Source organism: Myxocyprinus asiaticus, chromosome 23 (assembly GCF_019703515.2).
Source record: "Myxocyprinus asiaticus isolate MX2 ecotype Aquarium Trade chromosome 23, UBuf_Myxa_2, whole genome shotgun sequence".
Classification (NCBI taxonomy): domain Eukaryota; kingdom Metazoa; phylum Chordata; class Actinopteri; order Cypriniformes; family Catostomidae; genus Myxocyprinus; species Myxocyprinus asiaticus.
Genome location: NC_059366.1, coordinates 812,135 through 931,496, shown reverse-complemented (window position 1 = coordinate 931,496; position 119,362 = coordinate 812,135). Strand labels below are relative to the sequence as shown.

General features: G+C 40.3%; 5 protein-coding genes and 1 long non-coding RNA gene across 7 annotated transcripts; 4 read left to right on the top strand and 2 right to left on the bottom strand.

Moving 5' to 3' along the window:
* Nucleotides 1-24,510: 24,510 nt before the first annotated feature.
* Nucleotides 24,511-25,488, top strand: foxg1d (forkhead box G1d). The gene has a single exon (XM_051652252.1). It carries the CDS (start codon nt 24,511-24,513, stop codon nt 25,486-25,488), a length of 978 nt encoding a protein of 325 aa, XP_051508212.1.
* A 20,169-nt stretch (nt 25,489-45,657) lies between these two features.
* Nucleotides 45,658-47,193, top strand: LOC127414305 (uncharacterized). The gene is made up of 2 exons (XM_051652251.1): nt 45,658-45,730; nt 46,514-47,193. The coding sequence occupies exons 1-2, from the start codon at nt 45,658-45,660 to the stop codon at nt 47,191-47,193; spliced, it is 753 nt and encodes a 250-aa protein (XP_051508211.1).
* A 3,813-nt stretch (nt 47,194-51,006) lies between these two features.
* Nucleotides 51,007-86,689, bottom strand: slc30a6 (solute carrier family 30 member 6). Its single transcript, XM_051651151.1, has 16 exons — nt 86,585-86,689; nt 85,871-86,152; nt 85,605-85,651; nt 84,901-84,987; nt 84,177-84,261; nt 64,151-64,193; nt 61,981-62,046; nt 56,438-56,518; nt 55,795-55,830; nt 54,937-55,031; nt 54,598-54,646; nt 54,386-54,505; nt 54,095-54,197; nt 53,762-53,809; nt 53,086-53,154; nt 51,007-52,878 (listed from the first exon to the last, which is right to left on the bottom strand). The coding sequence occupies exons 2-16, from the start codon at nt 86,040-86,042 to the stop codon at nt 52,342-52,344; spliced, it is 1,638 nt and encodes a 545-aa protein (XP_051507111.1). The 5' UTR covers nt 86,043-86,152; nt 86,585-86,689; the 3' UTR covers nt 51,007-52,341.
* Nucleotides 66,874-74,394, top strand: LOC127413757 (uncharacterized). Its single transcript, XR_007892698.1, has 2 exons — nt 66,874-71,472; nt 71,874-74,394. It is a non-coding gene; the product is annotated as an uncharacterized LOC127413757 (long non-coding RNA).
* Nucleotides 86,690-86,730: 41 nt separating the features above from the next.
* Nucleotides 86,731-89,178, top strand: mpc1 (mitochondrial pyruvate carrier 1). Of its 2 annotated transcripts, XM_051651177.1 has the most exons (4): nt 86,735-86,949; nt 88,317-88,413; nt 88,499-88,631; nt 88,831-89,178. In XM_051651177.1, the coding sequence occupies exons 1-4, from the start codon at nt 86,875-86,877 to the stop codon at nt 88,853-88,855; spliced, it is 330 nt and encodes a 109-aa protein (XP_051507137.1). In that variant the 5' UTR covers nt 86,735-86,874; the 3' UTR covers nt 88,856-89,178. The 2 variants fall into 2 exon arrangements, with proteins under 2 accessions (XP_051507138.1, XP_051507137.1); XM_051651178.1 differs by lacking the exon at nt 88,831-89,178 and having other exon boundaries at nt 86,731-86,949; nt 88,499-88,635.
* A 5,050-nt stretch (nt 89,179-94,228) lies between these two features.
* On the bottom strand, nt 94,229-118,706 carry chs1 (chitin synthase 1). The gene is made up of 19 exons (XM_051651127.1): nt 118,660-118,706; nt 115,552-115,687; nt 114,115-114,300; nt 112,748-113,823; nt 112,512-112,607; nt 112,090-112,254; nt 111,839-111,986; nt 111,667-111,732; nt 110,231-110,465; nt 107,355-107,555; nt 106,899-107,183; nt 101,039-101,218; nt 100,383-100,935; nt 100,171-100,295; nt 99,697-100,040; nt 98,302-98,412; nt 96,568-96,785; nt 94,570-94,636; nt 94,229-94,459 (listed from the first exon to the last, which is right to left on the bottom strand). The coding sequence occupies exons 1-19, from the start codon at nt 118,704-118,706 to the stop codon at nt 94,385-94,387; spliced, it is 4,314 nt and encodes a 1,437-aa protein (XP_051507087.1). The 3' UTR covers nt 94,229-94,384.
* Between the last annotated feature and the right edge of the window lie 656 nt (nt 118,707-119,362).

The window sequence follows — 119,362 nt, the reverse complement described above, 5'->3', positions numbered from 1 at the left end:
TGAGGCCGACAGGACACGATTCCTTGCTGCCCCCATTTCCCAGGCGGGCCTATTCGGCGACACCATCGAGGACTTTGCCCAGCAGTTCTCGATGGTAGAGCAGTAGATGGATGCTAGCCGGCTTGTCCTGCCCCGGCGTGGCTCAAGATCCTGCACCCCATCTACTCATCGCCGAGGGCGTCCCCCTGCGGTGACTGCACCGGCTCCGCCGCAGCCCGCCCCTCCGGCCCGGCCCCGGCGTGGAGCCCACCGCAGGAAGCCGACGCCACCCGTCTCACAGCCGGCACCGAAGAACCCACGGAGGTCTTCGAAGCGCCCCTGAGACGGGCGACCCAGGGACAACGAAACCCGCTGCTCTGGAGCTGGTAAGCAGATCTTCTTTTTGTTACCTTTTGCATTTAAATTGCGCTGCATGCCCAAGTGGCTGCAGTACTCAAGAGCTCCGCAAGAGTGGTTTCCTTGTTCCCTGGGTCACATATTCGGTGTGTACGGCTGGCATCACGACCACCGTCCACCACTCCATTTGGCAGGTTGGCGCTCCAGCGGCGGTCTCCCGCCCTGAGCGCCCAGCTGTGGCACAAATCCGCCCCCGATGTGACAGTCTCCACGGGTCATGAGGACAGGCCTCTTCCTCCCCCGTCCCAGGCTGTTCCGGGGGTGGTCACAAGGAGCCAGGTAAGTGCTTCGATGTCCTCGGACTCAGCACGGCCACAATGTGGTGTGGCACCTCAAGCTCCGCCCCGCCGCGAGGCCCCACCCGCCGGTACATCCGATGACGTTGTCCCTTTGGTCCCCCTTGCGCGGAACTCGGACGCATGGCTTGCGCTTTCCAGTCCGTCGCGAGGGCTGGTCCGGACCGTCCGACTCGGCTGCACGATTCACTTCGCTGGGCATCCGCCCAGGTCCAGCGGTGTCCACTTCACCTTGGTGAAAGATGGAAACGCTGCTACCTTGCGCGGAGATCGCTACCCTCCTACGGAAGGACGCGATAGAACCTGTCCCTCCAGCCGAGATGAAGAAGGGGTTTTACAGCCCCTACTTCATTGTACCGAAAAAAGGCGGTGGGTTGCGGCCAGTCTTGGACCTGCGAGTACTGAACCGGGCCTTACACAGTCTCCCGTTCAAGATGCTGACGCAAAGACGCATTCTAGCGAGCGTCTGGCATCAAGATTGGTTCGCAGAGGTAGACCTGAAGGATGCGTACTTTCACGTCTCGATCCTTCCTCGACACAGACCCTTCCTGCGGTTTGCGTTCGAGGGTCAGGCGTATCGGTACAAGTCCTCCCTTTCGGCCTGTCCCTGTCTCCTCGCATCTTTACGAAGATCGCAGAGGCTGCCCTTGCCCCGTTAAGGGAGGTGGGCATTCGCATTCTCAACTATCTCGACCACTGGCTAATCCTAGCTCACTCTCGAGACGGGTTATGCGCACACAGGAACCTGGTGCTCTCACACCTCAGCCGACTAGTGCTTCGGGTCAGCTGGGAAAAGAGCATGCTCCTCCCGGTTCAGAGCATCTCTTTTCTTGGTTTGGAGTTGGACTCAGTCTCCTTGACGGCGCACCTTACGAACGAGCGCGCCCAGTCAGTGCTGGCCTGTTTAAAGGCATTCAAACAGAAAACAGCGGTTCCACTGAAACATTTTCAGAGGCTCCTGGGGCATATGGCGTCCTCGGCGGTGGCCACCCCGCTCGGGTTGATGCATATGAGGCCGCTTCAGCACTGGCTCCAGACTCGAGTCCCGAGACGGGCATGGCGCCACGGGACACACCGCGTGGCCATTACGTCGGTCTGTCACCGTCTTTTCAGCCCTTGGACCGACCTCTCATTTCCACGAGCAGGTGTTCCGCTAGAACTGGTCTCCAGGCGCGTCGTGGTCACGACAGACGCCTCAAAAATGGGCTGGGGCGCTGTTGGCAACGGGCACGCAGCCGCCGGCCTCTAGACGGATCCGCGGCTGCGTTGGCACATCAACTGCCTCGAGTTACTGGCAATTCTGCTCGCTCTGCGGAGGTTCCGGCTGTTGATCCAGGGCAAGCACGTGCTAGTTTGGACAGACAGCACGGCAGCGGTAGCATATGTCAACCGCCAAGGCGGTCTGCGCTCCTGCTGTATGTCATAACTCGCCCGCCGTCTCCTCCAACGGAGTTAGCAGCACCAAGTCGCTGCAAGCCACTCACATCCCGGGCAACCTCAACACTTCGGTGGACGCGCCGTAACAACAGGTTACCCTCAAGGGAGAGTGGAGACTCCACCTTCAGGTGGTCCAGCTGATTTGGAGTCAATTCAGTCAGGCACAGGTGCACCTGTTCGCCTCCCAAGAATCCTCCCACTGCCCGCTCTGGTACGCCCTCACCGAGGCCTTCCTCGGCATAGATGCGCTGGCACACAGCTGGTCCCCTGGCATTCGCAAATATGCATTTTCCCCAGTGAGCCTGTTCGCACAGACCCTGTGCAAGGTCAGGGAGGACGAGGAGAAGGTCGTCCTGGTAAGCACCCTACTGGCCCGCCCAGACGTGGTGCTCGGACCTCACGCTCCTCGTGACAGCTCCCCCCGGGCAAATTCCCCTGAGGAAGGCCCTTCTTTCTCAGGGAAGGGGCACCATCGGGCACCCGCGCCCAGACCTCTGGAATCTCCATGTCTGGCCCCTGGACGGGACGTGGAAGACCTAAGCTGTCTCCCACCTGCAGTGGTAGACACGTTCACTCAGGCTAGGGCTCCCTCTACGAGGCGCCTGTATGCCTTTAAGTGGTGTCTGTTCGCTAAGTGGTGTTCTTCCCATCAGGAAGACCCCCAGAGGTGTGCAGCCAGATCAGTGCTTTCCTTCCCGCAAGAGAGGTTGGAAGGGAGGCTGTCCCCTGCCATAGCAGCACACCATGACGCAGTCGACGGTAAGTCTTTAGGGAAGCATGATCTGATCATCAGGTTCCTAAGAGGCGCCAGGAGGCTGAATCCCTCCAGGCCACGCCTTGTTCCCTCATCGGACCTCTGTAGTTTTTCAGGGTCTACAGAGAGCCCCCTTTGAGTTTTGCAGTCAGCCGGGCTTAAGGCACTCTCCTTGAAGACTGCCCTCCTGACTGCGCTCACTTCCATCAAGAGGGTAGGTGACCTGCAAGCGTTCTCTGTCAGCGAAACGTGCCTGGAGTTCGGTCCGGGCTATTCTCAAGTGATCCTGAGACCCCCGACCGGGCTATGTGCCCAAGGTTCCCACCACTCCTTTTAGGGACCAGGTGGTGAACCTGCAAGCGCTGCCCCAGGAGGAGGCAGACCCAGCCCTGTCGTTGCTGTGTCCGGTGCGCGCTTTACGCATCTATTTGGATCGCACGCAGAGCTTTAGAATCTCTGAGCAGCTCTTTGTCTGCTTTGGTGTACAGCGGAAAGGAAGCGCTGTCTCCAAGCAGAGGATCGCCCACTGGCTCATTGACGCCATAACTATGGCATGTCTCGCCCAAAACATGCCGCCCCCGGTAGGGCTACGAGCCCATTCTACCCGTGGTGTAGCGGCTTCTTGGGCCCTGGCCAGAGGTGCCTCTCTAACAGACATTGCAGAGCAGCGGGCTGGGCAACACTCAACACCTTTGCAAGGTTCTACAACCTCCGGGTGGAACCGGTTTCGTCCCAGGTAGTGGCACGCAACACAAGCGGATAAGCCCGGGATAGCCGGCCGGGTGTATCGCTTGCACATAGCGCCTTCCACCTCCTTTTGAGCTGAAGACGTGCGCCGTTAATTCCCAGTAGTGTTCACAAAAGTTGTTCCCTGGTTGACTTCCTCCGAGCCCTGTGGCAGTCGAGTTTTCGGAGAGACTCGCTGCCGGCCCAGTACACGCGCTAACTAAGAGCCCGGTTCTGGGGTAGGTGCTCCGCATGTGGCGGTTCCCTGTAAGGCTAACCCCATGCGATCTATATCTTCTGCTAGTTCGTTTCCCTACTGGCAAACTGCGTCTTCCTTGGGCAGAGCCCCTCAGTCTCCATGTTGTAGTAACTCCTCCCCCATTGGGCAGGATCTACCTTGAAGGCTCTCCACATGGTTGGAAAGACCATGTGATGTATTCTTCCACTTAAATATCCCCCCTCTCTTGGGGCGAGGTGTGGTCTCCGCGGTGTCCTCCCCTTGGGAGGGACACCCCCCGACTAGACCTGGCGGCCCAGTCAGATAATCCCCCTTCTTTTTTAGGGAGTGGAAAAAGAGAAGGGGAAAGAGGCCACGACTGCGTTAAGCCTGTCTCTATCTCTGGGTAGTCGACTTGTCCCCAAAAAGGGCCGTTTGACACTCATAACTGTGTTGGGGGAGGTTACGTGTCGACCTGGTGCGCTGGCTATGAGGCACACAGCAAGTCTGCCCACCACACACCGCCAGTTCATGTAACACAGTTCAGCCTTGTGGCGTTTTGTATAGGGACCCCTAGTGTCACTATATCGACACCAACGTCGAGTGAGTGACAGATAGGGAACGTCATGGTTACTGGTGTAACCTCCGTTCCCTGATGGAGGGAACGAGACGTTGGTCCCTCCTGCCACAACGCTGAACTACCCGCTGAAATGGCTGGACCTTATATCGGCTCCTCAGCGTAAAACCTGAATGAGTGGTTGCATACCAGCTCCTTTTATACCCGTATGTTCGGGGGAGTGGCATGCAAATACCACTCGCCAATTTTCATTGGCCTATTATCAAAGACCAGAGGTGTCTCGGGCTCCCAAGAGTGACCCCTAGTGTCACTACATCGACACCAACGTCTCGTTCCCTCCATCAGGGAACGGAGGTTACACCAGTAACCATGACGTTTATACTTTCTGTTATTACATCAAGTTCTTCTAGACTTTTTGGCTTACTGAGTATGTGAGACAGTTCTGGAAGATTATTAGTGAAGCTATCTTTAGTGGTCGAAAGAATAGTTCTATCTGAATGATAGCGTGGTGTAGATTGAGTGACATTAGCTGATCGCAACAAACAATAGGCAAGGTAATGATCTGAGATGTCATAGCTCTGTGGTAGAATTAATAGTATCAAAATCAACCCCATATGACAGAATTAAATCTAGAATATCAATAAATGTTAATCCCAATGTGTCATTTTAATTATCTATGTGAATGTTGATGTCACCAACAATTAAAGCTCTATCTACATTAACTAATAGATCTGTTAGAAAATGTGCAAATTCACCAAGGAAACCAGAGTAAGACCCGGGTGATGTATATACTGTAGCAAGGGCAATGTAATGCAAGGGCTGGATTGATGGTAGGCGAAGTTTTCTGTAATTAACTGGCCATGGAGACGGTGTTAGGATCCATGTGCAGGAAGTTTATTGGAGAACACAAGCAAACAATCCAAATCGGCAGGCAGATAGATGTAGTCGGTAAGCAGGTGGTTAAATCCAATATACCAAACAATCAGTCCAATCAGGCAAACAAAACAAAGGGTTATCCAAAAAGTAGTAAATCCAGTAAAACAGGCAATGGTCATAACATGATAACAAACAGTAAAGGCAATGGAAAAATGCTTGGTAATGCAGGGTAATCTGGCAATACTTCGCAAAGAAACAATGGAGGTGAATGGCTATTTATTGAAAACAGGAAATAAGCAGAGAAGAAATGGGAGACGATCAGTATTCAGGAGAGGGCTCCCTCTGGTGGTTGGTAGGAAGGGTAACAACCTCGGATTCTGTGTTTCCAGAGCCAGATGCTGGGTGGACGGGTTTCAGCAAGAACACATGGAAGGAAGGAGAGATGCAGTAGTTAGCAGGAAGCTCTAAACGGTAAGTAACTGGGTTTATTTGATGGATAATTCTGAAAGGACCCACATACCTTGGACTGAGCTTCCTGCAGGGTAGCTGCAACTTGAGATCCCTTGTGGACAACCAGACCCTCTGTCCTGGCTGATAGTTGGGATGGGGGTGCCTCCATCGGTCAGCCTGGAAGCATTGTGCTCGGACTGCTCGCTGTAGCCGGACATGTGCGCTGTCCCACACCCTCTCGCTTCACCTAATACAATCGTCCACCGCTGGCACCGTAGAAGGTTCTCCTGACCAAGGGAACATTGGGGGTTGGTAGCCCAGCACGCATTGGAAGGGGGTTAGTCTCGTAGAGGTACGAGTGAGGGAATTCTGTGCATATTCAGCCCAGGGCAGGAAGTTGCTCCACTTCTCCTGTTCACGGCTACAATAGCTCCGAAGATATCTGCCAATCTCCTGGTTTAAACTTTGCACCTGTCCGTTGGCTTGAGGGTGATAGCCTGAGGTGAGACTCACATTGATGTCCAGTTGCTTGCAGAATGCCTGCCAAACTCGGGACTCTGGTAACCCATAGACTCTAAATATTTGGTGGAACAAAGCATTAGTGGTTACCATGGCAGTGGGTAAACCCTTGGGGATTTTGAAAATCGATCAGTGATTACCAGAATGGTAGTGTATCCATTGGAGTTTGGCAGGTCTGTGATGAAGTCGATGGACAGGTGGGACCATGGTCTTTGAGGTATTGGTAGTGGTTGGAGCAACCCCGTGGGCAGTTCTCTGGGAGTCTTGGATTGGACATACACCTGACAACACCTCACATAGTTAGTAACATCATGAACCAAAGACGGCCACCAGAAGGAATTACGTACCAGGGTAATAGTTCTTTGGATGCCAGGGTGTCCTGTGCTCAAGGAAGTGTGGACCCATTGGATAGTTCTCTGACGCAGAGCTTGGGGTACGTAGTGCTTGGTCGGGGGGCAGTTATGTGGTGACGGTTCATGCTGTTGTGCTCGTTGTAGTTCCTCCATGATATCCCAACTAATCGGTGCAGTGATGACAGATGGTGGCAGGATGGATCCAGGATGAGGTTGGACATGGTGTGGATCTTGTCTACGTGAAAGTGCATCTGCCTTGCTGTTCTTGCTGCCAGGGCGGTAAGTGACTGTAAAACTGAAATTGGTGAAAAACAATGACCATCAGGCATGACGTGGGTTCAATCTCTTGGCTGCCTTGATGTATTCAAGATTCTTGTGATCCGTGATAACTTGAAATGGGTGGACTGCCCTCTCTAACCAGTGACGCCATTCTTCGAGTGTTGCCTTCATAGAAAGTAATTCCTTGTTTCCCACATCAATCATAGTTTCGTTCTGCGGAGTTTAACTTTCTGGAGAAGAAGGCACATGGGTAAAGCTAACCTGGGGTAATGTGACATTGTGACAGGACTGCTCCAATCCCGCAATCTGAAGCGTCTACTTCAACGACGAAGGGAAGATTGGGGTCGGGATGTTTCAGTATAGGAGCAGTCGTGAAGCTTGACTTGAGGGGGACTAAGGCTTGGAACGTGGCATTGTTCCATGGCAACTGGTTTGGCTTACCCTTGAGCAAAGACATGAGTGGTGCTACAATGATACTGTAGATGAATGAAACGGTGATAGAAGATTGCAAAGCCCAGGAACTGCTGTAGTTCCTTGAGTGTGGAAGGTTGAGGCCATTCGATAACTGCAGTTATCTTAGAGACATCCATCTCTACACCTTGATGGCTGATATTGTAGCCTAGGAATGTGGTATGAGAGGTATGAAACTCACATTTCTCTGTCATGTCAAAAAGCTGCTGTTTCTGGAGATGTGATAGGACCATCTTGACATGCTGTATATGCTGTATCTTGTCTTGAGAGTAGATAAGAACGTCGTCAATGTAGGCCACCATACAATGATTCAATAAGTCTCTGAAAATCTCACTGATAAACGACTGCAAAACAGAGGGGGCGTTAGCAAGTCCATACGGCATGACCAAATATTCATAGTGCCCCCTGGTGGTGATGAATGCAGTTTTCCACTCATCTCCCTCTCGAATCCTGATGAGGTTATAAACACTCCTTAGATTAAGCTTGGTGTAGATCTTTGCTTCACGGAGTTGTTCAAGGGCTGAGGGGATAAGTGGCAGTGGGTAACAGTACTTAGTGGTGACAGAGTTCAGGCCTCGATAATCAATACATGGACGGAGACCCCCATCTTTCTTCTCCACAAAAAAGCCTGCAGCTGCTGGGGAGGTGGAGGGATGGATGTAACTGGAGGCAAGGGCCTCCTCGATGTAATTTTCCATGGTGAGGGTCACAGGGCGTGACAATGGGTAGGCCTTGCTTCTCGGTGGGGCCGTATTGGAAAGAAGTTCAGTGGATGCCTTGGCCTGTACTGAGACTGTAGAATTAGAGGTGGAGAGAAACTGAGGCCGTGGAGCATTCTGAAGCAGGTTATCCATCTTGATAGTCATGGTTATGAATTCAGAAAGAGTAGTACCCTCACCCTTGCATGTCAGTTCCACCCTGAGTTTTAGGTTTAGCCCCTCATGGAAAACAGACTTCAGAGCAACATCGTTCCACCCACTCTGAGCCACTAGTGTCCTGAACAGAACTGCATAATCCACTGTGGATTTAAGACCTTGGCGTAGATGAAGCAGCTGAACAGAAATACCTTGACCACCTGCTGGATACTCGAAAACTTTGTGGATTTGTTGAACGAAGTAGTCAAACGAGACCTGGATTTGTCCCAAACAGCGGCGGCCCAATCGAGTGCTTTACTGGTAAGCAGTGACATCATAAAGGCACATTTCTTGGTGTCATGATTAAATGATTCAGTTTGATTGGAAAAATAGACTTTGCGTTGTCGTTAAAAAAACCCGGCACTTTTCAGCAGAACCATTAAACTTATCAGGGTGAGCAAAGCTTACCGGTTCAGCATGGGGAGCTGGCAGTGAATGAATGTAATGAGTCAAACATTCGTTAACAGCTCGTAAGTTGTTCAGCTGGTCTTGATAACCCTTTAAAACCTCGCACTGGTGTGCGAATGCTGCCCAGAGCTGTGAGACTTCTGCTGGATTGATGGTAGGCGAAGTATTCTGTAATGAACTGGCCATGGAGATGGTGTTAGGATCCATGTGCAGGAAGTTTATTAGAGAACACAAGCAAACAATCCAAATCGGCAGGCAGATAGATGTAGTCGGTAAGCAGGCAGTTAAATCCAATCTACCAAACAATCAGTCCAATCAGGCAAACAAAACAAAGGGTTATCCAAAAAGCAAGCAGACGTTCGGGTTAACCAGTTTGTCAGCTTCCTGACCCAGTTAGTCAAATACTATCACTATTAAAACTATGAGCCAAATTACTAGAGAGGAGAGCGGCACCTTCCCTGGAGGGATGGAGTCCGTCTCTCTTTAGCAGGTCAGGTCTTCCCCAAAAACTCTTCCAATTGGACATCAATTGGACACCCTATGGACATCATACATTACGTCACAGTCAAATAATAATACCATTTGACAGATTAAAAACACGTCCATGCACGAAAGCCAAAACCAAGGAGGTCTAATAAATCATCTAATAATATTTGCGATTAAAATGTTGCTTGCAATAAATTTTGTTTCGTAAGGGTACACGGTTACATTTCAAAACTTGAACCGACACTGAATGCTCCAGCCAGCCTAATTTACACTTATAAAACTCCTGATGTTGCTATAACATTGCAAAAAGCACTTACCAATTAGCTTGAAGTGAAAATCAGCCCAAAGAAAATCTTTCCTGTTTCCTGCTATTTGTGAAACAGGCTGATTGGATAAACTATTCTTTTTTCCCCTTTTCATTTGTAGATGAATTAGGAGTTGAAAGTGATTGAAAATTCATGGGCAAAAAGGTGAATGAGAATTAAAAGATGATAAAAATTTTTATTTTAGGCATGTTAGGTGAGCAGAGAAGGCTTTGCTGGCCCTGAGAATCTGCCACTGCAGTATCTTGACAGCTAACAGTGTAAGGTAGATTTTAACTTCTGAAATGCAGCTAATCTGGTACTGATTGCATGACTAAAATTGCAATCAGTAACAATCTTTTAGATTTCACTAAATAGGTAATCTAATATGATTATGCCTGGGTTGGTTTTTATCTAACTCATTTATTTACTGTCACACATATGAATAATTTGTACAGTTTTGACAAAAATGGTAAAAAGAGTTTTTTGGGGGTAGACCTGACCTGATAAAGAGAGATGGACTCCATCTCTCCAGGGAAGGTGATGCTCTCCTCTATAGTAATCTGGTTTATAATCTTAATAGTGATAGTATTTGACTAACTGGGGCCCAGGTCAGGAAGCAGACAAACTGGTTAGTCTGAATGTCTGCTAGCTGCCTTGAGACATCACACAGTTCACATAAACTACAACACATAGAGACCTTGTATCACCTAGATATCATATAGAGACTGTGTCTGTTCCCTGAACAACCAAACACAAACCCCTCCCTAAATCATTTAGAAAAAAATTTGATTAAGGTCAAATGTAAAAAATAAATAAATAAATAAATAAATAATAATTTAAGATAAACATCATATAAAGGTAGGGCTACTAAACATTAGATCTCTTTCAACCAAAGCACTAATTGTAAATGAAATTATTACAGATCATAGTTTGGATGCGCTCTGTTTGACTGAAACCTGGCTTAAACCGGATGAATATATTAGTTTAAATGAATATACTCCCCCAGGATATTGTTATAAACATGAGCCTCGTCTGAAGGGTCGAGGAGGAGGTGTTGCTACAATTTACAGTTTTTGGTGTTACTCAGAGGACAGGATAAAAGTTTAAGTCTTTTAAACTAATAATGCTTAATGTAACACCGTCAGTTATAAATAATAAATTGTGGTCGTCTTTTGCCCTTGCTACAGAATATAGATCACCCGGGCCATACTCAGATTTCCTTGGTGAATATGCAAATATTCTATCAGATCTTGTATTTACAGACAGGCACTGAAAGCTGCCCAGGTCAGCATATTTTAGCAAACCCATAGAAAATAACCACAACAATCCTAGGTTTTTATTAAACACTGTGGCTAAATTGGTCAGGAATAAAGCCTCGACTGAACCAGATATTCTGTCGCAGGACAATAGTAATGACTTCATGAATTTCTTTACTGATAAAATTGAAATAATCAGAAATCAAATTGGAATTATGCAATCAACTGTCACAGCACCTCAGTCACAGTCTCATAAGTTTCCTCACGAGCAACTTCAATCCTTCGCTGTCATAGGTCATGAAGAGCTTACAAAACGTATCAAAAAATCAAAAGCCACAACATGTATTTTAGATCCAACAGCAACTAAGCTCTTAAAAGATGTATTCCCTGTAATCTCTTCTTAATATTATTAACTCCTCGCTATCCTTAGGATATGTCCCATGAAACTTTAAAATGGCAGTTATCAAACCGCTTATTAAGAAGCCACAGCTTGATCCTGGAAAATTGGCTAATTATAAAATGATTTCAAATCTACCATTTATGTCGAAAATACTAGAAAAGGCAGTGTCCTCCCAACTATGTTAATTTCTACAGAGAAATGGTATATATGAACAATTTCAGTCAGGATTTAGGCCCCATCACAGTACAGAGACTGCACTCATCAGAGTTACTAATGACTTGCTCTTATCATCTGATCGCGGCTGCATTTCTCTTATAGTGCTTTTAGATCTTAGTGCTGCCTTCGACACGATAGATCACAACATTCTCTTGAATAGGCTGGAGAATTATATTGGCATTAGTGGACTTATATTAGCAAGGTTTAGGTCCTAATTATCAGACCGCTACCACTTTGTATGTGTAAACGAGGAATTGTCAAATCAAACAAAAGTTTGGAGTGCCACAGGGATCAGATCTAGGGCCTCTGCTTTTCTCCTTATATATGCTTCCCCTCGGAGATATTATCAAAGTTTCCACTGTTATGCTGACAAGACCCAACTTTATACTTCTTCTAAACCCAATGAAAATTCACAATTATCCAAATTAGCAGAGTGTATCAATGAAATCAAAGATTGGATGGCCAGAAATTTCCTTCTACTCAATAACGACAAAACAGAGGTACTAATTATTGGACAAAAAATCTCTAAATATAAGCTGCTAAAATATAATTTTACTCTCGATGGATGTACTGCTGTCATCTTCTACAGCATAGAATTTAGGTGTTATATTTGATACCAAAATGTCCTTTGAAAATCTAATATCCTATGTTTGTAGAACAGCATTCTTCCACCTCAGAAATATTGCTAAGTTATGACACATGCTCTCCGTTGCTGATGCCGAAAAACGAATTAATGCGCTCATGACCTCAAGACTAGATTATTGTAATGCATTATTGGGAGGATGTACTGCAAGTTCAATAAATAAACTTCAACTGGTTCAAAATGCAGCAGCCAGAGTGCTGACTAGAACCAAGAAATATGATCATATTAGCCCCATTTTATCACTGTTACAATGGCTACCTGTTAAATTTCGTATTCATTTAAAAATGTTGTACTACCATACAAAGCTTTGGTCAAACTCTACAGTACTTAAGTGACCTTCTGACACACTATATTCCATCACGTTCATTACAATCACAAAATTCTGGCTTGTTAATAGTTCCTAGAATATCAAAATCCACAAAAGAGGTAGTTCCTTTTCCTATTTGGCTCCTAAACTATGGAATAGTCTCCCTAACTCACTCAGTTTAAGTCTAGACTAAAGACTCATCTATTTAGCCAGGCATACACCTAATTTATCCATCAACTCACAATAAGGCAGCTTTAGTTAGGTCTGCCGGAACCAGAAACATCTTTCATGATCTATAACTCTGCATAAAATTGAATGGCATCTACGCTAATATTATTCTGTTTGTTTCCATGTCTCAGCCATGAACCAAATTCATATCCCAAGGTTACCAGAGCCGACCAGATCCAGCTCCGTTCATGCTTGGTGTCGGACTCCACTGCTATGTGTCGCTGAGTGATGACGACAAACTACAGCCAGTACTAGCCAGACATCACTTCAGTCTTTTACGGTGGACTTCAGAGGATGAACTGATGTCAACTCCAACTGTAAGACATTGGATACGTCATATGCCACAGCCTGAACCATGGACCCCACTGAACCTCACCGAAATGACCTGCTGGTTAAACTGTGATGCACCTCATTGATCTCTGCCTGCATCAACTTTGTCTATTGATGGACTACACTCTTAAAATAGAATACATAGACTATCATTTAATTGCCAACAAAAGCCTTCATCAGCCAACTAACAAAGGACAATGCGTCAATGTGAACTTCTGCAGTTAATCCAGGATGGAATTTAAAGACATAAGTCATTAATCTTATAGTTAATAGAAAACCTTTTTTTAAACACTGACCTTAACACTTAATTAGTTTACTAGTCTTAAACCATGCACTGCACACAAATAACTAATATTGGCATTATATTCATGCTGTTTAGCCAGAGGGGAACTGACCCCCACAGTGAGTCTGGTTTCTCTCATGGTTATTTTTCTCCATTAACTAACATCTTATGGAGTTTTGTGTTCCATGCCACAGTCACCTTCAGCTTGCTCACAGGGGTTCTAAATACAATTATTCTTTAATAATTACATTTTTATACACAATTTACAATCATATTTAATCAAACTACACAATGGTCACTCTAAGACTTTATAGATATTACAGTTTAATTTTCTGTTAATGCATGATTTTCTGTAAAGCTGCTTTGAAACGATGCGTGTTGTGAAAAGCGCTATACAAAAAAGAAATTACTAAAACAAAAAAATAAAAAAATAAAAAAGCTGACATTGACAGGGCCAGGAAAATTATAATACTTTCATTAGATTTTGAATAGCATTAGGACGATATAGTTATTTCATGATTTGTTTCAATGTATGATAAAATGTTCAGGATTCAACATAAAATCAATTCGACAAAACACCTAAATGAAAAAAGTATGACAGAAAATGTTTTATTTTTTAGAAAAATGTTTGAGCAAAATGCACATTAGAATTTCTCATCAGAATAGAGTTCAGTAATACACAATATAAATTTTCAAAGTTGCAGCTGTACTTGTTTCTATCCCTAGCCAATCTCAGGGATATACAGTATTTCTTGCAAGAAAGAAAATAAAATCTAAAAGCTAAATTCAAGCAGTTTAAAGGGATAGTTAATCCAAAAATGAAACATTTCTCATTATTTACTCACCCTCATGATATCCCAGGTGTGTATTACTTTCTTCTGCTGAACACAGTTGAAGAAAAATAGAAAAATATCTTAACTCAGTAGGTCCTTAAAATGCAAGTGGATGGAAATTTCTCTTTTAAAGCTCCAAATATCAGAGACAGTCAGCATAAACGTCATCCATACGACAACAGCTGTTAAATTAATGTCTTCTAAAGTGATACGATCGATTTTGGTGCAAAAAAAGATATTATTATAAGTGCTTTAGATATTTAAGTACTTTTTAACTCTAAATCATCGCTTCCAGTAAGCTTCACGAGAGGATGGAGTTCAAGCGGTCTCTCACGTGACATATTTGCGTTGCCATGATACAGACGTAATCTCACGTTCTCTTCTCGGTTGAGACATCCAGGATAAGCACACAAATGCACCGTTGTAAGTAAAGAAACAGATAAATACATATCTAAACCAAAACCAACCAAGCTTCTGTACAGTGTTCCTCCTCACTTGTAAACAGCGCTGCTCTTCCGGCTGTGTCGCACATGCCAATGCGATTATGTCACGCACATACCATCATGGTTACTCTCATAACCTCTGTTCCCTTATGGATGGATGTTGATGTAGTGACACTAGGGGTCACTCTTGGGAGCCTCAAACACCTCTGCTTTTTTAAAAAAGGCCAATGGGAATTGGCAAGTGGAATTTACATGCCACTCCCCCGGACATATGGGAATAAAAGGAGCTGGTATGCAACCACTCATTCAGGTTTTGTGCTGAGGAGCCGAGACCAGGTCCCGCCCATTTCAGCGGGTAGTTCAGCATTGTGGCAAGAGGGACACATGTCTCGTTCCCTCCATCAGGGAACGGAGGTTACGAGAGTAACCATGACATTCCCTATCTGTCACTCACTCGACGTTGTGTCGATGTAGTGACACTAGGGGTCCCTATACAAAACGCCACAACTATCTGAACTGTGTTACGTGAACTGGCGGTGTGTGATGGGCAGACCGCTGTGTGCCTCGTAGCCAGCGCACCAGGCCATCACGTAACCTCCCCCAATGCTATTATGAGCGTTGAACGGTCTTTCAGGAACAAGTCATAAGTGTCTGCGTCGGGGGGTGTCCCTCCCAAGGGGAAGACACCACGGAGACCACACCCCATCCAAAAAAGGGGGGGGGGGGTATTTTGAGTGGAATACGTCACATGGTCTTATTGAGTCTTGCCGGAAGTATGTCATGTGGAGAGGTCCCATGGTAGGTCCTACCTGAAGGGGGAGGAGTTTCTACAAAACACGGCGACCGGGGGCAGAGGGGCCTCTGCCCGAGGAAAATGCAGTTTACCAACAGGGAAACGATCTTGCGGAAGATATTACATGGGGTCGCCTTCGGGGATCCAGCACATGTGGAGCACCTACCCCAGTACAGGGTCTCATTAGCGCACGTACTGGGCCGGCAGCGAGTTTCTCCGCAAACTCAACTGCCAGAGGGCTAAGGAGGAAAGTCATCCAGGGATCACAGTCTGTGAACACGACTGGGAGTCAAGAGCGCACGTCTTCACCTCAAGGGAGGGGAAAGGCACTATGCGCAAGCGGTACACCCGGCCAGCTGTCCCGGAACTTACCTGCTCGTGACTGCCAATACATGGGACGAGACCAGCTCAACCCAGAGATTGTAGAACCTCACAAAGGTGTTGGGTGCTGCCCAGCCCGCTGCTCTGCAGATGGGCCCAGGAGGTCGCCACATTCCTGGTAGAGTGGGCTCGTAACCCCGCAGGGGGTGGCACATCCTGAGCCTGATATGCCATCGTGATGGCGCCAATGACCCAGTGGGCGATCCTCTGTTTGGAGACAGTGCTTCCTTTCTGCTGTCCACCAAAGCAGACACAGAGCTGCTCGGGGCTTCTAAAGCTCTGCGTGCGATCCAAATAGATGCATAAAGCTCGCATCGGATACAGCAACGCCACGGCTGGGTCTGCCTCCTCCTGGGGCAGCGCTTGCAGGTTCACCACCTGATCCCTAAAAGGGGTTGTGGGAACCTTGGGCACAAAGCCCGGTCGGGGTCTCAGGATCATGTGAGAGTAACCCGGACTGAACTCCAGGCATGATTCGTTGACAGAGAACACCTGCAGGTCCCCTACCCTTTTGATGGAAGTGAGCGCAGTCAGGAGGGCAGTCTTCAAAGAGAGTGCCTTAAGCTCAGCTGACTCCAAGGGCTCAAAGAGAGCTCCCTGTATACCCCGAAGGACTACAGAGAGGTCCCACGAGGGGACGAGGCACAGTCCGGAGGGATTCAACCTCCTAGCGCCTCTCAGGAACCTGATGATCAAGTTGTGCTTCCCCAAGTACTTACCATCTACTGCATCGTGATGAGCCAAAATAGCGGCTACATACACCTTCAAGGTGGAGGGGGACAGCCACACCTCCAGCCTCTCCTAACAAGCTCTGCGAGCTGAGAGCATGGATCTCTTTCCAATGAGAGACAAGGGACTGCTGCATTATCTGCCTTACAGAAACTTGGATGTCTGCAGAGATTCCAGTCTCAGCCATTGAACCTGCGGGGTTCTCCGTGCACCGAGCGGACAGAGCGAAAGACCTCTCAGGTAAAAGCAGAGGTGGTGGTGTATGTTTTATGATCAACAAATCCTGGTGTGATCAGAGGAACGTACATTCTATCAAGTCTTTCTGCTCTCCTGATTTGGAATTTCTTATGCTTCTGTGTTGACCATTCTGGCTACCGAGGGAATTCACAGCGGTCATTATCACTGCTGTGTACATCCCGCCACAAGCCAACACAGACCGGGCGCTCAAGGAACTGTACGGGATTATAAGCGAGCAGGAAACCGCGCACCCTGAGGCCATGTTCATTGTGACCGGGGACTTTAACAAAGCCAATCTCAAATCAGTCGCACCAAAATACCACCAACACATTAGTTTTAACACACGAGGGGACCGGGTTTTGGACCATTGCTACACTCTCTTCCGGGATGGCTAAAAATCCCTCCCCCGCCCACCATTTGGCAAATCGGACCACTTTTCCATTCTGCTTCTGCCCGCTTACAGGCAGAAACTGAAACAGGAAGCACCCACCCTCAGAACGATCCAGTGCTGGTCAGACCAATCAGACTCTATGCTACAAGACTGTTTTGATCACGCAGACTGGGAGATGTTCCGGTCCGCCTCTGATAGCATAATGTGTTTCATCAGAAAGTGCGTAGAGGACATCGTTCTGACCAAAATAATACGGATCTACCCGAACCAGAAACCTTGGATTAATAGGGATGTTCGCACGGCACTTGATATGCGGACCTCCGCTTTTAATTCCGGGAACGCGGGGGAGCATAAAAAAGCCAGTTATCAGAACAGCAAAATGCCAGTACAGGGACAAGATTGAAGGACAGTTCAACACCACCAACTCTAGAAGCATGTGGCAGGGAATTAACATCATCACGGACTTTAAAGGGAATAAAAACTCCACCGTGAACACCGCTGCCTCTCTCCCGGATGAGCTAAATACTTTTTATGCTTGTTTCGAGAGAAATAACACCGCCCTCGCGGAGAGAGCTCTCGCGGCCAAAGCTACAGAGGTTAGTTCACTCTCCGTCTCTGTAGCGGATGTAACCCGATCCTTCCGACGGGTGAATATCCGCAAAGCCGTGGGTCCAGACAGCCTCCCTCACTGGACCCATTGCAGTTTGCTTACCGCAACAACCGCTCCACTGATGATGCCATTGCATCCACAATACACACTGCTCTCTCCCACCTGGAAAAAAAGAACACTTGAGAGAATGTTGTTTGTAGACTACAGCTCAACATTCAACACCATAGTGCCCTCCAAGCTTTATGTGAAACTCCGGGCTCTGGGCTTAAATGGCTCACTGTGCAGCTGGATCCTGGACTTCCTGTCAAGCAGACGCCAGGTGGTTAAAATGGGCAGCAACATCTCCTCATCACTGACCCTCAACACTGGAGCCCCGCAGGGCTGTGTTCTCAGCCCACTCCTGTATTCTCTGTACACACATGACTGTGTGGCAACACACAGCTCCAATGCCATCATTAAGTTTGCTGATGATACGATGGTGCTAGATCTGATCACTGACAATGATGAAACAGCCTACAGAGAGGAGGTGCACACTCTGACACACTGGTGTCAGGAGCACAGCCTCTCCCTCAACATCAGTAAGACAAAGGAGCTTGTGGTGGACTTCAGAAGAAGAGAAAGAGAACACAGCCCCATCACCATCAATGGAGCACCGGTGGAGAGAGTCAGCAGCTTCAAGTTCCTGGGTGTCCACATCACTGAGGAACTCACATGGTCCGTCCACACTGAGGCCGTTGTAAAGAAGGCTCATCAGCGCCTCTTCTTCCTGAGATGGCTGGGGAAGTTTGGAATGAACCGCCACATCCTCACACGGTTCTACACCTGCACTGTAGAGAGCATCCTGACTGGCTGCATCTCCGCCTGGTACGGCAATAGCACTGCCCACAACCGCAAAGCCTTGACGGTTGACAACTCTAGTCAGTTGATGTGCCAACGCAGCCACGGGCTAGTCCAGGATCTGGCAGCTGTGTGCCTGTTGCATACAGCGCCCCAGCCCGTCTTGGGGGCATCTGTTGTAAACACAACGTGCCTAGAGACCTGCTCTAGGGGAACCCCTGCCCGTATAAATGCAAGGTCGGTCCAAGGACTGAAGAGGCAGCGACAGATCGCCGTGATGGCCACGCGATGTGTCCCGTGGCACCATACCCATCTTGGGACTCGAGTCTGAAGCCAGTGCTAAAGCGGTCTCATATGCATCAACCCGAGCGGTGTGGCCGCCGCTGAGGATGCCATATTCCCCAGGAGCCTCTGAAAAAGTTTCAGTGGAACCGCTGTCTTCCGTCTGAACACCTTCAGACAGTTCAGCACTGACTGTGCACGCTCGTTCATGAGGCGTGCCATCATCGAGACTGAGACCAACTCCAAACCTAGAAAAGAGATGCTCTGAACCGGGGAGAGCTTGTTCTTTTCCTAGTTGACCCAAAGCCCCAGTCGGCTGAGGTGCCGGAGCACGAGGTCCCTGTGTGCACACAGCAACTCTCGAGAGCGAGCTAGGATTAGCCAGTCTTCGAGATAGTTGGGGATGCGGATGGCCACTTCCCTTAGCGGGGCAAGGGCTGCCTCTGCGACCTTCGTGAATACACGAGGGGACAAGGACAGGCCGAAGGGGAGGACCTTGTACTGGTATGCCTGGCCTTTGAAGGCAAACCGCAGGAAGGGTCTGTGTCAAGGTAAGACTGAGATGTGGAAGTACGCGTCCTTCAGGTCTACCGCCGCGAACCAATCTCGATGCCGGATGCTCGCCAGAATGTGCTTTTGTGTCAGCATCCTGAACGGGAGTCTGTGCAAAGCCCGGTTCGGTACTCGCAGGTCAAAGATTGGTCGCAACCCACCGCCTTTCTTCGGTACGATGAAGTAAGGGCTGTAGAACCTTTTCTTCATCTCAGCTGGAGGAACAGGCTCTATCACGCCCTTGCGCAGAAGGGTCATGATCTCCGCATGCAAGGTAGCGGCATTCTCGCCCTTCACCGAGGTGAAGCGGACGCCGCTGAACCTGGGCGGGCGCCTGGCGAACTGAATCGCGTAGCTGAGTCGGACGGTCCGGGTCAGCCATTGCGACAGGTTGGAAAGCACGAGCCACGCACCCAAACTCCGGGCGAGGGGGACCAAGGGAATGATCACGTTGGACGTACCAGCGGGTGGGGCCTCGTGGCGGGGTGGATCTTGAGGTGCCACATCGAGGGGTCTTGAGCCCTGTGGCCGTGCTGAGTCCAGGGACATCGAAGCACTTACCTGGCTCCTGCCGCCCACCATAAGACTGGCCGAGGAGTGGGGCGGAGGAATCTCGTCCCCATAGTCCACCGGAACCAATCCCGTGTGGGCGTGTTTGTGCCACAACTGGGCGCACAGGGGCGGGGGGTCTGCCACTGGAGCGCCATACCTGCTAAAATGGGAAGGTGGATGGTGGTCGTGACGACGGCCGTGCGCAGCGGACATGTGACCCCGGAGACGAGGAAACCATTCTTTTGTCACGCTTTTGGGTGTCGCAGCCTCCTGGGCATGCAGTGTCAAAAGATTCTCCTCCCGGCCCTCCACCGGTGGATGGAGTGGTCTGTCGACCAGCTCCAGAGAAGCGGGTCTCCTCGCCCCTGGGTCGCCCATCTCAGGGGCACTTCGAAGCCTTCCCGGGTTCTTAGCGGCCGGCCACGAGATGGGTGGCATCTGCTTCCTGTGGAGCCGGTGTTGTTGCTGCAGGAGGACGCCCTTTGCGATGAGCAGACAGGGTGTGGGGTCTTAAGCCCTGCCTTGGCAGGATATGTTGTAAGGCCTCTGTCCGCTTCTTCACCGCCGAGAACTGCTGGGCAAAGTCCTCGACGGTGTCGCCAAACAGGCCAACCTGGGAAATGGAGGCGTCAAGGAACCGTGCCTTGTCTGCCTCTCCCATCTCGACCAAGTTGAGCCAAAGGTGGCGCTCCTGGACCACCAGGGTGGACATCGCCTGCCCGAGAGACTGCGCCGTGACCTTCGTCACCCGGAGAGCAAGGTCGGACACCGAGCGCAGTTCCTGCATTAATCCTGGGTCAGAAATACCCTCATGCAGTTCTTTTAGTGCCTTGGCTTGGTGTACTTGCAGGAGAGCCATGGCGTGCAGGGCGGAGGCAGCTTGTCCAGTGGCACCGCAGGCCACAGTCGTCACGACGTAAACCTACAGGCCCTGGATGGGAGCTTTGAGTGCCCGCGCCAGGTGGCGGCGCTCTCGGGACACAAGTGCACCGCGAGCGCATTATCCACCTGGGGGATCACCGAATACCCCCTGGCCGCTCAACCATCGAGGGTAGTGAGAGCGGGGGAGCTGAAAGACCAGGACCAGGCAGTGAAAGGTGCATCCCACGATCTTGTCAGCTCCTCATGCACTTCCGGAAAGAAAGGGACCAGGGCATGGCCGTGGGCAGCGCCCTGAGCCTAGGAACCAATCGTCAAGCCGCGAGGGTTCAGGGGAGAGTGGAGGGTTCGCTCGTGGCCGCCCGGGAAAGTATGTCTGTCATTTCCGCGTCGGCCTGAGACTGGACGACCATTCCCGAAGGAGGATGCCCAGCCGAAGCCTCTGCGTCAGACTGGACGAGCCCGCTCTCTGATGCTGCACTCAATAACTCATCGTCTTCCCGAGCTCCGAACGAGAGGTCAAACTCGCCCTGAGACGAGCCGGTGTGTCTTGTCCGAGCGCCCGACCAGGGCAAGCGAGTGTGCTGGGGAATGGGGGGTCCGTGGGGGGATACCCGGCGGAGGTGGTCCCATTGATGTCCCCAAATTGCCCCCAGTGCTAACCGACGCGGCCTCAAACCCGTAGGTAGTAGGACCGGTGCTGGGAGCCGCTGGGGTGGGTTCTTACGAAAGCAAGCCGCGACCGCAACATTGCCATGGTCATGTTCTCGCAATGAGGACATGACTTATCCACGAATGATGTCTCCGCGTGGGCAGTGCCCAGACATGTAAGACAGCGATCGTGACCATCAGAAGCGGAGAGATAACGACTGCAACAAGGAATAACACTCAAACGGAATTCCATCTTTAAAAAGACGTTCCGTGTGTGCCGCTCTTTTTGTGAATAAAAATATACTCTTTTAGAATATACTCTCTTATTTTCGCTCTGCCAAAGTGCCCAGGGGCGTTCTCTGCACTCCACGGGTGCAGAGGGGGAGAAGCCGCTGAAAGGCGTCGTAAATCCAGCAGTTTTGAGGTGCGTCTTTGGAGGGAATTGAATTCAGTGCACTGAATACAACCGCTCGGCTCCGAAGAGAAAATCTAAATGAGTGGTTGCATACCAGCTCCTTTTATATCCGCATGTCTGGGGGAGTTGCGTGCAAATTCCACTCGCCAATTCCCTTTGGTCTTTTTTCAAAAAAGCAGAGGTGTTTGGGGCTCCCAAGAGTGACCCCTAGGTCACTACATCGACACAATGTTGAGTGAGTGACAGATAGGGAACACTTGTTACTGGAAGTGATGATTTAGAGTTAAACAAAGTACTTAAATATTTATCTTTTTCACACCAAAAGCAATCATATCACTTTAGAAGACATTCATTTAACAGCTGTTGTCATATGAATGATGTTTATGCTGACTATCTCTGATATTTGGAGCTTTAAAAGAGAAATCTCCATTCACTTGCATTTTAAGGACCTACTGAGTTAAGATATTTTTCTTCAAATGTGTTCTGGTGAAGAAAGAAAGTCATACACACCTGGGATATCATGAGGGTGAGTAAATGATGAGAGAATTTTTTCATTTTTGGGTGAACTATCCCTTTAAGCACTTCAAGGAACTTGTGCGAACCTGGTAAACAGTGTAGAAAAAAGCAACAGAGAGATTATGATGTTTGATGGACCATTTCATTTATGATCACATGGACAGAAAGCAATGTTGCAAATGTGGAAACATCAAGGCAAAATTTATATGGTTCGTTATTCGATATATTGTCCCATCCCTATCATTATAACATTCACACTATGAAACTAAGGTTACATTTTCTTCAACTTAACAGCAAGTAACATCTGAATGTTATAGTAATATGTTTGTTGTGAACAGGTGCCTCACCTCGTTCTCTGAAGTCCGTCTCAAAAACGTTCCACTCTGTCAGACATAGAAACAAGGTGTGTGCGCTGCTGTAGCAAAGCACGTGATAGGCCTGTAATCATTCACAACATCTTCTGTGATAGAAATGAGGTAGCAAAGCACGCAAATCAATCAAGCAAATTCATTATATTTCTAAAACCTTTTTATTCAAAGCCACAGCAACACCAGTAATGGAATGCTTTTACATTGACATTATTTAGTTTTTCTTTCATTTAGCGAGACATCAACAGCATTATCACCTCTTCCATGGAAAAGGGAGATGACGACACAATTGATGATGTACATGTTTGCATTATGTTTACATTTAATTAGCATTCACTGAATTCCTAAAACCGTGATACTCAGACTTCTATTATATTTAATATCTTTATATAGCCAATATTAGCATTTTCAGTCAATGACAATTCAGGACAGTTTTACCAGGGTGTTGTTTACATTAAAAGTAACCCAGCTAACACATACAGTATGATTTAACGGTGTTATTTTATGCATATTGTTTTGGGGATTCACGGAATGGGCAATGCGCCCTTAGTATAGGCCATTAAAAGACGTCTTTTTGTTCCTTGAACATTTCCTGCTAGTTGTCGAACTCAGACTGTTTGAAACGGGATAAATCACCCTCTGAAGGGCAGTTTGAAGGGAGAACAATCATGATAGTCATGCTGAAAGATCGCTTCAAACAGAATTTCCAATAAAAATGACTTCAAAAGTGAGTTCCAATGACCCTTATTTTTGAGTCCCACACCTTTTAGCCTTTCAAAGCTCTCAGAGTGGATGGTAAAGTCTTCGAAGGGAATAGGGCATAGGGGTGACACTTCTGAATGGAACGCACCCTCGTTCAAAACAACAGCGGGAGGCGCTTCATTCATAGTGACTGACATAAGTAATGTTACTCATGTTAACACGATTGACATTATTCAAACGTGGACCATGTTGTGCCTGTGCCTCAACTGTAGCACACATCTGATCTCTGGGAGGTGAACAGAATTTATGCCAACTAATTGTAAGTTTGAGAGGTAGAGCTCTAAAAGACTGTAGATCACTCCCATTATAATGAATGAAGCTGCGCAAGTCATTTACTATTTCATTTAGTCATTTAGCAGACACTTGTATCCTAAATGACTTAGGAACACAAAAAAAAAAAATAAATAAATAAAAAAAAATAAAAAAAAACATCCTCACCTTGTCCGCAGGTCACACAGACAGCTTTATTGAACAGCTTCATTGATTATTATAGGAAAGATCCAATATTCCTGATCTCTCCGCTGAGGAAAAAAATGTGAGCATCTAAACTAAGATATGATTTCATCACCTCTCTCCTGTAGACGCTCAGTATCAGTCACACGTCTGGATAAGGCACTTCAGCTAAACGTTTGATGTTCTTTGAGGAAATGTGTTAACTCAGAGCCTTATTTAAAGAATCAGGTAATGACAGCTGAAGTGATTCAGGAATAGTTGCGTTCTAATTCCTTTGTTATTGTTAACATCCTTGAAATGGTCTATAGAAAACCTTCCTGGTGTTAATACCAGTAAATGTACCTCTTTATCCAAACTGAAAATCAATGCCTACCTTCCATTGAGCATTTCAGTTGGACAAAATATGCAATATTATTGGAAATACACTTATTTTTGTAATTTAATAATATTACGACTCATTAGCTATCTTTACATTTTCATATTATAGGCCGCAGACCCCATTTGATCCCCACAATGAATATAAACTGATGTTCAGTTCATTCTTAAAAACAATCCAGTCGAGGCTCCACCCCTTCTGTGACATAAAGATACCGCGGAACCTCCTCAATTAGGAGTGTCTTTTTCCCAGTTCGGACTCCTCTCTGTTCCAAGAACTGTTTTCACACACCTGACCTTTGATTTGAAACGCGTTAATACAGGATGGATCAGACAGAATCGACGACGTTGCAGAGATCGACTTCATTCAGTATCAAGAGTATACTGCTTCCATCCAAAAGTGACAGACAGGACATGAGACTTCCAGAGGAACACGAGCTGCCGCCGGGAACCAATTCCAAACCATCTCCGGATCCCATCGAGACGCAGGAGTCCTCGGCGCTGGACGCAATGAAAGTCAAAGATGCAGAAGAAAGCACCAAAAGCGGGAAGCTCGACAAGCCGCCGTTTAGTTACAACGCGCTGATAATGATGGCTATTAGACAAAGCCCGGAGAAGAGATTAACACTTAACGGAATCTACGAGTTTATCATGAAGAATTTTCCGTTTTACCGCGAGCACAAGCAGGGCTGGCAAAACTCCATCCGTCACAATTTAAGTCTCAATAAATGTTTTGTCAAAGTGCCGAGACATTACGACGACCCGGGGAAAGGCAACTATTGGATGTTAGATCCTTCGAGCGATGATGTTTTTATCGGTGGGACGACGGGCAAACTCCGGAGGCGCTCGGCCACTTCTAGAGGAAAACTGGCTCTTAAGCGAGGGCTTCGGTTTTCCCCATTGGGCTTGGGAAGAAATGAGACGGCGAATAATCCTCTGTACTGGCAAATATCGCCGTTATTATCTTTACACCATCCACATTACACCGGAACGTCAGCTGGATTTCTGAATCACGGTCACAGTTACGGTTCTTTCGTCTCTGGAGTGGAGCATATAGGCGACAGGGATCCGACGCGACCCATTCTAGCGAGTTCTAGCGGTCCGCTTGGGTTGAGCAACAGTTACGGGATGAGTTCGTCTCCCGTCGGGTTATTATCGGTCCAGTCAGGCTATTTGCAGCACAACACGGTCAGCTCTCAGCAGACATCATTCACCGACACCCTACGGACGACTTTATCATCTTTCTCGTCTGTTGTGTCAAGCGGTTTCCCCGGAGTCACCTCAGATTCATTTTTTAAATGATGGAATTTAAAGAGGCAATAAATAAAAACGACTGGAGGGTGCGTGAGTTACGAAACTTCCATAAAGCGCAAACATTGTTTAGCAGTATGCGATGTAACGCCAGACTGTTGTTAGAAATCTAGTGCTATGAATTTGATTAATTTATATATTATTTCTTAAATGTAATGTCATTGTGACCACTCATTCATCCATAGCACGATAAACAAAATGTTGCGACTGTTGACTGTGAACTTGTGAAGAGGGTTAGTGATGAAAAGAAAATGAATCACAGACATTCAAAGCTTTCAAATATTTTCTCAGGTCCCCAAAACAGACTGCAGACCGTTATTATAATGTTTAGGTATGCATATGCATTTTTGTGTTTTCTTTCATGAGGTTTGTGTATAGGTTGTGTCTTTTGTCAATCACGCACTGTAACACACATATAGTGGAATATGGGATGTATGAAAATGCGATCTCACAGATGTCAAATGTATCAGACAGTGATTATGTTAAAATACAAAAAGACAGTCTTGTCATCCTTGACCTCGATAAAGGAAACGCAATATTACAATGCAATACGTGGAATTAATGATTTTTGGTAGGCTAACCTTTAACAGATAACATTGAACTGGCCAACATTTAAAAATGCACTTAACACAATGTATACCTGAGCACATCTCTGAGAAGTTTGCCTACATGCTTTGATTGAGGTTCATTTTCATTTACAAACATTGTAAAATCTACTTTATAACGAACACTCCGCAATGAACACAATACTGAATGTTTTGCGAAATCCAATCTGAGCCTCAATGCTTGCTTCAAAGTTTTGGCACTTTTAAAAAGCTATAGATTTTTTATTTCAAACACACACACACACACACACACACACACACACACACACACACACACACACACACACACACACACGCACATGTTGGTGCAGCTATCATTATGAGGACTCTCCATAGACATAATGATTTTTATACTGTACAAACTATAGATTCTATCCCCTAACACACACACACACACACACACACACACACACACACACACACACACATGTTGGTGCAGCTATCATTATGAGGACTCTCTATAGACATAATGATTTTTATACTGTACAAACTATAGATTCTATCCCCTACCCCTAACCCTACCCCTAAACCTAACCCTCACAAAAAACTTTCTGCATTTTTACATTTTCAATAAAACATCGTTTAGTATGTTTTTTAAGTGATTTGAATTATGGGGACACTAGAAATGTCCTCATAAACCACATTTATAGCATAATACCCTTGTAATTACCAGTTTATAACCTAAAAAAAACCTCCTTGTAAACCACTTAACCCCCCCCCCCCCCACACACACACACACACACACAGTTTTTGCAAGAAAAATATTTTTTCTCCCATTTCAATTTGAAATTGAAATTTTAAGCAAGATTTCAATAACAAAAAATACATTGCAACTTTCTGAAACGTGCCTTTTGCTGGATTAATTGTGTTTAGATAGAAATCTCCAAGATATGGCACTTTTAAGGGGGCCGAACGAGTCAATTGTCATTAATTTATTTGTTTAATTACATGAACAGGCTACATTAATAAGTTTCGATTGCCTGATGACTATAAATCATGCTCTTAAAATATTTTCAAATTATTTTTTATGTAGGCTATTTAAAAAAATAAAATAAAAAATAGTAAATTAACAAGCACACTGACCTGAAGTAGAGCATCATTTTAAGATCGACTATTACCAGTGTTCGACGCTGTCGACAGCTAAACGAAGATTTTTTTTTTTTAAAGATGTCAAGTTCGTTTTCAAAAAAAACAAAACAAACAAAAGACAAACACACATTTTACAAAGAATGAAAAGATGGAAATGTTTTCGTTTTGCAAACCATAAAGTGCTGCGCTTTCACCAGACCGGCCAATCACCGCCCCATCCTCTCCAAATCCACGCCCTCCAAAGACACGCCAACAAATCCGATGTCACAAAACCTAAAGCGCACAATGATTGGCAGGCAGAGCGTTTCTGATAAAAAGCTCAATCGACATAGCAGATACTATTTTACTTACTTATTTTGTATTAAAAATTGGCTGTAATCCCGATTTTTGCGTCTTATTTTATTTATTTATTTTGTGGCCTACTATTATGCCACAAATGCTGTAGATTGCGCTTGTACTGAACCTGGAATATTCCTGAAATATTTGCCCCCCAAAAATTATACACTTATCGTATATATACATACAAAAATACTTAATGTGATGATGCTGTACTTTTTTTTTTTTTTTTTTTTGTTTGTTTTAAATATGTTTTTATAAATTGCCTTTTTTAGTGCATTTGACATGTCCCTATAGACCAGGGTGGGGAACGTCAGACCTCAGGGCCGAATAAGGCCCTCAAGACCATTTTACCCATTTGAGAAATAATAAAAAAAAGGCCTTGATTCAATTAACTGTAAAAAAAGAAAAATAAATAATAATACATTAATTATTAAAATAATTTTAAATGATAACAACGCCAAATATTGTATAATATACAGACCTTTCGGTGTTTTTTCTTGGTGTGTGAGCACGTAATGGAATGCGTATACTAATTTTTACCCACAATCAGAAATTGCAAGCAATTGTATGACCGCGAATAATTTCGTAAATTCTCCAATGGCCCTTAATGGGAACGAAACTGCCCTAGGCACTCACACAAGTTCTTTTTACAATATTTCTGCACAAAAGTGTCAACACAATAACGTAAAAATAAAATGTGTATTCGTTTCCCCATTCACAAGTCACATTACATTTATATACTATATGTAATATGAATTGTGAATGGAAAACATTTGCTTCATTATAGATTAAAGAGACACTCATGGGAGGTGGCTGTTGGGTTCCTTTTTAAGACTTGCTCGAAAAAACCTATCTGGACCCGGAGATGGTTACCATACAGTCACATACAGGAACTGCGGTGAAGATGAACTCCAGCTTCTGGAGAAGAAAAGCTCGTTTCAGGTCTAGACTAGATGATTATTTTGCACTAGGCTGTTGATGTGTCTGTTGCGCATTGTGGAAATGAACAAGGAGGACGAGGTTATATACTTTTATAATATTATGAAGTACAGAGATATATTAATTACAATGATCATTTTTAATAACACTTACATTAATTATTTATCTAAGGTTCAATTTCAATTCTGCTTCAGTAGCTGATAGTCTGTATCATGTTACATAATGTCACTTGTAGTTGTGATTGTTTTCACGAATCTCTCTGTTGTTCTGAATCCAACCAAAGCCATCAAACAATCCTTTCATCGTCAATATTCTGTAATATACAAGGAAACATGTCATTCTCAGTCATTTCGCACTATTTATTCCTGGAGGTGTTATTGAAGGTTTTGGCCTTGATTCAGCACATTTGAACCTGACACCTCCCATAACGATTATTCGCAAAACAATGTTGACTTTCTGACATGTAGAATATGTTGAGGTTTTAAATTCAATTCATTTATCTACGGATAAAACTAATGCCACGTGTTTATTAACATTTTTATATTATTTTTTATTTATAAATTACACATTTTGTTCTTTATTATTAAAGCAGGGGTTGTTACAGCAGTGATAACGTTCTTATAACAGATAACTCTTCTAAGATGCCATCAGTATCATCTATATAATAACACACATTATTTACGTATCAGGCTAAACGTTACATTTTATTATATATATATATAATCTTTCATACGAACATGAAATTATATAACATGTTAATTAACTAAATGAAAAAAAAAAAAAAAAAAAAAATAGAAGGAAAATAACTTTTTCAATGTGAGGAGAAAATCACAAGCTACGTTTAGAATAGCCTGTCACTAGTTCAATGTGGTATTATTCCATTCCGAAACTGGAACAGCCTTCTTCCTCTGAACTTTGACCTTGGAAGTAGGGTACTTTTCCACCACTTTTCGTAGGCTATAATGAAAAAACACGTTTTTAACATTGTTAAAAACAATGCCATGAAATAAAGGGACAACCAATCTTTTTAATTATTTATATTATTAATTCACTTTTTCACACTTGTTAGACTTTGCACTTCTGCTTGCTACGAGCTTTCAAACCAAACGAGTACAAATGTTATACCTGAGAAAGGGAACAACAAGGGATTTTCAGGCGCCTGCATGGCAAAATCCAAAATATTAATTTCATATTATTCAAAAATATGTTAGATAATAGAATGTCTCTCTTGAATATTATAAATGTTTTTTTCATGACTGAAAGTCAAGAACATGTTTGAGATTGACCATTTTAAGACAAAACTGAAGGAATCGCGAATAGAAGCTTTTACACGAAGAGCAAAAAGATTATTCGAAAAGCAAATGTACTTAAAAACCGATAAACATCAATTATTTATTTATTTCTATTATCATTTCTATTTGTATATAAATGTTTTTAATGTATTTATTAGTATTTTTCTTTACATTTGATCCCTTTAGCTTTACTTCCTGACTCAGTGAATGTATGCATTTTGTTCATTCTGTGCAGCGTTGAGCAATTTATTGAACAGAAATATTGTTTATCAATCTCAATAGATTTTTTTTCCAGTAGAAAAAGCTTATATTATATACATGCAGAACAAGCATCGAATAGCTCGATTTAAAGGAAATACGTCACTTGCATAAATTATTAATATTATTTTTAGATTTTTTTAAGATTTGCATTATCTGTGTATTTTGAATTAAATAATGTTTTATCAATATTACGGATCTATAATTCAATTATTTAAAATCGAATTTTGAAAAGGAAATTGTGAATTGTAAGCCTGTAATTCAAGCCTCAATAAAGCTTCATTAAATGTTGTGTTTTATTATAACGTCAATAATAATAAATGTTACACACAGAAATACTAATTCTTACATTAAAAGTACAAAAATGAATTTGTAATTTTTCCCTGCAGGATTGTCACCCTATTACAAATGCTTGCAAAATAAGGACAAAGACTTTCCCAATAACCATTGATCTTAGCGGTGAAGAGCGATTTTACGTGTGTTTCCCAAAAATGCACTTAACATGAACGAGCACTTTAAGGGCTACTCAGTATAGTTGCTGTCTGTGTGACAGTGCTGCTCCGCATTGTAACTTCATTATATTTGTGCAGAACTTTACAATCATTTGTAATTTACCTAGCTGGAAATTTTTACAAAATATTTTCTTGGGGTGCCTGGGTAGCTCAGCAAGTAAAGAGGCTGCCTACCACCCCTGGAGTCGCCAGTTCCAATCCAGGGCATGCTGATTGACTACAGCCAGGTCTCCTAAACAACCAAAATTGGCCAGGTTGCTAGGGAGGGTAGAGTCACATGGGGTAACCTCCTGGTGGTCGCTATAATGTGGCTATAATGTGGTATCTCTGCAGAGGCAACTGAGATTAGTCGCTATGCCATCACAAGCATTTAGAGCACATTGGGAATTGGGCATTCCAAATTGGGGAGAAAAGGGGAGAAAATCAACAACAACAAATATATATATATATATATATATATATATATATATATATATATATATATATTTTTTTTTTTTTTCTTAAATGTACAACTTAATTCACCACATAATTGCATTTTGTTTTGCAATCGTTTTGTGCAGAACGATATATTTCTTTTACACAATCACTGCTTCGTTCATCAGTTGTGCATTTTAATATTTCGTTTTCAAAATGTGCTCTATGGGTCGAGATTACAGAATCAGTGCAGACAGCGGAGACCCTGTGAATGGTCCTGCTAATGACAAGCCTTCATTAAATATAACAACACGTGGTGCGGGCGAGAGTGCCCTTAGGTGTCAGATAGGAAGAGGAAGCGAGGATGAGGAGCCAATATTCTGTACAGACAATTTTCATCCATGGCAGCAAGTTATTGAAACATTTCTTCCTTCTCTCTCTGATTGTAATTTTTACAGTTCTCTGCAACAATCATGCCACCACTTTGTTGTTACCAAGGCCACAAATATTGTTATTTGTTTACTTATTAATTTATCTGTTCATCCAATATTGACTAACCATTTTATGCATTCATTATTAATATTTTTATTATTATTAGCCTTGTCAGTTAAAATAATAATAAAATAAAACATATGTATACTTGATATTAAATAAGCATAACATGTAGCTATAGTTATTTAATTTGTATTAGGTGTAATCTGTCCTGCAGGTGTCTGCATAAATCTGTGTGCTTACAATGTTCTTAGCGCTGTACGATTACTCCAGAGCACTCGTTAATCTACAAGCATTTTCTAGTACTACTTAAGTTACAATGCTTTTGGTAAACAGGCCGCAAAACTAAGATGAATCGTAAAATGTCTACTTAGGCTTATGATGCTTTTGGGAAACGAGGCCCTGTTTAATTGTTTTCAAGAAACAAAACATTACAGCATTGAACGAATTAAAGATATAGCATTTTAATACACAGAAAATTGTCATTTGTGAGATATAACATACAAAAATTTCACACACTTGTACATTTATACGTCATATAGTCTGTCTAAATATTTTAAATCCAATTTAACTTAAGATATTTTTTTGGTAGCATTTGGCAGAAAATACAACCAACACTAAACTGACAGTGGAAGAAAAGCCATGATCAGCAGCCGACATTCTGATCTTTTATTCTTCATCTTAAAGCACCTGATGCACCACATATACTCCATTTCACAGGTCACATTTATTCTGCACCTCACAACCAATCAACAAACAGAACGCATAAATCTAAAATGCTTCTTCATGTTCTTGCCCTCCTCAAGCAGTTCATATAACAGTAAGATGTCCATCACAGCATTATAGGAGCTGACCTTCACAGAAGAACTGACGGCTGCAGTCAGACACAGGGCGCATGCGCAGTTGCATCTGCAACATTTCGTGACAACACTAATAACCTGCACGGATCACTGGCATGAAGAGTCACCTCTAATTAGGCTTATCTTCTGCTGGCTCTGAGCTCATCTGTCTCCGCCCCCAGTGATGTCACCGTTTCAATGTTGTATTCAGTGATGATGTATTTATGGGTTTATTTATAGCACTAAATATGTATACATTTATTTTTTATTAAAAAAATAAATGTCATTATGAAGCTACAGTGTAACTAAAAAGAAAAACATGCATAATGTACACAAAAGATGCTTTTCGGTTTATAACCCATTGACAAGGCCTGATGCTTTCTTGCATGGAAAACATAAGTTACACATCTTAATAACTCTCAACATATAATTTAAATCATATATAAATGTGAAACAAAATGACATTAAAATTACACTGAAAGATAAAGTGATCAACTTAAGTATTGGCAGACAAATACAGCATTTAAAATTTCATGTAGTTATTCATTCCCCAAACTGTGATTTTTAATTACACAAATAACACAAATAGTGTGTCTGAGATGGCTGGAAAGGCCGGAGAATTCCCCTAATTGTAAAAACTTGAACATCTAAGTTTAAATGTTACACTTTAGAAAAAGAATCAAGGACTCATTAAATGACTTCATTTGTTTATTCATTGAACACATAGTGTCTAAAATGACTGAATACAACATTACAATAAGCATATGCTTTGCCACAAACTTTTCTCTGGATGTGTAAGAAATATAAATATGTATTCGTATTGTATGGTGTAAATATTATAATCATTGTTACATTATTATAATATTATATGTGATATCATTATAAATCAGACTTAATCAAATAAAGTGTTTTGTCTGTGTGATCTGCCCATTTGTCTCCCCCCAATTTAGGAATGCCCAATTCCCAGTGCGCTTGTGGTGGTGTAGTGATTCGCCTCAATCCCGGTGGCGGAGGATGAATCCCAGTTGCCTCCACCTCTGAGACCATCAACCCACGCATCTTATCACGTGGCTTGTTGAGCGTGTTGCCATGGAGACATGGCGCTTCCGTGCTCAATTCACCCCGCACCTCACCGAGAATGAACCACAATATGGCGACCACGAGGAGGTTACCCCATGTGACTCTACCCTCCCTTGCAACCTGGCCAATTTGGTTGCTTAGGAGGCCTGGCTGGAGTCACTCAGCATGCCCTAGGATTCGAGCTAGTGAGCTCCAGGGGTGGTAGCCAGCGTCTTTTACCACTGAGCTACCCAGGCGCCCCCTTGAGAAAAACTTCCTAAACAGTGTAAAGTTAAATATTACTCCTGCATCAGTCTTCAGAAGTGTAAATGTGGGACTGTCCAGCCATTTGGAGCTCTGATCTAATTACCAGTGGGTCACCGGCCATATAAATATTCAATGTGTGACATGCATCAGCATATTTCAAAGTCTCTTAGATTCGGTTGGCTTAATTATTTTAATGTATAATGGGGAAGGAAAGGAGTGAATGCCTACAGATCCTTTGGTCCAACTACTCTGGTTTAAGTTTTGTTTGGTCCAGCTGTTCATATGGCACTAAGTCTGCCAGTATGTTTTTGTGGTGCCAGATGGAGAATACAGTTTGTCAGTTCTAGACATTGCTCAGAGTAAAGCAGCGCCAGCAGGACAAACCTAACCAGCAGGAAATAGACAAGACAGGTAATGAAACATTGTTATACTGCTAGCTGTTTAACATTACTGCAAGTACAGTTTCTAGATACAGAAGAACTATGATGTATTTTTAGAAGAATTAAACATCAAACGAAACTACTCCAAGTTTACGCTAAGTAAATAAAGAAAATAATCAAGACATTTTCCTAAATAAATGACAAAAAGCAAATGCTTTCCTTTGAGATAACACATTAAAGGTCCACATGTGTCCCAATCAGCACTGCACAGGATTAGAATAGATTTTTTAGCAAATTTGCTCAACCTATTTTAGAAAAACAGTTTTAAGACCTTCCCTAGATTAAGATCTGGCTTTCCATCTGGCTGGTTCACTCCAGGACAATAACTTTTACATTTAAAGATACTTGCTGAATGGCGTTTTCTGAATATTTTAGGTCATTGTCATGTTGGTCGTACATCATCATGCAACATGAAGTTGTCACAATTTTCGCAAGGACTTTATGGCAGTGGTGGGACCTCTGTCCAAACAATCACTCGCATCTTTTGACTGAAGATCTCTCGTTCCATTCACACTTCTGATGTAATTCAAGAACCTCTGCAGGTTTGAAATATCACTATTGATAGAAACCTAGAATGAACAAAAATTCAACATGCTTTAAAGGGAGACAGTATATCTCAATAAAGTATGGCACAAGAATCAAAACACAAGACTAACACATGCAGTTGAGATTAGGGAGAATTAACAGTCCATTAGGAAACCAGAAGAATTTGTACTCCACGTCACATCAGCATCCTGAAACACAAGGAATGGTGTTCTGACTTGATCATTTCTGTGGTCAGACTATCAGTATTACCTCACATACCTCCTGATGAGACTTTAAACTAAAAGTCCTTGCTCACCTCTTGTTGTGGATCAGCTCGTCTGAACATTCAGTTTTGTGGGACAGTCAGTTCAGGGCAGATTCACAGTCGTTCTACATGTGAAGAATTGGAGAATGAAAGCCGTGGAAATGTTTTCTGTGCTGCTCTGACTGTAGACTATATATGCTATTGTTTTCTAATTTATTAATTTTTTTACTTTTCAAATGCTGTTTATTTAGAGATGTTACTGTTTAGCCCCATCCCAGACCAAGATCCAAAAAATATCACGTATTTATTTTCTACTCACTTAGTCGGTCATTTTAATTGATCAAACATTAAAAATCATCCGGTTGATGCTGTTGAGGAGAGTCCCCTGTTCACCATGTAAAAGTGCTTTGAATGAATTGTACACTTTTCTGACACTACACTCATTCAAAAATTTCATTTCCAGCACAGAATTCTATTAAACACAATACTGAATTTGAGAATTTGGAAATTAATTTTCATGACTTGAATGCCATAAATTTCCTGATGCATGAACACACACTGTTGGACACTGTCAGTAGACAAATGAAATAAACTAGTGCGAGTGTGAAAAATGTTTTAAAGAGGCTTTACATTCTAAGTGCTTGAAGTTGAAGAAACTCCCATCGATATACTGTATGTGTATATATGAAACGCTCTCAGTGGCACTACGGTCAGCTGGAGGTTTGAGGGGTGATGTGGAAATATCTTCGATTGTCTGATGGGTCAGTGTAGGTCAGTGGTTAGTCTCAGCTCATGCCTGCTGTGCCCGATGAATCGTGAAATAATCAGAGTAACGACACGCCTGTGTTTTCAACCTTTGCCTTCAGCCAGAGCTCTAGTGAAGAGGTTAAGCAAACAGCTAGTAATCTAGTTAGCTGATGTCTGTCATGTGTTACTTTGATGCCTTTATTGTTGATTGTTTAAAGCTGTAATGTGTCATTTCTGTGCCACTAACATCATCAAACACAATTACAAAAAAAAAATGTTGTTTCCAAACTGCTTTCCCAAAAACTCCATCTGCCATCAAATTTAATTTGATTAATGTTGTAGTTTTTTTAAATTAATTTACTATGCATTTGGACAGTAATATTCCCAACTAGAAGGGCAAGTTGATAAGCTAGTGGAAATATATGAAGAATAAAACTAAAGTGAAGTATTTTCTCTCCTGGTCTATGAAATATTAGAGATGAACATAGAGAAAGGCTTTCTTCGACTGAATTTTCATGTTTTCTGAATGCCTGAGTTCGACACAAGTTTAAAATGTTTAATACAGTGTCAGCAGCATTTGGTCTGTCTAATAGTCATAGTTATTCTATATTAATGTGCTGAAATCTTTTATTGTTTTTCTAACTCGAGCTGACAGTGTATTTTACAATTATTGTCTGGGATCAGATCAGAATCCTAAGAGACTATTTAATAATGAAATCCATGTGTATGTGCATAGCTAATGTTATAAAGATCACCAAAGAACCATAAATCTGTTATAAATCACACAACAAACATTTCCATTATTATATGAGCTGTAGAGCACAACAATAATAAAGTGTTCAGGTAAGCTACATGTGAGGTTCATGTTAGCTTTACATATTGATATGGTCTATAAAGAGAGCTAGTTCATAACCCAGATTCAAGAGCTACGGACATCAAATAAAATATACATGAAAATGTTCAGTTTGGGCATTTGTTAATTGTTCTTCTTTTTCTTTCCAAACTGGTATGACTCTCAAGCAGCAAATAAATCCATTCAGCGCTCAGTAAAAAGCAAGCCAACTTCCTAGAGTCAACCATAGTAGAGACGTGCTTTACCTTTAGGAAGATCCGCAGTTCTCAAAGATTTAGCCTGGTGCACACTGTATGATTTTGGCCACAATTCTGCCGACTGAGACAAATTTTGGGAATCCTAAAGGATTTCTGTCGCCATAGGGCAAAATCGGCAGTCTTACAACATTTAGTGTGACATGTTCACTGATGGCTGATTAATCGCCTTTGCAATGATCTTTAGCCTCCGACAAAGTTCTGGCAGTGTCAGAAATTTAGCATTGCATTCGTATAGTGTGACTGCTATTAGGACAGCCAGATGAGATATTCCACTCCTCTCTCGCACCCTGCTGAGTATGATCCTTAAGCCTGAATGTTTTCATTTCCGATCAGCACATTTTGTAGTAATATTGTACATACGAAGTTCTAAGAAGTCAAATTTAACTGTGAAACATGCTACCATGATTCCTGAATGCGATATTATCTGCAGATCACAGATCTTTCTCGCAGTTTTGGGGGTTCTGCTCTGTAATTTGAAGATTGCTGGTTGAAACATCAATCACATTTGACAGACATACACCTGTACATGAGAGCTAGACTTGTCTTCTGAACATTTGACTAGACTTGAGCTGTAAACACTGAAGACCAGAATACATTCAGAAGAGAGACACACCAGAGAAGGGAAATTTGAGAAACTAATGGGTAAAGATTACAATCCTGAAGATGAACTGATTCCTGCTGCTGTTCTGGTCTAATGGTGTAAATATTTGACTGTAGAGCCCCAATTCCATTCATGTAACATTGCTAGCTTCAGACCATCACATTTCATCACTGAACTGTCTGGAATGTCTCTCTCCTGTATAAATGCATTAGATGTACCTTTGGCTACATTGTGATGGTCTGTTGATGAAAGACAATTCTCTAGTCTCTCACTGTTTTAGGATGCTGCCATGAACACCAAATTATCATTTCTCTAACCTTTTCCATCTGTCACATCCAAGACCAAACCAGCAGCATTAGCTAACCACATTACCAGATTAACTAATTATAGACTGATGTGCAATTATAATCATTTACATATTGTGTATATCATTCTATGAGGCATTATTATTTTCAGCCTGTCTAAAAATTAAAAATGTGCTTAAAATAAAACATAAGTAGAATACAAACTGTCAGCAACCAGTCATATTGGGAGGAAACGGATGTCATTCATCTCATCTGGATTGTTGCAAGAATGATATCTCTGAAAAGTCCCAAACTGCCAAAAAGTGGTCACAGATTTGAATTAGGTCATAATGTTACTCAAAATTAAAGAGACTAAATTAAAAAGTCAACATATTAATTTTAAAATCACTACAAATATTTTTGTCTTTTTGATCACCTGGTTCAAACAGAGACTTATCCTGCAGTCTTTCATTATGCTCACACTTGCGTTGGTCTCTTTAAGCTCTGTTATGTGAAAAAAATCCAGTGAGCAGTTAATACAGAATGTTTTTCATGGCATAAAGTACAAAAATACTGACTGTCCACAAGATCTATTAGCTAAGACAGTTATTAAAGGGTTAATTCACCCCAAAATGAAAATTCTCTCATGATTTACTTACCTTTAAGCCATTACAGATGTGAATGACTTTTCTTCTTCAGTAGAACCGAAATGAAGATATTTATTAGCACATTTCAGCTCTTTTTGTCCATACAATGCAAAGAAACGGGTGCCATCCAAAAGGCATATTTAGGCAGCATAAAAGTAATCCACACGACTCCAGTTGATCAATGAATGTCTTCTGAAGCAAATCGATTGGTTGGTGTAAGAAACAAATCGATAATTAAAAAGCTTTTAACTTTAAATCATTGTTGCCGGCCAGCGCTGTTTTTCAGTTTGAAATGAACAAACTCTCACGTGACATTCGTTCCTCTGTTGTAAACAAAGCACACGCTCCTGACTTCTCGTGTGAATTGATATTGCGCTTACACCACTGATGTTTCGACTGCTGGCAGGAAGCGATTTTTAAAAGTTAATAAAGTTTTAATTATCAATTTATTTTTTACACAAACCTATCGATTCAGATGAAAATGGAGACGAGTGACTGAAGCGAGTAAGTGTGGATTGAACTACAGAACCATGACAGATGACACAGAAAACTTCACTAGAGAATAACAGATAATGCACAGAGTTTAGCTGCAATTCAACTTAACATGAAATTTTATAAAGTTGTGAAGATGTAAATGAAGATTTCAGAAATCTAAAACAAATATCGAAAATGTACTACCGGATCAAACAAACCGTAACTCACTGATAATGTGTTTATTGATAAGAACAGCTGATAAATCTGAAGCTTTGTCCCACATGACGCACTATACACTATGCACTCAGCCAGTAGTGTATGAATTTCTGTATGAAGTGCAGTATCACCCTAAATCAAACACTTACGGTTTTTCACTACACAGAAGCGTTCCCTGTTTAACAGCTAACGGAAGTGACATTTCAAACGCATGTGAGGTGTTGCCGCTAGCTTTCAAAAATCAGTTCAATAATGTATCTTGAATATATACGTATTCACACAGCGTGGTGTGAAGGTAAAGCATTCAACTGACATTTATAAGGTGTCACCTTCACTGAAGTTTCGCTAGTTGCTACATTTTCCTTTATTTACAATTGTTCTGTCAGACCAGCAATGCAAAGGCAAAGGTAACTCCGCCCCTTCTGCTACGTACGATAGAGTGCATCATCCGGGTACTCGTACTACAATTCTTTTTGTTGTATTTTCAGTGTAAACATACTACTCGCACTACTTACACTTCAAAGTGACCTAGAATAGTACAGACGTGTGCGGTTTGGGACGCACATCGAGGCTCTGTGAAGTCTCTTTCCAACATGCTTTACTTTCTGAAGTACTGACATAAGAATAATCACTTTAAAGAGGAAGAGAGAGAGAGAGACTGAATGAAAATGAGAGGAGATTCTGACTGAAAGAGTTAATGGTGTGGAAGAAAAACTCTGTCATGATGTGGAAATGTCATAAAATCTCTCAAGTGGAAGAAGAAAATAAGAGTATGACACACACACACGAACACAGTCATCAGAGGACTGTTGGGTAACTGCGAGCCGAGTATTAATATGAGGGTAAAAATGTGTAATGTAAAGCAATATCTTTGATTGTCTATACATCTTAATGCTCTGTGTTTCTTCATTTTTGTCTGTGTAACAAATTTGACCTCATGTGACCTTTGAGTAAGTGTGTGTCAGACCCTTTTAGGCTCAAACCCATCTCACTCTAAACACAAAATACACATAAAAAACACAATGCTGAAGTCTAATGAACAACGCACACACACACACACACGTTCCCTTTCTTTTAATCATCTTGTCTTCAAGGAAGGATTTATTTATTTGTTGTAAATATCAATCTATGTTGCGATAATTTGCTATCATTAGAGGGCCTAATTGAACATTTACATGGATCAAACTTTAGTTCTTTTGTGACTAAGCCCCACAACAAAATTATGGATTTTCTCATCATTTACTCACCCTTATGACATCCCAGATTTGTATGAATTTGTGTATGAAATGATTGCGGGGAGGTTAACCAAAAGAGCATTGCAGTAATCCAGAAATTACAAGAGTTTGGACCAAGAGCTGCACAGAAAACAAGAGCTTTTCCTTTCTACATTCGGAAAGCATAGATCGATTCTAGCAGACAAAAGATTCAACGTCCTGTTTCCCATTTTCCCATGAGATCAGTCTTATTTCTGTCAGGCTCAGGGAACCCCATTACTTTAAAAACCTGTGCTAACCCCAACATTATTAGAATACTACAGACAAGTTTTTCTACTGCCGTTGATAGTACTTGAATGAGATGTTTTCAACCAAGTCTCTTCCTTACTCTAACAGTATTACCTGCTTGAAATTAATCAGTCAGCATTCAAAAGCAGTGGACACAAAGACTGCCTTACAATTCATCACTGAAGCCTAACAGCTGGCAAGAGTGACACCCAAATCATCCATTCATTCTGCTGGATCTTTCTGCAACTTTTGACACAGTAAATCACCAGATCCTCCTATACATCCACAATATAGGAAATCACAGCATCACAGCTTCACTTCTCTTTCCAATCTGACAGTCTCATGGTTGCTGTACGGACCTTGGCCTGGCTGGTAGACCTTTCGACTAGGATGAAGGAACACCATCCAGGACAGCCAGAAACTTTGGGGTAGTGTTCAGCTATCAACTGAACTTCACAGACCACATCACGAAGACAGCCCGATCATGCAGATTTGCCTTGTACAACATTAGAAAGATCAAAATATCCTGCATGAGCATGGAACTCTTTGTCCAGACTCTTGTAATCACTAGACTGGACTACTGCAATGCTCTTCTAGCAGGCCTTCCTGCATACGCAACTAAACCTGTGCAAATAATCCAGAATGTGAGGCCATGTTTGGCATTGAATGACCAATGATCCCTGCAATTTTCAAGAAATATCTAAAGACACATTTCTTTTGTAAGTAATCAGTTCTATTAACACACTCTTACACAACTCTTACATAAAAAAGTAAAAAAGAAAACAGATTCCATCATTCCAACGATTCCAATACTCTTATCTCTACGCTAAACTGTACTTCTCTGAGCAATTTTGGAACTTTGTTTTGCAGCACTATACATTTTAGCTTTTTAAACAAAATTATATTTTAAATATTACAAGGAATGCTTCTAGTATTACACTTTTAAAAAATGGCATGAGAAATTTGAGAATTTCCACACTACTCAACAGAATGTGCTTGAACATTTCCAAGTTATATTAGTTTTATAGTTATGGGAAACCATAAGGCAGAGGTGTCAAACTCATTTTGGGCCGCTGGCCTGAATGGACCAAGCGACACTGCTGGGGGGCCAACGTTTATATATAGATATATATATATATATATTCTTTAACTTTGTTTAAATAACTTTTAAAATCATGCATTAACATTATTAATTATCTTTAACAAAATTTTATCTTATATTATCATATTTCATCAACTTTGTACACAAAACATTTCTACATGGCTGAGAACAACTTGCAGAAAATCACTTATTCATTCAGCCCCTCCAAGTAATTCAGTAAGTTCATTAACTGAAGGATTTGTCAAACTGATTCAAAACGAGAACTCGTGAGCTGGTGAATCACTGTTCTAATTGTACTGGCTCATAAGGGTCATTTATTCATGAATCAGACTAAACCAGGCACCGAGTTTTTAGTTGAGTACAGCCAGCGAAGAGCGAACATTACGCAATAGAAAGGTGCGCTGTTTTCTCGGTGTACGCTTTTTTATGTCACTACATTAAATTCAGACTGCAGTCTCATAACTTGGGTAAACAAAGACATTCTTTAGTGATGCTGGTAGTTCAGTGGTGGAGCAAAGGAAAATTCGAGCAGGAAAATAGAAAGAGGCTGTTTTCATAGCTAACACTAGCCACTTAGATTTTTTTCATAGCTAACACCAGCCACTTAGATTTTTTTACCAGCTCCTTTGGTTATTCATAAAGGTATATAAAACACCACTTCTGAAGCTGTAGTGAATTATGATGACACACATGACAATTCATTAATGTCACTGCACTGGAATTAAGCAATGTTGCATTCACAATGCGTGTAAATGCGAACTGCTCCGGGGAAATCAAGCAAACTAAACTTAGAGCACCTCCTGAGATGGTCTGAGATCATATGCAGCGTTCTCATAGACTACACTATTCTTGCAGTTGCAAACTATTTTCAGATGGCAGAAACAGTGAGCACTCTGCATGCGTGTGTTCCATGAGAAGCGCTGCAATTATGGGCAGCAGAGTGCTTCTGAATACACAGCGAATCAGACACGCGCATCAACTGCTTTATTTTTCATCTGTTCTTCAAAATATAAGCAAGAAGAAATTGAATTTCTTCAAACGCGTGGCTTTGCGTCTGACAGGATTTCTTGTCACATGTCACTCCAAGTCTTTTATAAGTTGCCCGCCATAGAAATAACAAACCACTGTGCATAAAATATCCACATTTGGCGGGTTGGTGGGTGCTAATTTTAAACTCTGAACGAAAGTGTAACACAAATATACAGGGTATCATTTGTCTTCTCAATATTTGTTAATAAAACGTAATGTGTGCTTTCTCCTCTGCTAGAAGGTAAATGCCAAATAGCAAAATATAACAGCAGTTAACAAAACACCCAAACCACTTTACTTCTGTCTTTAGTCACTTAAACTTGAGTCCGATATCCTCAAAGAATTTAAATCAACATGTATTGATACATATTAATAGGCAAAGCAATACAATTTCCACTCTCTGTAAATTGTCTCAGTAGAACAATACAATAGGATGAAGTCAATCTAAACGAATAAATTGAAAATCAATAAATAGAATAAATATAATGTCAGGAAGTGGGTAGAAATGTAAATTATTAATAAATAATTCCTTAATTCTCAACCAGTCCTAAGTATCAATCTCATTTCATAGAACATTCTTAAAAAAATAAAATAAAACAAATGTACCACTTCTTGTACCTTTCTGTACAGTACACTGACCCAAACTGTGGTAGGTCCTTCTGTTCAGGAAGATGTCACTGGTTGGCAAGGGAATTATAATGCAAACGTTTGTTTGTTGTTTGCTGATTAGATCAAAAGCATCAATTTTGTTAATGTCATATCTCTTGTACACATGTCTGAACCTTACAGGACCAATGCACAGTAAAACAAACATCAATAAATACATTAATAAATAATTAGATACAGTGCATCCGGAAAGTATTCACAGCACTTCACTTTTTCCACATTTTGTTATGTTACAGCCTTATTCCAAAATGGATTAAATTCATTATTTTCCTCAAAATTCTATAAACAATACCCCATAATGACAACGTGAAAGAAGTTTGTTTGAAATCTTTGCAAATTTATTAAAAATAAAAAACGAAAAAAATCACATGTACATAAGTATTCACAGCCTTTGCCATGACACTTAAAATTTAGCTCAGGTACATCCTGTTTCCACTGATCATCCTTGAGATGTTTCTACAACTTGATTGGAGTCCACCTGTGGTAAATTCAGTTGACTGGACATGATTTGGAAAGGCACACACCTGTCTATATAAGGTCCCACAGTTAACAGTGCATGTCAGAGCACAAACCAAGCCATGAAGTCCAAGGAATTGTCTGTAGACCTCCGAGACAGGATTGTATCAAGGCACAGATCTGGGGAAGGGTACAGAAAAATTTCTGCAGCATTGAAGGTCCCAATGAGCAAAGTGGCCTCCATCATCCGTAAATGGAGGAAGTTTGGAACCACAGGACTCTTCCTAGAGCTGGCCGCCCAGCCAAACTGAGCGATTGGGGGAGAAGGGCCTTAGTCAGGGAGGTGACCAAGAACCCAATGGTCACTCTGACAGAGCTCCAGCGTTTCTCTGTGGAGAGAGGAGGAACTTCCAGAAGAACAAACATCTCTGCAGCACTCCACCAATCAGGCCTGTATGGTAGAGTGGCCAGACGGAAGACACTCCTCAGTACAAGGCACATGACAGCCCACCTGGAGTTTGCCAAAAGGCACCTGAAGGACTCTCAGACCATGAGAAACAAAGATTGAACTCTTTGGCCTGAATGGCAAGCGTCATGCCTGGAGGAAACCAGGCACCGCTCATCACCTGGCCAATACCATCCAGCGGCAGGAACTGGGAGACTAGTCAGGATCGAGGGAAAGATGAATGCAGCAATGTACAGAGACATCCTTGATGAAAACCTGCTCCAGAGCGCTCTGGACCTCAGACTGGGGCGAAGGTTCATCTTCCAACAGGACAACGACCCTAAGCACACAGCCAAGATAACAAAGGAGTGGCTACAGGACAACTCTGTGAATGTCCTTGAGTGGCCCAGCCAGAGCCCAGACTTGAACCTGATTGAACATCTCTGGAGAGATCTGAAATTGGCTGTGCACCAATGCTCCCCATCCAACCTGATAGAGCTTGAGAGGTCCTGCAAAGAAGAATGGGAGAAACTGCCCAAAAATAGGTGTGCCAAGCTTGTAGCATCATACTCAAAAAGACTTGAGGCTGTAATTGGTGCCAAAGGTGCTTCAACAAAGTATTGAGCAAAGGCTGTGAATACTTATGTACATGTGATTTTTTTTTTCGTTTATTATTTTTAATAAATTTGCAAAGATTTCAAAAACTTTTTTCATGTTGTCATTATGGGGTATTGTTTGTAGAATTGAGGAAAATAATGAATTTAATCCATTTTGGAATAAGGCTGTAACATAACAAAATGTGGAAAAAGTGAAGTGCTGTGAATACTTTCCGGATGCACTGTAGACAATCATATTATACCAGTAGCTATCAAATTGTCACATATCTCTAATACATGACAATCATTTCTAAACCTAGTAGGAAATATACCTCTGGTACACCTAGGTTGACGAGAAGCCACTCTATTTCAACCATACCCTCTTCTGAATCATCAGACTCCTCTACTATGTCTGTCTCAACAAACTTTGAACTGTGTCTGTGTTTCCCTCCCTCTCAACTTCCACTCCACCCTGAGCACCTGGTGTGTCTGAGTCTCTTGTAAGTGTTTCGTGAGGAGCATAAACTACATCTACAGTGTCAGTGTCTGATTCACTTGCAACCCTAAATCGTCTGTGTTTAGGTGCGTGTGTTCTCATTCCAATCTCTGGAATGTACAATGTTTTATTTGGTCCCTGTGTATGACTTTGTCAGGTCCCCCAGTCTCTGGCCTTATGGTGAACACTGGCAGATCTTCATAGTTCTGAGCAACAACAAGATAAGGTTTTGACTCCCATTTACCTTGGATTTTATTCCTTCCATTTTGGCTTGTTGTTTCTGAGAAGGACTCTGCCACCAGGATAAATGAGGGTAGCATGGGACTTCCAGTCATATGTCTTTTGCGGCAGGTGTCAGGTTCTCGGGCTGCAGACTTGACTTGGCAATTTCTGATGCCACTTATAATCTCTCCTGGTGTTCAGACTTGTTCAGTCTCTTTAACAGGCCACAAACATGCATGGACCTTGTCTGAACTCAACAGCAGGAAGTCTTTCTGTGTCCTCAATTTCTGGCTCCTCAGCTGAGGGTATTCTGGACAACACATCTGCATTCGTATTTTGCTTCCCTGGTTTATAATATACCTCAAAATTGAACTCAAACAGCTGTGCGGCCCACCTTTGTTCCACTGCCCCAAGATTAGCAGTTTCTAGGTACTGCAGAGGGTTATGATCAGTGACAAATATAAACCTTGAATACAGTAGATAGCCTCAAAACCTTTAAAAGCACTGTAGTTTTGTCATTCTTCTCTGCTTTGTGCAAACCTTTATTAGCAAAAGCCACCACCTGTTCAACTCCACATTGCTTCTGACTGAGTATGGCTCCAAGCCCATAGAGACTCCCATCAATGGTGTGGTCACGACCACGGAGGTCGTTCCCCTGTCACTGTCTGTCCTCATGACCACAGAGGTCGTTCCCTTTTCACTGCCTGTGCTCACGACCATGGAGGTTGTTCCCCTGTCACTGCCAGTGTTCATGGCCATGGAGGCCGTTCCCCTGTCACTGCCTGTGCCCACAGCCACGGAGGCCGTTCCCCTGTCAATACCTGTGCCCACGGCCATGGAGACCGATACCCAGTTGCTGCCAGCGCTCCCGGCCATGGAGGCCATTTCCCAGTCGCTGCCATCGCTCCTGAACATGGTGGTCGTCGACGAGCCTGTCCAGTTCCCCGAGGCTGTCTACGAGCCTGTCCAGTTCCCCAAGATTGAGCCTCCCACGGCTCTGCCCCTCGAGCTTCCCACAGCTCCACCCCTCGAGCCTCCCACGGCTCCACCTCTTGTGTTTCATACGGCTCTGCCCCTTGAATCCTCAGCTTCCCTGGCCTCTGAGCTCTCCGAGTCTCTTAGTGCCTTGCTCTCCAAGTTCCCTAGAGTCTTGCTCTCTGTGTCCCCTGCAACTCTGAACCCTGAACCCTTTGAGTCCTCTGATGCCATAACCTCTGAGCCCTTGCCTCCAGTAGCTCCATCTCCTGAGCCACCAGGGGCTCCGCCTCCTGTGGCTCTGCCCTCTGAGCCTCCACCTCCTGTGGCTCCACACCCTGAAACTAAATCTTTGGCTCTGCCCTCTGAGCCTCCACCTCCTGCGGCTTCACCTCCTGAGTCTCCGTCTTGTGCGACTCCGTCCACTCCACCTCCTGAACCACATACTGCTCCATCCCCTGTGGCTCCACCTCCTGAGACTCCACCGGACCCTGCCCCCTTTCTGGAGCCACTACTCAAATTCGCTGGATCTTGCTCCCTTCCTGAAGCCACGTCTCAGGCCTCCGGACCCCGCTCCCTTCCTAGTGCCACCTCCCTGGCCTCTGAACCCCGCTCCCTTCCTGAAGCCACTCCCCTGGTCACCAGCTCCGCCCTGGTCCCCTGGTCTACGCCTGTCTCTGGGCCCTCCACCATGAACTATGTTTTGTTTATTTATGTGTTTAGGGGCTTCAGGAGCCGCTCCTTAGTTGGGGGGCTCTGTAACACTTGGGACATTTGCCCTAGCGGCCACTAGAGGTCGCTAGTTGAATTTAAGACTCTTAGTTTGAAGTTCTGTGTCTTCCTTGTCTAGTCGTGATATCCTGTTTCCCTCATGTTCATGTGTCTTGTTCTCATTGGTTTATTGTCTTGTTAACTTATCAGTCTTGTCTTTTCATTGGTTCATGTTTTAGCAGTCTTTTTATCTTGTTATTAGTTTAGTCTTGTCATTGGTTGTTTTTGTCATGCGTTTCCCTTGTCAGTGTATTTAAGCCCTCTTGTTTGCTATAGTCCCTTGTTGAGTATTGTTGGTTGTAACTCTGTTTCCATGTCCAGTCAAGTCGATTCCTAGTTAATTCAAAGTTTATAATCAAGTCATCGTTCTTGTTCATGTTTATGTTTGTTTTCACCTTTTAGATATACTGTTTCATGTTTGGATACTAGCACTGTAAATAAAACTGCATTTGGTTTCTACACATCATCATCTTTTCTTCATCCTGTAAGTATGTTACAGGTACGTTTATAACACAACACAACCACAGTGAGACACTCCAAAAGCCTCCATCAGATCCATGTGTACATAGACACATCATTAGACAAGCCCTTGTAATAAAACAATCTCGGACAGATTGACAAACTCCATTGCAAAATGGATTGCTGTAAACTGTAGGCCAATGATAGGCTTATGTTCAATAATATTGGAATAAACAATATATTGGAGTCTAAAGCCAATTTTTGTAGTGTCTATACAATGTTTTACTTGTCTGCCACAATTTAATGCATTTTAATTATCTGAATTAATATATTTTATAATATATACTGTGTATGTATGTATGTGTGTGTGTATGTATGTATATATATATATATATATATATATATATATATATATATATATATATATACACACACACACACACACATACACACACAGGTTGAGGTCAGAAGTTTACATACACCTTTTAAACTCAGTTTGTCACAATTGTTGACATTTAATCGTAGAAAACATTCCCTGTCTTAAGTCAGTTAGGATCACTATTTTATTTCTTTCATCACATTCCCAGTGGGTCAGAAGTTTACATACACTTTGTTAGTATTTGGTAGCATTGCCTTTAAATTGTTTAACTTGGGTCAAACATTTTGGGTAGCCTTCCACAAACTTCTCACAATAAGTTGCTGGAATTTTGTCCCATTCCCCCAGACAGAAATGTTGTAACAGCCAGGTTTGTAGGCCTCCTTGCTCGCACACGCTTTTTCAGTTCTGCCCACAAATTTTCTATCAGATTGAGGTCAGGGCTTTGTGATGGCCACTCCAATACCTTGACTTTGTTGTCCTTAAGCCATTTTGCCACAACTTTGGAGGTATGCTTGGGGTCATTGTCCATTTGGAAGACCCATTTGCAACTGAGCTTCAACTTCCTGGCTGATGTCTTGAGATGTTGCTTAAATTTATCCACATAGTTTTCCTTCCTCACGATGCCATCTATTTTGTGAAGTGCATCAGTCCCTCCTGCAGCAAAGCTCCCCCACAACATGATGCTGCCACCCCCCTACTTCACGGTTGGGATGGTGTTCTTTGGCTTGCAAGCCTCACCCTTTTTCCTCTAAACATAACGATGGTCATTATGGCCAAACAGTTAAATTTTTGTTTTTATCAGACCAGAGGACATTTCTCCAAAAAGTAAGATCTTTGTCCCCATGTGCACTCGCAAACTGTAGTCTGGCTTTTTATGGCGGTTTTGGAGCAGTGGCTTCTTCCTTACTGAGCAGCCTTTCAGGTTATGTCGATATAGGACTCATTTTACTGTGGATATAGATACTTGTCTACCTGTTTCCTCCAGAATCTTCACAAGGTCATTTGCTGTTGTTCTGGGATTGATTTGCACTTTTTGCGCCAAACTACGTTCATCTCTAGGAGACAGAATACATTTCCTTCCTGAGCGGTATGATGGCTACGTGGTCCCATGATATCTATACTTGTGTACTATTATTTGTACAGATGAACTTGGCACAATTATTTTCTGAGGTCTTGGCTGATTTCTTTTGATTTTCCCATGTCAAGCAAAGAGGCTTAGTTTGAAGGTAGGTCTTAAAATACATCCACAGGCCAAGTAGCCTATCAGAATCTAATTGGATAATTGCCTAAAGGATTGACATAATTTTCTGGAATTTTCCAAGCTGCTTAAAGGCACAGTTAACTTAGTGTATGTAAACTTCTGACCACTGGAATTGTGATAAAGTCAATTAAAAGTGAAACAATCTGTCTGTAAACAATTGCTGGAAAAATTTGTCATGCACAAAGTAGATGTCCTAAACGACTTGCCAAAACTATAGTTTGCTAATATGAAATCTGTGGAGTGGTTAAATTAGTGTTAATGACTTCAACCTAAGTGTGTTAACTTCTGGCTTCAACTGTGTGTGTGTGTGTGTGTGTGTATATATATATATATATATATATATATATATATATATATATACACACACACACAGTGTTGGGGAGTAACAGAATACATGTAACGGGATTACGTATTTAAAATACAAAATATAAGTAACTATATTCCACTACAGTTACAATTTAAATCATTGGTAATTAGAATACAGTTACATTCAAAAAGTATTTTGATTACTGGAGAGATTACTTTGCATGTTATTATCATTTGTTTCATATAATATTTAGTCCTTTCAGATGGAAAAATGTATACATATAAATGATGCGATCCAAAGTGCATTTGAACAGCGGTGAAACACTTTCTTATGATGTGTTACATTCATACGAGCAGACAGAGAAGTAAGTTTTTGAAGTTTGGAGCAGAAGAAATAAAATAAACCTTGTGTAAATTGTCAACTTTACGCTAAGCTAAAATGCTATTTCTAGCCTTTTTACATGCATGTTACCAGGCACGATCAAATTTTTTTTTTTTATCAAGAAAATTCAAGTTAGATCCATTTCTTTTTTTTTCTAGCAAGACCTTTGATATTAGAGCAAAAATCGTATTCTTGATAAAAAATGTTGTATTGTTTTCCTGTAAAAATATCTAAAAATCCTTAAAACAAGATAAATTTTTATCTTGTTTTAGAAACAGCACTGCATAAGATATTTAGGTTTTTCAGAGAATGTATTTTTAACATGTGTATTTTGTCTTACTGTACTGGCAGAGTTTTTATAGTCAAAACAAGTGAAAAAATCTACCAGCGCTGAAGAAGTAATCCAAAGTATTTAGAATACTTTACTGACCTTGAATAATCTAAAAGAATACGTTACAAATTACATTTTACAGCATGTATTCTGTAATCTGTAGTGGAATACATTTCAAAAGTAACCCTCCCAACCCTGTATGCGCATATGAGAAATTTATCTTATTTTTATTCTTCCAATCGAAATGTGCACTGGAAAAATCAAGGACAGCTTTAACTTGTAAATGCTGGCATCTGACCATGGTATAAATGGGATAATGTAAAGCTAGGTGTGTGTTAAATGATTTAAACGCTCTCCTCGGAGGCAACCACTCTCAGCTTCGTGTCAGGTGGTTGCCTGCATGTCATGTTAAAATCGTTTAATACACACACCAAGCCATGGATTATGCCTTAAACTCCTTAAACAATTTAAAGAAGATCATAAGCATATAATTTCCACTGGGGTGGTTGGTGAATTGACCAGGTTGATCGCACTGTAAATTCGCAGACAGGTCAAATGTTGTGCTAAAATTGGTCTGTACTTATCTAAATTTTAATCACCACCCCAAGTGGAACTTCGCAGGTGAAATTTCCACAGAGTGGCGCCAAAAGCGAATTGATGTTTTATACAAAAGTTGGATTTTTGATTGTAAATTATGTGATACAGTCAACAGGAATGCATATTTGAACACTCTATTTTTTATATAAATGTTATGAATCCAAAGTCATACGTTTATGTCCATTTCACAAACCCATTTGTCTTTACTGCAGTTTACAGTAATTTGATGTTGGACAAGCAATCTTTTTCATTTCGTCTTGGACTTCCAGTGACACCTGAGTGGATGTAGCATCATTAAAAATCATTCAAAAAATGAGAATAAACAGGTAGTATTCAGCTGGTCATGTGATCCTAACATGAGGGGACCCTCTCCATGTACAATAAACGCGCTTTTATAAGAAAATGTCTGGAGTCTTCATCTCATGATTTTGTACAAGCGTTTCAAAATTACTATTCATTTCTTTAGGAGTAAAACTTTTTCAATGCAAAAAAATAACCTTTAAATGTGAGCGTAATGTATTAAAATGTGACATGTCATGCAAAAATGTTTTATAACAACAGTAGCTATACAGGGATTATAACACAGAGTCTCTTATTTGTTGAATAAAGACATTAGACTACAGAAACGTTTTGTTGTGTTCAGAGGGAATGTGTTCTACCTCTTAGCAGGTAACACTTAGATTGTGCTTTTGTTTTTCTGACATTTATAATGGAGTGGACAAAATTGTCTTATTTATATTGTAAACATTTCTGTACACAATGTATAGCCTCATCCACTCAAAATAATCAGCTGCAGCACTATTTCAAATTAATGAAAACATTTACGACATCCAATAATTTTTTTCATTGAATTGAAAGATATGTTAAATAATAAAGCTTAATGTGATTGGTAAATTAACATGTTTATCAACATCAAAGTCATCTTCTCGGTTTGGTTATTCAAAAAAGAAAACTTTTTTTTTTTAAAGTGAGGCTAAAAGTTTAGAATGAACAAATACCTGTTGGATGAACTGTAAAATTCTCCTTCAGCGGAATATCAGAAAGATCAGGAGAATTCATAAAGTAAAATCAACATAATATTTTCTTCAGAATGCAGTGATATCTGACAGAAAAAAAAATTGTCATTAAATATGAAACGTGATTTGGGGGGGGTTTACGTATTGTTAATGATAAAATATTGTTTTTGCGTATTTAGGTATTTTCAGTACTTCAAACACAAGGTTATTTGTGTATGGAAATATGATTTAATGAAATGTGTTTTTTGTATTTGCTAAAGCAGAAAATAACGGATGTGTCGTTAGCACATAAGATTCATTCAACTTCTCTTAAGGTGGAATAATGATGACAGATATCAGTTTAATACATAAAGAATACAGGGAAAACATCCATAACAGCTGCTCTTGGTCCCATTAAAATAAAGAGTAACATGAGCTCAGGGTGATCATGGTCATGTGATCAGGGTCTGTGTTGGTCAATGTGTGATGGCTGCAGACTGCTGCTGTATCTGTGCGGCGCTGAACTCAGAGTCCTGTACCCCTGAACTGATGGGATCCCAAAGCCCAGCCTCATCCCGGGAGCAGCAGTGGGGTGCGTGAATCCCTGCTGGAGCGTGCTGCCGTACAGCGACGTCCCGTAGGTAAGGGGCGCGTTATACGGTCTGTGCTGATGCGCCGCGTGAAACACGACAGGCTGAATGTGCCGTCCGGGCGTATTGAAGGAGAACTCAGGCGGAGGGCTGCTCTGTTTTGCGGGTGTAGACGTGGCCGGGTTCGACTCGGCATGTTTGGAGGTCGTGGCCGCGGCACTCACATACTCAGACAGACTGAGAGATCCGCTCGTGAGAGCGCTGGTGGTCAGTGAGAGACGCTTCCGGTCCTCTTTAAAGATCTGAACCGTCAGAGTCGACACCAGCGCGGTCAGACGATTCGTCACATGAGCCAAAACCATCTGCTCATCAGCGTCCCTGCGAATACGCACGTGAACGGAACCAGCCTGTACACACACATGGAACATACACATAGAAACACATGTGGAAGAGAGGTAAGGTCTTATATATCAAGAGCAGAAAGATCGAGCCTCTTGTATTTTGTTGCTACTACTTGTTTTGTAGGTATTTCTTGTGGTAAACAACAGATGAGTGTAAAGTCTGAACAGAAAGTCTCCAGGAGGTTGTCACAGATTAGATAATCATCTACACACCAGAGATCCGAAGCCAATGGTCCAGAAGTGCTCATTCCTCACTTCAAGAACTCCATCCAGTGTAGACACCTGAAAGATCAACCATCAGCCATCAAGTTCAGCGGATGCAAGTGTTCATTCTTACAGTTAGTGATTTGTCATAATATTTGTCATTTGACAAAAATGTCATTTAAACTTTTCACTCAATATTTCATCATGTCACATTCATTCATTTTAGCTGATTTCACAGTGACTAAAATGGCACATCATTTTAGATGACAAATATTTTTAATGAGCAAAATGATTAAAAAAAACATTGTAACGGACCAATCTTTGACCAAATATTCAAATATTTTGAAAAATGTATAAACTGCTTTTAATGAGTTAAACCCGTATCAAATATGTTTAATATGTAAGATTGAAATCTTATATGAAATCTGTCGTGAAAAGCCGAGCTCCTGTAATAATCTCACAATGAGTCTGAATTGTGAGCTACTGTTAGAAATGACAGTTGTAATTTATTCCTTACGTTTTGACAGTTTAGGATATTGCGTTACATTTAGCGTGTTTTTAACGCTAATTACTAATTCTGACTAGCTTTTCTTCATGAGATTGCCTGTGTAACGCACACAAATGTACAGTATGGAAATGAAACGGACATGAATCAAGAGATTCCATTCAATGCATCTTAACTCACCTCTCTGAGCAGTTTATCAAGCTGACCAATCAGATGAGAGGGCGTTGTCTGCAGGGGAAAAACATCTTTAAAATTAAATTAGGTAATTCTGGCATCTTCAGATCTGTAGTCAAGATGAGCCACATTCAAAGCATTTGATAAATGCACATCTTATTTTACCACAGGCACAACACAAAAATAACTGTGGTAAATTAAGTGTAACACACGTCTTTAATGAATCGCTTGATTATCTGCACCGATCACTCTGTAACGTAATTAACTGCGTAACTAACAGTGAACTGCAGCGACACATCTGAATCATGTGGCTGTTTAACAGTCATGTTTTTGACGTACCTGAAGCAGCACTTTACCGCTGTACACACTCATGGGGTACATGGTGCCGAATGTCATGAGAGCAATCGCGACTGCAGATGCTGTGTCCATTGCATTGTAATTACTGCAAAACAACAACATCAATTACTGCTCACAGGCTACAGATGAGCTCTGAGGTCTCAATGTAAATCTTACTCTAGAAATGGAAGCACATGGACTAGATTGTGAGTAAAAGCAAAGTATTTTCTAACAGTGGGTTTTATTGTGGTTTCATATAGAGATAAGTTAGGAGTTGAAGTGTTGTGTCCTCACTTGATTTCGATGAGCATGTATGTGATGCCCAAAGCAAACGCTCCAGCGAGGTTGATCAGCACAAATGGGTTCATTCTGGGCAAGAGAATGCTGCTCAACGCTGGGATGAGGCCGCATAAACTGCAAGCAAACATTTACATGTCTCCCTCATTGATATTCATTCATCATTTATCATGCATTTGATGACTGATGGATTGAAAAGCACATGGTACCTTCGGCTGAGATCAGCGACGTGCTCCTGAAGCCAGCTGGTGCTCGCAGCTAAACACACACACAAACAGTGAGTGTCTGCACACTGCCATCACACTGACACGATTACACCTACACAAAACTTCAACTGAATCCATTTATGAACTTTTGGCTTTTAGCCTTTATTTTACAGGAAAGTGGAGTGCAGACAGTGAAGTACGGGAATGGTACATGACCCAGGTCAGACATGGACAGCTCTTATATAAGCATGTGCACATCCCACTGTGTTAAGAGACCAAACAAACATCCAGAAAGAGCAGCGTTTCACACCATTGCTAAAATGCTACCAGAAGTGACCTTACCTTCAGACACAAAGACAAAAGGCTTGTTCTTGACCGAGAGCAGAGTAAACAGATTAAAAAACAAAGCCACAAATGTTCCCACCAGCAGACGACCCCTAAACAACAACAACACATGAGAAATCGCACAGCCCATCTGATCATGTCATTAACACACATTGGTCATTATTATTCCTGACAGAGAGAGTCTGTGTGTTATACTGTGTGTGCACATGTGTTCAGAGAGATGCTCTCGATTCTGTACTTGTGTGCATGGTTCAATAGAGAAATACTTTGGTTGTTCGCGTTGCCGACTGCTCAGAGCACAGTAAGCATGACCAAATTTTGTCATCAGCACAGCCTGCGCACAGCCAGCCCAGATTTTCTGGACATGCAGTCTTTGTCTGTGCCGCTGACTGTAATAAAAGAGTATCACAAAGCAGTCGTAGTGCGCATGCGTCTAATGCATCAGTATTGAATCCAAAGAGTTTAACGCGGTCGACCGGGCGCAATCTGATCCGGAACGCAGAAAAACTAAGTATACTTGGGCCTTAAGAAACTCGCGTTACTCTCTGCTTTTGATTTTCAGACTGTAAACAGACATGCGCACATACTGTAGGATAAGCTGGTAATGTGAGTTGACGATCTGCAAGAAATACAGTGCTGTTGTTCCAGTTACTTTATTATAGAGCTCTGCTTTTTGTTGCAAATGTCAATTTAAGATTTAAAATACATTTAATTTATGTTGAATCCTTCAATAAGTTTAAGTGAAACATTGGTGGGCACTCTTTGTTTTTAATCAAATCACATTGTGAGGCTACTGTATCGTATCGAGGAATCTATTGGGAGTTTGTCTCTGTGTTCAGTGTTTGTTACACTCACGTGTGCACTTCTGGCTGCTCCACAAAACGCTCAACACTGAGAAAAAGACAACAGAACATTAATCACACCAGTTACTGCACATAACATACCAACTACACCAAAACTGTGATAGTTTGATCTCTTGTATTGAAAGTTATAACTCTTTAATGTCCCATAAGGGCTTTTCACACTACACTAAACCTTGAATTAAGGCCACTTTTACCCTAGATTAAGCAACATTTCACACTGCTTTTGTGGTGCTAACCATGGATCGCAGTGCCAAAGGTAAACAGTTTGAAATGATGTTATGTTATGGCCAGTTGTTTAGCAACAGAACAACAATATATGCTGAAGAGCATTAACCCAGGGTCGACATGCATAGTGTGAAATCCTGAAACCTCAATCACGGTATTAATGACTAACCCAGGGTAAAGCATGAACAGTGTGAAACATGGAACAAGACAAACCAGTACTATGTTAAACCAGTGTTTAGAATGACCCAGGCTAAAGAAAGCTCAACAGTGTCACTTCACTTTGCTGAAAGTCATCTTCATGAATCCTAATATTATCACTCAGTATGTAATGAATGAAGTGTACACACATGTGAAGTGAACGTGAGGTCAGAAGCACTGAAGGTGATGACACACAGATTTCTGGATCTCACCTTTCCTTCAGGATGAAGAGAGCACCCAACTGTACCAGCACAGTAGATGCAAACACTGCCAGCACTTCAAAACGCTCGAACCTGATACCACAATACACACAACAAACACTGAGTCAACAAACACACATACACTGTCAGCAGTTGAAAATGCTCAAACTGGATACCACAACACCCACAAAAACATCAGACACTAACAACTAAATTATAATGTAAAAACATACCTGCAAAGGGTCAAGCACACCAAAGTAACTCAAACTTTAAATCATTGGTGGCGCTAGAGATTTTGAGAGACTGACCCCAAAACTGCCAAGTAAGAATATTTTTGGACACACCCTAAAACTAATAATAAGAAATATATATACAGTTGAAGTCAGATGTTTACATACACCTTAGCCAAATACATTTAAACTCAGTTTTTCACAATTTTTGACATTTAACCGTAGAAAACTATCCCTGTCTTAGGTCAGTTAGGATCACTACTTTATTTTAAGAATGTGAAACGACAGAATAATAGTAGAGAGAATGATTTATTTCAGCTTTTATTTCTTTCATCACATTCCCAGTGGGTCAGAAGTTTACATACACTTTGATAGTATTTGGTATCATTGCCTTTAAATAGTTTGACTTGGGTCAAATGTTTTGGGTAGCCTTCCACAAGCTTCTCACAATAAGTTGCTGGAATTTTGGCCCATTCCTCCAGACAGAACTGGTATAACTGAGTCAGGTTTGTAGGCTCGCACATGCTTTTTCAGTTCTGCCCACAAACTTTCTATCAGATTGAGGTCAGGGCTTTGTGATGGCCACTCCAATACCTTGACTTTGTTGTCCTTAAGCCATTTTGCCACAAGTTTGGAGGCATGCTTGGGGTCATTGTCCATTTGGAAGACCCATTTGCAACTGAGCTTCAACTTCCTGGCTGATGTCTTGAGAAGTTGCTTTAATTTATCCACATAATTTTCCTTTCTCATGATGCCATCTATTTTGTGAAGTGCAGTCCCTGCTGCAGCAAAGCACCCCCACAACACGATGCTGCCACCCCCATGCTTCACGGCTGGGATGGTGTGCTTCGGCTCACAAGCCTCACTTTTTTCCCTCCAAACATAACGATGTTCATTATGGCCAAACAGTTCAATTTTGGTTTCATTAGACCAGAGGACTTTTCTCCAAAAAGTAAGATCTTTGTCCCCATGTGCACTTGCAAACTGTAGTCTGGCTTTTTTATGGCAATTTTGGAGCAGTGGCTTCTTCCTTGCTGAGCAGTCTTTCAGGTTATGTCGATATAGGACATATTTTACTGTGGATATATATACTTGTCTACCTGTTTCCTCTAACATCTTCACAAGGTCCTTTGCTGTTGTTCTAGGATTGATATGCACTTTTTGCACCAAAATACGTTCATCTCTAGGAGACAGAATGCATCTCTTTTCTGAGCGATATGATGGCTACGTGGTCCCATGGTGTTTATACTTGCGTACTATTGTTTGTACAGATGAACGTGGTACCTTCAGGCATTTGGAAATTGCTCCCAAGAATGAACCAGACTTGTGGAGGTCCACAATTTTTTTTCTGATGTCTTTTTTTCTGAGGCTGATTTCTTTTGATTTTCCTATGATGTCAAGCAAAGAGGCACTGAGTTTGAAGTTAGGCCTTAAAATACATCCACAGGTACACCTCCAATTGACTACAATTAGCCTATCAGAAGCTATTTGACTAATTGCCTAAAGTGTATGTGTATGTAGGGCTGGGCAGTATATCGACTTAAGGTATATCAATATATTTTCAAATGAGATATAGGATGAGACAATACAGTTTTTATCGATATAGTTTGATGTTGCGTTACATAACCCGTTTCTTCAGTAAAGCCGTGCCAGTGTCTGCATCTCTCTCACACTCTCCGCGCAACCCCGCCCCCACTCTCCCTCTGCGTCTGCTCGCAACCCTGCCCCCACTCGCTCAAGTTCTCCAGCAACATGGAGAGAGACACACACTGCCGAAGAAGACCTGGTTAGTAAAAATAAAAACAATGGTTACATTTTTTGGAGATGGTTTGGATTTAAAAGATCAGATGAGCAGCAAAACAGCTGTGCGCCATTTGACTGACAGGCGGCTTGTGTGTGTGTGTGGTGCGCTGTGCATGCGTGTAACGAGAACATTCGTGCCTGAACGGTCAAATACAATTCAAAATTCTGCCAAAATGGCCATCTTGGTGAGGTGTTCATGTAAAAGCAGAGAGTGATGTCTAAAGTGAATGTAAACATTGGGGGGAAAGCTGATTTGTATCGAAATGTACGACTTGTAAGTTGAAATGTAGCCTAATATACCTGCCGCTGTCTAGTGTATCATTAATATTAATCAAACAACAATAACAAGAAAACAACAAAACCACTCACTGCTCTTGGCTGAATAACATTTCTTGTATAACTCTTGTATAAAAGTATTAAAGTATTATTTCATAGTGGGAAGACACTGTAGTAGTTTTAGTTTTAGTAGTAGTTTTGTCAAATTCATTCTAAATGTTTAATTGAATACTTGATACTTTTATTTACTTTTTTTAAAGCTGTTAAAAAGCACTGCTTTCTTAATTTGTATTTTTTTTTTGTTCTATAGTGTTTATTTTATTCTATTCATTGCTTTTCTTTTGTTATTTTATTACTGACTGTTTACTACTATTGAATAATAACTTGAGAACGTAATTATTTTATAATAAACAAATTAGTTAGTGTTAGATTATTATTTGTTGTGATATTGAAGCTTGTATAAGACTACTGACATTTTGGTATGGTGATAAATATTGTGTATGGTAGATCTTGCTGCAATAACATGATGGAAAAGTAGATCTCATAAAACTGTGAGCACCCCTGATGTAAATGATGGTGATGGATGCTTTCCTTTATTTGACTAAAGTGCGTACATGTAACATAAAATAACCTCCCTGCAGTATGTATTAAACTGCGTGGTGCTGCTGCTGTTGCAACCCTGGCTGCAAAGCCTTCACAGCCCAAAAAGTTTTCTGCCCAAAACAAAGAGCGATGCAAGCTTCATTTACCATCTCACATGTGGCTTTGACTTACAACTGAACTTTTAGCTGACTTTGTAGAAAATACAGAGATATAAACTCAGCAAAAAAAAAAGTCCTCTCACTTTCAACTGCTTTAACTTAACATGTGTAAATATTTGTATGAACTTAAAAAGATTCAACATCTAAGACATAAACTGAACAAGTTTCACAGACATGTGACTAACAGAAATGGAATAATGTGTCCCTGAACAGGGTGGGGGGGCTCAAAATCAAAAGTAACAGTCAGTATCTGGTGTGGCCACCAGCTGCATTAAGTACTGCAGTGCATCTCCTCCTCATGGACTGCACCAGATTTGCCAGTTCTTGTTGTGAGATGTTACCCCACTCTTCCACCAAGGCACTTGCAAGTTCCCGGACATTTCTGGGGGGAATGGCCCTGGCCCTCACCCTCCAATCCAACAGGTCCCAGACGTGCACAATGGGATTGAGATCCAGGCTCTTCGCTGGCCATGGCAGAACACTGAAATTCCTGTCTTGCAGGAAATCACACACGAACGAGCAGTATGGCTGGTGGCATTGTCATGCTAAAGGGTCATGTCAGGATGAGCCTGCAGGAAGAGTACCACATGAGGCAGGAGGATGTCTTCCCTGTAATGCACAGCGTTGAGATTGCCTGCAATGACAACAAGCTCAGTCCGATGATGTTGACACACTGCCCCAGACCATGACGGACCCTCCACCTCCAAATTGATCCCGCTCCAGAGTACAGGCCTCGGTGTAACGCTAATTCCTTCGACGATAAACGCGAGTCCGACCATCACCCCTGGTGAGACAAAACCACGACTCGTCAGCGAAGAGCACTTTTTGCCAGTCCTGTCTGGTCCAGCGAAGGTGGGTTTGTGCCCATAGGCGATGTTGTTGCCGGTGAGGTCAGGTAAGGACCTACCTTACAATAGGCCTACAAGCCCTCAGTCCAGCCTCTCTCAGCCTATTGTGGACAGTCTGAGCACTGATGGAGGGATTGTGCCTGGTGTAACTCAGGCAGTTTTTGTTGCCTTCCTGTACCTGTCCCGCAGGTGTGATATTTGGATGTACTGATCCTGTGCAGGTGTTGTTACACGTGGTCTGCCACTGCGAGGATGATCAGCTGTCCTTCCTGTCTCCCTGTAGCACTGTCTTAGGTGTCTCACAGTACGGACATTGCAATTTATTGCCCTGGCCACATCTGCGGTCCTTATGCCTCCACGCAGCATGCCTAAGGCACGTTCACGCAGATGAGCAGGGACTCTGGGTATCTTTCTTTTGGTGTTTTTCAGAGTCAGTAGAAAGGTCTCTTTAGTGTCCTAAGTTTTTATAACTGCGACCTTAATTGCCTACTGTCTGTAAGCTTAGTGTCTTAACGACCGTTCCACAGGTGCATGTTCATTAATTGTTTATGGTTCATTGAACAAGCATGGAAAACATTGTTTAAACCCTTTACAATAAAGATCTGTTATTGGGATTTTTACAAAATTATCTTTAAAATACAGTGTCCTGAAAAAGGGACATTTCTTTTTTTGCTGAGTTTATATTGTGTATCGCCATTAAGCCTAAAAATACAGAGATATGATTTTTGGTCCATATCGCCCAGCCCTAAGTGTATGTAAACTTCTGACTTCAACTGTAGCTGCAAGCAGCAATTATTGGAGTCCAAGCATATATGAAGAGAAAAAGACCAAATTAGCCAAACTGGACAGAATAGATCCTGTGGATGCAGATGTTTTGGTGTCAAATTTCACCTTCTTTGATCACAAGTTGCACAATAAGATTTTCTTAAGTTATAACATCCCCTATCGTTGGAAATTAAAGAAATTTGGCATGTGCCCTCACAATTTTCCGTTATCCATGTTTACTTACATTTGTTAAGTTTGGATATTGCACTCACAAGATACTGGCCAATCATTATGGGCCACAAGCAAAAAACATATTGGCTTATATCTTGTATGAAAAAATGGTAAAATGAATCAAAATTCTTTTGATTACTTTTTGTCAGGAGCATCTCTAGATTATACATACCAAATTTCATGCAAATCAGAGAAACAGCCTAGGAAATTTAGTGTACATCCCCAAAATGTCTTCATGTCGAAGTTTAAAGTTTGGTAAGTTACTTTGGACTATAACACTTTACAATAAGGTTCCATTTGTTAACATTAGTAAACAACATTAGTTAACATTAACTAACAATGAACAATACTTTAAAATTAACCAAGATTAATAAATGCAGTAAATGTCACCATATGCCAATTCATTTTTAAAATCAAAAGTTGGATTTTAACATTAGTTAATGCATTATGAACTAACATTAAACAATTGTATTTGTATGTTTTTATTAACCAACATTAAAATAACATTAATAAATGCTGTAAAACATATATATTATTCATTGTTTGTTCATGATACCTAATGCATTAACTAATGTTAACGAATGGAATGTTTCAAACAAATTCATAAAGATGAACTCATGGAGTATAAAAATGGTTCTTACCCAAAAGAGTAGACTTGACTGGGTTTCTTCTTGGTCACCCAGAAACTCAGCAAACAGGTGATTAGACTGAGTGTGAGACCAAACAAGACCAAAACAGACATCATAAAGTTGAGGCACATAAAATATAGAATATAAATGGATTTGACATTTTAAATACAACACCATTGAGCAGGAGTCTTTCCTTTTGCTCATTTAGTTTTGTGAGGGCATGCTGCTGTATTAAACTGTTATACAGGTTAGTCTTTCAACCATTCTCTAATCAAGTGTATAAATATTAAGGTGCCCATTTTCGGTAATTACGGTAGTAATTCTAACTCGTTGTACACTTAGACATGGAGAGAACAAAGATACTGCAAACGGATCTAAAAACAAATTAAACAACATATAAAATGCAAATACAAATCTGAGTGTACGTGATGTTGCATGATGTTCTGTGAAGCAATATAGACAGTTTGAGCTATCATGTGCACTTCCAGTTTAACTTTCCAACATGCACCCTCTCAACTGCAGATGCTCTCAAGCTCTCATCGGTCACTCAGCCCAGCGCTATTTTGTGAGAACCACAATTTAAATGAGAGAGATATGTTTGTCAAAGTACCACTAATAACAGTTTAACCTTCAATAGCAGCACTGTGTCTTAATGCAGTCACTTAATTGGTGATTTGTGTTACAACAATGAATGAATGAATGAATGAACGCCACATTTATATAGTGCGTTTCTGACACTACACTCAAAGCGCTTCACACAGGGAACAGGGGACTCTTCTCAACCACCACCAGTGTGCAGCATCCACCTGGATGATGCGACGGCAGCCATAGTGTGCCAGTGCACTCACCACACACCAGCTGTTGGGAGAGAAGAGAGAGTAGCGAGATACTGCCAATTAATGGAGGAGGATTATTAGGAGGCCATGTTTGATAAGGGCCAATGACAGAATTTGGCCAGGACACCGGGGTTACACCCCTACTCTTTACGAGAAGTGCTTTGGGATTTTTAATGACCACAGAGAGTCAGGACCTCGGTTTCACGTCTTATCCGACAGATGGTGCCTTTTTACAGTATAGTGTCCCCGTCACTATACTGGGTCATTAGGACCCACACAGACTGCAGGGTAAGCACCCCCTGCTGGCCTCACTAACACCTCTTCCAGCAGCAACCTTTGTTTTCCCCAGGAGGTCTCACATCCAGGTACTGGCCAGGCTTAACCCTGCTTAGCTTCAGTGGGTAACCAGGCAAAAGCTGCAGGGTGATATGGCTGCTGACACGACAAAACACCAAAGAGTGTAAACTAATAAGAGATACTAATGATTTCTCACTACAGCGGTTTTGGAGATTATAATAGATATATTTCTCTCATTTTTAAACGTATCTCTTCTGTGTGTGATGCTCTCATGGTGTTTACTTGTTGCCAGTATGTCACAATGATCACTGATTGTGACAACAGAACTATTCACAACTGTTTTCTATTCAAATAAATGCTAACATTTCACAATTAATGTAAGTTGAATGTAATTTCACAGTGTGGGGCTTAAACATATAACTGCAGCATATAACTTTTAAATGTGTAGTAAAGGACATTTTAAAAAGAACCATAAGTCTCAGTGCTCGGACCTCTAAATACCGTTTCTCTGTGGCGCTTTAACAACATTACTCTGTTTGACCCGTCTAGTAGGACAACTTCTGGCTCAACCAGTGGTGTGTTTAAAAAACCTGTTAGGAAATATTTTCTTAAATTCCATTTCATCCCGATAGTAAATGAGCTCCTCTTCCTCAAAGTTAAGTCCTCCCTCACCAAATCTTTCTAAGTTAAAGGTCACACATTCAAAGCCTCTTGGTATTTTAAAACACTTGGTGTCCACATAGATGTCCCCATACTGCTGCTCAGTTTCTTTTAAACCACTCTAAACTTTCTGAAATTAAACTTCCGATTGATGTGTTCACTGCCTACCAGTATCTGGTACAAGACACTGTGGCTGGCACACCCAAGTGCAAATGGTCTAGCCCACACTCACTCCATCATCATCACCATTTCACTGCAAGTCGCTATGATTAGTCAGTGTATGCTAAAATCATTAAGTACAAATGTAAACAGAAGTCAACGTTTATAAACTGTATATTGGCATGTTACCAATAGAGTCTTAATACCGTTATATTGAGACTGGCACTTACCTAAAGAGATCGAAGATGGTGAGGTACGTGTATGCAGTTAAGGCTGAAAAAGAAGAAATTTGAAAGAAATTAATTTTGTCATACATACGTAACATTTTCAAAACGATATACAAACTGAGCTAAACTTTGCAGCACAAAGTCAGAGCAAGCTATCTTCCACACTGCAATGGAAAGAAGTGCCAAAGAGAATGAGCAAGAAGAAAGTTTAACCTGTCAAAGCACATGTAGAGCTGCTTTTGAAAACTGAACCTCGTGATCTTTGCAAAACCGTCATATCAAGAAAACACCCTCCGCAGAAGTGCTCATTGCAGCATCCCAGTGAGTTGTAAACAAAACTTTTCCCGGAGGACTGAAACAAACCAGTACAATATAACCCTGACTCTGGAAGTTGTGTACCAGCCAGCCAATGAGACTGGAGCTACTGGATTTCTCCTGGGGTGTATTCCAGAAAGCAGGTTATGCGACATACCTGGGTAAGTTTACGGATAAGTTAACGGATAACCTCAGCTTTCGGTTCCAAAAACGGAGGTAACTTTCAGGGTGTGTTAGTAGCCATAGCAACTTACTCTCTGAACATAACCTGCTCCGGAGTAGATTATGTTCCAGAATTAGTTTATTTCAGGTAGATGTTAGTATGTTTCAGAGGCTGTCAGCACATGTGTGCCCTTTTAATAGCGGCACAGTGGGCGAGAAAGTTCAGATTACGCACAATATTATACTTTTAAAGCAATATTACGGTAAACTGCAATCTTTACCTCACGAATCTTCTTTACTCCGGCATTTCCAGTCTCACACCGCAGATTTGCATTCAAAAGTGAACAAACTGTGTACATTGTACTTTAACTTTTAATGGGAAGGCTTTAATACTGTAATATTTTTTAAACGCAGAACACATTGGAAAGTCCCCCACACTCTTCACTGTGAAGACAGGGCTTTATTTATTTATATTTAGCCCTTCTAATAAATCATTTTTATTCTATACATTTCCTTCAGTCAATGAATATTAATGTTATTTATAAAATGACATTCCATAGTTTCAATATGCAGGTAATGTCTGCCAATTGAAAGCTTAAGCAGTTAATCACTTGTTATTCTTCTTCACTAACTAGATAATGTGTGATAATTTCACAGACCAGAGATTTTATTTCTTATCACTCTAATTCATGTAGGCTACTGTACATATAAATGCACACATTTCCACACTTGTACATTACTCTATTATCAGAAAATATAAATGAGACATGCTGTCATTTAGAGTCACCCACAGTGCCCTCATTTAGCTGGTGGTCAGGTGATTCAATGAAAAGGTGTATCTTTCTGATGCTCAGCCTCCTCTACTCCATCAGAAACTGTACATGGTCTAAATTAAATTACATTTTTGTTCTGCATTTCAATAGGGACCTTTTACAGCTTCCTAATAACAAGGAAGAGATGAGTTAATTTTCCCTAATGCCGAGATCATGAACATCTATAATGTATAGTCAGACACACGATCTTCAATTAAAACAACAATTTCATTCTGTACCAAGTTGGTGGTGGCAGATGGACCTTACTGTACATGTGAACACAACATGACAAGTTTTAATGCCACATCAAATGAGAAAAGAACACAATGGACATGTAACTCCTATCACTGTCCACCTCTGTTAGAGCAGATCTTCATCTTATAATGCACATGAATAATCATGTGTGGCCTACTAAAAACATTACATTAAATCTATGAAAAATGATGACAACTGTGGGAGATCCTACAATTGAAGAGGGTCTATTAATACAATGAGACCATCAGCAACTGTGGGAAATTAAAGGTGATATGATTCTAAGTGTTTAGAAACCACAACTGGGTACATCAAATGGTATTAAAAATAAAGGAAATACATTCAGTTCACATGACAGTAAAATAAAATTAGCATGCACAGATCATGGTAAATACCATTCAAATCAATCTAATAAAATATATAGTAAACCTATAGCCTATTATCATATTAATAGAATATGAATGCTAATACTTATGATGAAGTTCAGTGCAAACAAATAACGTAACGGTAGACCTATTAAACATTAATGTAGTTGAGAGAGGTCTAATATTAATGTTGATTTAAGCTTATATATGTACGGTAGAACTTTATAGTTTTATTAATTTAAAAATTCACGCAATGATTCAGTATAATTTCTGTCAAGCAAACTCTAAGCTCCTATCACTATTACGAGTGAAGATGAAGTAATGCTCATTTGCAATCATTAAAACTTAATGTTCTGCTTCACTGAAATATGGCACGCCTTTCTTCTTAGCGTCTGTTTCCATGATGACTCGTGGATTCGGCGATCTGCTGAGAATGCCTTTCCAAGTTCACCGTGAATGCGCACAAACTCTTGGTTGAGTGAACTAACCCCGCGCAGGTGTTCTGGAACCAACATACCCAGAGTAAGCAAGGAATGGGTTAATCAAGCGAGAGTTCAGGGTATATGTGACGGTAAGTTAACCCTGCTTTCTGGAATACACCCCTGTTCTTCTCATCTTAGTGTTCAACATGTGATGACATCAGATGAATGGTCTGTGTGTGGGCTTTCTCAGGCTGAGACTAGTGGGACACATTTTTGTAGACTAATATATATATATATATATATATATATATATATATATATAAACAAGACTCATTTTAATTGCCAAACTCGAGGAATTTAACTCCTGCTTTTGAAATCAGAACTAGCATCTCGCCCTCACGTACAAACCATCCAGTGGACATTCAACACTTGCCTGTTACCACCACCAGGTTAACAGACTGAGACATTGGTCTGACCCCTGACTGCTGTCACTAGAAGCTGGTCAGGAAAGTATCCAATAGCACAGCTCAAGTCTCAATATCCTCTCTTCCTACCAGACTGTCTGTCTCTGCTGACCAAGACATGTTCTGTCTCTCTCTCTAATTGTAGTGAAGACGTCTTTGCTCTGGAAGACTTCCGGTCTTGTTCCCAGTGATAGAGTGCCTAGCTACCTATAGAACTATGGGCTGGAACACCTTTGACAGACTGCTCCAGAAATACCACTGACCCCTGTTATCAGACCTTACAGGCACATTAATGTGTAGAGCATACGCTGATCTAGGGCTGCAACTAATGATTCTTTTGATAGTCAATTAATCTTTGATTATTTCTAAGATTAACTGGATAAATAATTTTATTTCCTGGATTTTTATTAAAATGTGATTTTTTAAAAACAGAACTGATAAAGGCGTAAGGATTTGCCTTGATTTATGATTTGAATTTTTAAATATTATTATTACTTTCATGACATATGCAAAACAGTTCATTTCCTTCACTTGTAAAACAATAAAATAATGTTTGCCATAGTATAAATTTACTGGTGAAATCAGAAATCATTACATTTGGCATTATCAGGACTATCAAATTTCAGACCCTTAGTTTTATTATACATGGTTTAATATAGTGCAATCATCTGTAAATGCAGTGCAGATTCGCTCTCGTGCTGAAAAGCATCATCCCAGTGCTCATTGTATTACATGATGAGAAATGATCTAAAACACTTCAAAAACCACCACACCTTGACCTCTGAGACACTGGTGTTATATCCATAAGAGCTGCACAATTGATTACATTGAAACTGAAATAGATGTATGATGTTGCAAGGTTACTGAATTGCAATGCACTGTTTAATAAAAATGATTTCTCTCCTTTTCTTTCATCGGTTTGATTGATGCGGATACGCACGCATGCTCGCTTGCTCACTGAAGTTTAACGGAGACCTGCATGTGGTAAAGACAAACAGTTTACTGAAATATGCGGAAATACGCGCCTGATTTTGAATTCATAACATGTATCCATTGTAAAACATAGAAAATAGCAATAAAATATAAGTTATGTGCTGGAGAGAAACAACTCTTAAATAAATCAAACAGAACAATCACTCTGTCAATGTACCAGCCACAGCAACCGCTCCATATTAAGCTGTTTGCTTATTATAATCTTCTTTTAAACGTTTATAAAGTGCTCTCATGTGCTTGACATCTTGGGTCATGTTTTTTTCTGCTTCAATTTGTCTCCGTCATTTTTCAAACGAGTTTCATCATGCAACACATTTTCACTGGGCTGTAAAGTGGCGTCACTGATGGAGCTTCTCCATGCTCACGGCATATATCCAACTAACCGATAATGAAATTCGTTGTCAATGATTTTCATTATCGATAATTATCGATTTCATCAATTAGTTGTTGCAGCCCTACCCTGATCCACACCTAACCACACCTGAACAAGACTGGATCACCAGCTGTGCACACTCACCAAGACGATGAGGACGTGTCTCCACTTTGCAGTGACCGATTTGGTCCCTGGTACTTTATGGAATAGTGTGCAGTACGGATGTATATAATTCAGAGTAAGCCTCTCCAATTGTGTTTTACAAAAGTGTGCTACAATAAGTGCCATTGTTGGTGCTGGAATTTGAAGTGTTTAACCTTGTGCGACCCCGCATCCTCATGCGCGTACACTTTGTTTTGTCCTCCTTGTGTAGTTTTTTTATTTTTTTATTATTTGTGCTTTTCCCAATACACATTGTTCCAAAGCAGCTTTACAGAAAATCAGCTGTAATGTCTATAACATCATAAAACATGAGTAACCAACACTTCTGGAAACATAATAAACAATTTGATGAAAGAAATCTGACTTTCTATAGCTTGGTATTACTTAATTTCAAAACTTATTCCTGCTAATTTTTAGGAGAACTATTTGCTCTTCAAAAAAATAAAAATAATCTGTATGTTTATTTGGGGCTACTAGTTACAAATCAAAAATGGAAATGGAAAATTCACACAGCAGTCACTCTTGGGTTTCAGGAGTTTAATTTTTTGCTGTGTATCAACAGTTGGCGAGCCTCCCATAAAGCTCTCAGCCACACTCTCCTATACTTCTTTGCCTTGTTTGAAGTCAAGCCAATGGAAGTGTGTTTGGTGCACATTATGTTTGATTTGTGGCTGTTTTACACCAGAATGTCTCCATGGGGATTAAAAAGTGTAATAAAAGAAACTCCGTTACAATAGACAGTTCTATGTAAATTTAGTGTTGCACGGTGTAACGGTGCCATGGAACTACAGTGGTACTCAAGCATCAATCACCCAGTTTTTTCATTAATTACGGTTGTATGAACAGTTGTAATATTCCCAGATGGTAGTGGTATTCGGTTGTGAAATAGCGTTTGCAGCTCAGACTGCACCTCACTGAAGTAACAGTATACATCGGAGCAAAAGTGCTGCCATAGGGGCTGTTCAAACTGGACGCTAGACAGAGTGCCACAGAGCTGAACAGATCATGGGGATCTCGAGACACCTGCTTTCTATTTCATTCGTTGTGCTCCGTCAAGCTTTGTGTAGCGCAGATGTCACTAAGATTCGAAAAGCAATTTATTTTGCAAAGAGGACTTCACGTGACTGTTACTCATGATTCCAGATTGTTCTTCACCCATCAAAGTTTCAGCGCTTGATTAACGGTAAAGAACGTTTTTTTTCCCATTTGCTCTGTTGTGCTGAGGGGCCGCAGTGCCTTATTAAATCTGTGTTTACTGCTTACATAAAATACAGCCTATTGCAACAAATGTACTTCCTTGGAGAAGAAGTAATAAAGAGAGCAAGTAATTCGGGCTTCAACTTGATCTCTAGCAAGACGTAATGGCCAAAGACCTAAACCTTAGCCATCGTCAGCGCTTGGCACCCATCTTAAATTTGAATGCACCATTTTAACACTCAAATGTGCATTTTTATCTCAAGTTTGACAAATGTAAAAAAAAAATTAAAAAATTGACAGTCTTAGTTTGAATTTATTCAAACATTCTTCTGTAAGCAAAAAGCTAAAAAGAACAAATGAAAAAAAAAAAAGATCTTGGCGAATTAAATATGTGGGCTGGGGAAAAGCATGGAGTGATGGCACTGGTATCCTATTCACAAAAGACAGAAAAGACAGATGGGGTAACGCATAAATAAATCAAAGATATGGGACAGAGAAGAAACAAATCCTTGAAGCATATTGTGTGCAGATTAAGGTGACTTGTGTATGTTTACAGACCAATCAATGAAAAAGAAGCAGAGATGAAGACACAGTGGTAAACCAAGCCTGGATCTTTAGTTGAATATTTAATAACATCTACAGACCAGAGCATCAAAACACATCTGATCGTACTCATACCCTGACCTTCAGCGTCTCACTTTAGCTCCCGTGAGAACAGAGCCCCATTACATTGCTGACGGGTTATCTGAAACATAAGCGAAACATTAAGGAGCCTCTGAGCGAAGCTGTAGTGGCAGCGGCCCCGGGCGAGTATCGCCTTTCTCTGCTGCCCGGTACTTTCGGTAAGAAAGATTTGCAAACTGCAGCGCTCAGCTGTCATTGAGTTCTATAACACGTATCGAGCGGGATGGCTCAGGTGTCTGTCAACGCGGCATATTAAAATAACAATAGATCGCTCCATATGTAAACTAAAAGCTTTATTGACAAACTACAAACTAACACCTGGCAGGAAAATGGATCCCGGAGGGAGGAAATGGCAAGATGAGGGGGCGTCTGGCCTGCTGCGGGAGGGTAAACTGAGAACCCCGCCGATCCAAAGACTGCTGTTCATGCAAGACAGCAAACTGCACAAGAGAGCGATAATAACATCCTCACCAGCAAAATGTGCTCTGCCATATCAAAATTTCAGAATGAAAAATCATATTCAGTGGTCACTTAAAAGACTAACCACAGCACATTCATAACAAACAATCTGTGGGAACCACAAAGCAATGCAGAGAGTGATTTTACACCACCTGATCCTTTTAAACATTACCAAAAATCAAAAGACAAGCATATGAGCAGGTCTAAAATGACTTAGTCCGGGCATACACGGTGAGAGAAACACATAAGTCAGTTTATCTGATAATCGTACAGATACAGTGGTACACAACACAACGTTACAAAATTATTAAACAGAACTTCCTGTTCCGGTTGCTGCACAAGTCTGTGTTTGTAGCTTGCTAGCCTGCTTAGCATTGCTTATTCACGTTCATCATTTAATCCTTTGACATTTTACCGCCTGCTTCGGGTTTTTCCACTTTTGTACTGTTTCAACTGTGTGTATTTTGCCACGCACACACGTTTCTCTTTTTTCTTTTCTTTTTTTCTGCTTGTCTACATCTTGCATCACGACTGCGTGCATTCGTTTTCTCCACTGTGTTTTACATGGATTATTGCATCAGTCTCAAACATCTGCTGATTAGGAACCACATCGATCTCAAACCCTTGCTGCTCAAGAACAACCATAACAACAACAAACAATTGCAGTAAGTCATGGCATCCGCTTATGTTATTTCTTCCTGCATTGCAAAGAGCCTCAAAATTGTCTTCAGAAGCAACTTCAATCCTTCGCTGTCATAGGTCATGAAGAGCTAACAAAACTTATCAAAAGAAATCAAAAGCCACACCATGTATGTCAGATCCAATACCAACCAAGCTCTTAAAACAGGTATTCCCAGTAATCTCAGAACTTCTTCTTAATATTATTAACTCCTCGCTATCCTTAGGACATGTCCCAAGAAACTTTCAAATGACAGTTATCAAACAGTTTAAGAAGCCACAGCTTGATCCTGGAGATTTGGCTAATTACAGACCGATTTCAAATCTCCCATATATGTTGAAAATGCTAGAAAAGGTAGTGTCCTCCCAACTATGTTCATTTCTACAGAGAAATAGTATATATGAACGATTTCAGTAAGGATTTAGGCCCCATCACACTACAGAGACTCATATCCCGAGGTTACCAGAGCCAGCCAGATCCAGCTCCGTTCCTGATTGGTGTCGGACTCCACTGCTATGTGTCACTGAGTGATGACGACAAACTACAGCCGGTGCTAGCCAGACATCACTTCAGTTTTTTGACTCCAGAGGATGAACTTATGCCAGCTCCAACTGTAAGACATGGGATACTTCATATGCCACTGCCTGAACCTTGGATTTATGATGGACCCCACCGAACCTCACTGAAATGACCTGCAGGTTGAACTGCGATGCACCTCATTGATCTCTGCCTGCATCACCTTTGCCTATTGATGGACTACACTCTTGAAATGGAATACATAGACTATCATTTAATTGCCAACAAAAGCCTTCATCAGCCAACTAACAAAGGACAATGCATCTGTGTGAACTTCTGCAGTTAATCCAGGATGGACTTCAAAGACATCAGTCACTAATCTTAAATTTAATAAAAAATCTTTTTTTATTTTTTTAAACATTGGACCTTAACGCTTACTTTACAAATTTAAAACCATGACCTGCACTGCACACAAATAACTAATATTGGCATTATATTCATGCTGTTTAGCCAGAGGGGAACTGACCCCCACAGTTAACCTGGTTTCTCTCAAGGTTATTTTTCTCCATTAACTAACATTTTATGGAGTTTTGTGTTCCTTGCCACAGTCACCTTCAGCTTGCTCACATGGGTTCTAAATACAATTATTATTTAATTACTTATTTTTATGCACAATTTACAATCATATTTAATCAAACTACACAATGATGACTCTAAGACTTTATAGTTATTACAGTTTCATTTTCTGTTAATGCATGATCTTCTGAAAAGCTGCTTTGAAACAATGTGTGTTGTGAAAAGCGCTATACAAATAAAAATGACTTGACTAAACAAAGCCAGAGGAGATTTTAATTCCTTGTGGCAGTAATAGAACAAACTGTAAACTAGTTAATGAAACTCAACCGTGACTGACTCCAGCTACAGTCCTAAACCTATTTTTATTTTTTTAAATCTAAAATCTAAAAAAATACTCCTGATAAAACATTAAAAACAGAATGTGACCTTCAAAGCATACTCCAATGTTATTCATCCCGAAATAGAACCACCAAATTAGCAAATTAACTATCGATTAAACAATTTAAAGAGAGAAACATTCTCTCAAAATAAAGATTGTGACCATAACTTAGAAATAAAGAGAGGAAGACATAAAAAAGCCTGAACACCAAGAGAGCAGAGAATATGTAGACACTGTGACCTAAAAAGAGGATGATTTTTAGAAGAATATCTCAACTCTGTAGGTCCATACAATGCAAGTGAATGGGTGCCAAAATTTTGTAGCTCCAAAAAGCACATAAAGTGACTACACACAGTGTTTCAATTCATATCATCTGAAGCAATATGATAGGTGTGATCAATATTTATGTCTTTTTTTTTTTTTTTACTCTAAATCTTCACTTTCACTTTTACATCTGAAGGTGACATGAGGTGGACCTTCAGAGCTGAAATATTCTTCTAAAAATATTCATTTGTGTTCTGCTGAAGAAAGTCATACACATCTGGGATGGCATGAGGGTGAGGAAATGATGAGAGAATTTTCATTTTTGGGTGAACTATCCCTTTAAACTCAATGATACAGAGAAAATCTCCTTTACACTTGGAAGTTCTCATGACAGCACAACTGCACTAGCTGGTAAATATGTGTCTGCTATTCACATTGTTAGACATGACTAATTCACTGTATACATTTAATGCATTTTGTGTATATTCTCCTATTTTGTATGTATTTTTTATTTAATCATTCTTAGGATTTAAATGTTCTCATTTTATTTTTCCTTTTTTATTACTAGTTTTTGTTGTATTTATCATTGTATTATCTTATCTTTTTTTAAATATTTTGTCTGTACATAACCTTAAAAAGTAATGGCAAAAACTGTACTCCAATTGTCATGCCAATAAACCTGAATTGAATCAATTGAAATTAAATTCTTTATGTTTTACAATTAAAACGGCAGACTCCTTTGTTTTGCTAAGACTTATTTCATAGCTAACATTTTATGCATCCTAAATATTTTCCGGAAATAAAGTCGCACCTGAATATAAGTCGCATCGGGTCAAAACTGCGTTGTTGAGAGAAAGAAAACCACACAGATAGGTTGCATCTGTGTATAAGTCGCACTGACAGAGGGTTCATGTGGCAGGCATTAGTACCCGGGAGCAGTCACCTGACTTCCCTTCAGCAGCATGTCAGACCCGCTCCAGCATGAAGATTACCTCAGCATTTAGGCATTATATTACGGCATATTTTAATCGGGCGTATTTGCTCAAAGTAATTGTGCGTAACAGCTTTTCATATTCTGTTTGTGTTTCATGAAAAAAAAAAAAACTACAAATAAGCCAAATCTGTTGTAACTCTATGCTGTGACCAATTAAACAGCTTTTAGTCTGTAAAACAGTATACCTGTTGTATTCTATTCATTCATTAACGTTAGCCATGGTCTATCTGTGGATATTTCTTATATTTGCAATCCTCTTTGCTACATTACACACTATCCTGTTCATGACTCCACCATCAGAAAGATATTGGCCAAAAATGCCATCCATGGAAGAGTGCCGAGGCAAAAACCACTGCTAACCCAGAAGAACATTAAGGCTGAACATTAAGTCTGAATTTTGCCAAAACACACCTTGATGATCCTCAAACCTTTTGGGAGAATGTTCTGTGGACTGATGAGTCGAATGTGGACTGTTTGGAAAACAGGAGTTCCGTTACATCTGGCGTAAATCAAACACAGAATTCCACAAAAAGAACATCATACCTACGGTCAAGCATGGTGGTGGTAGTGTGATGGTGTGGGGATGCTTTACTGCTTCAGGGTGACTCACAATAATTGAGGGAAACATGAATTCTGCTCTCTACCAGAAAATCCCAAAGAAGAATGTCCGGTCATCAGTCGGTGAGTTGAAGCTCAAGCACAACTGGATTATGCAGCAAGACAATGATCCAAAGCATAGGTGTAAGTCCACCTCTGAATGGCTTAAAAGAAGCCAAATTAAAGTTTTGGAGTGGCATGACATGAACCCGATTGAGATGCTGTGGCAGGACCTTAAACGGGCAGTTCATGCTCCAAAACCATCCAATGTGGCTGAACTAAAGCAGTTCTGCAAAGAATAGTGGGCGAAAATTCCACCACAGTGTTGTGAAAGAATGATCTCCTGTTATTGGAAGTGTTTGGTTGCAGTTGTTACTGCTAAAGGTGGCACAAACAGCTATTAAGTTTAAGGGGGCAGTTAGTTTTTCACATGGGTGATATAGGTGTTGGAGAACTTTTTTGCTTCAATAAAAAATAAAAAAATAAACACGTTTCTACGATATTCTGCTGCTGAGATATAATTGTTGCTATACGGTTGCGGAAAGGATGCCGATCCAAATCAAAAGAACCCACTTCCACATCTATAGGGCATTCTACTGCTTAGATATGACTGTTGCTGCAAGGTTGCTAAGGTGTTCCATCTGATTGCTAGGGCGTGGCTAAGCACTTGTTAGCGTGTTACGGAAAGGCTGCTGGTCCAAATCTAAAGAACTCACTTCCACTTCTCCATGACAATGTGCTGCCGACATATGAGTCTTGATATATATCCGGTCTCTTCATGCACATTCCTCAAAAATCTGTAAGAACAGCGCTTATAAGTTTACATGACCACATAAGTGGAGTTCTCTGGGAGAAACCTGGGTGTGTTAAACCGATTTCTCTTAATCCCTTAAACGACATAAGGAATCGCTGTTCTCCTTTACATGGTGAATCAGAATGTCTGCAAAAACCCTGGAATAACCCGTTTTCTTAAGTGCATGTAACACGTTTACCATGTGACCACATGTCAGTTCAGCAGAACCTCTACCGGCTGAAATTCCTCATGTCGTGCACTGTACAGGCTACTGAGAACATAAGATGCAAACATTGAAAAGATTGAGCAGGAAACTTTACACCGCTTGCAGACTGTTTGTACTGAAAAAAAAAAAAGAGCAACTGTAGCAACACCTCAGGAATCCATGACTACACACACAGGTTAATAGCCTCATGTTTTGATTTCAGCTAGATAAACAAGGATGAGCATGAATAAGTGAATATAATGCCCTTCAAAGTAAATATTGTCCAGTCTGCAGAAAACTAGAAGACAGGAAGATCCAAGTCATATTGCTCCGTTCACACAATCAATGAAAACTAGGGATGGGACAATATGGTTCTCATGATTCGGTTCGATATAAAATATGAGGTTCACGGTTTGATATAATCTCGATTCGATATAACAACTCTTAAATTACAAAATATGTCCGAAATTTTTTTCTTTTCTGAAAATGTTTTGCAAAATACACAATATAATTTCTCTTCAAAATAAAGTTATTTAATACACAATATAAATGTTCAAAGTTTACTTTTCTCTATAAAAAAAAAAAAAAAAAAGATCACAAACAAATAATCTTTCAAATATAGTGGGCTACATTCAGGCTGATCAGGTGCAAAACATGCAATAGAACTGAACAAAACCTGTCCAGAAGTATGTGAAAGTGAATATTTATATTTAATCACTTGTTTGTCATCTTTATTATAATCACATTTTAACTTTGTAAAAAATACAAAAATTCTACATTCTATTAATATTATATCATGAAATTGTATATATTATAATGATATGAGCTATCACAGTTTGAAATAATGTGTACAATTTACAAGCAAAAAAATTGTGTATAAGAAACGCTAAAAGGGCACTGTCTTAAATATATTGTTTTTCAAACCAAAAGCAATCGTATCACTTTAGAAGACATTAATTTAACAGCTGTTGTCGTATGGATGGCGTTTATGCTGACTGTCTCTGATATTTGGAGCTTCAAAAGAGAAATCTCCATTCACTTGCATTTTAAGGACCTTCTGAGTTAAGATATTTTTCTTCAAATGTGTTCTGGTGAAGACAGAAAGTCATACACACCTGGGATATCATGAGGGTGAGTAAATGATGAGAGAATTTAAATTTTTGGGTGAACTATTCCTTTAAATTTTTAAAAGCTAAATTCAGGCACTTTAAGCGTTTCAAGGACCTTGTGTGAACCCTGTAAACAGTGTAGGAAAAAAATCCTGTAGTGGTCAAATCAAGCGATTGAGAGATTATAATGTTTGACGGGTCATTTTATTTATGATCATATGGACAGAAAACAATGTTGCAAATTTCAAAATATAGAGTTATGCCACGATATTGGTTTGTGATATATTGAAATTCTATATATTGTCCAATCCCTAATGAAAACTGTATTTACTAACAGGTGCGAGTCTGTTCATACAACAGCTTACAGTAACGGCTTCAATGCTGTCCGAATAACCGAAGTCGAGCACTTTTTCTATTCTTGTCATAGTCCTGAATAACGCTTAAAGCCACAGTGACACTGACTAAAGAGAATATTAAAGACGGTGTCTTCCATAACACCAGAACTTTTAGTAACAATTGACATGACATTATTTACTGTAATAAACCAGTCCAAGTCACATGTTTGTTCTAAGTGTCGAGCGCAGCATTTCTTAGTTAAAAGAGCACTCATTTAATACATCTAATATTCTGGCTATGGTTTGCTGTCATTATCCATTTGACAGTTTGAAAACAACAATGATCAACTCTCTTAGTATCAGTGGTGTAAAGTATTTGAGTAAATGTACTTAGTTACAATACTTAAGTATCTTTTTGGCAACTTTGTACTTTGACTGAGAATCAATGATATTAGCAACTTTTACTCTCTACTCGACTACATTTTGGAATAAATATATGTACTCTTTACTCCTATATTTCAATTGACAATGACCTTTACTTGTTACACTTTGCATGGAACCCTAACTTTTTCTGCAGCGGCTTGTTTCTGCTACAGAAGAGGCACTATCGCCATCTACAGGGTATTGAAGGTACTAGATCTTGTGCGTTTTACCCTTACGTTCCCAGACTTGTCGATGAGGCTACTCCATGCGAATGTGAGTGCATTAGCAGCTAGAATCGCAGGTGTTTCATATATCAGATGACGACATGGCTGCAGCCAGTAATGAGGCCGAAGCCGGCATGTCCAGTGCCAGCACTGATGACCATTCATGGCCTTATTGCTTTGTTTGCCACGAATCACAGAAATAAGTGCCTTTAAGAATTCAACCTCAAATTTGAAGAAACACATTGATGAATGTTACTTTAATGTAAAGTTAGCTAGAGAGCAATCTATATAGGCCATGTTTGACCTTACAACGGTATTGTCTGCATTATGTTAGCTTATTGTTAGTCAGCAATGCATCCACATAGTGGAAATAATAAATGTGTGACTATGCTTATGTGGGTCCTTGTAATTATAATGCGTTGTCACCATGACTTTATTTCTTCATATAGGCTAATATTATATGATGATAGTGGTAACGAACTAGAGTTGTGAGGAGGAGGGAGCAGCTTGACCAGCACTTTTTTTTGGAGCCAACGTTCTCTTGGCGCACATTTAAACACAAACGAATGCACACAGGCTACACCCTGGTGCCCGGACATTCCTGTTATGTCCATTATTACCTGCTCTAAGTTTTCAAAGGCAAAGATCATTATCATCATCAACACTACAACAAAGTTACAACAGCTACTGATTTGTCAACAACCACTGCAACATGACATTATATTTTAGTTTTAAAATTCTAATGCAAAGTGAATGAATGTAGCCTACTCCACTGAAACTTTTAGGCATTCTTTCACAGTCAGATAGCTGAATTGGGCAATCCATTTGAATGGTGAACTTTGGAAAGATCTGCTAACAGATTATAAATGGTGCATCACGTCTATTTAGCTGTGAGTTTGGAGCCTATAACCAAACAACTCAAAATTGGAGTGACAAAGACCATTTCTCAAGCAACCGTTGATAAAGCTGTACTGCGATTCATTGTACATGGTCTCCAACCTTTTAGCGTTGTTGAAAAAGAGGAATTTAAGGACCTGATTCATGAATTGCAGCCTAACTCTACTGTGTGATTAAGACCCACCATCTGCACCAAGATAGAGGAAGCTGCAATGAAGCTGCAATGAGAAATGAAGATAAGAGTAACAGATGCCATGAGAGGGGTGGAATACATCTGTACGACCACTGATTGCTGGAGTTCAAGAAGATGCAGCTTCATAGGTATGACAGTGCACTGGATTGACCCAGATAATCTACACCGATGCTCTGCAGAACTTGCCTGTTGACAATTAAAGGGGTCACACACATTTGATGTTCTCGCAACTGCGATACACAACATACACTCTGAATTCGAGATCCATGAAAAAGTTGTCTGTATATCAACAGACAACGGATAACATTTTTTGAAGGCCTTCCGTGTCTGTGGAGATGAGAACAATAACACCAGTGTTGCAGAAGGTGCAACAGCAACCCCATCAGAGGATGAGGATGACTATGACACTCAAGATGAGGAGGAGAAATGTGAGGAGCTTGTATATGTTGAGGTGACTAATATCCTGGCCAAGGATGATCTTGAATTTCAGTTGCTCAAGCATCAACATTGTGCCTGCCATCTTCTGAACCTGGTTTCCACCGTGGATGTTGAATCTGCTCACTCGGATGAAACATACAAAAAGTTATCAAGATCATCCTTCTCCAAATGTTGGGCCTTGTGGAAAAAGAGTGGCCGGTCCACCATAGCCGCAGAGAGGGTGGAAGAGGAATGCAGTATGCAGTTAATTCGTCCAAACGCCACACGATGGAACTCCTTTCTTTCAGTGGAGAGGATCCTGAATCATGAAGGAAAAGGGAGATGGTGCTATCAGGAATCTCTGCGTGGAATTCAAAGTCCCCATGTGAATAATATTTTATTATTATTCTAAATGCAATGATGCCATGCAATTTCTTTAAAGCTGCTCTTAAAGAAATTTTTTATGCCTTTTACCACCAGCAAAGGTGACAACAATTGGTATGGCATCATAAGATGTAGTAGAATGGTCATCCCAAGACGACCATGTCAGATAAAATAATAATGAATAATAATTTTTGCTTGCCATTCAAAAATGGGGAATACAAATGAATGCAAATACAAATGAATGCAAAGTGATCAACTATACTATGATTAAACATTTCTATCCTGATGGGAGTGGAGTCACACAAGGAGTCACTGAGGATAAAAAGTAACCAATTACTGCAAAATATAGATGCAAATGTTTTAATCAAAAGTTGCTCTTTCATAGGTTCAATCCTGCAGAAAAAGCCTTTCTTGGAGAATTTGTCGCCAAAGCAATCATCATCTTTCAGGGAGAAACCAATGTGCACATGGGCTGGCTGTACCAACACTCAACATCATGGTTTCCAAACTTAAACGAGTTAAGACATCCATGAAACTCTGCAAGCCCCTGGTTGATGCAATCCTGGTGGGTGTGAACAAGGGCTTCGGTGAGATGCTCAAAGATCTTGAGCTGATTGTGGCTGCAATCCTGCTTCCAAAGTTTAAAACCTATTGGACAACAGATGATGGCACCCTCAAACTCGGTTTGTTGACATATTTGCATATCAAACTAAATCATATAGCGGTCACATACTAATTAGCACAGATTTAAGATTCAAATAAAATTAATCACACACTCATTTTAGAATTCTGAGTTCTGAAGGAATACTAATTAGTGTTCTAGCATGTGTGAATTTTCATTATTTAACCAATTCTTGAAGATGTCACACTTCATAATTGCATGAACCACTTTGGGGAAATATGCCAATATACTATACCACATTTATCAGTAATGTGTGTAACCTTCGGAACTAAAATCCTATAAATATTCTATTAGAAACAGAATCAGTACATATAAACTCTATATTTAAAAATAAAATAATAAAGTTGCTGTTGAATTAATTTTAAATTGTTGCAGAAATACTACTAAATGTGTATTGTACTGTAGGTCTTGACTTCATAAAAGAAAATATGGAGGAGACCTCACAGCTTCCAAGTGATACCACCTCAATCATGCCACGTTCCAAATCACTGAGATCACATTTTTCCCCATTCTGATTGTTGATGTGAACATTAACTGAAGCTCCTGACCCGTATCAGCCTGATTTTATGCACTGCACTGTTGCCATACGATTGGCTGATTAGATAATTGCATGGATGATTGTTGGTGCCAGATGGGCTGGTTTGAGTATTTCTGTAACTGCTGATCTCCTGAGATTTTCACACACAACAGTCTCTAGAATTTACTCCGAATGGTGACAAAAACAAAAAACATCCAGTGAGCGGCAGTTCTGTGGACGGAAACACCTTGTTGATGAAAGAGGTCAACAGAGAATGGCCAGAATGGTTCGAACTGACAAAGTCTACGGTAACTCAGATAACCGCTCTGTACAATTGTGGTGAGAAGAATATAATCTCTAAATACTATACTGAGATGTGGGTTGGCGCTGTTTTGGCGGCACGAGGGGGACCTAAACAATATTAGGCAGGTGGTTTTAATGTTGTGGCTGATCAGTGTGTATATATACATACACACACAGTTGCAATCGAAATTATTCAACCCCCTCAAGACAGTAAGGATTTACAAAAGGTACAATTTTCTGATGAACCAGAATTTAACTTTACATCTATATTAGATGAGTGACACATTCAAAGTCATAGTGTGAATATATAACCTAATATTTGTAAATAGCAGGATTTTTTTAAAATACAGCCATGTCATAATTATTCAACCCCTGTTGCATGAAGTTGTTTCTTAAATATGTAAGGCTACACAAGTAATTGTTTTAAAACAAAATTAAGTCATCAATCTGCAATGGCACTTAAGTTTTCAAATGTAAATTTAGCGTTGTAAGCAAAAATGTATTTCTATGCAAAAAATGCAATTAAAAATAAGCTGTCTCAAAAGCTAATAGAGGAGATTATTTCATTACACAAGAAAGGTCATGGCTAAAAGTACATTTCCAAGGCACTTCAATTTCCAATAGACAAAGTTGGCAGCACCATTCATACATTTTTTTAAATATGGTACAAAAGCAACCTTCTTGGGGTGTGGAAGAAAGCAAAACTTCACCAAGGGAAATGTTGACTTGAATATTCAAGTAGTAATTTGGAAAGACCTGTGGAGTCCTGGAAGAAGGTTTTATAGACGTATGACACAATTGAAAATGAGTTTTAGACCAATGGGTCAGCAGTATGTCTAGAGTAAGATGACAAGGTGTTGACAAGAACGACACCATCCCCACAGTCAAGCATGGAGGTGGGTCGGTCCTGTTATGGGGGTGTTTTGCGGCCGCAGGAAACGGCTATCCTGACTATGTGACTGACACCATGGATTCTTTCAGGAATCAGGCCATTTTGGCATGAAAAATGTGATGCCTTCAGTGTGTAAATTGAAGTTCGGTGATCACTGGACTTTCCAGCAAGACAATAACACCAAGGATACATCCAAGTTGTCCAAAATCTGGTTCAGGGATAGGTTGTAGAATGTCCTTAAATGGCCCTTTCAGTCCATCATTAAAATCCCATTGCAAACCTTTGTTGGGATTTCAAGGAAGCAGTGGCAGCACAGAAACCAAAGAATGTCAATGAGCTGGAAGCTTTTGCTCATGAGAAATGTGTAAAAATTCTAATAGAGGGGTGTCTGAAGACTGAGAACACTTACCTGAAACATTTATTTGCTGTTATTAAGGATATATGATTGACTTTGGGGTTGAATATTTTTGACATGACATTTGTGGAGAGAATTAGTTATTTTTATCTTAAAATTTGGGTAAACTGAACTCTTTGTTCTCAAAATCACTCAAATGTGTATTAAAACTTACTTTGACTGTTTACTGAGGTTTTAGTTGATGTGTTTTAATTCACATCACCAGAATGTACTGCTGGTCAGGGGGGTTGAATAATTTTGATTGCAACTCTATATATATATATATATATGTGTGTGTACAGTATATATCTAAATACAAAATATATATTTTTTTATATTTACATTATATAATAGTATATTATGTTAAATTAAGTAATATAAAAATATTTCTGTTGTAATTTCTTCACTTTCACATGTTATTGTAATGCTCTTTGATAAAACCCACAAGCCCTTATTTCTCATGAAGCAAAACATTTGAGATTTTGTTTCATCATTTTATCACTCAACAAAAATAGAGTAAGCATGCATCACCTCCTCGGTGTCACTGTGTCGTTAACAATGTGTGAATGAACCCTCTTTGACAAGAAACATTCACCATTATCTGATCGTTAAATTAAAGTGAAACCAGAACGCTTTGCGTTCACTATCAACCTTTGTTCATTTATATTTTTGGGGGAATTTGGCGCGATCCTTCACTGACGGCGCGCACATCAGAGCATTTGAGAAGCATTTCACATGCTCTTCCAGACAGGAGCTGCTCTGGGTTGATGTCCGCGGTTCGGCTCAGTGGTGCTCGGAGTTCAGTTGAATGACACACAAATGTGCCGTTCGTGGCATTTATATATTTGTTTAAAATTCCCTTATTTGGGCATTAAAATGTTATTGGAATTTGAAGTGCACAATAATCGTGGACATCTCAAATAACCGCAGTTAGATTAAATAACCGCGATCAGACGATTATTTAATAATCACGACAGGTCTATCTGGGAAATGCTCATGAAAAGAAACTAATTTTGTAACTAATTAACAAAATGTAACAAAATGTAACAAATTTTTCACTCTAAATCTTGACATCTGCATGTACAGCTCTCTGTGCAAGAGTTAAACGCGAGGAAGTGTAATCAAGCTTGAAATCATAATCACGCCAAGAACAACACAGATGTCCAGATTTATAGTAAATAAGGTTACATTTTACTCTTTTTCTTATGCAAAGCCCACCGTATCGCTTCAGAAGACATGGATTAAACTTCTGGAGTCATATGGATTTCCTTTATGAGCTTGAAAGTGTTGGACCCCACTGACTTACTGTACATTGTTTGGATATTTTCACCTCATATCTCATTCAAAATATCTTCATTTGTGTTCTGCAGAAGAAAGTCATACACATCTGGGATGTCATGAGTGTGAGTAAATGATGAGAGAGTGATCAATTTTGAGTGGACTGTCCCTTTAAAGAGGACCAAGGCCGGGACATTCTTATTATTTAACATTTTGCAGGTCCCAAATAATGCAGGTCCGACCACAATCTGAGTCTGTGCAGCGGCACACTTGTGACCCGGACTGAACGGTCATATGAATGAACTAATAAAGACTCACCCATACTGTTGGTGGAGCTGCACCACGTCAGCAGACATCCGGTGCACATCACATTCAACACACCAAACAGAAGAATACGCCACGACTGAAACAAACACACAAGCATCATTAACAACAGCACTACATACTGTAATCAGACTGCAGCTCATTAGCACTGACCACAGCAGCACAGAGTCACAGTGTGTGTGTGTGTGTGTGAACACTGAGACACACAGTCTACTGTATCCTGAGGGAGAACAGAGTAAACACTGACACCTGCAGTCAAATTGCAGCATTACACACACACACACACACACACACACACACACACACACACACACACACACACACACACACACACACTCTCTCTCTCTCTCTCTCTGGTCTAACAGATCTTCGGTGTGGACTGGGACAAAACTGCCAAGGTAAACATATTAAAACACGTCGCTATCTGATCTCACATATGTGTGTGTAATGATGCCGGTGTTGTCAGCTTGACTTACATATTAAAACACCCAACACATCACTTTAAGAGTGTTATCACCGGCCGAACCCTTGTCACCGTTAACCGCTACAGTTTACACCAATTATCACTTTAACGTCCATCTCAGCGTGGAAACCCATTCTGGAGTTTAGAGTTTCAGCTAACGGTTTTTATTATAACTATAATTAAGAATTGCTTTTAAATAAATTTTACTGACATCAACAACTCACAACAGATGCTGTGCGTTCGAGATGAACTTACCCGTCTGTCAGATGTGACCAGACTAAACTCCTGAGCAAACTTCCCCAGGACAGAGCGGTGAGTTTTACGGAAGGGATGAATCGTGCCCTGCAGGACAGGAAGTACATCAGCACTGATCTCAGCAGACTCGGAATGAGATTATTGCACATTAAAGCATCTTCACCACCAGGATCTGACTGGATCATGACAGGTGAGCAGATATTGACTCATTCATTAAAAAAAGAACACAGGGCTTATTTTGATCTTGTAACATCTTTAAGATCTATTTGGGCCGTACGAGCAGCAGAAGATCTCAATCACAAGTGAAGAAGAAACAGGAATTCTGTTCACAAGGAGAACTGAGAATATGTGGATCATCTTTGTTTAAATCTCTTACAGGGTCATTGATAAAAATTTGAAAAATCTAGTTTAAAATAGGAATGTAATCTTTGTGTCCATGTTGGTTGCTTAATTTTTGAACAACATTTATAGCATTTTCTACCGAAAAATTCTTTAATTATATTAAAATATACTGTATATAAAAAAGTTTTACAAATATCATGACATTTGAGTGAAAAATATCAGAACGTTTGCTCAGGGTTTCACACATATGTGTGTTTTCATAAAAATGTGCAAATATCAGACATGTTCATTCTAACAGCTGATGCTGTTCTGACGACAGTCTCATGTTCCCTCTCCAGTCTGAAGACCTGTACTGTTCTTACCAGCACATATGTGTCCGTTTCATGTTTCTTTCTGTGACCCGGAACATCTGAATGTGAAAACAAAACAGATATTTCCATTTCACTGACAGTCTGCTGTTGATGGAATACAGCACTATAAACTTGTGCTTTAATTACTGTTACAGCATAGACACATAATAATACTAGCCTTTATTCAACCGTAAGATGACATTTGATTAACTTTTCATTGGCTTTTGCTAAATTTCTGTAATTGTTATTAATATAAAGCAGATTGATGGAGTATTCACCCTTTATGTCCTTTATGTGAATGACATCGAGCACCACCATGTCGGGTTTATCTGAGGGCGCGTTTATCTTGCGCTCGGTGACTCCACACGGCACCACATCAGGCTTATTGCTCATGTTTCTGCTGTAATAATCACACGCATCGCCGTGACTGTGATATGAGTCCAGCGCCATCTTCACTCAGAACTTCACTTCCGCTGCGCTGTCTGTAGAGCTGTACGTCATACGTTACGACTGACCACATGACTCACCGCAGCCAATGACGCTACAGAGCTTCTAGAGATCTACAGCAACATAAAGAAAGTACGGGTAGAGACGAGGGACATCGGCTGTTTGTTTATCCTATTACATATCTGTTCATAACATGTAACAGCAAAGAAAAAATAGCAAATATTTTCGTTTTCATATATTATTTTGACTAATTTTATAATTTTGGAAAAAGCATAAATAAAAACATTTCCTTTATATTTTCCCCAAATTAAAGACCATGCTTGAAACTTTGCCTTTCTTCCTTTCTTTCTGTCTTATATATATATATATATATATATATATATATATATATATATATATATATATATATATATATATATATATATATCTAATATTATTATATTTTCCCCAAAAAAAGATTTTATGGCATGGTGTATGAATTTTTAATCTTGTACAGATTATTGAAATTTGTTGAATACAATAATAATAATAAAAAATAGTTTTACCCATTTGTTATTTTCCCTTTGTTTCTCCAATTTTTTTCACTTATATTATGTCTGTAATGCACGTTGCACGTAAGCCTGCTAAAAACGCACCCTTTCTCGTACAAGTCAACAGATCAATAACTTTGAGGACTTTTATTTGTCACGCAGGAAATGTTTCCACCGGAAGTGATCTGCTGCCGTGCCTGTGCGTTCAAGTCTGTCCTCTAACAATCATCACAGCGGACAGACCAGTACAGAGAGATTCTTTTGCGCATTAAAATAATCTTCATTAAATCATCATCTGCTCGATCATGGCGGGAACACTGGCGCGTAAAGCCGTGGATCATCTGCGCAGTAAAGAGTTCCGAGATTATCTCATGAGGTCAGTCAGTGCGTGTGAATGTATTTGAGAAATGTTCGATATACACGAGCTCATGCAGCGGTGTACTGATCAAAACAAACACATATGATTGTTTATCCGCTGCAGTACTGCCGATCACCAGCAGGATCACAACAAACACACAAACAAGAAATCATCATCTGTGACAACAGTGTTCAACAGAGAGGATGTGATTGAGTTTAATCGTATGACCTGTGTTGATCTAGCTGGCCCACATTGATTGAAACTGTGAGAATGACTCGTGATAGTCTTGAAAACATCAATAAGAACTGCGTTAAAATGAAAAACGAAGGAGTAATGTTTTATATTGTATGTCAATGTTTTTCTGCAAAAGTTTCTTTTAAAGTTTCCATTTTAGCGGTATAATTTCCAGCCAATTAAAATGTAAATTATAAACCCATGTTTGTGGTGGGGCCAATGAAAATCTGAACGACTGACCCGACCAGACCAGCAGGAAACACCTGTACTGTTGAGCTCCATACAAGATCACAATAAACACACATCTCATCATCTGGGAGGTCCAAAAACCTTTTACCAAGCGAATTGAGCCAAAAGTGTATCTGTTACATGTAATATTGTACAGTGTTGGATGATTCTCACGAAAGCTGTTAAGAAAATAATATAATATGGTACTATATTATTTAACCCCAAATCAACATTTTGGACCATTTCGACTTTTTTGCATTATTATGACGTTATTGTCAGGACACTAAAGAACATTTTACACCCCCACCAATTCTCAACGTCAGACCATGTCCGGGTGTTTTCCTTTTACTATTCCCATTGTTTTTTTGTTTTTCTTTCTTTTTGTAATTGTTCTCTTTACTGTAACAGTCATTTTAGAATTTATTACAATAAAAATGTGCTGTTGTACAGTGATTTAAAAAACATTATAATTAAAATCAGTGAAAACAAATGCACTACCAAGGCAATATCACTATGACAGTATTTCAATACTGCACATTTTTCTCCATGTTGTGTTTATGAGATTTGGGGTGTAAAATGTGTGTTACTGTCTAAAAAATAATGCCATAATGTAACAAATCTTAATGGCCCTAAAATAGGCTTCATTTCCTTTATTAGTAGTTTATTCATCACCCGACTAATGAATAAAGGAATCACAGTAATCCCACAGAGGACTGTAAGTGCAAACACTTGATTTGATTTGGCAGTGATCAGTAAGTTTTGCTTTCTTCTTGTTTTAACTTCTTTCCTTTCATGTTGTGATCTGCTGGTCCCGTGTGACATTCGACCTCAGCACAGTGAGTTCTCTACATCATCATGTTCATCTGTACTGAAGTAAGATCTGAGCTCCGTCTCTGTGCTAATGTCTGCTGTTGTTGTGTATTTCAGCATTTCTGGGGTCCGGTGGCCAACTGGGGTCTGCCCATCGCCGCTATCTCTGACATGAAGAAGAGTCCAGAGATCATCAGCGGCAGAATGACCTTTGGTACGTGACACAACAGCCCGCTTGTGCAAGAGTGTAGTGTGAGGTGAAAGGCGAATTGAGGTGTTTTCACTCTGTTTTTCACCAGCTCTCACCTGTTACTCGCTCTTGTTCATGAGGTTCGCCTACAAGGTGCAACCCAGAAACTGGCTTCTGTTTGCCTGCCATCTAACCAATGAAACGGCACAACTCATCCAGGGAAGCAGACTCATCAAATACAAGTAAGACCAGATCCTGTCGAGTGAGGAGTTCACGTTTGACATGGTTTTTCTGTGCAAATCCTTCCTCGGTTACTCGAATGTTTACTGTAAACGTGCGACACCTTCTATAATTTGATGGTTTCTGCATGTGTTCAGGTGAGTCTGGTTTGCAGTCATTTTAATGTCATTCATTATGTGTTCCTCTCTCTCTCTTCGTCAGCATGGAGAAGAAGATGGCCAAATGATGGAGGTTTCTGTGAACAACCAGCACGGTTCACATCCTGTGATCAGTGAAGCCGTGTAGCAACATGTTTTGCTGACATCTGGTGCATTTTAACAGAAATAATAATCACATCAATTATATGGATTTCATACAAATGTCATTCAAATCTTCAGACTTTCTTTCTGATTGTCTGTCTGTTACACACAGAACCCTTTTAAGCCTTGCCACAAGGTCTTGAAGTTTGTAGTTTGTAATTTAGATTTGTTTTGGGTCATTTATTTCCATACATGATGTTTAAAAATGAATATGGTTAAAAATAAAAAAATAAAAAAAAGGGTAATAGTCCTTTTGCTGCTTTGTGTTTGAGAGATTTGTATAAACTGCAGCAGTTAGTTAAGTTTACCTTAAGACACAAATAAAGAGACATAGGTGGAAAGATCTGAAGCATTGCCTCTTACCTGAGATTATCATTGAGCGTGTTTACATGAACACCATTACGCTGATAACTCCCAAAAATCATTGTATTTAAAAAATCAGACAAAGCTAGAAAATTGCGTTTACACGACATTTAAAGTAATCGCGTTATTCTCTTTTTTTTGAGTCATGAGCTCAACACGTGCATGCATTGGATGAGCTGGTGAGAACACTGATAAAGGATTTAACATGCAACGTGAAATCGGTCGATCGGTTTATTCTTACACCGTTGATGACCTTACACTATAAAGGAAAGCCGTTTGCTGCGTTTACATGAGCGCACACTTTGTCGGATCGTTAAGCATAATCAGTGAGAAAACCTGCATGTAAATGCACTCATTATCTTTCTGTTATGAGGGGTGTAATCTGTTGTAATCGAGTAAGAAATTGTGGTCTGCAGATAGGGCTGGGCTGGATATACAGATTTCCAGATTCAATTTGATTCCATTCGGATTCATTCAGTCATCATTTCCATTTTGCTTAAATAAGAAAGACATTCTCTCTCAGCTAATGTTGTTAATAATAGGTATATTACAAAAATATACATTTTTTTCATGTTTACTGTACATCCATCATTTGTATTATTTAGTAGGGCTGGGAATTGCCACTAACCTCCCGATTCAATATTACAGTGATAATTAGTTGCAATTCAGTATGTTTTGCCAGGTTTAAAGTATTGTGATTCTATGAATATTGCAATTTATTAATGTTTATTGAAGAACAGTTGTTGCTGACATGACTTTTCTTTCACTCTGAAATACAGAATTTGCAGGTAAAAAGAAGGAAAGTTCAAAACTACAAATTTTCATAATGCACTTTCTGAGCTATTAGTTGACTAGCTGGTGTTTAGCAGCCCATTAATAATTTAGCTGCATTATGTCCACATTACCCAATCAGACGTGTTTTATAGAGATGTATGGACACTAACAAACATTCAACAAATAAAGAGGCTAAATAACTCGCAGAAAACAAAGTTCAAGCAAGACAAACTCCAACACAGTGGCACAAAACCACTTATGTGCATCAGTGTAACCGGAGCGTTTGAAGTCACAAGGCGAACCTCACACTGCATTCAAAAGTACATATTATAAATATTGCGGGGGCACAACATAGTTCACGGCATTCAACAGTTTGATGAACATTTTTTACTGCAAATGTTATTAAAGCAGTGTCGGCCAGAATCTGCATAAAGACTCCTGACAAATTTTCTCCACTCCACAACAAAATAAACCTGTGGATTATGCATAATGACATGAACATTTATCATAGCTGAGGATGTTGACCTCCAACAGTCAACAAACAGTGCTTGCTGGCTGTAGCCGCAGCGCATTAAAGGACTAAACGTAAAGAAATAAAGAGACAAAACTTCTCACACAGAAAACCAAATGTTTCTTTCTGCAGTATACTGTATCTATCATTGTATTGGCATATTAAGCTAAATATGTCATTTCTGTAATTAAATAAAAAAAAGGCAGACAATTTTAAAATCAATTGTGATTTGTAACAGAATAGATTTTTTCCCACCTCTAGTATCTATACTGATTTGTAGAACATGTGCTAAAACAGTTCTGCCTCTTTAGGAATAATGACAGTTTATCGAGCGTTTTACAGTGTTATGTGTGTTATTGTTGAGCAAAAATTCACGAGTCTTATTAAAATTAAATGTTTATTTTTGATCAACAACTGACTGTAAAGAACAGAAAGGATATTAAAACAGACATTATGAATTGTGTGGATCTCGTCTTTGGACGTGGAAAGAGTCAAACCAAAATTTTACTCCCAACCAGGGTACCCGCGGGTCCTTAAAAAGTCTTAAAAATTCTTAAATATACTTTTTAAATTTAAGGCCATAAAAAAGACTTAAATTTTGTTTACTGAGGTCTTAAATTGTGGGGCGTGAATAGAGGAGACGCTTAAAACAGCAGAATCTGCGTTAGTCATAATCATCTCTCTCTCTCTCTCTGTCTCTCGTCCGTCATTTAGCAGCTGACACTTGAGTTTAGTGTAAGCGCGTGCAGGGAAGCGCATTTTTACTGAACTTACGATGTTACATGTATAAACCTTCATAAAACTGTTAATCAGAAATGCAAATGGTGTTATTTTATCTAGCACTATCGCTCCTGCTTATAATCGACAAAGCTGTCAACGTGACAATTTGCAAGCACACGAGGTTGGAGCGGTCTTTTGACGCCTTCGTTATTTTACATCACCTTTGATAAGAATTGTAAAGTTACACCTGTTATATCTCTCATCTCCATCTCTCTAGATCTGACATATACAGGTGTTTTCTCTGCCATCTGAATCAGTCAATTTGAAAAATGTTGTAATAATTATACAATTATAATATTAATAATATACATAATGTGAAAATATTTAATCTATATTTAATATTTAGTATATAATCTGTCTTCAATATACATCATAACTAATTATGCAACACAGTTCTCTTTCATAATTTAATCTGTTTTATAACATTTTCAATACATATTGTCAACTTTAAACGGCCATTTTTAAGGTAACTGACGAGTTTTGACGAGATATTTCACACAAAAATGAAAATTGTCATCACTTACCTTCATGCTGTTGCAAACCTGTATGACTTTCTTATTTCAGTGGATATCAAAAGGAGATATTAGGGCGTTTCAGTCACCATTCACTTACACTGAATGATAAAAAGATGCAGTGACAGTGAATGGTGACTGAGACTAAACGCTCCTTTTTTGTTCATACAGACTCAAGGGTGAGCAGTGATGACAGACGTTTCTTTTTTAAATGAACTGCCCTTTAACTACCTGTTAAAGTATTTGTTAAAGGTATCTGCCAAGAAAAAATATATAAATGTTATTCAGCACATGCTAGACCTTATTCACAGCAGCGCCATGTTTAATTTTTGACGAGAATGACAACGAGGCTGAGACGTACAGTCTCTTCAATGGGCTGTACTGCAGTTTAAAGTGTTTTTGGATCATTCTGCAGACAAAACATTGGAAAAATATATTTTCAAGGACACTCAGTACACAAAAAAACTCCAGACAACATGAGTTGTGGAAAATCAGATGTAACAGGAGCTTTTTCCAGCTTTATACCGTGCATGCCATTGAAGAAATGGTAAGTCTATCCCTCACAGCCTCATTTCCATTCCCATTAAAAATCAAACATGGCGCTACTGTGAATAAGGTCTATAGACCAATCCTCTTGTTTACAAAAATGTCAGCGCATATGCAGTAAGTAGCGGCGGAAAGCCCACTGACTGTTGTGTTAGATTTGACAGACTGGATGATTCAACGAAAATATGACACAAAACCATCATAAATACAAACATATTCTTAGCAATACAATTACTGTAATGAAATGAGTTCATAACAAACATGTAATCATGTTTGCTATAAATTTTTGCTGCAAAGTTGTGAGTTGAAATGATCTCCTCAGTCCAGTCAGCTCTGTTGATGGCTTGAAGCCACAGCAGACAACGAGAGCCCTCGGAATCATTTTTCAACAACGTTCAAGGAGTTTTAATGTTGTATTAACTTATTTAAAAAAAAAGAAAACACATAGATGCACAATAAAATATAAAAAACATGTCCAGAGACATCTAAGTAGTCTCAGTGGTTTTGTATTTACCAGCTAATGAATTATTTAATGTGTTTTTTTTTTTTAATTTATTATTATTGTGAAAGTGGTCTTACATTTTTCTTTTATTTGGCCTTAAAAAGTGTTAAATTTCATTCCTTCGAACCTGCAGAAACCCTGCCAACTCGCAGTGAAAGGATCTCACTGCTGAACTTCTTCACCGCTATACTGCTCAATCACTGTTGAGTGAAATCTGAACATTTACCAGCCAGTGGATTATCACAGACATTTTTTGTCGATTAGCACTAAATGTGGTTGCAAATGCGAGTGATTTCCTCTCATTGAAGAGGATTGTTGAAACAGAGTAAAAGATCGATTTTAGGATTAAACAATCAATATAAAGATAGTTTAAATAAAGATTGTGATGCATCAGAAAATCAAGATTTTTACCCAGTCCTGCCTGCAGTAGTCTAATAGTTTACTCAAAGTTACAGATCCAGGAAGTGGCGGGTTAATGAAATCACAGCGCAGCCTGATCACCATTGAGTCTTTGAGCACCCAGGCAGCACCCAACCAACTGCTCCAAACTACTAATGATTCATTTGAATTATATCATATACATTTCATTATTGAATATTTTGGGGGGAATCTCACAACACATGTCAAGAACATCTCACCTCAAACTATAAATAAATAAAATTAGATTAAAGAAATAACAAAAGGAAATTAGGTCATGTTACCCACTGTTATTGCAGTGCGATTAAAAATGTGCGTAATTGTCATAAAAATAATGTCATAATGCAAAAATGGTTCTTCCTAAAGTATGCTTCATTGTTTTATGCTAAATATACTTTCTTATTTTGGGATGAAATATGACTCGGAAATTGATAAATCTCACAAAAACATGTCTAACTTCTACAAAGAGAAACCAGTGGCATTTTACACTCTGGGAAACAGATGTTAAAACTGCTGCCATGCAGGTTAATGACAGATGTGCTCTTAATGAAGTCTAGCTAATATATTATTGATAAAACTGCTGGGATTTGAATTTGGTGAGTAAAACTAACAGTGCTGAATATTATCAGCCATTTCTGGCTGAGCAACAGCGTAATAAACTCTGTTTGCATTTTGTTGTCATGAAATATTGTAAAACACTAGAGCTTTAATGGAATTTCACAATTCCCACTGTCCCATTGTGTTTCCCTATAAATATATTTTTCACAGTACTGTTTAATACAGAACATTTAATATTTGACAAACTAAGACATAATACATAAACTAAGAACATAGAGGAAAAAAAACATGCAAATGCTCATAAGTTAAAACATTCTAGTCTAAAGCATGTCTAGGAAAGTGTGTTTTTCAGTGTAAAAATCGACAGTAAACAAATTCAAAAGCGTGTAGTGTAATCTGACTGCATCATTTTCCATTTTAAGCAAGATGGATCATTGACTGACTAACCTAAGAGTGCAAATGTAAATGTGTGTGGGCAAATTTAGCAACAGTTTCATAAGTCGTCACTGGTGATTATAAGACCGTTGGCTATTTGATTCTCCAGGACCAATGCATCATCGTCCTCTTCCTGAAAAGAAAAGGAATGATTATAAAGCCTCAGTATGAATGCATGTGAAAGTAAAGTACTGTCTGTATGCATGTAGAAGAAAGACAGTAAATCATGGGTGAACAACACACCTCGTCTCTCTCTTTGTAGTCTTTCTCTGTGCTCCTGTATGATACCACATGGATGAGAGTGTAGACTCTGTAATGGGACACAAGAGAGAGGCCTTAGCTTCACAAATGCTCAAGGCATATTTCAAATGAAACTAATGGTTTACAGATATAATTAGCTATTTGTGCTCTATAGCAACAACTGTTACTGTAGTCAGTTATCAAACTGAAATATTTTTGAAACTCATCACTGCTCCAAATCCATCCACACCATTGGGTCGTTTGTTGATGGTGTTGATTGAACTTTTAGACCGATAATCAATGCCAAACACTTTGTGCCATTAAAGGGATCATGTCATGAGGAATCACATTTTCATTGATATATATATATATATATATATATATATATATATATATATATATATATATATTTTTATATATATATATATATATATATATATATATATATATATATATATATATATATATATATATATATTTTTTTTTTATCCCCTTTTCTCCCAATTTTGAATGCCCAATTCCCACTACTTAGCAGGTCCTCGTGGTGGCACGGTTACTCACCTCAATCCGGATGGTGGAGGACAAGTCTCAGTTGCCTCCGCTTCTGAGACAGTCAATCCGCGCATCTTATCACGTGACTCGTTGTGCATGACACCGCAGAGACTCACAGCATGTGGAGGCTCATGCTACTCTCCGGGATCCACGCACAAATTACCACACGCCCCATTGAGAGCAAGAACCACTAATCGCGACCACAAGGAGGTTACACCATGTGACTCTACCCTCCCTAGCAACCGGGCCAATTTGGATGCTTAGGAGACCTGGCTGGAGTCACTCAGCACACACTGGTTTCGAACTCGCAACTCCAAGGGTGGTAGTCAGCGTCAATACTCGCTGAGATACCCAGGCCCATTTTCATTGATATTTTGACATATAAGAGATTATTGTACTACAAAAACATACCGTAAGATTTAGAACGCAAAGCTTTCTCTCCAGTCCAAAAAGAGCATTTATTGTCTCCACCCTGCAAAAACGACTATTTTTGAAATCGCCCCCCTTTTGATGTAGAATATAGGAATCATTTGGATAGTCCTCCGCAACATACATAATAGTCACGGCGGAGTTGACAGAGAGAGCAGCGGGGATACTGCAACACTGAAAGTGGTACTATTGTAACTGTCATTTGATTTTACCAGCCAAAAAAGTCAAGTTAGATTCCCAGAGGTTTTGTGCTCCTGGTTGTGGAAAAACTGCATCTCTGCATAGTCTTGTTATAGTCAACCCAATGTTAGGAATGAGTGAATAATTCAATCAAAATTCCTGAATGTGTCAATATGGGAATGAATGTTTGGACTCTTAATTCATAGATGAAATAAATTCTTCTGAGAACCGATGTTTCGGGTTTACAAAGAAACTTGTATTGAAAGATGTAGCAGTGGCAACAATAGTGGACATGACAGTAATGCATTAATACATAAGTATTGGGGGGATTCAGTGTGATGATTTTGTTCAGTTTTCTATTATTATTTCAGTCAATGAACTGTTGTAGTTTGATTGTGTGCTTTACAAAAAATGGGACATACTGTATGTTCATATGTTCATATCAATGGTTGCCTGGATTGAGTGCTTTTAGGGGATTCTGTAAATCGCTTGCAAGTTTTCATTCTTTCATTCATGGAAAATACAGTTCCACACTTGTAATGGCAGGTGGGCGTCTGCTTTTCAATGATGTTAGCCAATCATAACAGTGGGCATGTAATAAAGGTGAAGTACACAGAAAACTGAGCATTTCAGAGAGAGGGTCAAATACAGGGTAGAAAAAGGTAATGTATTACTACATTATTACTGTTTTTGTGCAAAAAAAAAAAAAAAAAAAAAAAAACCTTAACTAACGTTATAAGTGAAATTCAAGGAAGAAAAAAATATATGCATGTTATGACCCCTTTAATATATTAGTTATTGTTGAAGGACTAGTGTAATAGCTCGTGATGAGTGTTGTACCTGTGGTAGAGCATAGCCAAGAACTGAACGATAAGAAGAATGGCAAACGACAGCAGGAACATCAAACTCAAAGGCTCCACCTTCAAGGGCTCAGCTGCCAACGATCCGTTTGCAAGGTATTTTGGAATCTTGATGCTCAGAACATCGTTGCCAATGGCTTGAAGGAAAAACGTTGCTACAACCCATAAGACATTAATTATAAAGTACAAAAATACTGCCTGCAAAACAGAGAGAAAAGAAAAGCATGTGTTTTCAAATGAGGTTTTTGCACATGAAATTCGTATTATAAACTCAGCAAAAAACAAAAACAAACAAACATCCTCTCACATTCAACTATTTTTATTTTCAGCAAACTTAACGTGTAAATATTTGTATGAACATAAAAGATTCAACAACTAAAACATAAACTGAACAAGTTTCACAGACATGTGACAAACAGAAATGGAATAATGTGTCCCTGAACAAAGGGGGGGTCAAAAGTAGCTGGTGTGGCCACCAGCTGCATTAAGTACTGCAGTGCATCTCCTCCTCATGGACTGCACCAGATTTGCCAGTTCTTGCTGCGAGATGTTACCCCACTCTTCCACCAAGACACTTGCAAGTGCCCGGACATTTCTGGGGGGAATGGCCCTAGCCCTCACCCTCTGATCCAACAGGTCCCAGATGTGCTCAATGGGATTGAGATCCGGGCTCTTTGCTGGCCATGGCAGAACACTGACATTCATGTCTTGAAGGAAATCACGCACAGAACGAGCAGTATGGCTGGTGGCATTGTCATGCTGGAGGGACATGTCAGGATGAGCCTGCAGGAAGGGTACCACATGAGGGAGGAGGATGTCTTCTTTGTAGCGCACAGCGTTGAGATTGCCTGCAATGACAACAAGCTCAGACCATGATGGACCCTACACCTCCAAATCGATCCCGCTCCAGAGTACAGGCCTTGGTGTAACGCTCATTCCTTTGTCGATAAATGCGAGTCCGACCATCACCCCTGGTGAGACAAACCGCGACTTGTCAGTGAAGAGCACTTTTTGCCAGTCCTGTCTGGTCCAGCGAAGGTGGGTTTGTGCCCATATGCGACGCTGTTGCCAGTGATGTCTGGTGAGGACCTGCCTTACAACAGGCATACAAGCCCTCAGTCCAGCCTCTCTCAGCCTATTGTGGACAGTCTGAGCACTGATGGAGGGATTGTGCATTCCTGGTGTAACTCAGGCAGTTGTTGTTGCCATCCCGTACCTGTCCCGCAGGTGTGATATTCGGATATACCGATCCTGTTTAGGTGTTGTTACACGTGGTCTGCCACTGCGAGGACAATCAGCTGTCCTTCCTGTGTCCCTGTAGCACTGTCTTTGGCATCTTACAGTACAGACATTGCACTTTATTGCCCTGGCCACATCTGCAGTCCTCATGTCTCCATGCAGCATGCCTAAGGCACGTTCACGCAGATGAGAAGGGACCCTGGGTATCTTTCTTTTGATGTTTTTCAGAGTCATTTGCCTACCGTCTGTAAGCTGTTAGTGTCTTAATGACCGTTCTACAGATGCATGTTAATTAATTGTTTATGGTTAATTGAACAAGCATGGAAAACATTGTTTAAACCCTTTACAATAAAGATCTGTAAAGTTATTTGGATTTTTACAAAATTATCTTTAAAATACAGTGTCCTGAAAAAGGGACGTTTCTTTTTTAGCTGAGTTTATAATGAAAAAACCATCATTCAGTTGCAAACATTACCTTGTTTCGTAGAGACTTAAGTTCCCGTGTCACCTCCTCTAGGTGAGCTTTGTCATCTACTATGGGCAGTAGATAGCGCTCGATCAGCTTATTCCAGAAATCAGTCTCATGCTGGTAACAGGGAAACAGTTTCATATGAAAGTTTAGCAGAAACAATTTCATGATAATCATAAGCTTGAGTCTAATCCTAATCTACCTCTAAAACCTGAGGGTGTATAAGAATGCTGTTACAAGCCCTAACAGTAGTCCTAAACATAATACTTACAATAAATCTCAAATTGCTTGTCATGATTTCAACTATTATGTTATGTTGCTGGCCCTGAAACAAAATTCTTATCAACCAATCAGATTTTAGGGATGGGAGAAGGTGTACAGTTAGGGTAAGGCAATACAATTGTAATAATAATAATAAAAACATTAAACCATGAACTATAGATAGTTTAACACAAATCTCACAATTTTTTGTTTTATAAAACATCTACAACAGTGATTGTATGGGACATTATTTGATGTTCCAATGTGTTTTCAGAGAACTTTATAACCACCTGCTAGTTGAATCTCCAAACTGCAAATGTAGGAACTGAATTTAGACTTGGCGCTGAAAACAGACCTGCTTCTCAGACATCTTAGCGCAATGACCTATTTCTCAGGGAAATAGCAAATTGTGCTTTGCAACACTTCATTAACATACAATACACCCACAGTTTGTGTGCATACACCCACAATAGCGCAAAAACTCCCACTTACAGCCACTTGCGCTTTGTGCTGGCATGAACATTGTTAAGACATTGCGCACAGTCATTGTGCTGCATCTAGCACACTCACAAAACTACAGCCTTAGGACTTACTAGTTTCGTTTGCCTTATGCATCAGATTGTTTGTACATGAACTGGGGGCGGTCTGTGGTCGTGCCATCTGAGGCTGAGACTAGGTTAGATGTACAGTTGAAGTTAGAGGCTTGAACAACATTATCAAGCCATAATTTCCTTCTGATTTAGGGGTATTTTATAGTAATGTTGAGTTGAGGCCCAGGTATACTTCATTTTTGCATGTTCCGGATCGCCTTGCACCTGGATGACCGCGCTGCCTTTGTGAGTATACTTTTCTGACCGTAAAAGAATAGGAATGCGTTCGATGCATGCGCACTACAACTGCTTGGTGACACTCTTTTAGTACAGTCAATGGCCAGTGCATGCGGAGAAAATGTAGGCGGCTGTGCTGAATTTGCATCACACATACTGTGCGCGGAGCGATCCGCAACGTGCACACCCGAAGTATACTTTGGCCTTTAAGGTTCATGTTAGGACTATGTTTATCAGGAATGTTGTTTCTGGACCAACAAAACATATCGATTCAGCAACATGTCCTACTCATGAAGCTTCCAAGGAACTTTACCTCAGATAGTTTCTCAATCTGTGGAGCCACAAGTGTCCTTTCAATACCCCTCTTGACGCGTCGCTCCAGCCTTTCCATGCGGTTGGTCTTCAGGATGCGTCTGGCCGCTTCATTCAGCGCGTACTGCAGTTCCTCCAGCTGACTTACGGTCAACACGTCTTCAGGACCCACTTTATCCCTCAGCTCCCCGTTCAGAGTGTCCGTGAGCATCAGCACCAGCTCTTCACACAGGTCCTCCTGGTTCTTGTTCCTCAGGGTGTATCGGATCTGCTCTTGAAGATTTCTCTTAAGGTTTGCGTAGGTGAGTTTCTTCAGGAATTCGGTCTTCACAGGCTCCACCCAGTCTGTCCATTACAAGAAGAGCAACTTTTATAATAATTCAATGCAAACATCTATTCTACATACAGGATAGTGCTGTTGATATGAGGAGCATGTAATGATTGGTGTAAATGAAGATGAGATGATATCTCTTACCACTCTCAGGCACAACTTCCTCTCCATCAAGATTATTGTAATCATCGTCATAATCATCGTCATCGTCATAGTCTGTGTCATCATTAAATGCATCAATTTTTTTCTCACAGCTTTTGGAATTCCCACTGTAATTTATTTTTGTTAGATGGATCAACCATTTGCACCTTCACTGTAATTCTACTGTAATTCAAACACATATTCACTTTCTTTACCTTCTCTCCGAGTCTTTGTCTGTGTCTGTGTCTTTTTCCCTATTTTCTGGCAGACTCTCTTTGGACTCGTCTGTCTTATGGGTCTCTTCTTCATTGTAGTTCAGGATATGCTTGTCAGTGTGTAAACAGTGTTGGCTTTCCTGTGTGCTCTGAGCGATTGGCTCCTTGGGCTCAGTTTTGGCAGCATGTGACTTTGGACTGACAGTTTGCTGGATTTGTTGAAGGACTAGATTTTCAGTCTCTTGGGTGATTTGGATTTTCATATCCCAACAGCAAAGTTTGCAGTCACGATCGCATACAACACCAACTTGCTTTTTTTGATCCTTGGCCTTGTTGGATTCTCGAGTGCCCCAAGATACGATGTGCATATTGACTAGAGAATATATTGTGAGGAGTAGATAGCCACTGGGAATACAGATGAAGTACATTAGACCATAGATGATCAAGGTGAACTCTTGAGGGTGAAGGATGGCCGTCACCATATACAGGATTGCACCAGACACCAGGAAAAGTCCAGTCGGAGTTATGAATGTTCCTTGTATAACCATGTCACCTGTAACAAGAAGTCTCATGAGATTGAATATCTTTTATTTCCAAAGCAATGTGTTCCACCAAGAAAAACCATGATGTATAATAAAGAAACGGGCAATGGTTACCAATAATGGAAAAGAAGGACGCAGTCATCAGGAATGCATATATGACACTGAGAATGGCGGCAATCGTGATTTGGAAGTTGGCTTTGGCCGTAAAACATATGATCATGTAAACAAGCGGAGGTAGAACGGCAATTATAATGGAAAGAGTGCCTGGAATTCCGAACACAAATTGGAAAGCTCCTAAAAAAGGAGAAAAAAAAGGACATTTATTGTTTATCAAGCTTACAGTACAATGAACAGACCATTGTTTCACCTGTGGTTTGATAACATCTCTTATTCGTGTAAACAAACAATATTGGCCGGACTTTGCACCATCATTTCTATGACTTTATAGTTCCACAGAAACAATTGTTATGCACTCCTGAGAACCTTAAACCTCTGAAGCTAAATTTTTGGACATGCACCATAAAACATTACAAAACATTATAAAATCAATATTAATAAAATCATCAGTCCTTGAAGATGAATTGTAAAGGGAGTCACGTGGCACCATGCGGGGGTTGGACGTGTGAACGGCGAGCTCTGCGCACTTTACTAGTTTTGAATCCTATTTATGTCGTAAACCGGTGAGATTTATTACACCCTACTACATAACTGTTCTATGAAGTCAACATGTCAAAGAATTAAAAATCCTCAGGCTCTGGAGATATTAAAAGACACTTAGTGCTCAAGCTGATACCCCAGACAGAGCCGCAGACCGGGGACTCAATTTGGACCGCGCAGTGGGAGAAATTCAACGTCAACTGTCCAGCATGTCTGTAATGCTGGCGAAGGTCATGGCGGACTTGAAGGATCTTGCTGTAATACGTTGATCGATTACTATGATGGAGATGAAATTCATTGAATTAGTTATAAGAATCGGGGACGTCGAGAAATGGATAGATTATCTGGAGTCATCGGAGAGGGAATTAGCTGCTAATCTGCTAGCGTCCAAAGCAGATTTGGAACGTGTTTGGGAAAAATTGGAAGACCTTGAGAATCGTAATCGGTGAAACAACATCCGAATTGTTGGAATTCCTGAGCATGCGGAAGGCCGAGATATGGTGAAATTCCTAGATGAGCTCTTCCCGAGTCTGCTCGACATAACAGGCCATAAGCTGGAAATCGAGCGAGCTCACAGGATCCCGGCTCAGAGATCGGCTGAGGGAGACAGGCCCCGATCAATTCTGGCCAAATTTATGAGATCATCCGATAAAGATCTTGTGTTAAGCGAGGTGAGGAGTAGAGGAAGGCTTTTTTGGAAGAACCACAACATTTTCTTGTTCCCGGATTTTGCGAATTCGACGAGAGAAACGTGATCGATTCAAGGAACGCAAGAAACTCTTACATCAATGGAAGGTCGCTTTTGCATTGATGTTTTCGGCCAAATTGAGAATAGATACTAAGGATGGCCACAAAATATTTATATGCCCACAGCAAGCAATGTCTTTCATAGAGACAATGGGGTGAGTAAGCCATTTGGTGATTTTCATGTTGCCCCCAAGTGAGCTTGACTCGCTGAACATTCACTTGACTGTCTGAGGAAGCTGGGTGCCTTTTTGATTCTTTTTGTGTTGATTCCGTCTAGCAGCTGGAGTTTGTTTTGTGTAGTAACACTCCTTCAAGAATCTCTTGCATCGACGGAGGATTGCTTTTGCACTGATGTTTCCGGCCAAATTGAGAATAGATACTAAGGATAGCCGCAAAATATTTACATGCCCACAACAAGCAATGTCTTTCATAGAGACAATGGGGTGAATGAGCCAGTTTAGAAGGATGGACGCCGGTTGGCGCTGTCATGCGTGGGGTTAATGCGCAAATTTTTTTTTTTTAGGTTTGTTTGGTTCGGGGGGAAGTTTGGGGTTTGACTGTTGCACTAATGTTGGAATGTGGTCTTTATAATTTTATTTTTGACACACAATCTATTTTTTCTAATATGTCAAAATGTCAAATATTAGTATGAGCAGATTCTCTCTCTCCACGTGGAAGGTGAATGGGTTGGGGCACCCCATAAAAAGAAGGAAGGTTATTTCTTTTCTTAAACATAAGAAATATGATATAGTGTTTCTTCAAGAAACGCATATTTCCCCGCAGGAAGCTGAAAAATTTGGGAAGATATGGGGTGGACATGTTTTCTTTAGTGCTGGCTCAACTAAGAGCAGGGGAGTCATTACATTGATAAGTAAACATCTACAATTCAAATGTTTCAAACAGAGTAAAGATAAATTAGTCATTATTGTTTTAGCAGAAATTCAGGGGCAAAGGTTGATTTTGGCTAATATCTACGCACCTAACGCTGATGACCAGGGCTTTTTTATAGATCTTGAAGGGATGTTCCAAGCCACTGGCACCCCTCATGATATAATATTGGGAGGAGACTTTAATCTTTTGATGGACTCAGTCCTTGATCATAGTGCAGCAAAAGTGTGCAAGCTCCCTAGAGCAACATTGATGCTTCTCAGGATGTGTAAAAATTTTGGCCTTACAGATATTTGGAGACTTTTGAACCCATCTGGTAGGGACTATACATTTTTTTCATCAGTCCATAAGATTTATTCTAGAATAGATTTTTTTTATATCTAAGTCCCTCATTTCATCTGTTGTTGATTTCTCAATTGGAAACATCTTAGTCTCAGATCACGCCCTGGTGAGTTTAGAGGTGTTGCCACATACGGAGAAAAAGAATTCATATTCAAATGTCATATATTCATAATCATATTCATTAATGTTGGTGCATTAATGTATCCCTTTTGCAAAATCCTGAATTTCAACAAATGTTAAAGGCTGAAATTAATGTTTATATGGAGACCAGTTGGTCCTCAGTATCCTCTGTAGGCATAGCTTGGGAGGCACTTAAAGCAGTTCTCAGGGGCCGGATCATACAGTATGCATCCATTCACCAAAAAATCCAAAGCACGAGAACTTGTGGAGTTGGAAGAGAATATTAAAAGTGCAGAGGCAGAGCTGAAGCGCCGAATGTCATCTGATGGCCCCAACTGAAATACAGATATAATGTAGGTGGAGGGTGAAGGTGGAGTTTTGGCTATTCAGGGCAAGACAGTCATACTTTGAGTCGAAGGACAAAGCAGGGAAGTTTTTGGCTAGATATATAAAAAAGAAAGAGTCTTTTTCTACCATTCCCTCAGCGAAATCTGCTGGTGGGGAAATATTGATTTGGTAGGCCAAAATTCTGGCTAACCGATTAAGTAAAGTTATGACATCTCTTATACATATAGATCAGGTGGGGTTTATTCGGGGCAGCAGCTCTTCTGATAACATTAGTCGTTTAATGTTAATGTGGTCAGTGGCGAATGACCACACTTCGGTCACGGCCATCTCACTTGACGCCAAAAAGGCATTTGATATGGTAGAATGGGATTATCTTTTTAAGGTTTTGGAAATATATGGGTTCGGGAATACTTTTATTGGATGGATTACGTTACTTTATAGACACCCGGTAGTGGCGGTACAAACAAATGGATTAATTTCAGATTATTTTACTCTGTTTCACCATTATAGTTCTGTCTTGCCCTGGAATCATTAGCAGCTGCGATAAGAAGGGAAGATGATTTTCCAGGGGTGGTGGCAGGAGGTATGGTGCATAAGCTTTTGCTTTATGCAGATTATATTTTATTATTCATCTCTGACCCCATTAGATCTATGCCTTGCCTCCACAGAATTATTAATTCCTTTTCTAAGTTCTCGGGATACAGAGTCAATTGGTCTAAATCCGAAGCTTTGGCTCTGACAGTGTACTGCCAGTAACGGCTTTCCAGCCAGGCACCTTCCAGTGGCCTAAACAGGGCATTAAGTATTTGGGCACTTTATTCCCAGCAAATTTGTCTGATTTAGTTAGTGTTAATTTTGACCCCTTAATAAAAAGGTTTTTGAGCGATGTGGGCAGGTGGGCTTCATTACATTTTTCTATGATTGGGAAGGTTAATGTTATTAAAATAAATTGTATTCCAAAATTCAACTACCTGCTACAATCTCTCCCTGTAGATGTCCCCCTCTCTTATTTCAAGCAATTTGATAGCATAGTGAAGTCCTTCATTTGGAATGGTAAGCGTCCCAGATTACATTTCAATAAGTTACATAGGCCGATTGACAAAGGTGGGCTAGGCCTACCCAAGATTTTGTTTTATTATTATGCCTTCGGTCTCAGACATTTGGCCCATTGGTTGCTTCCACCTGAAAGTGCCCCTCCCTGGTTTTATATTGAACAGGAAGTTCTTGCCCCTATTTTGCCATTGCAAAGCCTTTCTATCAAACTAATCAGAGAAGTTAAGTTACACCCCGTTATCTCGCATTTGCACTCGGTATGGACAAAAGTGCCCAGAGAGTTTCATTCGGACATTTATTTAAATGTTGCCTCAAGCATATGGCTGAACTCTAAATTATGTATTAATAAGTCTCCTACACTCTTGACCTGTATGAGAGTGGAGTGTTGAGGTCTTTTGAGAATTTGGTTCAACATTTTGGGATTCCCAAATCTCAGTTTTATAGGTATTTACAGCTGCACCACCTGCTCTGTATCGTTTTTGGGAGTAGCACACACCCCCCTAAAGCGGCAGATACTCTGGGAGTGGTGATTACTGCTTTTGGAAAAGGTCATGAGGCATCAGTGTATTACTTCCTGCTAATTCAGAGTCTGGGGGACGGAGCTTCAACTTCTCTCAAGAGATTATGAGAGAAAGATTTAAACTTGGTATTGGAGGCGGGAGTGTGGGCTAGGATTCTAAATAATGTCAAATCTGCATCTAGAGATGCAAGGGTTCGCCTTATGCAATTCAAGATTTTACATAGATTTCACTGGACCCCCTCTAGATTGTATAGGCTTGGTCTTAAAGACACACCCACCTGCTGGCAATGCCAATCAGAAGTTGGAGACACAACCCATGTCTTTTGGTGGTGTGTTAAGATCAAAGATTTTTGGTTGAAGGTTCAGAGTTGTTTGTGTGACGTTTTGGGCACTCAAATTTTACTTTGCCCCAGACTTTGTATTTTGGGCGATGGGGCGGTCATAAATTTGGGGGACAAACATATAAAAATGTGGGTTCTGACCAGTATTATGATTGGCAGACAAATTATTTTAAGGGGTTGGAAATCGGACAGAGCGCCATCATTTCCAGAGTGGTGTGCGGATATTGGGAGGGTGGCAGCTTTCGAGGAGGTGGCAAGCAGAAGGCTGGGGTTTGGGGACTTGTTTGTCAGAAAATGGGGTAATTATTTCACTGTTTTGGGGGACTCTCGGGGAAGGGATGGGGAGAGAGAAGTCTAGTTTAATTATGTATGTTTATTATATATTTAAATGTTTATTTTTTTTGTGTGTGTTTTATTTTATGTGACCACAGGGGTGTTCTTTGGGGGTTAGGGTGGGGTTGGTGATTGGGGAGGGATATTAGTGGGGGTTAAATGTTAAATGTTGATTCGGTGTGTATGTGTTGTGTTTTTCTCTGTTGCGTTTTTTTTATGTTTTAATTACAAAAGAAGATGAATTATATACAGTATTGTAAGTATTTTATACACTTTTAACTACTGCATATTATAAGTTGAAATATACTATATTAAAACTTCACCCTGCTGGAAAAACAGGGCATACTAATTTAAGGAAGTGAATTTGGTCAACTAGTTAAAGCTGTGTTTTGGAACGGTTGAGATGGTCTACCATGTCATCCTTAGCCCCATGAACTAGTAGCCCAATTGATCAACCACCTAAACCGACTTGGACCAGCTAATGACCATAACCATTTAGAAACCATCAAAAGCTAGTTTTAGCCAGATTTTTCAGCAGGTCAGTTACTTAAAACCCTGTCCTGACTTTCCTGAAGCAGAGGATGTGAAGGTGTCTTGTTGGATCACAAGATCTTTGAAACTGTACCTGCTATCATGAGGGTAACAGATGCAGGTCCCAGGATGGAGGAGGCCACGGTGAAGATCTGGTACAAGATGTACAGTATGGATATGGAAGTGTTCCTCTTGACCGTTTCTGTCCCGCTGTGGAGCAGGTCCAGAGTGTTGGCCAATGTAGAAGGACCCCATCGGCGTCTCTGGTTGTAGAACTCTTTGAACTCTTGAGGTGAGTTGGTGTACGCGTCTGAGGCAGCATTATACTCCACCCTCCAGCCCTGCTGAAGGAGAAGTGTGCACAGCCAGCGGTCCTCACCTACATATAGATATACGGTTGAGCACCCATCCAATATATTGAACACCATATGAAATAATCAAAGAATTTAGCTTTCTTTCTTCAAATATTTATTCCAGAAAGAGCAAGGATTGATCTGGTATGCCAATATCTCCTTTGCTGATCATCTAACAGTTGAAACAGGAAGCTAACCTTGATCATACTGCACATACTCAGAAGCTCTGGTGGCTTTGGTGGTGTATCGTTTCAAGACGTTATCGTCCATCAGAGCAGAACCTCTGAACAGACTGAAACATCCTGGACTGCATAGAACCGACCCAAACACGTGCTCTGCTGTCTTCTGTAGCCAGTGACCTACTGCATACTCAAACTTCTGGTACCACACCATCGGTCCTGAAACACATTCACAGCATCAATGAAGAAGAATTGAGGAACCAACTCAGGTTTGAAAAATTGAAAAATGTAATGGTAATGTGTTATTAATGCATGTTTTAAGACAACGCAAAGTCAAGTTTGATTATTTATTGTTACCAAGCAACGTCACAACTTGCCGGATTACTATAGTCTTTGACTATTGAGCAGTCACAGGTGTGCATATGTTGTCTCTTTTACGATGACAACATATACACTGAGATCATCCATTCAGAATTTAGAATCAGAACTATCAGTTTTATAATATTTATAATTATAATAGTTTTACTGCTCAATTCAAGTTTTATCATGTGAAGCTGTTTTTGCCCTGATGTTGGACTTATCGTTTATTTCTTATAAATATTCTTAAATTTTGGTTTAAGGTCCAAATTATGAGAGAACATAATCAAAGTACTTTTCAATTGTAAAGTATTTAATTAACTGGATAATCAAAAAGTATGGTAAGCATTGGCACTTGGTTGACAGTAGCCCACTGGTGGGCCATTTTAGCGTGTTTTATGATATAATATATAACCTTTAATATCAAAAACTTAACGTACAATAATAAACTTGGTATCATATGAAAGATTAAACACTTGAAATCCATCCTATGAAGTCTATTTTGCAATCAAAACATTACAGAGTTAATTGTAATTTAAAATACTACAAAAGTTGATATTTGTAAAAATGAGACAGTATTTATTTTTCATATTTTCTGCTTATGATCCGATCGGATGATGGGAGGAAAACCAGCATGCTTTTGAAGGTAAGGGTACACTAAAGACAATGGACATTTTATCCAAAAAAAAAAAAAAAATGGGGCAAAATTGGGCAATAAAATGACTGATCATCATTTGCTTGCGTAATCAATTCATATATAATGTCTGTTTTCAATTAAAAGAAAAATCGATTATAAAGCATATTTTATCAGTCAGCATTGAGGGCTCCCCTATTCTGTGGACTCTTCGTGTGCGGGTACCAGCTAATGCGCTAAAGGCTACTATGCCATGTGTTCATCCACGGTGCATTTATGGACCAGTCAGATCATGTTATTGTTTTATTTAGTGGTATAAACAAATGATTTTAATAATTTATGGCAGAAAAAATATTGTGTTTATTAGAAATATAAATAGTTGCTGGCCTCAACTGCTAAGAACACTTACATTGTAACCATGCATTATAAAAGTAATTATAATAATTATAATCTGTGTAAAATCTAATATAATATTTTGCAATAAAATGCAGTGTCTTTTATGTGTGGTTAGAGTGGTACTTCTGAAATTACCTTTGTTTATAACACTTACTGCATATCTTAATGTCCCCATCTCCTCATACAACTTTTTTTATGAAAAAGCACCTTGAGCTGTCCTTTGAAAAAGCATTCATAAATATCATCCTTTCATTGTATCATTCTCAAATTTATATCAAGACATGGTCAGACAAGTGGTTTTGGCTCCACAGTGTTTTTTATTTATTTATTTTATGTCATTTCCTGCCCTTTTTCATAGATTTTTGTATTGTAATCTTTTTGTTTTGGAACCTGGCATGTTTTCTCCCTCGGTTCAGTTCGTTTAGATATATATGAACATGGCAATCGCACTCGGATCTGATTTATAACCATTTAAATCTGAGTATATCATTTTTTATCCTGTACTCAAAAAGAGTAGTTATCAGGTTTTAATATACAGTATAGAAAAAAGAAATTGCCAGTGAAAATAAGAATATGATATAACATTACTCATACTGTGATGAAAAATGTTGGTCACACCACCCATCCCCAATACTGCATATGAGCGCTTTTATACTCTGGGTTTGTCTTTACGATAGCTCACCAGTGTTATCAGATTTTAAATGGTGGGTGTCGTGTTTTATTGCAATTATTCATCAGATAATTTTTAATAAATCTTTCTCCACCATTCACAGTGTGGTGCAGCATACATTTTAAAGTATCAAGATTGAATTGTATAATTGTAATTGTAAATTGGATTGCCAAAGTGCTGTCAGGATTTATGTATGTGGACTTTGCGTATTAACTGTACGCAGAGGCGGGCCTACGGGACAGGCAAGACAGACAATTGCCTGGGACCCCAAGCTGGGAAAGGGCCCCCTGCAGACAGCAATTACAGTACTGCAATTACATAGCAACAACACTTGAAACCAATGATTGGCAATGCTTAGTACACTAGAATGACATTTTTGAAAACCTCCTAGGGGGCCCCCATCCCTTTAGCTACGATCAAATTCAAGTAAGAGCAGGATGCAGGCATCATGGAGAGGATGTCCAATGTACCAATCTGGGAGTCAGAAGAGGAAAAAAGAATGAGATCTAAATTGCACCAGTTAATCTTTGTGAATGAAGTGCATATATCCGATGACAACACATATATCCAAATTTACATAGATAGGAGACGTGTTAGCGCAGAAAGCAATAACAATGACTTCATTTAAATACTCGAGACACAGCGTAATTTCAGTGCTGATTGCAGCTGCTAAAATATATTAAGGGTGGTTAGTGAATAAGGCGCAGGATTTTGTGCTTGAAATTCCACGCGCGAAAGTGTGTGGGGGGGGGTGTTGCCTAGGGCCCCCAGAGTCCCTAGAATCACCTCTGACTGTACGTTTATTTATTTATTTATTTATTTATTCTTTCTTTTTACCCATTCCAGTGGGGTGAATTCGTCCGCAGGCTGCTCCCACGTTGTCATACATTCTCAGTCGGTCGACGAGCAGAATCAGAGCAGCCGGGTGGAAGTCTGTGTCTCCGTCCAGGGCCATGATATATGTGTTGTCATCGGATATATGCTTCCTTTTACTGTCATTATCATGAGCGGGTAGCAGATAACTCTCTCCATCTAATGATATGAGACTGGCACGACACGGGTTATTTTGTCTCTGTAACAACACACAAAGGAGAGAACTCAAAGTCTGGTTTTATATTAATGTGACAACTATATTTAAAAAAAAAAAAATGATAACATGTGAGTGGTGCTTGCTTGTGCAAAATTCACTACCATGATGCTAGTGTGTTGCTATGCAGTGGTGGTTGCTAATGCATTGCTAGGTGGTTACAAAGGTGTTCTGGTGATGGCCAGGGCATTGCTATGCTGTTGCTGGGGTGTTGTGGTGGTTGCTAAGGCATTGCTAGGTGGTTACAAAGGTGTTCTGGTGATTGCCAGGACATTGCTATATGGTTGCTAGGGTGTTCTGGTGATTGCTAAGTTGTTGCTAGGTGGTTGCTGGGGTGTTCTGGTGATTTCCAGGGCATTGCTATGTGGTTGCTAGAGTGTTCTGGTGGTTGCTAAGGCATTGCTAGGTGGTTACTGTGGTGTTCTCATGATTACCAGGGAATTGCTATGCTGTTGCTAGGGTGTTCAGTTGGTTGCTTACTGGCTCAAGTCAAAAGAGTCCACCCTCAAGTCTCCGATTTAGATATGATAAGTCCATCCCTGAATTTTTAAATGTTTTTGAATTTAGTTGTATTGTCCACCACATGAAAATTGTAAATGCAAAAGTCTGATTGTAGAGCCGAGGAGGGCGGGGCCAGGTTGGAATGAGACACACCCGGTCCCCAATCAGCCTGATGGGGCGCGCGAGGGATAAAGGCGGCCGGGGACGACAGTTCGAGAGAGAGAGAATTACAGACAGCTGTGCTGTGTTTTTAGTTGTGTGTTTTTGGTTGTGTTCTTGGTTAATAAATTATTATTTAAGTTGTCAAGCCGGTTCTCGCCTCCTCCTTTCCTCTAAACCCCCTTACACAGCACAGCTGTCTGTAATTCTCTCTTTCTCGAACTGTCGTCCCCGGCCGCCTTTATCCCTCGCGCGCCCCATCAGGCTGATTGGGGACCGGGTGTGTCTCATTCCAACCTGGCCCCGCCCTCCTCGGCTCTACACTGATCACTTAGAAAAGTAACAGCACTCCTTAACAAGCTACGTAATTTGAAGTATAATTCATGTCTGTAGCACAAACACCTTGAAGTTTATCACTTAGTGTTAGTGGCTTGTTCAAGTAACAGACCATATGATTATTGTAATAGCGATACTTGCCTTAGCAAACACCACTAATGAATGATTGAAAAATACAGAAAAAACTTACTGTTATTTTCTGAGGGTTTTTGACATTATATCCTTTCCAACCAAGCAGGTAATACAGGTACATGATCTGAAAAAACATTCAGTCTGGTTTCACAAAACATTCATGTATTTGCTTTGGGTTTCAGAGATTCTGAATGATTAATTACAGTGAGGAATAAGACATTAAAGTTTACCTGTGACCATCGTTTTTTGTTTCGAATCAGTTGTTTGTCTTTCAGATGAACATAAAGCATGTTTCCCTCTGGCATAACAAACACAAGTCGACCCCCATACGGAGTTTCAATGATCGAAACCTCATCAGGCTCCTTGTTTGTAAATACCCTTTGGGGGGATGAAATATCATTATCATCAGGAGTTTTCAGACATTCTGTTCATATGAGTCACATACCATATGCTGATAATGGACAGGTAACCTTTGCCTTACCTGTACACCTCCATGACAACATGTATAAGGTCGCAAACGTATGTGTTGACAAGCTTTTTCTCTGTGTCTTTTTCTTTCATGAAGGCATCATCAACGTAAATATGGCACTCAAAATCAAAGCAATCCTTGTGTTCCTCTTTGGGATCCCCTCGGTATCTGTCCAATCTGAAACCAACAAATAACATACCATCAAGCAAAAGTATGAAACAACTGAGCTGTAATACAGTAATTTTACATTTGATGCTATTGGCAGGTGCTTTTATGCAAAGTGACTAACAGTGTGTTCAAGCTGTACTGCACATTTTGTCAGGTTGTGTTTTCCCTGGGAATCAAACCTATGATCTTGGTAATACAAGTGTCATTGTATGCGCTACCAGTTGAGCTATAGTAGCACTAATGCTCACACATCAGTGTGTAAATACCTGAACATTGAGGTCAAGATTTTCAGCATCTCATCATATGTTTCATGCCACATTGTTGCACAGAGGTAAATGACACAGTTTTGCACATCATCATTACTATACGACAGAAAGAAAAAAGAGTAAACAGTTACATCCTGAAATAACCCTAATATACAAACTATTTATTGATTAAATTCAATGCACTTGTACAGTAATGGATTTAATTTCATATATATCCAGATTTAAGTTAAATGCACCTCTCCTTGTTCCTTGTCCGGACGACTTTCATTTTGGTGTTTAGCAGCAGAGACAGATCGATGAAGGTGGATTCATACAGTCGACGCACAAACAGCTGTGACGTGCGTTCGATTCTCTGCACCCTTATTCTCCACACGTAATATGTGCATGCCATGAGTCCGAGCCACATACAGACCCCCTCCAGTGCCAGCATGGAGAAAGGCCACATTTCGTACGGACTGTTGAGTGAAGTCTTACAGATACTGTTGGAAATCTCCAGAATCACGACCGGGGTGGTGTTTGTCTCCTTGATATCTGCAAGTTTATAACAAAATGGCCAAATTGGATTGGTAATGTTGATGAAACTGTATGCAGCAGATTCAGTTAAATGGGATAAACTGTCAGCTTGTGTCAAGAAAAGCGTTATTCCCAGGATTAGTGTAGCTGGACCGGCTAGTGAAACCGGGAGGGCAAAACCAAATCGCACCGCATGGATCTTACAAGCCACGACTCCAAACCAGTGGCACGCAGCCGAGCAGAATGTTTGCAGGAAAAACACCACCAGGCCGATCTCTACTGCACCATTGGCTTTGGTGTATGCAGTCCAGTCAATTTTAACTTCAGCAATCAGGCCGTAATAAAGAAAGTACACCCCCATCGTGATTACGATTCTAACGAAACTGGTCACAAGATAAACAGTGTCTCTGAAACCGTCTAATTCACTCAGCATCTCCTGAATGTTGTTGCTGGCCTGTAATGGGTTTTCCCACCAGTTCAGAGAAACCAGCAGAGATGCAAAAATCGCAATGCCGACATACACGTAACTGACCTCCTGTTGACCCGGGACAAAAGAGGAAACTCTCACGTAGTAGTCGACCGCCAGTAGAGCGTAACCGCTGAGCACCAGGATGAGGGAGCATATGGGGTAGATGATCATCCAACTCTCCTTCTGCAGGCGGAAGACAATCTGGAGGACAGACGACAGGATGCAGATGCCTCCAGGGATACAGAGATTTGTGAGAACATCAAACTGAGGCATCACAACGAGCACCAAGATTGCGGTCCCAACAGCCACCAGACTCTCAATTGCACACATCTATGAGAGCATACACAACATCGTTAGTCCTCGTATCTTTGGAGGAACCACAATTTTATCTAATAGTGACTGATTCAATTTCTACATGCTAAACAATCTTCTGGTATGCGTCTTCCCTGCTGAAATAAAAAGACCTGCAGCATGTTCTAACCAGCTAGCATGTTCCAAAAAAAAAAAAAAACGGCTTGACCACCTTGTCCTGATCCAAGCCATACTCAGATTTTTCAGACTGTTAGTTGGTGACATACATGATGTGTGCTAAACGTTTACCGTATGTCTATGTCAACTCACAATTCCCAGTGTTCTTGGGTTGGGGGGAACGTAGCTCTTGAAGACACACTTCCACAGAGACTTGAGGAACACCATGAGGTTTGGGGTCACCACGACACACATCAGCAGAAGTGTGTAGAACTGCCGGTCCACTTGACTTCTCAAAGACTTCGGACTGGACAGAGTGGTCAGAACCAGCAGAGAACCCTAAATACAGATAAACCGCCATAACTTTGACTGGGCCACAGCACGCATGCTAAATTATCATCTATAGATGAGGCTGAATTAAGTCTCAAATGTCAACGTTAATGTTGGAATGGTTTCTTTGAAGTTATGTAATCATCAAAAATTCTGCAGGGTAAAATTCTTGCTAGCGATTATTGACTATTATTTGCAACTGTAATAAGAAATGTAAAATTGCAAAGTTGCTTAGAAAAAATGGTTCAAATTCTAATTATTTAAAGGCTGTGTACATTCTTGAGATTTTTGGTGTTCTTCTGATTCAAATATTCAGTGATACTGTGAATCTGATCCCATGCAAAAACCAGCGTCATTTTTTGCAAAATGATAAGAAGTGGTTCTTTACACGAACCATGGCATTTCTGAGGTGAAATGTCCACTGTGTGCTGCTCAAAGCAAGTTTAATTGTCAAACAAATTAGGTTTTTAAGGTTATTCTCTATTGAGTTTTAAATGAACAAAAACAACTTCCTTACCCTAAACTTTAAACCCAAACCTAATCGAAAGTGTCATAAAAAGCAAATATGACAGGGAAAATTAAATTGCTGAATCAAATACGTCAGTTTATGGTGCTTTAGGCTCACGTGTTGACTCACATGCTCTTTTGGACTTGAATGTCAGTCCAAGCTTAAACAAGCTTGCAAATGTAATTGGCTATGTAATGCAAACCTTAAAATGTTTTTTAACATTAGTCATGTGCTTGAGTAAAAGTGTTTAGATGTCATAAGATAACGCAAAGGAACAGTGAAAAGTGTTTATGAACTGATAATCTGCCATTTTCAGCGCCTCTAGTGTTTATTTCTCTAGGAAACAGCCACCATAAACGAGCCACATAAAAATCATTTTGCAAACATTTAGGTATATGTGATTCTATGTGACCAACTAGGATAGTGCCAACCTCCAAATGTCTGACTATAACTTGACAGTACAGTCATACAATAATGATGCAGAATAAAACATATCAATAATTCAACCACTGAGTGAAAACATTCATACAAAAAATGACACGCAAATGACATATCGTAGACCAAGAATATAATGGATCCCATTGTTGTGCCAGGAACATTCCGTGCCATCATGAATTCCCGTACACATCGCCATGAAGATAGCAATCAAACTGTGATAAACAGTGATGGGTGGGGTGTTATTAGCCTCTATAATTACTGATAATCATGTAATAGACACGTCAATAATTGTTGATAGACAGTCGTTGATTCACCTTGCTCATGACAGCGCTGACCAACACCAGCAGACCCACAATAATAGCCACCAGTTTCTGCAGGAACACAAAGCATGTTCTCTTCTTCTCTTTCTCTGCTCCGATCGGGTTCAGCTGGAATGGGTCCCACGTGTCTCTGTGAAGACGTTCATCATAAAAGACCAAAAATCTCAACAATGAAACTTGGAGCAATGAAATGAAGCTTGATTCCATCAGCTCATTAACACACAACAATAATAATGACAAATGCATTTCCATCCAAAAAAATTAATTAGGTTTATTCAATCATCTGAACTCAGGTGTACATCTAACAATGGCCATTTGTTAGTGAAACCAGCAGTCATAGATGTAGATTTTGACATGTATCCAACAATGTAAAGAAATGTGAAAATAAATGTCCAGTGTCTCGAGTCCAAAAACCCTGAACTCTGAATGTATTTTGTCATTGTTGGTTTGAACTACCTCGTGATTGTATAAATTTCAAAGTGAATTGTGATGGTGGAATGGTAACCAGTAACATAGATATTACACTGATTGAGAGTACCGATTCAGAAACAGGTTCAGATTAGTTGGTATATATTAGCAGTTTTTTTAAGTTTTGCAACCCAGTTGTGAAAGAGTGTTTGAGAGGTGACAGTATAAGGCTAATAAACAAAAATAATTAATAACTATCATTGATAATTAACTAAAAGTAACGATGCTATCTTAAAATTTTCTGTAGCATGGCAGTTGCTTAGTAGCTTTTTCAGTAACAAGCTCATTTTCCCAAGAAACAGTGGTGTAATGTGACAAAACACTACATCATTGTTTTTAATGTTACACTGTACCACCTAGTAAGCGTAAAATGTCCTATACTCTCATATTTAGTGTTGGGAAGTCAGATTGATTTTAGTGAACCATTCATTTAGTGAACGATTCACTTCTCAAATATCTCTGTGGCATTTTACATCTTTTTTGTAGCTAATTAATTTCTTTAAAGCGGCTGTTCGTTACAATTTTTCTGACTACCTTTTATAAATTAGGTTGTTTCTAGTTTTATGTTTTTTTTATTTTTTTTAATTTTATTTATATTTAATAGTTTGTGTTTAAAGTAACTTTAGCTGGCTAATTTAATGCTGTCACCCTAATTTTGTAACTTTTAAAATACAGTTGCATTTGTTAACATTAGTTAACTAAATTAGTTAACATTAACTAATAATGAACAGCACTTATTCATGTTGGTTAATGTTCATTTCAACATACACTAATACATTTTTTTAATTAAAAGTTGTATTAATTAGCATGAATGCATTATGAACTAAAATGAACTAACATTGATCGATTGTATTTTTACAAATCAACATTAACCAAGATTAATACATGCTGTAAAAAACATTGTTCATTGTTAGTTCATCATACATAATGCAGTAACTAATGTAAAACATGTTATGTATTTAAAAATACATTTCCCCCTTAAATAGAATTATTTATTGTTGTTGTTTTTACTGTTGTTAGTAGCTTGTGCACCTTACTACTTTTTCAAAGGGGTCGCTTAACTGTAGTTTTATTACTGCTTGTTTAATTGCAGTGTGTCAATTTAAAGTTTGTAAACACACACACACACACACACACACAAAATCTACAACTACAACAAAAACAACAACAAATGGTCTGCACTTATATTGCTTTTTTAACCTTAGAGGTTCCAAAGCCTTTTACACTGTGACTCATTCACCCATTCACGCACACACTCACACACCAATGATGGCAGGGCTGCCATGCAAGGTGCTACCCTGCCATTGGGAGCAACTTGGGGTTCAGTGTCTTGCCCAAGGCACTTTGGCATGTGGAGTCATGTGGGCCAGGAATTAAACCGCTAAACCTGCGATTAGTGGCCAACCTGCTCTACCACCTGAGCCACAGCCGCCCCAACAACAACAACAACAACAACAACAACAACAACAACAACAACAACAAAATACTATCCCATTATTCCAAGCACCACCAAGAGTTCATTGAGGGTAGGGTACAATGGGGCTAAAGGCACCCCTTAAGGAAATGTAGCTTTTTTTCTGGTCACAAAATGTATGAAGTTTTTTGATAATATCAAAAAAATGATTGAATATTGATGGAACAACATAATTTGTGTGAAAAGAAATAACAATGGAAGGCAGTTTCGATTAAAATTCAGTTTTTAAAAATACTTTGGGTAAAAGGCCCCTAGGGGGTTTAAAGAGATATCATGTAGATTCTGGGGCAATAGTTATAGGGCACAATTTGTCAACTAATGCAAATAATTTTAAGACAGCAAGGTGTCTTAAAATTAGGATGATTCTTACTCAAAATAACCACTTCAGAAAAAAGTCAACCATTTCCTGTTAATTTCAACACATTTGGCTTTTTGTTACATCTCAAGTATTCTATGAGCCCACTTTGAATATTCTTCATAACAAATCTATTCACCCCACTTAAGAAAAACAATGTGTTTTATAGGGGCTTTAGCACCTGCAACGGGAGGCTTTTTACCCCAAATGCTATCTTTTCACGTGTTGGACAGTTACTGAAATTTTTTTGATTTATTGACCTTAAAACTGAAAATGATAAATAAGTATTTAGTCTCAAAATAAATGTGATAATTTCCAGGATATTCATTAGCTACATAAATTTACATCATTAAAAAAATATATTACATATTAGATCAAATTGCCTCAAAATCAACCTTTAGACATTACAAGCAATGATCTCATGGAACAGGAACACTTTGCAATTCATAGTGTCAAACATGTGTTTAGGAAAGTCCTGTAGTAGTTTTGATGCTATTTAGTGTATTGGGAGAAAACAAAATCAATGAGCCTATTACACCACGGAGCCTTTACCATTGTACCCTACCTTTTTTCCCTCTCTATTTTATTTTTAATATGCATGTCTGTTTTCCTAATTTAACATGCCTAATTCAGCAAACACTAAATTAAAATGAAAAGGAACCATTACTACATAAATTCTTTTGATCTTGATTTACTGATACTGTCAATAAAGAACTGAACATATCTGTATTCAAGAACAAAACATTCCTTGTTACAATTTCAAAAGAGTGATTGTACTGTATGTATTTTTATTTTTTTTTTATACCTGTGTCGCCCTTCCCGCTTGCGTCCCCTTTGCTTGAGTTCCTCCATATCTGAACGCTCTCAGTTACTCCACTCACCTGCGGTCAGTTATGTTGTAGTTACCAGAGAGAATTTGACTTAAATCACATCTTGAATAATGGGTGGAATCTCAATGCTTTTATGGTCATAAAAGAGTTCAAAGATCTGTGAGTTTCATCTCAATCTAACAGCCTTATTACAGCCCTGATAAGAAACCATATTCCTGACTTGGAGCAAAGTTCAACATCATTACAATATTCCGTCTGTCCAAAGTGAGGTTTCATCTGAAGAAGAGAGACAGACAGAAATATTACGAGGAAATAATGAAATGGAAGGCTCGAATAAGCTAATAATTACTCATGCCTTCATGAACGCAAGAGAAACATTTTGAGGAGCTTTATAAGCTGTTGTCAAATAACTTCGTTGAAAATTAATTACCATTTAGGTATCTCAAAAACACACTTAGTACACGATATATTGATAGGAATAAAATAAATAATAAATATTCACACACACATGTTGGTGCAGCTATCATTATGAGGACTTTCTATAGACATAATGATTTTTATACTGTATGAACTATAGATTCTATCCCCTACCCCTAACCCTACCCCTAAACCTAACCCTCACAAAAAACTTTCTGCATTTTTACATTTTCAATAAAACATCGTTTAGTATGTTCTTAA

Excerpts from the sequence above, each read along its gene's own strand:
- foxg1d (XM_051652252.1), top strand. The coding sequence starts at position 24,511 with ATGGATCAGACAGAATCGACGACGTTGCAGAGATCGACTTCATTCAGT.
- LOC127414305 (XM_051652251.1), top strand. The coding sequence starts at position 45,658 with ATGCATGGACCTTGTCTGAACTCAACAGCAGGAAGTCTTTCTGTGTCC. Across the intron at positions 45,731-46,513 it reads TTCTGGCTCCTCAGCTGAGG|CTTCCCTGGCCTCTGAGCTC; the intron begins GTATTCTGGACA and ends TTGAATCCTCAG.
- slc30a6 (XM_051651151.1), bottom strand. The coding sequence starts at position 86,042 with ATGGCGCTGGACTCATATCACAGTCACGGCGATGCGTGTGATTATTAC. Across the intron at positions 85,652-85,870 it reads TCACATAAAGGACATAAAGG|ATGTTCCGGGTCACAGAAAG; the intron begins GTGAATACTCCA and ends TTTCACATTCAG. Across the intron at positions 84,988-85,604 it reads AAACGGACACATATGTGCTG|GGCACGATTCATCCCTTCCG; the intron begins GTAAGAACAGTA and ends CCTGTCCTGCAG.
- mpc1 (XM_051651177.1), top strand. The coding sequence starts at position 86,875 with ATGGCGGGAACACTGGCGCGTAAAGCCGTGGATCATCTGCGCAGTAAA. Across the intron at positions 86,950-88,316 it reads GAGATTATCTCATGAGGTCA|CATTTCTGGGGTCCGGTGGC; the intron begins GTCAGTGCGTGT and ends TGTGTATTTCAG. Across the intron at positions 88,632-88,830 it reads AGCAGACTCATCAAATACAA|CATGGAGAAGAAGATGGCCA; the intron begins GTAAGACCAGAT and ends TCTCTTCGTCAG.
- chs1 (XM_051651127.1), bottom strand. The coding sequence starts at position 118,706 with ATGGAGGAACTCAAGCAAAGGGGACGCAAGCGGGAAGGGCGACACAG. Across the intron at positions 113,824-114,114 it reads ACCCAAGAACACTGGGAATT|ATGTGTGCAATTGAGAGTCT; the intron begins GTGAGTTGACAT and ends ATGCTCTCATAG. Across the intron at positions 107,556-110,230 it reads AATTCACCCCACTGGAATGG|GACCGATGGTGTGGTACCAG; the intron begins GTAAAAAGAAAG and ends AATGTGTTTCAG.